This window comes from Pseudochaenichthys georgianus, chromosome 9 (genome assembly GCF_902827115.2).
Source record: "Pseudochaenichthys georgianus chromosome 9, fPseGeo1.2, whole genome shotgun sequence".
NCBI lineage: Eukaryota > Metazoa > Chordata > Actinopteri > Perciformes > Channichthyidae > Pseudochaenichthys > Pseudochaenichthys georgianus.
This window is the reverse complement of record NC_047511.1, coordinates 11,997,126-12,119,078: the sequence shown is the minus strand read 5'-3', so window position 1 is coordinate 12,119,078 and position 121,953 is coordinate 11,997,126. Positions and strand designations below refer to the sequence as shown.

At 40.8% G+C, this 121,953-nt stretch overlaps 3 protein-coding genes across 6 annotated transcripts; 2 read left to right on the top strand and 1 right to left on the bottom strand.

Moving 5' to 3' along the window:
- Window positions 1–44,032: 44,032 nt before the first annotated feature.
- On the top strand, window positions 44,033–60,911 carry rufy3 (RUN and FYVE domain containing 3). 4 transcript variants are annotated; one of them, XM_034090542.2, is made up of 18 exons: window positions 44,033–44,665; window positions 49,098–49,271; window positions 49,778–49,895; window positions 50,671–50,772; window positions 51,348–51,471; window positions 52,331–52,395; window positions 52,687–52,752; window positions 52,830–52,899; window positions 52,985–53,074; window positions 53,984–54,067; window positions 54,564–54,731; window positions 55,639–55,736; window positions 56,746–56,865; window positions 57,651–57,777; window positions 57,865–57,944; window positions 58,035–58,065; window positions 58,309–58,386; window positions 59,218–60,911. In XM_034090542.2, the coding sequence occupies exons 1-18, from the start codon at window positions 44,410–44,412 to the stop codon at window positions 59,359–59,361; spliced, it is 1,995 nt and encodes a 664-aa protein (XP_033946433.1). In that variant the 5' UTR covers window positions 44,033–44,409; the 3' UTR covers window positions 59,362–60,911. The 4 variants fall into 4 exon arrangements, with proteins under 4 accessions (XP_033946433.1, XP_033946435.1, XP_033946434.1 ...); XM_034090543.2 differs by lacking the exon at window positions 44,033–44,665 and adding an exon at window positions 46,647–47,327; XM_034090544.2 differs by lacking the exons at window positions 56,746–56,865; window positions 57,651–57,777; window positions 57,865–57,944; ... (1 more) ...; window positions 58,309–58,386; window positions 59,218–60,911 and adding an exon at window positions 55,901–56,604 and having other exon boundaries at window positions 44,040–44,665.
- Window positions 60,912–66,694: 5,783 nt separating this feature from the next.
- grsf1 (G-rich RNA sequence binding factor 1) lies at window positions 66,695–71,829 on the bottom strand. The gene is made up of 10 exons (XM_034090996.2): window positions 71,448–71,829; window positions 71,090–71,234; window positions 70,625–70,780; window positions 70,178–70,312; window positions 69,423–69,561; window positions 68,656–68,789; window positions 67,720–67,790; window positions 67,480–67,615; window positions 67,026–67,071; window positions 66,695–66,825 (listed from the first exon to the last, which is right to left on the bottom strand). Exons 1-9 carry the CDS (start codon window positions 71,646–71,648, stop codon window positions 67,028–67,030), a joined length of 1,161 nt encoding a protein of 386 aa, XP_033946887.1. The 5' UTR covers window positions 71,649–71,829; the 3' UTR covers window positions 66,695–66,825; window positions 67,026–67,027.
- Window positions 71,830–81,641: 9,812 nt separating this feature from the next.
- mapk1 (mitogen-activated protein kinase 1) lies at window positions 81,642–117,632 on the top strand. Its single transcript, XM_034090192.2, has 9 exons — window positions 81,642–81,963; window positions 99,552–99,734; window positions 100,710–100,899; window positions 102,343–102,459; window positions 111,206–111,320; window positions 111,759–111,890; window positions 112,520–112,629; window positions 112,753–112,881; window positions 113,599–117,632. The coding sequence occupies exons 1-8, from the start codon at window positions 81,824–81,826 to the stop codon at window positions 112,867–112,869; spliced, it is 1,104 nt and encodes a 367-aa protein (XP_033946083.1). The 5' UTR covers window positions 81,642–81,823; the 3' UTR covers window positions 112,870–112,881; window positions 113,599–117,632.
- The last annotated feature ends 4,321 nt before the right edge of the window (window positions 117,633–121,953 follow it).

Sequence of the window (121,953 nt, the reverse complement as noted above, 5' to 3'; positions counted from 1 at the left end):
TTGAGAGCCTGTGTGAAATGCAGCGTGTGGAGGGCTCTGGCATGATTTACCACCAACCACAGCACATCCAGAGAATGTACACCCGGCGCTATCAGAGTACTGGATGGTACTCAGGGTGGCGGCGCGTGTGTCTGATGGACAGATGGATGAGCAGGCGGATGGGCAGAGGATAGTCTCTGCAGTTCGTCTCTCCCCCCCCCCGCAGTTCTACGGGATACAGGGAACCCTGTCATCCCGGGAACAGTGTCTCGCGCTCCGTGCAGAGCGGCAGGAACTCTTGTTAAAAGAAAGCTTTTTTCCAGGGTTCCTGGTGGGGAAGAAAATCAGGGTTTTTTACTCCCGGTATTTTCTGGTCCCGAAGGAGACGGGGCGGGGGAATGAGACCCATCCTTGATCTGTCAGTGTCCAACAAGGGAATGGCCTTTTCCCATGCTGACGATCAAACAGGTGCTGGAGTGTGTTCACCAGGGAGGTGCACGTCCATAATCCTGAAGGATGCATTCCTCCACGTAACCATCATCCCGAAACACAGCAATTTCCTGCGTTTCTCATTCCTGGCTCCACGCACTTTTTCAAAGTGGGTGGAGACGGTTTGAGCAGCTACTCAGAAAGTGTTATTTTACCTGGACGACCGGCTGTGGCTGGCTCGCTCCAGGAAGGGAGGAAGCGGCTTACAGACGATACAGTTCGTATCTCATCTGTCAAACCTGGGTTTTATTATCAACTGGAAGAAGAGCTGTCCTCGTCCCTCCCAGGTTATCTTTTTAACTGGGAGTGGAATTGAACTCAGCCCGTATGAGAGCGCGACTCTCACAGCGGAGAGGGGAGAAAGTGACAGCTCTCCTCCGGCGTGTCACACCCCGCGGGGCGTTGACAGCCCTCTCCGTGATGCAGCTGTTAGACATGATATCAGCTGGTCACGTGGTGATTCCCCTGGGTTTCCTTCATAGTGAGGAGACTCCAGAGGTGGTTTATTCGCCTGTGCATCGACCCCGTGCGTCAGAGGAGACGCATGGTGTACATCAGTGGTTCCCAAACTTTTTGTGCCCAAGGCACACCAAAGGACAAGTAAAAATCTCAAGGCACACCTATTGTGCAAAATAGCCCTTATAACACGTGTTATCACTCATATCATGTAAAATATCTGTAAATGTGTATAATTATTTACTAATGCCAAATAAAATGTGACAAAGACAACTATATTACTCATGAAATATTTATTAACGAAATATTTCAGAAATTAATTTGAAACGTTATCAAATTAGGCTTCATCAAAGCAGCAACACACTCATTTAAACCAGACGGGTCACAGCATTAAAAATGAGACAAAGGAAATTCAGCACAGAGAACTGTCAATGCAAGGAAGCTGCATTGTCCATGGTCCTGCACTACAAATTATAAATGTAACATTTCAGCAGAGATGGGGTCGTTACTAAAAAAAAGTAATATATTACATATTACATATGACTTTAAAAAAAGTAATATATTACACTACTTCGTTACTCTCTACATAAAGTAACTCGTTACTTAACTCGTTACTTTACTCGCAGGGCCGGCCCGCCCCTCCCTGGAGTCAGATCACGCAGACTGCTAAAGTTTCAAATGTTCTCTTTAGTTCAGTTTCCATTGTCGCATAAGACGACTGATCCAGATCCTGAATGTTTTCCTATCTGACCGTGGCTGTCCTCTGTCTCCTGCTATCTGACCGTGGCTGTTCTCTGTCTCCTGCTATCTGTATATTTTGCGCAGTCTATCTCTGATCACTCTGTTGCGTCTGCGTGTTCTCCTGCGTGTTGGCCATGTGTTGCACTGGAACCAGACACCGCAAAGACTTCAGCCGAGCAGGTACGAACTGCGCATGCGTGAGTGGCAATAACTCTCCTTACCAGCAGGCGGCGGTAGTGTGTATTCGTCATTCAAAACAGGCAACAACCGGAAGACAGAGAAGAAGAAGAAGAAGAAGAACAGACTGTGATATAAACAAACAACAAATAGCGTGTGCGGTAGCTCCACCTTAGCATGTGTTCTTTGCAGGTGCTTGTTGAGGTTTGACGTGGTGTTTACAGCAGTGGATAACAGCTTCTGGCCTGGACACAGTTTGCACCTCACCGTCACATTCTTGTCTATTCTTCGGATGAACTCAAAATAATGGGCATACCTCCACCCCTCGAGAGTTATCGCTGACTCAGCCATGTTTATGCAGCACTGCACGTGGAGATGTGGACGCGCAAGTCGCGCAGATTACGTACATATAAACCTACAAAGTACTGATATAGTAAATTAAAAAAATATTATTTTTGTGTAGTTGTATATTGCAATAATAACGTATGGGTGTCACAAAATCCCACGGCACACCCGGACTTGCCTCACGGCACACCAGTGTGCCGCGGCACACCGTTTGGGAACCACTGGTGTACATTCCTCCTTCCGTTGTTTTGGATTTGACCTACTGGAAAAATCTCCACGTCCTGTCAGTGGGGGTGCCCCTGAGCAGAGTGACATCACACACCGCAGTGTTCACAGATGCATCTCTCGCAGGCTGAGGAACGTGCATGTCGCAGGCAGTGGGGGGAGGGGGACAGTGGCTGGCTCACATGTCTCTCCATATAAACGTGCTGGAATTACTCTCCGTATGGAAAGTGCTCCAGCACTTCGTCCCGTTGCTGTACAATCAACATATGTTGATTCAAACAGACAACAAAGCAGCGGCGGCCTACATAAATCGCCAGGGAGGTGTTCGATCAGTGCAGCTGCTGAACACACATCCTACACAGCCAAATGGACAGCGTTCCTTGTGGTGTGCAGGAAAAAGCCTGGACCCCGTTGGGCCCCCTGCCTCGTGCTGTCGTTCCTCCAGCTGTTGCTGGACAGGAATTGGCTTATAGCACGGTAAACATATGCTGCTGCCATTTCATCTTGCCACGTAGGTTTGGTGTCAGCACGGTGTTTAGTCACCCGCTGACAAAACGTTTTCTACGGGGAGCACAGAGACTCAGACATGTGTCACGCGCTTTGGTGCCTTAATGGGTTTTTGGCTTTAGTATTACGTGCACTGAGTAAAGCTCAATTTCAAACTTTAGATCAGGTCCCCCTAAAGTTCTTGTCAGCCAAAGTAGCTCTGCTCTTGGCTCTGACATCAGCAAAAAGGGTGAGTGATTTGTCTGCTCATGTGGCTCCGTCATGTCTCCAGATCCAAGGAGATGGCAGCTCAGCTGTTTTGCGCCCTAACCCGGCTTTGATGCCAAAGGTGATCACAAGCTCTTTTAGATCGAGAGTGATAACCTTGGAGGGCGTCTTTCCTCCTCCTCACACATCAGAGGAGGAAGCCACATCTCATCTCCTCCGTCCCGTGCGCGCGCGCTGTCATGCTATATTGCACGCACGGCTGCTTTACACAGTTCCCAGCGTCTGTTTGTGCATTACAGAGAGCGCTCAATAGGGCAGCCTCTGTCGGCACAGCGCCTGTCACACTGGCTGTGTGAGGCTGTGTCACAGGCGTATTTCTCCTCTGGCTTGGATCCCCCGGAGAACATCAAAGCGCATGGCGCCAGAGGAATTTCCTCCTCCACGGCGTTGCACGGAGGAATGACAGTGGAAGACATTAGTAGTATTAACCATGTTCCTTTCGTCAAAAAAGTGACAGGTGGTGTGACAGGTCACACCTCTCCCTACTTATGCAAATGAGCTAAGTCCCTTTGATGTCAGATTGGCGTGAAAGACCCCCCGTCGTGATTCTTTTATTGTATCAATTAAGATAGTTAAGGTATTTGACCCCTGACCCCAAGAGTGGAGTAATTGCCCCACAATTAGATTAGCCCCAGGCAGCCCCTTTGTGTATAGGTCTTTTATTGTATCAATTAAGATAGTTAAGGTATTTGACCCCTGACCCCAAGAGTGGAGTAATTGCCCCGCAATTAGATTAGCCCCAGGCAGCCCCTTTGTGTATAGGTATTTTATTGTATCAATTATGATAGTTAAGGTATTTGACCCCTGACCCTAAGAGTGGAGTAATTGCCCCGCAATTAGATTAGCCCCAGGCACCCCCTTTGTGTATAGGTATTTTATTGTATCAATTAAGATAGTTAAGGTATTTGACCCCTGACCCCGAGAGTGGAGTAATTGCCCCGCAATTAGATTAGCCCCAGGCACCCCTTTGTGTATAGGTCTTTTGTTGTATCAATTAAGATAGTTAAGGTATCTGACCCCTGACCCCGTGAGTGGAGTAATTGCCCCGCAATTAGATTAGCCCCAGGCACCCCCTCTGTTGTATAGGTCTTTTTGATGTATTGAATAAGATAGTCTCTTTGACCCCTCCCCCTCAGAGCCCTTTGTTGTCTAATCTAATTAGCCTTTGATGCCTGCCCCTTTGATGTGTAATTTCACACTGATGAAAGCCTCTGTATAAATGACTAGGCTACGACCATATAGAGATATGCTCAAAAATAAATTAAAAAAAGACAGACAATTCAGCTTACCAAGTCAACCGTCTGAAGCGCCAGACGCCAGTACGAATGCGGCATCGGGGGGTGGGTTCAGAGTACAGCCTCTTTCTGGTCATGTGTGTTGGAGGAGGGGCTCTGTAAGGAAGGTTGAAGGAACGAACAGGATTTCTCCCCCGGTTTGACTGCAAAAGACTCTGACTTTTCTCCAAGGGGCTCCGCCTACCCCTCAACATAACAAGCCCCACCTTTCCTCACCAGATCATTTAAAAACGAGAACCCTACAAGGACATTATAGTGTTTCAGCGTACTCTTTAGTTGTAGGTTTGTGAACTAATGTATAATTACTTTTATTAACTATAGGTTTTGCATCCATTAAAGTGTATCTTACAGTTCCTTTGTGAGTGAATTACACACAAATCTGCAGAGTGTCACTAATATATATATATATATATATATATATTCTTTATTTAACCAGGTAAAAAAACTCATTGAGATTAAAATATCTTTTCCAAGAGTGACCTGGCCAAGAAGGGTAGCATGTACATATAAAACACAGACATGAAAGGCAGACAAATACAGCTGTAAAACACAAATAAAATGGCACATTAGCCAGTCAATATGCGAAGTAAAACAAACTATTAAAATCATTCAAAAACTGGCAACATTTAAAACGATTCCAGGATATACGAGCACTCACATCGACCAAAACTAAAAAAGTGTTACGCAGTGACTGACATTCTGTACGGGAGTTCACACCCGAGCTGCTGTAGGGAGTATGTTATGGCTCTCGGGGGATGGTGGGTTAAGAGACAGATTCTTAGTTTTTGGACTGCCTCAGGGGGTTAACGAAATTACTAAAACAAAGTACTTCATTATCTACTTTTTTCAGCTTTTATACACAAAAGTGCAGGGAAGGTAGGCAGATTTAGAACACTGGGATAATACCCATAAAGAATGTGTGTTTCTGCTCCATTTCATTCCATGAAGCCTCCAGCTTGTACAAGGGCTCCGCCTCCACTCAACATAACATGTCCCGCCCTCCTCACCAGATCATTTAAAAGTAAGGGGATGGAAATAGACGAAAATAAATACGCTCAAACTAGATAACAGGCCAGTCATTTCCAATCACCAAGGCACTTTTCAAAAAAGAAAAATGGCAAAGAGAAGCATAGATATGGGTTTAATCAGCGAGACGCCTGTGACAACGTACAGCCATCAGTCCGGAGCGCCAATCAAGAAACGAATGCAGTATATGTGCCGGGTTCAGACGCCTCCAGCCGAAGAACTTCATGAAGAATGGACTCTGAAAAATGGCGATGTTTGGGGTTATGTATTCAACTATATGGCGAATGAACTGCATTTCTACAATCTGAAGAATGGAGAAACGTACGGACCCCGCAGTGTTAAAGCAACACTGACCTCAACAGATTGGGCTGTGTTAACTCTGGTGTCTTCCAGAGATCTCCACGCAACCACGGTACCGGAAGAAGTAGTGCATCAAGTACTTTCTACAGATGAAGCCTGGTTAAATAAAGAATATATATATATATATATATTAGTGACACTCTGCAGATTTGTGTGTAATTCACTCACAAAGGAACTGTAAGATACACTTTAATGGATGCAAAACCTATAGTTAATAAAAGTAATTATACATTAGTTCACAAACCTACAACTAAAGAGTACGCTGAAAAACTATAATGTCCTTGTAGGGTTCCCGTTTTTAAATGATCTGGTGAGGAAAGGTGGGGCTTGTTATGTTGAGGGGTAGGCGGAGCCCCTTGGAGAAAAGTCAGAGTCTTTTGCAGTCAAACCGGGGGAGAAATCCTGCTCGTTCCTTCAACCTTCCTTACAGAGCCCCTCCTCCAACACACATGACCAGAAAGAGGCTGTACTCTGAACCCACCCCCCTGATGCCGCATTCGTTTCTTGACTGGCGCTTCAGACGGTTGACTTGGTAAGCTGAATTGTCTGTCTTTTTTTAATTTATTTTTGAGCATATCTCTATATGGTCGTAGCCTAGTCATTTATACAGAGGCTTTCATCAGTGTGAAATTACACATCAAAGGGGCAGGCATCAAAGGCTAATTAGATTAGACCAGTGGTTCCCAAACGGTGTGCCGCGGCACACTGGTGTGCCGTGAGGCAAGTCCGGGTGTGCCGTGGGATTTTGTGACAAACATACGTTATTATTGCAATATACAACTACATAAAAATAATTATTTTTTTATTTACTATATCAGTACTTTGTAGGTTTATATGTACGTAATCTGCGCGACTACATCTCCACCTGCAGTGCTGCATAAACATGGCTGAGTCAGCGATAACTCTCGAGGGGTGGAGGACGTATGCCCATTATTTTGAGTTCGTCCGAAGAATAGACAGGAATGTGACGGTGAGGTGCAAACTGTGTCCAGGCCAGAAGCTGTTATCCACTGCTGTGACACCACGTCAAACCTCAACAAGCACCTGCAAATAACACATGCTAAGGTGGAGCTACCGCACACGCTATGTGTTTGTTTATATCACAGTCTGTTCTTCTTCTCTGTCTTCCGGTTGTTGCCTGTTTTGAATGACGAATACACACTACCGCCGCCTGCTGGTAAGGAGAGTTATTGCCACTCACGCATGCGCAGTTCGTACGTGCTCGGCTTAATTCTTTGCGGTGTCTGGTTCCAGTGCAACACATGGCCAACACGCAGGAGAACACGCCGACGCAACAGAGTGAGCAGAGATAGACTGCGCAAAATATACAGATAGCAGGAGACAGAGAACAGCCATGGTCAGATAGGAAAACATTCAGGATGGAAACTGAACTAAAGAGAACATTTGAAACGTTAGCAGTCTGCGTGATCTGCCTGCAGGGAGGGGCGGGCCGGCCCTGCGAGTAAAGTAACGAGTTACTTTATGTAGAGAGTAACGAAGTAGTGTCATACTTAAGTAATATGTAATATGTAATATATTACTTTTTAGTAACGACTCTGCTGAAATGTTACATTTATAATTTGTAGTTCAGGACCATGGACAATGCAGCTTCCTTGCATTGACAGTTATCTGTGCTGAATTTCCTTTGTCTCATTTTTAATGTTGTGACCTGTCTGGTTTAAATGAGTGTGTTGCTGCTTTGATGAAGCCTAATTTGATAACGTTTCAAATTCATTTCTGAAATATTTCGTTACTAAATATAGTAATATAGTTGTCTTTGTTACATTTTATTTGGCATTTGTAAATAATTATGCACATTTACAGATATTTTACATATGAGTGATAACACGTGTTATCAGGGCTATTTTGCACAATAGGTGTGCCTTGAGATTTTGACTTGTCCTTTGGTGTGCCTTGGGCACAAAAAGTTTGGGAACCACTGGATTAGACAACAAAGGGCTCTGAGGGGGAGGGGTCAAAGAGACTATCTTATTCAATACATCAAAAAGACCTATACAACAGAGGGGGTGCCTGGGGCTAATCTAATTGCGGGGCAATTACTCCACTCACGGGGTCAGGGGTCAGATACCTTAACTATCTTAATTGATACAACAAAAGACCTATACACAAAGGGGTGCCTGGGGCTAATCTAATTGCGGGGCAATTACTCCACTCTCGGGGTCAGGGGTCAAATACCTTAACTATCTTAATTGATACAATAAAAGACCTATACACAAAGGGGGTGCCTGGGGCTAATCTAATTGTAGGGCAATTACTCCACTCTTGGGGTCAGGGGTCAAATACCTTAACTATCATAATTGATACAATAAAATACCTATACACAAAGGGGCTGCCTGGGGCTAATCTAATTGCGGGGCAATTACTCCACTCTTGGGGTCAGGGGTCAAATACCTTAACTATCTTAATTGATACAATAAAAGACCTATACACAAAGGGGCTGCCTGGGGCTAATCTAATTGTGGGGCAATTACTCCACTCTTGGGGTCAGGGGTCAAATACCTTAACTATCTTAATTGATACAATAAAAGAATCACGCCGGGGGGTCTTTCACGCCAATCTGACATCAAAGGGACTTAGCTCATTTGCATAAGTAGGGAGAGGTGTGACCTGTCACACCACCTGTCACTTTTTTGACGAAAGGAACATGGTTAATACTACTGACATTTGCACTGCTGCATCTTGGTCTTCCCCCTGTTCTTTTATTCCTGTTTATTTTGAGGGATGTCTCCCATTCCTCTCTGACACACTCAGTACTGAGTGTCCTGTCAGAGTGAGTAATGTCGGGGACTCAACTGCGTGCCCTCTCTCCTGCCTGTCGGCACTTAGAGAGCTGCCCTTTTCCCCCTCTGTTACGTTCCCTATTGGGCTAGGGGATCCAAAGGGAAACGACACGACCAGAGTGGAATTGGTATATGTTACAAGTGGTTTATTTGTAACTGTAAATGAACACAATGATATACACGAACAGCCTGGACCAACAACGGGCCAAACTGTTACTATTTAACAAAAGGTGAACTCCAAAAGAGAGTTGCACAGTATTATACAAAAGGAAAGAAAAGTACCTCACTTCTAAAGTGGAACAAAACAATAAACAAAACAAGGCTGTGTGAAAACGAAGCTGTTGCTGATCAACAGGTGCTAATCACCTGGGTCTAAGCAGTACGCACACAAATGCTGATCGACAGGCGCTAATCACCTGGGTCTAAGCAATACACACACCCACCCTATACTAAACACAGAACACTATGACACACTGATAATCAGTGTACTCGCACAGAAACCCTACTTAACACACGTCTGCTAGGCAGTCTAACGAGGCACAGAATATGGCAGTAACACGATGAGAGGCTTGAGGCATCTGTCCCACAATACAGAGCCTCCTGAATGATGTCCGTGCCCGGCCTTTGTACTCCTCCCCCGGATGACGTGGCAGAAGCGGGCGGGATTGGATGACGTCCGTCCAATCACCGCGGATGTTGCGAGGATGGGACGGCCAATGACAGCAGAGGAACTGCACAGCTCATTTACATATGCACACACAAACAGAATTAATAGCACAAGGTGGGACTTTGGTCTCTACTTTTTATAAACGACAGGTAGCCTATTTAGCCTACCTTCTTTCCCGTATGGAGAATATTCATTTTTTAAATGCTATATTCCCTGGGAATGTGATGCTCCATTTACGCATGGCGAAATAGCATGGGTTATTAATTGAGTAGGTGTGTTTTTGTGCTTCTGGTAACGGAGGGACCAGTGGGGCGTAGACTACATCCTGCTTCGCCCTTAACCCAATAGCGATAGCCTTAGAGGGCGAAGCCTTATACGAAATAGAACTGGGGTTACTTACTGTAACCCAGCTTCTATGAGTAAAGGCGCAGCCCTCTAAGGTGCGGGCCCCACTGGCTCCGCGAATAGCTGAAGAAAAGCTGTTTGTGTGGGAGCAGAGGGACTACTTCCTATTTATACGGAAGTGAGTCCGTAGGTGGGGCCCACGTCATAGGTGGGCGTGGATTAAGTCTGTCAGTGCTGCACACGTGCAGAGGGATTACCCAATAGCGATAGCCTTAGAGGGCTGCGCCTATACTCATAGAAGCTGGGTTACAGTACGTAACCCCAGTCATATACAGTTTTTAATTAACTATTAGTAGAGAATAACAAGTAATGAATATACTTGTTACGTGCCGCAGTTGGTGTTTTTTATTTTGCCTTTTTTATTTTCGGGGTAATCCTGGGTGGGGATTGGGGGCAGGCGTTTCAGGGTTTCGGCCGCTGATGTTTGCCTTTAAAATCGCCTCGAGCCCGGCACGCTCCAGAAGATAGGTAAGTTGTGGTAGGCAGGATCTGGGGAAGCTTATTATTAGAAAGAGTCGATGTTTGTGTAGCCTCAGATATTTTGCCTGTTGTTGAGTGAGGTGATTTAAGTGAGTGTTGAATATTAGTTTGTGTGTTTTTAGTATTGCCTCCCTAGTGTTGAGTGAGTCCTCTCATACTGGTTCTAAATTAGATGCCAGGTTGAAAGTGAGGTTAGCTCGTCTACAGTGGGAGAAGGAGGAGCTTGAGCAAGATTTTCAGCTCAGGAGGGAGCTAGAGATCAGGAAGTTGGATGCAGACACATCTTTCAGGATGCGTCAGCTAGAGCTGCAGACAGGTTCAATTGGTACCTCTTTGGGTACACAACCATTGCCAGGTTCTGAGGCTCCTTTTGATGTTGGTAACAACATTCAGCTGGTTCCAGTATTTCATGAGTCTGAAGTTGAGTCATACTTTGTTATGTTTGAGCGCATTGCTTCTGCTCTGCGCTGGCCAGAAGATGTGTGGGCCATACTTGTACAGTGCAAGCTAGTCGGCAAGGCTCAGGAGGCTTGCTCTTGTCTTTCTGTCGAGGATTGTATGGTGTAGTATGAGAATGTGAAAGGTGCTGTTCTCAGGGCATATGAGCTTGTGCCTGAGGCCTACAGGCAGCGTTTCCGTGGCCTGAAGAACATTTCTGGCCAGACATATGTGGACTTCGCGAGGGAGAAGAAAATCCTCTGACAGGTGGTGTAGAGCTTGTAAAGCTGATGACATTATGTCAATGTGTGAACTAATGATGCTGGAGGAATTTAAAAACTGTTTACCAGAGCGTACTGTAGTTCATTTAAATGAGCAAAAAGTATCTACACTTCAGCAGGCTGCCACTCGAGCAGATGAGTTTGCACTTACACATAAAAGTGTTTTTTCCCAGCGTGATCCCCCTCACCAAGAGCGTGATTCCCCTCAGCGAGATTTTTACCATAGAGCTCGTGACACATACGTTCCCCATGCCAGTTTTCCAGTTTCAGGTCCCAAGCCAGAAAAGTGTTGTTTTTTTTGTCATAACCCTGGTCATTTGATAGCAGACTCTGCAGCTTCGAAGCGAAAGCAGGCCACCACTATGGCGGATGAGGAAGGGATTGTGCTATCACACAGTGGTGTTTTGGCTCAGAGCGATTCTCCTCATCGTGATGGTTTCCGGAAAGCTCGTAACAGGCGTGCCACACATGCTCATTCTGCTTCTCTTCCAGGACCCAAGAAAAAGAGATTGTTTCTTTTGTATTGACCCTGGTCGAGTGTGTAGCTCGGAAGAAGCAGGTGGCAGCTGCTCTGGAAAAGCCAAAAGACCGGCACCCAGTTGCGATGCGACAGAGTTGTGAGTTGCAGTTAAGTTCTGCGTCCGTCTGTGACAGTACTGTGGGTGTTTCTGTCTCTGAAGCGGTGGGTGTGGACCTAGCTCAGAGCGATGTGGATCTGTGTTCAGTGAGTGATGTGTGTTCCATGTGTTGTGTGTGTTGCTCCGGTGTTGGCTGCTGGTGAGCAGTATAAGGTGTGTTTTATGGGGGGGGGGGTTACGTGCCGCAGTTGGTGCTTGTGTGTGTGTGCTTTTGTGTGGGTGTCTCTCTCTCTCCCTCTGATTGTCTCCAGGTGCAGCCTCTCCCCAGGTGCTCCCAATCCCCAATCAGCACCTCCATAAAGGACCTGAGGAAGGCTGCAGTCATTCTCTCCTTCTCCTCTGGCTGCATGTGTGAAGCCTGTGTTACGTGCTGTAGTGGAGTGTCTCTGTGTGAGGCCTAGTTTAACCTGTGTACTGCTAATTGTTAGGAGATGTGCTCCAGTGTGTCTTTGTGTATTGTTTTACGTTAGTCACTTTTGAAAGAAAGTTGTCCTTAGTTAATTAAGTTTGTTTTGCGATTTGGCTGGTGAGCTTCTTTACTTTTTTATTAATTAAAACCTCACTTTGTGGCTTCAGCATTCAGTTTCCTCTCCTTTTTCTCTCGGCCGGTTATTTTGTGTGTTGTTACTTCCCTTTGTACCCCTAGATTTAGAAGGGAACGTAACAATACTTTATATAGGGATCTGCAGATAAATGTTTAGTCTTCTCAAGCACCAACTAATATCTCACCTGATTGTTGGCACTTGACAATCACCTTCCCTGAATGTTACTCAGGTGTAACTAAAGTCTGATGTAAGGATTCTTTATATTTCACATCATTAATCAGAATCTGCAGCTAGCTCTGCCGGCGGGTCTCAGTGGTCTCGCGCTGCTGGCCTAGCAGCAGGACCAACATCCACACCACCGGAGGACTGGGGGCCCGCACCGAGGGCTAAAAGCACAGCAGCAGAGAACCATGCATCACCGGCTGGCTTCAGACGAGGCTGGCTAGCAAAACAGCTAGCTCGGCCGGAGGTTCTCTGTGGGCTCGCGCCGGCGACTGCTGTCCTAACATCTGGACCTCCATCGGAGGACTGCAGGACCGTGCCGAACGCTAGCAGCCTAGCAGCAGAGATCCATAAAACACCAGCTAGCTTTGACTGCTCCACTGTCAACAACGGCACCGAGATAAAGCCCTTGGGTTCACGCTTCATCCCCAAAAACCTGCAACTACATTTTATGGAGGCAGTGAAAATGTTACGGGTGAGCGAAGCAAGCAGGACCCAAATGCAGATAACACTGAAAATACCTTTATTTCAAGGATAACAAACAGAACACTCCCCGGTGAACACAGTCACAGACAAACGACGAACCAACACTGAACACAGGAAGGGACAAGACTAAATACAGGGAGGGGTAATCACAAGACGAGAAACAGCCGGGCAGGGGAGGAGAAACACAAGGGCGACTGGTGAACACAATCAGACAACTAGACACACCAGGGAAACTATAACGACAGGGGAAAAACACAGGAAGAAGGACCAGACAATATACAAGGAAGAAAACACCCAAAACAAGACATACAAAACGTGACATAACACAATAATCGTAACAGAAAAGTATTCTGACACTATTATAGGACACTCTGTCCTCTGAAGACATTGGTGAAAACAGTAATCTGTTTATATCTCAAATGAATGATACAATTGTTTGTAGCCTTTATTTAACCAGGTGAAAGCCCCTTGAGATCAAAAGATCTCTTTTTCAAGGGTGACCTGCAGCACATTAGTTACACATGTAACATAAAAACAACAGAACAACAATAAGGATGACATACAACATAATGTACAGGGTACAGTTTACAAAACTCTATTTACAGTGACAGGGACCATGAGTATCAAACAGCATGTCACCCAGCCGAGTTTTAAAATGATGCAGGGGAACCAAAGTGCTCAGTTTTAAACAGGTTTGCAGACTGTTCCAATTTAGTGGAGCTGCACATCTAAAAGCTTTCTTCCCTAAGACAGTCCTAGCACTTGGCACATTTAATAAAACAACATCATGAGATCTCAGGCAATACGTACTTTCAATTCGTCGAGAGATCAGAGAGCAGATATAAAAAGGTAGTTTACCCAACATGGCTTTATAAATGAAAATGTACCAGTGACTGAGCCTCCGTACAGTTAGTGAAGGCAGACCTGCCTTGGCATACAGGGTACAGTGATGAGTAAGTGCTTTACAGTTAGTAACAAATCTCAGAGCACTGTAATACGCAGCATCTAACTTTTCCAGGCAATGGGCAGGTGCATTCATATATATCAAATCACCATAGTCCAGCACAGGTCACAGTGACTAGCCTTTTCCTGGCTTCAAATGAGAAACAGGACTTGTTCCTGTAGAAGAAACCTAGCCTAACCCTCAGCTTTTTAAGCAGATTAGTGACCTGAAGTTTAAAAGTAAGACAATCATCAAGCCAGATACCAAGGTATTTGTAACAGGCAACAACTTCAAGTTTTGTTCCTTGCGTAGTTACAATATCAAAAACAGGCTCTGGTGTCTTTTTTGCTTTTGAAAAGAGCATTACCTTGGTTTTATCCACCTTTAAAAGAAGCTTTAATTCAGAGAGCTGAGTCTGAATAATGTTAAAAACAGCCTGTAATTTAACAACAGCCTCTTTAATGGAGGGCCCTGCACAGTACATCACAGTATCATCCGCATAAAAATGTAAAGTAGCTTCATCCACATTATCACCTACGCTGTTAATATATATGGAGAATAAAAGTGGTCCTAAAACAGAACCTTGTGGTACACCATTAGAAATGTTTAACCACTCAGAAGACAGTCCATCAAAATGAACACATTGGGACCTTTCAGAGAGGTAGTTCACAAACCACCCCACTGCAAGGCTGGATAGGCCAATACTGAGTAGCTTCTGCTTTAAAATGCGATGATCAACGGTGTCAAACGCTTTGGAAAGGTCAATAAACAGAGCTGCACAACTCTGCTTATTATCTAAAATACTAGTAATGTCATTACTCATTTACCTTTTTCATTGTCGCAGTGATGGTGCTGTGTTTCTTTCTGAATCCTGACTGATGCTTAGACAGGATATCATTTATACATAAAAACTCCTTTACTTGTTCACTCACAAGTCGTTCGTGCACCTTAGCCAGAACTGACAATTTAGAGATTGGCCTATAGTTATTTAAAATAGTTGCCTCCCCTCCTTTCAGTAAAGGCAAGACATAAGCAGACTTCCATACTTTTGGAATTGTATTTGTGCTGAGGGAGAGGTTAAAAAGAGAAGTAAGAGGTGGAGCAATAAAATCTGCAGCTATCTTTAAAAAGAAAGGTTCTAAGTTGCCCGGGCCAGCCGGTTTCCTAGGATCTAGCTTAGATAAGGCTTCATGAACAACATTGACAGTAAAAGGAGTAAAACTGACTGTGACCACATTGTTCAGAGTCACGGATTGGGGTGTTCACAGAAGCAGAGTTAGTCACAGAATCAAACATAGATCCGCAGGACACAAAATGCTCATTAAAGCAATTTAGCATAGTGGCCCTGTCCGATATAGTGCCAGATGCTGTGGTAAGGCTCATTACGGATATCACCGGTGGATATCGATTTTATTGCTTTCTAAAATTTCCTAGGATTATTTAGGTTTTCTGTGGTAACTGACAAATAGTACTTCGACTTTGCACTTTTGACATTTGAAGTGAAGCTATTCCTTAGCTGCCTAAAACGCAGCCACTCTACCTCTGAGACTGATTGCCTAGCCTTTGCCCAGGCCTTGTTTCTCTCATGAAGGAGACTAGACAGCTCAGCAGAAAACCAAGGATTGTCTAGTCCCTTTACTCTAAATGTACGCAGGGGTGCATGTCTATCAATGATCTCCATAAAACCAAGATAAAAATAAGACCATGCGGTTTCCACATCAGCACACAGATCGATTTTACCCCAATCAAAATCAAACAGATCATGCACAAAACCCTGCTCAACAAAATGTTTTTTGTCTCTCTTAATGATAATGCGAGGTTTAACCTTTTGGACCTTAGTGTCCCTAATTGTGGCTACAACACAGTGATCGCTCAGATCATTTGCAAATACTCCCACAGATGAATATTTATGGGGAACATTAGTTAAAATGAGATCAATTAGGGAGGATTTATTAGGGGACTTAATATTTGGGCGAGTAGGACTGTCAACAATCTGAGTAACATTCAATGAGGTACAAAGCTTTTTAAAATCCTCTGACACTGCAGTTAACCAGTCCCAGTTTAAATCTCCAAGTAGCACTATTTCCTTGTAGTCTAGTTGAGATAAAAGATTTTCTAGTGAAGACAAGGAGTCTTTGACAGCTGAGGGGGGTCTGTAACAACTCACCACCATGACCTGTTGACCAGTGGCGGCTGGTGGAAAATATTTTTGGTGGGGCTGTTGATATAGTGAGTAAAAAAAAGAATGTTGGGAGAAATGACCCCTTAAATTAAGACTTCTGGTGATGTAATGGCGCGTTTCCAGTGCAGCGCGGAGCTCGCTTTAATGCTGCGTTCAGACCGGACGCGATGCGAATATTCGCTTCGCTCTAGTCGCTCGAGTTTCACCGCGGCTGCCAGCTGTGTTTACTCGCATCATTCAAACAAGACGCGCTGACTCGGGAGCTACAACTACAACAAAATGAACATATTTTACCGTGATTAAATTGTAATACACGTTTCTAAATGATGCCGACGTAACAACATACTGATACCGGTTAGTAAAAACCATGAATTAATGCTTTGACAAGTCTGCAGACAGACTGCAGGCGAAAAACCTTTTAGAATGCTTGTTTTCTGAATGGAGCTAGGCTAAGCTAACGTTATATATGATCCGACCGTCCACACTCACAACAACGGCCTATACAGACATAAATAAACCAGCGACTGTATTCTCCATGACACAGGCAGTCTGTGGTTTGTATTTGTGTAACTTGTGTCTAGTTTCTGAACAGATCGTATCTGTCCCCAGCTGTTTGAAGAGCAAGCATGGGAAACAAAAGATAGCATTTACCTGTTTGCATCGTTTGCATCCAGCTAGCCATGTAAGAAGCCTTGTTGATAGGTTTTGTCTTTTTCACGAGCTTGCTGTGATATATACAAATCGGGTTGGTCCGGTCCAAGGTCTTTAAGTATCAATTTATCTCCCAAACTTCTCCTTTCGAAAGGATTGGAGAGTAGCTCTTGCACGGAATTGGGTGCGGACCGAGGTCCGCCGACTCCACCTGCACACCATTCTCATCCAACCTTGGTCACTCACGAGTCTAAACAACAACTCACGTAAGCAACGTGGGCTCCAACGTGAGCGCCCTCGTGACCAAAATATTTGACGGCGCTGATTGGCTGAAATTATATTTCGGCGGCACAGTTTACAATTGAGACTTTTGCAACGTGCTGGTTGCTGCTGTTTGGCTCGGGGCCCGCCCGGTAATGATAAACTAATGCCATGGGCAAGGCCAGGCAGGAAACATGTGACTTATCAGTAACTTTAGACATCGTAACACAATTTTAAACGAGATTTTATTGTAGATTATACATTTTAGTGATACCAATTGTATGATATTTACCTTGTTCATTAAAAATAAAAATATAAAATATATATATTTTTTTTTATATATTTTTTTTTATTTCATATTTTTTTTTAATATTTTTTTTTGTATGTGGGAAGAGGTGGGGCGGCGCCCCTAACGTCCCTATGGGCCGGCCGCCACTACTGTTGACCCTTTGCCACTTCTATATTTATGGCTAAAAATTCAAATTGCTTACTGATCGATTTGGAAACTAATGTGGTTACACTGAACTTATTCTTAACATAAATGGCAACGCCACCACCTTTATTAGGCCGGTCGGTACGATACACATTAAAACCATTTAAGGCAATATCAGAGGCCAAAATAGACTTGTTTAGCCATGTTTCTGATAAGACAATGACGTCAGCGTCAGTCGATTTTGCCCAGATACGGACAAAATCTAGTTTACCTAACAGACTGCGCACATTCAAGTGGATGAAACCCAACCCAGACCTAGCTTTAAAATCAGCAGGAGTAGCGATCTGACTATTACTACTGGGCGGACCAGGGTTAGGTTGTACATTTCCTGACAGTAATAACAACAAAAAAAACAGGCATCTTTTCCTCTTAAACGACACAAATACATTGTCATCTAATTTAGAAACACCGGAAAAGTCTGCGAGAGTGTGATTAGAGCTTAAGAAGCAGTCCTGAAGAACCATCATCGCAGGAAAATAAAAAAGACAAACATATTTTGTCGAGCAGATTGACTGACAAGGCAACCGCTAATTGTTTGAGCAACACATCCGAACCTTTGCAGGGGATGCCCACTGCGGGTGGCAGAACAGACCTGAATCCAGTAGTCTTCTCAGAATGACTACAGATCTTCTCATAGTCCAAAACAGTTAACAGGCACAGCATAATCCCGATATGGGCCATTTTCCAAGACCAGCACACAGTATCCGCAATGTTCCTGGAGCAAAATCAGCACAGCAGCAAAGGACAGGCGAAAACAGCAGCGTGGAAGCGCTCCGGTCCCTCCGTGGTATCTCCGAGGTGAAAGCAGGCCTCTGCAACAGCAGAACCAGGACAGGTGGAAAGCAGGCCCCAGCGGTGGTAAAATCCTCCTGCGTACATCAGCACACGCCCGGTGGAAGCAGGCCAAGCCCGAAGCGTGGATCCACTCCGTCTCTCCGCGACGACTCCGGGGTAAAAACCTCTCCAGTACAGCCTCTACAGGTGGGAGCAGGCCTCCGTAGATCGCAGATCGCAGATCGCAGGCAGCAAACAGGTGGAGCCGCTCCGTCTCTTCGCGACGAGCAGGCCTCCGTAAATCGCAGATCGCATGCAGCAACAGGTGGAGCCGCTCCGTCTCTTCGCGACGTCTCCGGAGGAAAAACACCTCAGTACAGCCGCACTCGACAGGTGGGAGTAGGGCAGGCCTCCGCAGACAATGGCTTCCACTCTTCTCTCCTCGGTTCCCCTCCTCAGTCCTCCGCTCGCATCTCCTGTGGGCGGCACCAAGTCTCGAGGAGTCGAGGATAGGAGTCAAGGAGGGGAAATTTGAGTATTGAGAAACCTCTCAGGTAACTCAAACAATAAGACAGGTCAAAGCAAACTTTTTCATCAATATAATTGAAGGCGTAACTATTATGAGGTTGGGACAAGTCCCCCCCACTTTTTCAAATGATTAGTTTAGACCCCCCCACTTTTACCATGTGGAAAGTCCGTGAATTGGTCTATCCAAATCAATGAAACTGCGTACCATGTTTTCACTCCTACTTTGTACCAAGGCAGATTATCACATAGCGCGCTCTTGTTCAAGGAGTGTTGTCGTAGTTGGACAGCTCAGATCTGTTGTATGAAGCGATGCCGGTAGCGGAGGTAAGGCACACACACCACATTTTCAGGAAATGGTTAATACAGCGAAAATCAAAGCTAAGGCTTGGCTTGAAATGTTTTCTCCCCCAGACAACATGGACATAAGAAAAAAAAATTCAAAGAAGAGGAAAGTAAGTCATCAGCTGGTAGCAGTTAATCAGTTAACAGTGATGGCGGTGGTGGCAAAAGCGTCTCACTTCTGGAGAGGAGTTTCGTCTTTATGTTTTTAGTTAGTTTAGTCAATTTATTGAACATGTCAGAAACAAAAAAAATATAACAATAATATATATATATATATTCTCTTTTTTTCACTCAGATTAATAATTATAACAAAGTACCAAAAAAACAAATAATAACAAACCAAAAAAAAAAATAATAATAATAATTTTCAGATAGTCTCTGTTCATGTTCAACAGGGGCAAGAAGAAGCTTAAAAAAACTTTTCTGGTCCTACCCCCTCTAACATATATTTTTCTTATAAAACATTAGGTCATCGTCATCAGCGACATGTTTGTCTTGTTAATCTTTTTCTTTTTCTTTTTTTTTACAAAACAATCAGAAAGAAATTACTTTTTACAATTACAAGAAATAACAACAAATGGGATTTTATAGATAGAGAGATACAAATACTGAATAGTTTAGATGAGAAAAGGCATCGAAATGCCAGGTTACTAGTATTTATCATGTAAACAGGGAACATGAATAACCCAATCTCTCTGTAAACACCATATCCCCAATATGATCATAACCGGGATAATACTCATAAAGGGCTTACTGATGTCCATGTAGAGACGCAGTCAGTGTTTTTTACTGGAGCCTCAGTTCGATAAGAGATTATTTTCTGAGTTCTTTAACTTAGGTACTCTCTCTCAAAATGGTAATGTGCATTATGTTTTAATTATACTTCTTATCATTCAGAAGCGTTTTGTGTGAGTTTATGTTTTACTGAGTGCTTATAGGCAATTTACATCCCAGTATTCAGTTAACTATTTATTTTCTGTGCACATTACATAGACTAGCTAATATTCTACCTACTGCTTGGGACTTTGAGTCTTCAAAATGTCCAATGTCACAGACTGGGACTTACTTTAGAGTCAGTTGTATTTACATTCAGTATGACTTGTTATAATTCAATGTGAAAGAGTATACTACTCAATACATAATGATCTCTTCACCACCTCTCTTGACATCTAGGCACTTGAGAGTGAGTCAGAGGCAGAACACAGGGACAGTGGAGAGAGGTCCGTTGCTGAGGTGAGTGATGAAAGGGATATGACAGTTTAGAGTAAATTGTGATGTGGACTCTCATCCCAGAATTTTAAGGAAATCAGTGGGGATATTGAACAGGAAACATCTCAGTCAAGGGGCATCATATGACCAATATAGACAGAAGAGCAACATTTATTTGAACATTTAAGTCAATGATACCATTCCTAGGTGAACTTAACATCCGTATGGAGTCAGATCAGTCTCAATATTAATAAATGCTCACAGAAGGATTCACAAATGTACTTTATGTTTTATATATAAATGACTCTCCACAACAATATCTCTCAACGCACTCACAAATATTTATTGTTGTATATAAATGTACAAAAAATAGGCATTTAAACTGCTTTTTATTCATTCAAAGATGGCTCTGAATTAATAATCAAATATGTTTCCTTTCTTTACTACTGGATGAAATTACAAAATGTACCCATCATTTTCCTCATGCTACAATAGCCACATAAAAGTATCAAACCACCTGTTAAAATGCACCAGAATACAGGAAATGTATTTATTTTTTCGTGGTGGGGGACCCCCACACTAGGGTGCATCAAATTTGAATGGGAAATTTTAATTTCAAAATATCAATTTGGCTGGCATTGCATTGTGTTCCAATTAACATAAAAATGATTTTTAGTCTAATTGCCAAAAGGTTGACCTGGAAATGTTGAGTACAGTGAACTTTTATACAGTAACATGTTCTATAGGGTTATCAAAGTAAAAGTTGTTTGTTTGCCCTTTGGGCAACTTGGGCATTTCTCAGAATTCAACTTTCAAGATTCTCCATTTGTTTGTCCTATAGACAAAATTAATGGAGCTCAATGGGACATGTTCACGTTACCCTGAGTTTTGAGCAGCAGTGATGGATGTCGGACACACATATAAAGTTGAATTGACTTTATTGTTAAACACAAGGGGCGATACTGACACACTTAAAAGAACAAACCCTAACTAAACTTCAAACTTAATTGCTCAGTCTGTGCCAGAGTCCGCTCCACTGAGCAACATCACCAGGGAGAAAGAGAGAGGAAATGGAACCTGAACTCTGAACCTAGCCCGTGCGTCTCCCCCCAGATATGTCTCCCCACCCGCCACCCAAGAGTAACCGTCCTATCGCAAGCTTGCGATTAGCTTGCGATTAGCTTGTGTTTGCAGCGGCGAAGGTTTGGCTGTTGGCTGCGGTCATGTTCAACTGCCTGCAGCACATTCTGCAGGTGCTGCTCCTTCTTGGCCACTGCGACGAAGTCGGACGTGAGCTTGACGCCACGCTCGGCACAGTCATTGACCACGTTCATTGCACATACATTGACCTCACTTTTTTTTAACGCAGCATTGGTCGCCCATTCCTTCACATCGAGAAACATACATTCTGAATCAATGTGCAGCTGGTGCATCCCAAACCAGCAATCCTTATTGGCGAGATCAGCCAAGCTGGTGGTTGGCAAGAGGGTGGGGAACTTTGGCTTGCCAAAGCCAGTGCCAAAGCGCTGCTCAGGGATGATCATGGGGAGATCAGCGGGCTTGTGCTCCAAGATCGCACTGGCAAGTGCACACTTGTCCTCATTGGGCACCTTGCTGCTGAAGAGAGCCAGGGGTAGCATCTCACCTGTCAGGTACCAGCGATGCCTCTCCAGTGCCTTGATCGCTGATGCTGCAATGCCCTCATCTACAGCCTTGTATGCCTATGGTAGAGTGTCAGGTCATTCCAGGCAGCATCTACAGATTTCTCGCAGGTCAACCACCACTTTGCATAGATGTGTGTAATGAAAATGGCAAATGCCCGAATCTTCGGCACCTGCTGCCGTGTGGTAATTGTGCCCTGGGGAAGCAACGCGATGTGCTGCTTCATCAAAGCCAGCTTGAGAGTATAGAGCAGCTTGGTCATCCATCGTGCCTTGTGGAGCGCTCCCGGTCGTTGGAAGGTCACTGCAGTCTGCTCTTCACCACCTGCATCCAGAAACACAAGACACAGCTGCACAAACTCACGGTAGTCACCTCACTTGTGATCATGAAGAGAGATGTGTACATTCACCGCCTGACTCTGCAACCAGGCCACGCTTGAAGGCAGCCTGTTGCGTTGGTGACATCTTCAACCTTGTAGCCAGTGACACAACACTTGATTGGCTAAGGATGTCATGTGGAATGAAGACGTTTGTTCCAGTCTTCTTACGCTTGTGGGATGGTTCGCCGTCAGATGTTGGACAGACTGTGGTGTTATGGCGCATTTCCACTGCAGCGGCGTAGCCCCGTTTAAGCGTCCCTTATGGCGCATTTCCACTGCAACGGGGTAGCCCCGTTTAAGCGTCCCTAAGCGTCCTCGCTCAGGCCTCGGGCTGCCTCGCTGGCCGGCCAAGGCCGTGGCGCATTTCCATTACAGTTTAGGACCTGGGGTAGCAACGCAATCAGCGATCAGCTTTTTGGCGGGCTTTTTGGGCGGAGCGACGCTGAGTAAAACTGCAGTGGCGTCATCTTCAATGCGACACAACTCACAAAACACACACAACAATGGAGGATGTGGAAGCGATCGTTTACTTGTTTCTTGGTGTGTGGCTTGTTATCACAGCAAGAAAGAAAGTGATCACAGCAAGCAGGAAAGTGATGTTTCAAAGTAGGCTGCGTAAAGCAAGACGAGATGCAGAAGAAGCTGACGAGAGAGTTGTGGAAGTCCTACAACGCTGCAGAGACTACAACAGGACTTACTACTCGGTAAGCTAACGTTCGCTAACTAGCCATGTGTTTAGGCTCACGCTCACAATACGACCAAAGTGTTTCAAATATTGAATTAATTGTAGCTACCACTTTTACGTATTAAAATATGTATGCTTTTGTTTGTGTATTTCAGAAGTTACGTCGCCGCAGACCATGTGTTTGGATGCTCGACCGAGCTACCGAGTGGTGGTCTGTGATTGTTCCATCTTTCACACACACTCAGTGGGTGGATAACTTCAGGATGTCTGAGGAAACATACACCTACCTGTGCAACAAACTGCGGCCAGCGATGGAGAGACGGGACACAACATTCCGCGTGTGTATACCTCTAAAGAAGAGAGTGGCCATCGCACTGTGGAAGCTTGCTACCGGCTCAGAGTACAGAAGCATTGGACATCTTTTCGGAGTGAGCAACACCACCGTGTGCCGGTGTGTGCGAGACCTCTGTGCGCTGCAGAGGCGTTGTTAGTACCGGAACTAATTCGTTCACCAGACCGGCAGAAGTTTGCAGAAATGGCTGCCTACACTGAGAACCGGTGGGGGCTCCCACAGTGTGTAGGTGCTATTGATGGATCACACATACCCATCTTGGCACCACAGGAATACCACTGTGACTATTTCAACCGGAAAGGCTGGCACTCCATCATCCTTCAAGGAGTTGTAGATGGAAAGGGACATTTCTGGAATGTGTTTGCAGGAATGCCTGGGAGCTTGCATGACGCTCGGGTTTTGAGGCTGTCCTCATTGTGGGAGTTAGCCAGTCGTGGCAACTACTTTCCACCTTGCACCAGGGACATTGGTGGGGTGAATGCTGGCTATTACATCCTGGGAGACGATGCCTATCCCTTGCAAAGCTGGCTCTTAAAACCCTTCCCAGACACTGGACGGCTGACAGCAGAACATGTCGTATACAACAAGAACATTTGCAGCGCACGGGTTGTGGTTGAGAACGCATTTGGTCGACTGAAGGGAAGGTGGCGTTGCCTCATGAAAAGAAATGACTGTGATGTTAAACTTGTGAAATCCATGGTGCTGACATGCTGTGCTCTGCATAACCTCTGCGAGAGTCATGGAGAGGCCTATGACGATGGGTGGAATGCACCAGCAGCCGCAGAGCCTGGGGTAGCAGCGGCTCAAGGTGCAGAGGAGGAGGGCACTGACATCAGAGAGGGTTTGATGCGCTACCTGAATACCTAAATATGCATTGTATTGTATTCATTGTATTGAACATAAATAAATCCTTTTTTTTTTCATATACATGTGTTTGTCAAATGTTTTAAACAAATATTATCTGAATTGAATATTTGAATTTCAAGCACCAGTAAGTACTGCCCCATAAGAGGAAATATCAGATCATGAAAAGAAAATCTTTCTAATCAATTAAGCGAATATCAAAGCTAACTATAAACATAAATACTAAAGTGTAAAACACAGCAAAACTATATTCATAAATGCAAGTGTAAAATAGTGTGGACAATTGTAAACTTGGATGGAGGCTAAAGTATCCACAATATAAAATATATTAAAATATAACCTCAATCTTTCTTCTAAACATGTTAAAAGCTTGCTTGAATGGGTTATAGGTTTCTTGTTCTCTCGTCTTTGAAATATATAAGGAATGTGTTGTTTGAGTCTAGTAGAACGAGGGTATTACAATTGAGAAATGTCTACATGTATTATATATTTATCATGTATTCTTAATACTATTACAAAATAAACATGTAATAATGTTTTAGAGGAGGACCTCAAGCTAGCAAACTCAATTTCTTGCTTTAAATCTCTTAAAACTAAGGGGCTTTTTCCTAACTGATGGTGTTTGTTATTCCTTTATAAATTCATGTATGTTTATATCTTCTCTAAATAAAGATTATGTGAATCTGATTTTTTTTCTGTTGGGTGCCATTCATTATCAACAAGAGATAAGATAAGTCAAAGAAGTACTTTAATGATGGCAGTATACAAAAAAAAAAATGGTGTATCAAAAAGGCATGCCATTAAACAATACAAATTAAAAATTATAAACGGTATTGCAGCCAGCATAACTATACATGGCATTGTACAAATAAAATGAACATTTTAAAGAACATAAATAAACAAGAAAGTACAAATTTAAAAAGTAACTAGAAAAAATATATATAATATGTACAATAACTATTTTTTTAAGTTGGACGAGGAGGAGACGGGCCACGTCGGCTGCCCAGTCCCCCTAGCACCTCGCCAAGAGTGCGCAGGAAGGCTAGGTTGAAGGTCTCTGTTTGAGCGGCCTCCTCCCTTCTCAAGGCGGCCTCCTCCCTTGCCTCCTCCCTTCTCAAGGCGACCTCCTCCCTTCTCAAGGCCGCATCCAACTCCCATCTCCGCTCAGCAGACGCTTTGGCCCAGTCCAGGTGCCGTTCCTGCTGGGCCATGTGCTGTTCATGGTGCCGTTCCTGCTGGGCCCGATCCTCTCCTCCTCGTTTCCTCTTGCCTGGGTGACAATAAGATAATAATAATTAGCAATAAGGAAAAAACACAGGACAGGTACAGGTCACACAAGGATATAAGAATAACATGTATAAACAGAACAACAGTAAGGTGAACTAAAGAAAGTTCTGGCCCTAGATGTTTACAATGATTGTGAAAGTAGGAAAGTCCTCAAAAATCCGCGTTCGGACATCTGTGCAGAGACATCCTGGAACACTTTCACATTTCGCGTTGTTCCGTCGAGCTCCCGCTGGATTTTATCATCCCCAATGAGATTAAGGAACGTCGTCACCTCCTCGGTCGACCACGGTGTGCTTTTCTTCGACGTTGCCATTTTTGTAGCTCCTCCGTTTACAAAATGCTGCAAGCTTGCTTCTAGATCTATATGCGACGCTAGGGATGATCTCGCACGCGATCTTGTGACGATTCTCTCTGACCAATCAGCAGTCCTGTGTTGACGTCACAGCCCTGGCCTGGTCTGATAGAACCACGATTTTATGGGGCCGGAAAAAGAGAGAAAAAGTACCCGCTAGCCGGTACTAGGCTATATGGAAATGCCACCAAAAACTGGCCTGGCCGCTTGAGGACGGTTAAGGACGCTTAAACGGGGCTACCCGCTGCAGTGGAAATGCGCCATTAGTATCCTCCTCTGGTTCCTCATCACTCTCCGACACCAAGCTGGACATTGCCGTCATCTCCTCCAGCTCCTTTTCACAGCGGGACTGCCTGGCTGCTGCAGCAGCTTGACGCTCCTCTCGCCGCTTCACCTTGAGCTGCAGCTTTTTGTCCAATACACCAAATGTGGCCACTCTGTCGGTCTTCATGCTGACCACTTTTGGACAAAATGTCCTCTCCGTTAAAGGGCAGCTCATTGTGGAATAGCCTCCCAACTGAGATATGGGATGTCCCACTCTCAATAGCTTTAAAGGTCAACTCAAAGAATGGTTAAGAAACAAACAGACGTGCAATCACCGCTAAATGCACTTTAATACAGGGGTAACTCATCTTGCACTTTATGTAGCTCTTTTATCTCCTCCTGCACTTTATATGTCGTAGCTGCTACATTGTACTACCTTGTGGTAAATGCTTGTATGCTGCTCCGCACCTGCGCACCAGTTATGTGCAGCCCTGCATATAGGCCTACGTCTGTTTGCGGTTATTTTATTTTGAAATTCAGTTCCTGACGGATGCCAAAAAAGCCAGAGATTATGGAATTAAACAAATAAATAAAAACAAGGATAATTGTGTGTTATTGTTGAGTAAATAACAGTGTCTTATTTAGAAAAGAATAAAAAATTAGAAGGAAATGTTTTTATGAACCAAACAGCTTCCGGTCTTCCAAGACCCGACCGGACAAAAAGACGTGTTGCAGGCACGAAACACACGTCCAATAGAAATACATTGCTTTTAAAACCGTTCTGTGTGACACGGAAAAAAAAAAAAGGGGGAAATCGTGTTGGTGAACACGAATCAATAGATTAAATGTCGTGACTATAACACGAAATGCCATGAGACTGGGTTGTCTCCCACCTCTGCTCAACAAAAATACCACTCATTAACTCGTGTTAACCCTAATGTAAAACATTAACAAGTAACAGTCAGGGGTACGCCAGCCAAACGTTAAAGGTCGTAGAGGTTTACATGTATGACCAACCATAGGGTTACTGTGTTATTATCTTGTCCACAAGGAGAAAAGTGACGTGTTTGCGAAACTGTCTTGGATAGCGAAATATCTCATGAACCTGATAACCGCTCACATCTGTCAGTGTCAGCATGACAGGTAAATGTTTCGCTTCAGACAAATATTTGAATAGCTAAACATAAAACATAGGCCTACTGTACCTGTTATATTCCACACGATTTGTGAGCCTGTTCTTTATGGCTTATTTGTTTTCATTCAGAAAATTACGACATTAGTCCTGTTTACATATTTTCGCGCATGCTTCTGCTTGTTAAACCTTACTGACGCAGTTATGTTATCAATGCTAACTAACTTAAGCTAGCTACAGTAAAGTAAAGGTGAATGTGACGCCCATAAACAGTCAATGTTTATGCCAGGATATCTTTTCGTTCGCCAAATAAACAAATAATTTAAGCGCATTTACCAACATTATTGATTTACTGTGGTGAGATAAAACAGTGGGGGCAAGTATTGACAGTTTTTACAATCAGTTAGTATTATATGTATCTTGTTGTTTTCGAAAACCGCACTTTCGTAGCGGTTTCCACAGTTCACGCATGCGTACAATATTGAGTGTCAGTCTTTCTTTGTCAATGAGCTAGGCTTTAAAAGGCCTTTTAATAATTTGTTGGTCAAATTAAGTCTTTATAAATGTCTTCATATATTTATTTGTAATGCAATCCAGATTGAACACAGTGAACACGCATGTGGTTTTGACTTTTGTTGGGATTTTACAACACATGAACACAATATTTAAATTTTAAAAGCAAGATCTGTGTCTGTCGTGTTTTGTGTTAAAAGTTTGAATGCACCGCATACTTTGGTTGCATGAGTAACATTTTAACACTGTTCTGAACTCCCCTTTCTTAAACTTCAACTTGATTACGTCACTGGAAAGTAACATTTAACTTTATAACTTAATGAGTAACATTTATCTAGTTTGAAAATCAAGTTTAAAAACTACTTGCTTAGGATGTTTCAGGTGCCATAAAGAAAGATATGACACAGATACCTGAGACTTTTTGAAAAGTTATGGGCTATTGCCAAAACAGAAAGATTGTTGCTGTCGTGTGAATTTCATCAAACACATAGTCTGTCTGCACCCTCTACCCTGAGACTGACTTCATACCTGCTTTATTATTGTAAATACGTTTCAAAAGTTCACTATATCAAAAATATTTATGCATATGTCAGGTAGGAGATTCACCGAAAATGTATGATTTCACACCTATGCTAATGAGAGGCAGCAATTATTTTCTATTAAAATGTTATTGTGTTTTAAAATCATCAGAAGTACATTTTGATTATTGGGACATGTTGATAATGTGTTCCTTATTATAAAGATGATGTTAGAACATGTTTAAGTATATTAAAACGCAACATTTTCTAAATCATAGTTATGTTAATCACAATTTTCCAAGTCCAAGGTTATTAAGAATTATTTAATGGAAGATTAAAAAAGAGAATATTATTTTTATGACATGAAGGGAGTATGTGCCTATTTATTTCCTTTTTTTGGCATGTCTGGTTTTATGTAGTATAAACTGTTTGGGATGGGTATCTTTATGAATGACAACGATTACACAACTAATTATTCAGTCATTATTGTAGAGGCCACTTACAATTTCCCCTGTAAGACCGCATTTTTAACAATGGATAATTCAACATAAACAACATACTTGAACATGCCATATCCAAAGTAAGAGATTGTCGTCATGTGCTTTGATAATAACTATACTTGGATTTTCCATAAGTGGACATTTGTTCTCAAAACATTGTTTTATGTTTTTATCCATAACACAAAATATTGTTAAGGCTAACATCAGTGCGACATATGTGAGAAAAGTTTTTGTGTTAAGTGATTGTCCCTCATAAGTGAGTGTATAATGCAAAACAGCTGCACTTTAACAACCCGAAGCATGTCAGCATTTCCCTGTTTTCCACCATGTATGTATTGTAAGTGTTATTCCTGGAAAAAAAAGTTAAGAGAGGCGGACGGACAGAAAAACAGGGCGTTTACAGTTTGCTAGCTTAACCTTCAATTACGTTTTATAATATAAGGTATTGGACTTGAATTTGCCTTTCTGGAGGATTTGAGAAGCTTGTCGACCCCTTTGTAGTTTGAAATGTGAAAATGTGATACTGCGGTTCTGATCCCTGTTGTTTGTTCACAGGATTTTATTTTGAGCCAGTCATGTCTTTGATGTAATATTGTTCTCTGAAATTCCTCAAGACACATCATTACATAAAAATTGGCAAAATTGCAGCTGAGTCGTCTCCTTTTTTCAACAAAATGTTCCACATCGGCAATAGGTTGTGTCTTTTATTTCATTTAAATTAAGTTTTTCTTTGTTTTTTCTTTTTTAAGGACCAACCTATATTTTATATGTTCTTTTTATCAAAAATTGAAATAGAAAGAGTCTGCAGCTTTATTGGTGCCATCAAAAATTTGGTTTTTTTTCTACCACACTTATTTATTTGTGTATTATTTATTTATTTATGGATCTAATGTTAACTGAGGACAATAGTTCACCAGTGATGATTTGATGGCTATAATGTTTTGAGTATTTTCTGTCTGTTTTGAAGAAGCTGTTGATCCACCCCTGCAATGAACATGTACACTAATGTAAACTAAATTCCAATGTTGAATACTGTTTACTGACCCATATGAATGAATTATTAATCAAAAAATGAACTCGGGGAATTTAAGATGTTAAAGCGACAACTTTTGAAGGAACATTGTAGATATTCTTTGAAAGATAACCATCAATAAACTGTGGAACAAACTTACATGAGTCCAGAAGTTACACAAAGAAAATGGAGATGGATTATACAAAGACTGGATATAAACCTAGAGATATAAACATGAATATGACAAGACAAGTGCTGGATTAATGTTCAAACAACGCCTATGAAAACTGAAATCACAAAGAGTTTCAGAAAAGAACAGGGTCTAGAACTCCCTCAAAAAGCATTGTGTAATCGTTTTTGAGGGAATTATAACCAGGTCATGAAAGTACTACTTTCCTGATCAGTTATAAATGTATACATTGTTGAGACAAGAGCTGCATGTTGTGTGTACATGTGTACATTAGCTATAAGGCATATGTTCTCATACAGATGTGAGGTTTCAGTGTACAGTAAGTACACATGGCAGAGGCCTGTGAGCAGAGGCTCAGAGGCTGCTGTGACCTGAAACACTGAGGGGGCCAACATTTGACTATACGCTTTAAAAAATAAATGTGTCCCAATAACCGCTTTCACACCAAGTACTTTGCGGTACTTTGTTCCCGGTACTTAGTCCCCCCGAACTCTTTAGTCCCTAGAACTGTCCTAGAAGATCGCATTCACACCAGAATAAGTCCCTGAGGGAGGATTATATAAATGAAGCTGCTGACGTCACTTCTTCTTCTGCTGTTTTGGGTTTACTGGCAGGCCGCAAACAACTTCACGGCGTATACTGCCACCCGAAGTCCCCCGGAGTCCCCCGGAGTCCCCCGGAGTTGGGGATTGGCTTCAGTAGAAGCTGCTGGGTAGCGTCTTCCGAGTAAATCACCAGAAGCGCCGACACCTCTTCATCACTCCACCGCTCCCACGTTTTATTTTGTGTTGCCATAAATTAGTCTCTCTCCGTTGGTGCGCTGGGCTAATGCTAATAATGCTAATGCGAGCAAATAAAATGGCAGCTTCACAAAACTTCTAGGAGTTTTACGGGGCGTGGTTTGCAATTCGCCCAACCAATCAGAAATTGGAACCTTTTCCTCCCCAGGAAAATACCACCTCTCTAATGGCGCATTTCCACTGCAGGGCCTTGCACGGCTTAGTATGATATAGCTAGGCCTTGTTAGGACAGGCTCACTTTATGCTGCGTTTCCATTACAGTTTAGTAGCTGGGGCAGTAACTATAGTAATGCAGTGTAGGCAGAGCTGTGACGTCATCTTCAATGCGAACCACAGAAAATCAACATCAGCCGTTAGCTGTTAGCACTCAGAGCTCACAGCTCCTCATATCTGTTCAGAAACTAGACAAAAGTTAAACAAGTATAAACCACAGACTGTCTGTGTCATGGCGAACACAGTCGCTGGTTTATTTATGTCTGTATAGGCAGCTGTTATGAGTGTGGACGGTCGGAGCATATCCTGCGTTAGCTTAGCCGATCTCCATTCAGAAAACAAGCATTTGTTGTTTATAATTTTGCAAGTCAAAAAAAATTCAAATGTGTCGTAAAACTGTGAAGTAACACATTTTTTTGTGTGAAACGCTCAATTAACTACATCTCTGGACTCGCACACGTCACCAACACCAAGATGGCCGTCACGTTAGGACATTTCACCTCTTTCTTTCAGAATAAGGGGAAAAGTATTTAAAGAGGTGAAAATCACTACAAGTCTAGGCATGTTGAGAGCTGTACATACGAAAAAGGGGAGTTAGTTGGTTCCGTAAGAGCCAGCATGCGGGACCGGCTTTACAAGGTTTCGGTGAGTAACACGAGTGTAATGTGTAACGTTAATGACATCAATTACGAGACTCTGGGATGTGTAGTCTTTCTAGTTGCGTATTTTTCATAGTCTTATATTTCAACAGTTTTATGACAAACTTTTTTGACATGGAAATAATTTTTTAAGATTGACAAATTCGTGGCACAATTAAAACGGGATCGAAAGATAATCTTTCTCTCCCCATTGACTTCAATACATAATTTTTCCGAAATAAGGTCCCATGGGGCGGAAGTAGAAGGGCGGGACTTCGCCTCTCCATTGGGCACTGAGTCCGACGCACTTCCTGGGGGTGTGAACCAAGCCCCCAATGTGCGGTAGACATGATGTGCAGATCTGAACTGCTGGTTTCTGTCCCTTATCATTGCCCTTGCAGATTATGTAATATGGGCTGTGTTTTGGGTTAATGTGTCTCTGTTGCAGGCACATGCACACATAGACATTGTTGACCACAACATATTACTAGACTGACTGGAAAACTGGGTGGGACTTTCGGAAACAGTTCTAAATTGGTTTGAATCCTACTTAAAGGACAGAAACAACTTTGTTTCTATAGGTAAATACACATCTGAGTTGACAAATATGACATGTGGGGTTCCTCAAGGCTCCATCTTGGGGCCTCTTCTCTTTAACATCTACAAGCTACCACTGGCTCAGATAATGAAGAACAACAAAATAAGTTACCATAGCTATGCAGATGACACACACATTTACGTAACAATTTCACCAGGAGACTATGCTCCAATTCAAACACTGAGTAAGTGCATTGAACAAATCAATGCCTGGATGTGTCAGAACTTTCTCCAATTAAACAAAGATAAAACTGAGGTAATGGTTTTTGGAGCCAAGGCAGAACGTATAAAAGTTAGCGCTGAGCTTCAGTCTGCAAAGTTCAAAACAACAGATAAAGCCAGAAATCTAGGTGTAGTCATGGACTCTGACCTGAGTTTCAACAGTCACATTAAAACAGTTACTAAATCAGCCTACTATCACCTAAAGAATATATCTAGGATTAAAAGACTAATGAAAGCTTTAGCGCAAGTTCAATAAGGAAGACCTAACAATGAGTCACTCTATTGCTCCCTCCCCCCTCATTAAATACGAGGGCGTCACCCCTCAGCAGCCAATTGCTGCACATGCTAAATTCCTTAAATGCCTGCTCTTCCTCCCTGTCAGTTGTCATTTCAGGTGACCACACGCCGTGGTAGTACTACAAGACTCCTCCTCGTGAGAAAAACATAAGAAATAAATAGCTCAAGATGTCCAACTCGGACAATTCGGAACACGAACCTTCTATGGAAATCTTCGATCCCGGTTCGGCTCCCCACAGCGGCCTATCATCAGAGGCAGACTTCCTCATCGCTCGGCTCCTGCAGCAGGGCATCCACACAGCCTCAGGCCTCACTCTCTCTCAGATCCGAGAGCTCTCGGACCAGGTCTCCAGCACAGCTCCCCAGTCCGGGGCAGCAGCTCCAGGCAGCTCCCCAGAGAGACCAGGGTGAGGACGCGGCCGCAGCCGCGGAGGAAAAAAGGGCAGGAAGTCGAGCCCTCCAGGATCCCGTCCGCCTCCAAAATCCACCCCTTCCCAGGCTCGCCCGGCCGGGAGTGGCACTAGCACGCCCCTCATGGAGAGTAGCGCGGCCGGCGCCCTGCAATCCCTGGCTAGCTCCATGAGAGCTATCGATGCTCGCCTCCAGGCCCTGGAAGACTCCGGTACAGGAGCGTCAACTTCCGTTGCACTCAGAGCAGCGCTTGCTGCCTCAGTCCCGCCGGGGTTGCCGGGTCAGGGTATTCCACGCATTCCAGCAGTAGCTCCCCCTTATTCTCTGGCTTCGGCCCTCCCAGCCCCCCCTTCAGGTAGGCCTTTTATTTCCCAAGCCGCCAACATCTCCTCACGGCTTAGGTCGAAAATTCTTGAAGCTTCCCTCACGTTCGACCCCAGTCAAGACGTCTGCCTCTCCGACCTAATCTTCAACACCAACCACTTTAGCCTCAGCCTCAAACACTCCAAATGCGGAGGAGCCTGCTCAGTCATCGCAGCTCGTATCGATTCCCCGTTCTGCCCTTTTAATTCCATGATTAAATTCCTGGGCTGCAGACCCCCCACCAATCCGTCCTCACCACTCTTTCTTATCAAAGGAAATGCTCCCTTAACGCTGCGCCTGTTCAATTTCTACCTCAAGCAAGTCCGGCCTATCACGTACATCATACTCGGGACATTCCTTCAGGATAGGTGCAGCCACCTCTGCAGCTAATCAAGGTCTCTCCACCTCATTCCTACAACAACTAGGATGGTGGTCCTCCTCCGCCTTCACAACCTACATTCGCCCGGACATCAGCACCGTCCTGGCTTCCCAAAGATCTCTCGGACCCTAACTATGGTATTTATGCATATAACTGGTGGTGGTTCATAACACGTTTACACGTATACATGTCTCATTATGGTACCGGATTTCAAACTGCATTCCCTTCCTAGTCCGCGGGCCCCGCCCACAGGGAATAATGTCTCGTCTCACGCTGCATCTACATGTCACGGGCTACATTCTCCTGCACGCAGGTATCTAATCCCAGGCCCTTGCTCAATGTGTCTGCGTAAAATGTATACCCTGCGATGTCAGGTGTGGACCGGGGTCCCCGTAGACTTCAGTCTCGTGGACTGTGGGTCCCCGTAGACTTCGGTCTCGTGGACTGTGGGTCCCCGTAGACTTCGGTCTCGTGGGCCACAGTAGACTTCGGTCTCGTGGACTGTGGGCCACTGTAGACTTCGGTCTTCTGGACGTTGGGCCACCGTAGACTTCGGTCTCTGTTAAAAAACAAGATCCCTGCTTCAGCAGGACGTTCGACCTTCGTGGCGGCGTAGTAAAGCCCTGCTAGCCAGGCAGGCGACCCTCAGGTCGTTTTCAGATAAGACCGGCATTGATTTCGGCCGTCAGAGTCTCAGCATGACCCGTAAGCTCCGGCAGTGATTCCGGCCTCCTGCCGCATACATATGTTAATCTATTATTTCATCCCCAGATCACCACAGTCACCCTACAAGGTAAGAAACTCAGTTCATCTCAGTATTTCATACTTCACTGGTTTTAGGGATTTCATCGGAACGGTTCTTTCCCTCCTGAATGATTATCCTGCAAACCGGGGCCTAATCGCCAAACACCATTCCATTCTCCTGTTTTATTATCATGGCAATCATTTCATTCATATGACGTGTAACAATAAATATGTATTCCTTACATCACGTCTCTCCGGTTTGAAATGTCACAGCAGGATTTGGAAAAACTTGTCCATGCTTTTATCTTCAGTAGACTCGACTACTGTAATGGTGTATTTACAGGTCTCACTAAAAAATCTATTAGAAAGCTGCAGCTGATTCAGAACGCCGCTGCTCGAGTCCTCACTAACACTAAGAAAGTGGATCACATCACTCCTGTTCTGAAGTCTTTACACTGGCTTCCTGTGTGTCAAAGAATAGATTTCAAAATACTGCTGCTGGTTTATAAAGCTTTGAATGGTTTAGGCCCAAAATACATTTCTGACCTACTGCTAAATTATGTACCATCCAGATCTCTCAGGTTTTCTGGGACTGGTTAACTTTCTGTCCCCAGAGTCAGAACTACACATGGTAAAGCAGCGTTCAGTTATTATGCTCCAAATATCTGGAACAAACTCCCAGAAACCTGCAGGTCCGCTGCAACTCTTACTACTTTTAAATCCAGGCTGAAGACTTTTCTTTTTGGCTGCTTTTAATTGAACTATTCATATTTTAGACTGCACTGTAACTTTTATCATGTATTTTTTTTTGTATGTTTCTTTTATTAGCTTTTCTTTTTAATGACTGATTTTAAATGCCATTTTCTTAATGTCTTTCATTTTTTGTAAAGCACTTTGAATTGCCTTGTGTTGAAAAGTGCTATATAAATACACTTGCCTTGCCTTGCCTTGCCTTGCCTAGACATCAAAGTGGGCTTGAGGCCCTGCTCTTTTTCTTCCTCCAGAGAAAGTGCCCTTTTCCCCCCCTTTTTATTTTTATAAATGAATATATATCTACTGCTGTTTGCGCACAGATTCCCTTTCTAAAAATATATTGATTGAATACAAAATATCAGGTCGGGAGATTAGACTGTGAAGTTCCGTAGCTCTTCCTCCCTCTCTCCCTCCACGTCTCCTGCACAGCGGTGCGGACATCGGCAGTCACTTTACTGTCCCATGTTATGCCGGCTTTTCTTGGCTTATTTTGAAGGTGACTGGTGATGAACAAATTACTAAACTGCCAGTGCCTCGAGTTTACAGCTAATTAGCTAAAAGACAATAACAAATAGTTAACTAAGGTAGGCTACTAGCTAATGGATAAGTTAGCTCTAGGTTTAGCTAAGGCAATTTATCATGGGCATACAGGCTAATGTACTGTAGGGCAGGGGTTCCCAAACTTTGCCATGCCAAGGACCGCCAGAGGATAGCATAAATGATGAGTAAATTATGATGAAAAATATGACAAATTAATCATACAGCTTAATACATTTTCTTAATATATATTTGTATTTATAATTAATAATCAGTTATTCTTCTAAAAAATGTTTGTATTTATCTTTTGTTTGTCATTCATTACATTGATTGTGTGTTCTGTTATAAACATTCTTAACACAATATTAAACAGTAATATCAACAGTAAACATATTTTTAAAGCATTTTTAAAGTGATTTCTGTCTTTATAATATTATATAATTTTGAACAGTAATATGAACAATTAACATATATTTTTAGCATTTTTTAAAGCTACTTATGCCTTAATAATATTATATATAATATTCAACAGTAACATTAACAATACACATATTTATATTCCTATATATATACATCAATATTTGCTACATCCGTGCTCTCATCCAGATGCAGAGCGAAATATTCACTAGCTCTCACTTGCTCCAAAAGCTGAGCAGATACTCAGTTTCACTCTCAGTAGCCGCAGCTCGATTCTGATTGGCTTGAAGGGCGGTCGTGAGATTTAAAAACAATAAAATAAAATATTAATAAATAAAAAATATTAAAAGATTGGCATCAAAGGAGGACACATTGATTGATAGATATGCAGTTATTAATAACATCTACAAAAAAAAAACATCTAAAAAAAAAAATGTTACTTAAAAAAAAAGATTCCCCTTTCCCTCAAACTTTGTGTGACCCCCCTGGCACCCCACTTTGAAAAACACTGCTGTAGGGTACTTAAGGCAGTGGTTCTCAAAGTGGGGGGCGCGCCCGCAGAGGCATGACAGGGAGAGAGACCAGGTTATTAAAAAAAAAAAAGATAAAAAAAAAAAATCATATTTTGAAAAATTATTGATTTGAAAATAATATGATGCAGTACAGTACTATTACGTCTGGGTCTCTGTGTTTCATTAAAGCTCGGCTCTGTGTGTGTGGAACGAGCCATTTTGTGTGCGTGCGTGCGCGAGCGAGAGAGAGAGCGCACCGGTACCGGAGATTATTGTTGTTAGCTTCTGGTGCTAGCGAGCTACGCTAACGGATATAAGGAGTTTTTTCAACAACAAAGTGGAGGAGAGTCGTCTCCTGTAATACTGAGAGACTCAGTGACCTAAAGGACTCTCTCAGTGTTATCTCAGTGGGTCTCAAACGTTTTGGTCACCATTAATGTAAACAATTATTTCCGAGGCACACATTTATATGATCATTATAGTTATAAAAAAATAAGAGAATAAATTAAAAACAGGTATGAAATACTATATGACATTAAAAAAAGAATAAAGTTTCAAAGAGAGTGATTTATAAAATATCCATAAAGAAATAGTAAATCTGTTTACAGTTATGTTTCAAATAGGTGTTGAGAGATGTATCCATAGATCTCTTCATTTTGCTCTCAAAGTGCACCAGATTGATGCTTTTAACTTCAATATTTAAAAATCTTCCCGGGGGAACTTGCCCCCGGACCCCCCTATGTGAGCTCCACACACCACCTATACAAATAGGACTTTACCCCTGCTTACACCTATATGCCGTGAGCTGATTATCAAGCCTTCATTGTAACAGTCGCAGGTACACTGTGTGTGTGCGTGGGGATTGTTGCAGTAGAAGATTCCACTGTAGAGACCGGTACATTAATGGGAAACCCTAAATGTTTGAGCACCCTCTATGAAACGTCAAGCTACCCCACAGCACCCCCAAAATAAATCTCTGTCGCCACCACTGAGCCTGACTATTTGTGTTGGGGGGGGGAGCCCGACTTTTTTTTTTCTCCAAAGGGGGGGGCCTGACAGAAAAAGTTTGAGAACCACTGACTTCAATCAATCAATCAATCAATGTTTATTTATATAGCCCAATATCACAAATGTTACATTTGTCTCAGTGGTCTTCACAGTGTGTACAGAATATCAGTATGACAATACGACACCCTCTGTCCTTAGACCCTCACATCGTACAAGGAAAAACTTCCAAAGAAAACCCAGTTTAAAGGGAAAAATGGGAGAAACCTCAGGGAGAGCAACAGAGGAGGGATCCCTCTCCCAGGACGGACAGACGTGCAATAGATGCCGTGTGTAAATTGAAGAGATAATACATTTGCAACATAGGTAGTCCAAATGTTTGGAAATGCATGTGTGTATAATAGGAAGATGAATCCACGAGGATATCCATCCAGGACCTATGATCCAGGACCACAGCCACGACTCAAGATCCAGCGCTCGCGATCCAGGACACAGGACCGCAGGATCATCCATGACTCCGGATCCCAGCGTATATAGACACCAAAAAGAAAGACATTTGGGGAAGCTGGGTTAATCGGAACATGAGTGTACACGGGTATAGACAGAGAGAAGGAAGAAGTAAGATGTCCCCCGACAAACTAAGCCTATATCAGCAAAACTAGGGGCTGAATCTAATCAGCCCTAACTATAAGCTTTATCAAAAAGGAAGGTCTTAAGCGCACTCTTAAAAACGGATAGGGTGTCTGCCGCCGAACACAAACTGGAAGCTGATTCCACAAATGTGGAGCTTGATAAGAAAAGGCTCTGGCTCCCATTGTACTTTTAAAGATTCTAGGAACAACCAACAACCCTGCATTCTTGGAACGCAATGCCCTAGTAGGACAGTAGGGTATAATGAGTTCTTTAAGGTAAGATGGCGCCTGCCCATTAAGGGCTTTGTAGGCGAGAAGAAGAATTTTAAATTCTATCCTGTGTTCTATAGGGAGCCAGTGTAAGGCAGCCAGAACAGGAGTAATGTGGTCCCTTTTCCTAACTCTGGTTAGTACACGAGCCGCAGCATTTTGAATCAGCTGAAGCGACTTGATTGACTTCTTAGTACTCCCTGATAAAGAGTTACAATAATCCAGCCTAGAAGTAACAAATGCATGGACTAGTTTCTCTGCATCGTTTTGAGGCAAGATATGCCTGATTTTTGCAATGTTACGTAGATGGAAGTAGGCGGTCCTTGAAATTGATTTTATGTGGGCGTTAAAGGATAAATCCTGATCAAATATAACACCAAGATTCCTTACAGTCTCACTGGAGGCCAAATTAATGCCATCCATAGTTAGTATGTCTTTAGATAATTTGTTTCGTAGATTCTTCGGGCCAAGTACAATAACTTCAGTTTTGGTCGTGTTTAACATCAAAAAGTTTAAGGTCATCCACGTTTTTAAGTCCTTAAGGCAGTCTTGAATTTTATTTAGATGATTAATTTCATCAGGCTTGATTGATAAATATAGTTGAGTATCATCCGCATAACAATGAAAGTTTACAGAATGATTCCTTATAATATTGCCTAACGGAAGCATATATAATGTGAACAAAATAGGTCCGAGCACTGAGCCCTGTGGCACTCCATGGCTAACTTTGGTTTGCGTGGAAGATTCATCGTTAACACGTACAAACTGAGAGCGTTCAGATAGATAGGACCTAAACCAGCCTAAAGCAGTTCCCTGTATGCCAACTAAGTGCTCTAGTCTTTGCAATAGGATATCATGGTCGATAGTATCAAATGCAGCACTAAGATCGAGCAAAACAAGAATAGAGACAAGTCCCTTGTCTGAGGCTATTAGAATATCATTTGTGACTTTAACCAGAGCTGTCTCTGTGCTATGATGTGTTCTAAAGCCAGACTGAAAATCTTCAAATAAATCATTGTTTTTTAAGTAATCACACTGTTTTGCGACCGCTTTCTCAAGAATTTTTTAGAGGAACGGAAGATTAGAAATAGGTCTATAGTTGGCTAAAACCTCTGGATCGAGGTTGTGCTTTTTAAGAAGCGGTTTTATCACTGCTACTTTGAATGATTGTGGAACATAGCCTGATAATAAAGACATATTCATAATATTTAATAAAGAAGTGCTAATTAATGGAAAAACTTCCTTCAACAGCTTAGTTGGAATTGGGTCTAACATGCACGTTGATGGTTTAGAAGAGAGAATCATTGAATGTAATTGTTCAAGGTTAATGGCTGAAAAGCATTCTAGTTTACTATCTAGTGTAATATTAGAACTTACGATTCCGGGAGCTGTTGATAACACTATACTGGTCGAAGGCAAGAGGTCATTAATTTTGTTTCTAAGAGTAACAATTTTATCGTTAAAAAAGCACATAAAATCATTACTACTGAGTGCTAAGGGAATAGAAGGCTCAATGGAGCTGTGGCTCTCTGTCAGCCTGGCTACAGTGCTGAAAAGAAATCTTGCATTATTCTTATTCTCATCTATTAATGAAGAGTAGTAGGCTGCTCTCGCTTTACGCAGTGCTTTCTTATATTCATTGAGAGTAATATGCCAAATTAAACGAGATTCTTCAAGTTTAGTGGAACGCCATATCCTTTCAAGTTGTCTAGACTTTTGCTTTATTTTGCGGGTTTCGGCATTATGCCATGGAGCTAATCTATGTTGTTTTATTTTCTTCTTTTTCAAAGGAGCAACAGAGTCTAATTTTATTCGCAGCGCATCTATAGCACTATCAACAACATGATCAATTTGGGGTGGTGTACATTTTGTATAAGTTTCCTCCCCTACATGCAGACATGCTATCGAGTTAAGTATTGGTTGAATCTCTTCCTTAAATGTGGCTATAGCACTAACAGATAGGTTTCTGCTGCAAGAGCTTTTGACTAATGCTTTGTAGTCTAGTAACAGTACTTCAAAAGTTACTAAGAAATGGTCGGATAAAGCAGGATTATGCGGTTCGACTAATAGTTGCTCAATTTCAATACCATAAGTCAGAACAAGGTCGAGAGTGTGATTATAACAGTGGGTTGGTTTATTTACACTCTGACAGAAACCAACATAATCTAATATAGAGTTAAATGCAACAGTAAGGCTATTTTTATCATCGTCAACATGAATATTAAAGTCACCTACGATAATTACTTTGTCTGTTTTAAGAACCAAAGTTGATAAAAACTCAGAGAATTCTGATAAGAATTCTGAATAAGGACCTGGTGCACGATACACTGTAACAAATAAGATTGGCTGCAAAGTTTTCCAGGTCGGATGCGTAAGACTAAAAACGAGGCTTTCAAAAGAGGTATAATTACATTTTGGTTTAGTATTGATAAGTAAACTTGAGTCAAAGATTGCTGCAACTCCACCTCCTCGGCCCGTGCCTCGAGCAATATGAGTGTTGACATGGCTGGGTGGAGTGGCCTCATTTATGCTGACATATTCTTCATGTCTCAACCAAGTTTCAGTGAGACAGCATATATCAATATTATAATCTGATATTAAATCATTTACCAATATTGCTTTAGATGCTAGAGATCTTATGTTTAAGAGACCACATTTAATCTTCCTGTTTTGTTGCACTGTAGTAGTTGTTACATTTACTTTTATTAGGTTATTATGTATGACACCTCTATTAGGTTTTACCTTAAATTGTCCTTGGGCAGACACACACACCGCTAATATTGGGTATTTTATTGGGTTCGCGATTCCTATGGGTGACTGCCTAGGAGAGAGCGCAGAGAAGCGTGTAAAACTGCGACTCTGCCTCCTGGTCTCAACTCCAGTTTGTCATGGATTACGTCCACAAAGCCCTGAAATGTTTGCCGAAATGAGATCTGCACCTTTCAAAGTAGGGTGAATGCCGTCTCTCTTAATCAGACCAGGTTTTCCCCAGAAGGCTGTCCAATTATTTACGAAGCCCACATTGTTTGCTGGGCACCACCAAGACAACCAGCGCTGAAATGATGACATGCGGCTATACATGTCATCATTGATCAGATTGGGGAGGGGACCAGAGAAGATTACGGTGTCCGACATTGTTTTAGCATAACTACACACCGACTCCACATTAAGTTTTGTGCATTCTGATTGGCGTAAACGAACATCATTACCACCGACCTGAATAACAATCCTACTGTATTTACGTTTATCTTTAGCCAGCAGTTTAAGATGCGCCTCAACGTCGCCCGCTCTGGCCCCCGGAATGCATGTGACTGTGGAGGCTTCGGTCTCTAAATTCACGTGTCTCATAATAGAGCTACCAATAACCAGAGTTGGCTTCTCAGCGGGTGTCTCGCTGAGTGGGGAATATCTGTTAGATACGTGAACGGGTTGGTGGGGACCTGCGGGTTTCGCGTTATGCCCCTTCTGAACAGTCACCCAGCCTCCCTGCTGCTCGGGAGTTGCCGGGGGACGGCTAAGAGGAGCTACATTTTGCCGGTCCGCACATGCTAACATGGGCTTTACTTTAGCTGAGTTACTTTCTAAGATGCGGAGCCGGGCTTCTATGGCTATGATTCCCGCCTCCAACCTAACAACTATACTACATTTAACACATGTATCCTTACCAGTAAGGGAGGCCGGGAAGTAACCAAACATGAGACAGGAAGAGCAGGAAATAGCACCAGAAGGTGGGGAAAGAGCCATGGCTAGCTATCAAGCTAAAGTAGCTACCGTTAGCAAACCCGAAAAGAGTGTAGGCAACTCTGGAGTTACAGTCGCTAAGAGAAGGAGAGTTGTGAGTGCTTAAGCTGTAGTAACGTGTGATTACAACGTCAGGCAGTTGCCGTGATCAAGAGTTTTAAAACGATCGATTAAGTTTAAGTTAATAAGCTATCAGCAACAGAACAGGCACACGGGATACCCGGAGATGACAACAACAACCGGAACGTGCAACGTGCTCACCGCAATAGGTTCCTCCTTCCGCTCAGTCTCACAGACACACACAACAGCGTTGCAGTCGAGACACTTAAAGTGAATACAGTAAAATGTGTATCTAATAACTTCATCACAATTGCCACATTGATATGCAAATTAGGCGTTAACTAGGCCTAAATGTGCTAATTTGCATGCAGTTAACACGGCATTGCAGGTGAAAAGGATCAAACTAAAAAACATATTTCACCTCACAACTTCCCCAGATTTACTTACGTCAAGTCAGTATTTTCTCCGGAAATGCTATGTTTAAATGCAGATTAGCTTTAAATCTATAGATGAATTCAGACATGGTAGTAAAATAACAAGTACATGAAAAAACGATATTTTTGCCTGCAATGTCCTGCCTTAAACAGTAACTTCATCATTTTGATTGTTGGCTGCTCATTTAAAACTATTCATTTAACTAGTTTGTTGTCTGCTCTTGTGCATTGTGAATACCAAAGAAGACCATTGTTTCTGTGTTAGCTGATTATTTTGTAGAATTCTGTTGAGTATTAAACAATTACGTGAGTGTGAGGGTATTAAAATAAATTGGTCAGTAAGTCAGAGATGTGCAACTATATTTAACTTTTTGTTTTAATTGTTTTTAAATGATTATGGGAAGTGCCCTTTTTCTCACTTGAGCACCCGCCCCCCATAATGTCTGTGCACGTCCCTGCTCTGTTGTCTAGACTAGAGTGTGACATTGATTTACTGAGTTTAAATGAAAAGTCTGTCTCATGTCATTCTGGTGTCAACACCGGAGACACTGTGGGGCCATTTCCTAGCATTCGAGAGAATCTGACAACATCTTAAATGTGATATTCTTGATAACTAAATAAAGTAAGTTATGCATAAAAACTGGAAAAACATTTCCAAAGTTGTAACAGAAAACCAACGTTTGGCCTTTTATTTGAAATGGGTCTAAAATGTTACAAATGTCTGACCTGGCAGATGCAGCTGGTCCAAAAAATGTATATTGAGAAAGAAAGCACATGTGTGTATTACAGTCTCTTTTAACTCCTGCCCTTTACAGTCTATGCTCCTGCCACCTGAGTCATATTTGTAATGTATCTCCTTCTAGTGACCATTTGGGGTATTACATGAGACAGGAGGGTCTGGTCACAAAACCAAATGTATACATCTGACATCGTTGCTATTATAAATACGCACTCATTCATGACAAAAAGTACCTTGTATCATACAAATTGTTTTCGTTAAGGTAATGTCTGTGTCCTTTTAACACAGAAAATAAGAACTTCATCAGAGTCTCAGAATATATAAGAGGCACAAGAGCTCCGGCCGATGTCGCAATGAATCGTTGGAGCTTCCAGGCCTTCAGTCATGGGTCTACTGCTAGTGACGTATCTCCCCTCATATGAACAATCTCTGGTCATGTGAACGAATTGCTGGAATGCTGACACAGCGCGCAAACTCTCGCGAAATTAGCAACAGATTTGAACAAAAATGCTAACGCAAAGCTATTTCCGGGTCAGGTGGAGGTTGTGGAGGACAGGGCGAAAGGCGTTGTGATTCATAGGGAAAAGGAGTAAACTAACCGGCCTATCGATTGTTTTGCTTTGCTAAACACGGAGGTGCATGGCCACTAATCGCTGCTAGCAGGCTGACCGACAGCACAGCACACTCCCTGGTCACATGAAGGGAATCTAACTGGAGAGAGGATGGCTGAGCGGGATGTGTCTCCGGGACATCCACCTCTGCAGTCATTTTCAGAGGAAAGTTCTGTGAGACAAAATTCCTCAGATGAAAACGGACACGTTGAAAGTCCAGATGAGACCCTCTCTCCGACTTCGGTGATATACTTCAAGGAGGCGTTGAACTCCTCTAACTTGATCTTTGGAAAGGCTGAGTCGCTGTCACCCTCCCCGCTTCGAAAGTATGACTTCAGGATTGAGAGAATCGAGTCAAAGCGCAAAAGTAAGTGTTTACGAACTTTAAAATAGTCCAGCTAGTTAACAGCAGCCTCCGCAATGTACTAGCATTAACAACTGTACCTGCTGTTAGCTTTGCTAGCTTGTGAGGGTTGTTAGCTAACTTTTGACTGTCCCTAAACAAACTACTTACTACCTCCGTTTGATTTATAAAACTGATAAAAGCTAGTGTTAGGGAGATGATACATAATACAAACTGTTTTGTCAGTTAAATTGCATCCTCAAATGTGTTTGCGAAAGGACAGCTTAGTGGTGTATCAATTAGTAAACATAGCTGCTGTAAACTTCATCCGGTTGCATGTGATCCTCTGTGGAACGTCCTGTGCGTCAAGTCTGTTTTGTCTGCCTTGGTTAATCGCTTCTCAACGCCACTGGCTGATATGGTTTACATTTAACGGTGGTTTGGTCACACATTAGCTAGCTGTCTGTGATAAATCTCCCACAATTCACCTCACCCAACAACATATTATGGCAGGAACAGAAAACAGATCATGATAGACTAACGTCATTTCGTTTAATGTTGCATCATCATAACATTATTGTCTATCTAGGTGAGACACTCATTTGTAAGGAGGGAAATGATGTGAGCATCCTGTATGTTTGTGTTGATGACTTGTCAGCGTTGTACCATCATATTGCTAAGGCCTCACCATTCAAGAGGATTAGTCGACTAATTGGTTGTTTTAGACTTAGTTGACTGAGATTTTCTTTACTCAATTAGTCCTTTTTAATGCTGAATGACTAACCTCAAAGGGTTTTATGTGCACATATGTTGTAAACATTAAATATAAGTTGGTGATTTTGCATTATTCTTTTAGTTGAAACTCAGTTTTGCACATTTATCAATTAAATTAAATGATAGATTGAATAATAAACTATTACCACTAGTCAAAATGTAGTTGGTCAACTAAGTTTCTCTTAAGTCAAGACTGCCCTAAATATTGCAATATGAAATGAAATACTGCAATATGGATAAAACTGGGACTGCTTCTTCTAAGTCGACTCTAAGAAACAAATCTATTGTGCCTATTCCTTTGCTGTTTTCTAATGTTATCCTTTTGGCATATGTATTTGGAGTGAGTTTGCTACTTTGCGAAGTAATTGGCCAACATACAAAATATATTATTTTATTTTCTGAAAGATCAATTGCTCAGAATAGACAACTTCTTCCTAAACCAGCCGATAACAAAGCCACCTGCCATTTGCCAAATAAAGTGTTAGGTGAATGCTGTGTAAATTCCAGGTAACTTGTCAACAAGGTTGTGTATGTAAAACGTTGTTTTTTTTAAACACAAATGAAAGTACCATTTATTATTGCTTATTTGTTCTGTCCAATGACCATTGACGCGGTGGTGTTCCAATTCTAAAGTATTCTGCATAGATTGAAATAGTGGCACACAAAACCATTGAGTGTCCATTTAAAAATGTCAATGACCTGCCATCGTACCAAGTAAGAAAACAAATCTAATCCTGCTGTTCAGATATTATAAGCCATAAAAATAACTTTTTATACAATGATTTTTAAACATTTATATAATAAGAGGTTTACAACATCCGTTTATTTTTCCCATCCTCTCTATAACACAAACATCATCCCCTTAATGTTCCCTTTTCATCAATAGCCTTAGCCTTTTAATTAGACCAACCTGCACCTGGCAGGTGGAAACTACAGAAATACAAGCCTTTATTTCTGACTTTCTAAGACAGACATCACATGATGAAAAATGTTTCCGTATGATTGGCCTTATATTTGCTCACTGCTTTGGCTGTCCTGCTGCAGCCCGTTCAATAATCATAAGATCAAATAACCTGCCTCTAACCCAGCTCAGGGGACACTGTTGATGCCTGAGACACAGATGAGTCCTCAATGCTGCATCATTAGACATTGACTACTCTAGGGACCCCCTCCCCCCTTTTTTTTTTTTTTTTTTTTACGCATGCACCATCTGCTCACGTGACAATGTGCTGCTGTACCCAGTACTGCTGTCAGCCATCTTGGTCGACACCCACCCAGTGTATTCACTGCGGTGCACAGGCAGTCCAATCACAGTGAACCGGTGCTGAGCTGACCGGAGGAGGGTTGTGATTTTCGACACTGTGCTCTCTTGCATTTTAAATCCCCCAGTCTGTACAAAAGGGCTAACAAGAGGTGGAGGAGGAGGTGGAGGAGGAGAGGGAAGGGCAGCCTCTCTCAACACAGCCGCGTATTCCACTCAGTTGTAAGCAGGAGGGGAGGAGGATGCAGGCTTAAAGAGGAGGAAAAGAAAGCAGCACCCTTTCAGACACCTGCTGAGAGCTGCTAGAGGCCTTCCTTGTCTTTGGCCTTTTTCTGCTCCTTGCTTTGATGCTTTCGTCATCCTCTCTCATTTCCTCTTGCCCCTGACCTGTTCTTTGCTGGGACTTGTTTTTCGAACAAAAGCACCTTTTTTTTCCCCCTCGTTGGTGTTGGTTTTGCATCAGCTGAGTCATCATGTCTGATCTGACGCCTCAGAGCGAAACCCCCACTCCCAACAACGACAAGATCACCCAGGCCGCCCGAGAGACCATTTATCTGTGCAACTTTCGCGTGTCTGTGGACGGCGAGTGGCTCTGCCTTCGAGAGCTCAACGACATCTCTCTGACGCCAGATCCAGAGCCGGCCCATGAAGGTAATGTGACTGATTAGCTCACGGTCCTGAGGAGGGCTGCAGAGCACAGTGGGATCTCTGTTTTGGGCGTGGTGGTTGCACAAGGTCCCCAGACGCAACACGTTCAATCCAGTGAGCTGTGCTAATGTGTCCCGTTTGAGCTGTGTCACCATGGATTTCAGGGTTTGATGAGAGAGTGTGAGAGCAACACAGCAGGATGACGCCGCCTGTAAATAAGACGGGGCCGGGCAACAAAACAACCAGGAAGTGCCACTTGTTTTGACGTTTGATTAAATTAGATTGCAGCAAATCAAATAGACAGCAATGATGGGTAATATTTGGTGTCTGCTTTCGTTAATCTTACTATAACATGCATCAGGAATAGGTTTGCGCCTTGGTGATGTTTTTGACCCACACTGATACTTAGCAAAACAGGATGCAACTGAATCCAGATATAAACAAGCTGTTCTTTTCATTATCGATTAGTCTCTATATCATTATCTTTATTAATCCATTCGTCTATAAAATGTAAGAAAACTGAATAATGTCCATCCCAGTTTCTCGCATACCAAGGTGGTGTCTTTTTAATGTTAGTCTTGAACCCAAAGACTTTAAGTTCAATGTGATATAAAACAGAGACAAAAAGAAATCTCCATATTGGAAAGCTAGAATGTTTTTGCATAACATCACTGCATATAGAATACTTATAGAATACTTATTGTTGCAGCTCTGTTTTGCGTAATTTATGTGGTCATTTTTGTTATGGTTTAATTGGATTGGAGCAGAGTATATGCTGCACAGCAAAGGCTTCCTCTTCCGCCTCTCTGGCCACGCCTTCTCTCAGCACAGAGCAGGCAGGTCACTGTTTTCCCGAGGAAGGAGGCAGTTTCTCCAGCTGGTTAGCAAGTCTGACACTGCAACACTTCAAACTTCTCTACTGTCATGACATATCAGAGGAAATGTCATAGACAACAGATACATTTGTTCTGTCCGGCGGCCACTGTAAAACCAAATGTATCGGCACCACTCTCTTACAGTATGTTAAAGTCTGATCAATGCGTTTAGTATCAGGGATGCTTGATATTTAATTTTCCATGTGTATCTGAAAATCTAGAACTGCAGAGTCATTTAATTCAAGCTGATCATTTTTATTTATTGCAATATTTCCATGTCTAGTCAATGAGTAAAAGCTTTTCAAATCTAATCTGAGCTATTCAAATGATACTCGTGGTTCATATTTACACCATTTTTGCAATAACATACCAACTTTTATGTGTCCTGAATAACATGGCCCAAATAATGGCAATTCACCACGACAGATGTTTCACGATAAAGTCCCTCATAGTCCTATCCTTAGTTAATTATCCGCCATTTTGTCTTGGAAGTCAATACTTTCATGCTATATAACTCAAGTCCAAGCAAATGCAAACTACAGATCAAATATCTGGATGTTTCATTAAATGTAAACAAATGCTAAAGGAGAGCACAACCCTGTATAACTCTTTGACTAAAAGTCTCTGGTTATTGTCATTCTCTTTTTCAAAGCTATTCATCGTTTCAACTTTAATGTTTGTATTAATAATTGTATTAAGGGTAATGCATCAGGTCAGTTTTAAGTTTCAATCTTTTCCGACTTTCCAGGAAAAGGTCTTTTGTTTTGTCACCATCATGTACTGCCCTATTCACACTGCAACACTTCCTGGAAAACATTGGATCTTACTAAATGTACCTCCCGCTGAGTCTGTGTCATGACTTATGACCTCCTTCTCCCTATTGGTTCTTCTCTGTTAGATCCCAAGGATCCCATTGCGATTGAAAGGCTTAACCTGATGAACATGGCCAAACTGAGCATCAAGGGCCTGATCGAGTCTGCTCTGAACCTCGGACGCACGCTGGACTCCGACTATGCGCCTCTTCAGCAGTTCTTTGTGGTCATGGAGCACTGTCTGAAACATGGCTTGAAAAGTATGTACAGCACACTTCAAACAGTGTATGACAGCAACAGTCTATAACACACAAACACTTTTTCCTCATGTATTGGTTAACATAAAAGCCAGCGTACTGCAATGATTTTTATATATACAAAATGTCTCTTAGTTCACTACCAGAATACATAGAAATATACAATCTGTGTAGTTGTAAAGAAATATTAACAATCTACTTACCTTAATACCTCCTGCATGTATACCCAGCTCCATAGACATAGAGTTTAAGTCTCTTGAAATAACTTTTATCTTCCATATTGTGCGATTTCCCTTATATACTGTATTATCATCATATGAAAATTACTTTAATTAGCAAATATCTATTCAAACCAACCAAATGAGGGATATATAAGTGGTAAGAACGACATGTGTGCCAATTGAATGCTCTGTATTGGGTACATTTGAGTTATCTTTGTACACTTCAGTTCAAAGATTATTCCAAGTTAGTTTCTGTTGCTGAGCATGATGAGCCAAATTCCTCCTCAGCCAAGAAGACCTTCCTGGGGCAGAACAAGTCGTTCTGGGGGGCGTTGGAGCTGGTGGAGAAGTTGACCCCCGAGGCAGGAGAAATCACTGCCAGTGTAAAAGACCTGCCTGGCCTCAAGTGAGTTGAATACATCAATGACCTAAAGAGGACTGATTTGTCATAACTTAAGCTCAGAGTCCTGTTGTGAACCCTGAAATGTTGAGTGCACCGAAGTTTAATGTTTGAAATGTATACTACGGGATTTGGGGGTTATTGTCGATGCCGAGTCCATTTCTGACATTTTTGGGATACAAAATGGCAGCTATAGCCAGAAAAAAACATAATTGTACTCTCTGTGGGCTGATTCTGATTAATTTTGGGTTGATTTAGAAGATTTAGGGGGCTCTGGATCATTTCGATTGGACAGATTACTTATTTATTTGAAAAATAACGCGTCCACAGTAGAGGCAATCACTTTCATTTGGTGCTCTCTAAACCAATGGTCGCAACACTATTCATGGTAGTACAAATATGGCCACGTTCTGGTAAAACTGCAATTGTTTATCCTGAACATTTCAGAAATGGATTCAGCATCCTCAATAACCCCCAAAACCACACCAAAATTATCCGAATGGGCCAAGCCAGTTTTTTTTTACTATTGTCAACATAGGCTACAATACTAATTAACACTAATTGTGCTAATTGCCCAACATATTCAAGTTAGCATCAGGCAGTTTCTATGTTTCTACTAAACATTTCCGGGCTCACTAAGCTGGCAACTAGACTATTAGACTTTGTTGAAATTATCATGGCGCTTTTTTGCAAAAAACGAACCCTGGTGTCCATTTGAAGCTGCTTGGACAGCTGTTTATTGAAGGGTTTTTTAATTGTAGTCTCCTGTGTTCGGTTACAGGACTCCTCTAGGACGAGGGCGTGCCTGGTTGCGATTGGCCTTGATGCAGAAGAAACTCTCTGACTACATGAAGACCATCATCAACAGAAAGGACCTGCTCAGGTGAGTCTCATACAGTGTGAGGCCCACTGGCACCTGGAATAACTGTTTAGAAGTAAGGACAAGAAATGAAATAGTTTTCTGTTTTAATCACCTAATGAAAGCAATTTGCACATACCTTCCCTGTTTGTGGTAAATAAGTCTTTGTCTCCCTGCTACTGGTCCAAGCACCAAAAACACTGGATCCTACATTCCCCATAATGCAGCATGAGTAGAGTGGTGCATTGATGTATTTTTGTATCCCGACCCAGAATGTAGCATCCCAAGGGGTCCCCGACAAAAAGCAATGGGATTTTTCAAGTCAAGGGAACCCGGAAGTGCTAAAATGCTGACTCATTTCCCGGTTTAAGGACTCAGGCCTGCACCACTCTATAGAGCCTTTCATTAGACCCTCAAAAGTGGTACGGGGCCTGGAAGATAGCATCGCATTGCTTCCCTCTACATAATTCACAATGTTTTTCCATTGGATTTTGAAGTATAGCAGAAAAAAGCTCTGTAAAAACCACACAAATGTAAAACTGCTGGAACATTAAGCAGTTTTCTTGTCAGTGACAGTGTTTCTCACTACTACTTTATAGTGAATTTTATGAAGCGAATGCCTTGATGATGGAGGAGGAAGGAGCCGTCATCGCTGGGCTGCTCGTTGGACTAAATGTCATTGATGCTAATCTGTGTATGAAGGGAGAGGACCTGGACTCTCAGGTAACGCCTCCATGTCCCACCAACATTCAGAGCTGCGATAACACAGGGACATTTTGACTAGTGGTTACGTGAAGGCAGGGACCGACAGTGCAGTCCAGTGTATCTCTCAGATAACAGAAAATGCTGCATCGTGTTTGTGTAGGCTAAAATACTCTGAATAAACATGTCGGCAGCAGTGAGCAAGAACACTTGAGTTGAATCCCTTGCCTTTCACATTTTTGTTATAACTTTGTAGGGTATTTATGTAGGCATTTAATTAACAGTTTTTCTAAGTGTAGATTTCGCCTCAATTCACCAAATGTTAGGATAACATAATGCTTCATTTGCATGTTTAAAACACTTCAAATGTAAAAATAACTGTAACTTCAATACGTTTTACCCTTAAAACATTTGAATAAAAAAAAAAGAAATCTCCAAAATGTATTTAAAGGGCTCTGAATCACTTTGTCTCTTAATTTGTCCCCATAATAAATCTGCATTCATCCAATGTCAAGACTTCTATTCCAGAAATCATCAAGTAAATGTCTTTAATCTTCATCAGCTGGCAATGTGGGAATAAAGACAGAGTTATTGGGAGGATAGGCAGCTTGCCATCACTTTCGTAAACAAGTGTTACTCCAAGTAGGACAGAGTGAAACCTCTCCACGTACAAAGTTCTTGTTAATTGACTCCTGAAATATTTAGATAACCTGAATGCATCTAAACCAGGACACAACTGCATGTGGACATGCATCAAAGTGCACACATTAGCAAAGCTCTTCCAGAAGCACTCGTGTTATTCTTGCATTTATTGCATTGGAGCTGCAGTGTGCTTTCAGTTGTCATTGATCGTCTTCTTCTTACTTAATTGCTTCTGCAGGTCGGGGTGATTGATTTTTCAATGTACCTCAAAGATGGAGGCCACAGTAGTAAGAGTGCAGAAGGGTGAGTTCTCTTTTCTTACTTCAAAATCATTTCAGCTATCAAAATATGTAGTTGTTTAATTTCTGTAGTATCTATCTAAAGCATGTATTGGTCTACATCCTAAGTGCTTTTCAAGTGTCTTAATGTTGTCACTTCATCTTTTGCTTTGTCTACATTTGTCTATTTACTTAAATGTTAGGACAGGGGAAATCTGAACTTCTTACAACTTAAAAAGCTTTGTTTCATGAACATTTAAATACACGTTTTTGCATGGTTCAATGAAAACTGACTAAAACATTCCTGCTTCTTCAGTGACGGTCAGATCACAGCGATCCTCGACCAGAAGAATTATGTGGAGGAGCTGAACAGACATTTAAGGTTTGTGAGAGCCCCTCTTCACCTTCTCCAGCAGCGTGTTGAGCTCCAGACTGACGTGATGCTTCCTGTGTTTACAGCGCATCAGTAAATAACCTCCAGGCCAAGGTGGACGCTCTGGAGAAGTCGAACACGAAGCTGACAGAAGAGGTGAGAGTCGTTCACAGCTGAGCTAAAACACAGCGGTCGGCTTGTTGTTGTTTACAGAACGGTTACTTGACTTTTGTCTCTTCAGCTCGCCGTGGCAAATAACAGGATCATCACTTTACAAGAAGACGTGGAGAAAGTGAAGGAGGAGAGCTCATATCAGCTGGAGTCGAGGAAGGTGAGCACATCACACATTTCATTGTTTGGAAAGTGGAGACAAAACACTACAGTCTGATCATTTTACCCACACTCAATAATGTATACCTCAAATGCAATCCAGAACTCTGTTTGTAGTAGGGTGACCAGAGACCAGAGGTTTACAATGCGATGATTATTTTCAATGTTAGAATAAAGTAAAACAATACAATAAACAAATAACAGTAGAACTTAAGAGACATTTTAAGGGATAATGTGCCCACTCATTGCACAGCCACATACTGAATAAACCAACGATTTGACTCACAATATTCATTTTAAATGATTTTATTGATTGTGAGTATTAACAACCTCTGAATTATTAGAACAGTTAGAATCAAGTATTCAACCAAGCCATGTTGAAAAACGATATTATTATATATTTTTAAACATATCCAGTTACGTTTACACAATAAATGATGTGCAATATGTTTATCAGTTATATAATATGTAGTTTCCCATCCTATGGTATTAAGGTCATTCTTGTTTTCCTAATAAATACATTTAAATGTCATAATTAGTTTGACCCAGATCACTAAAAACGAATTGGGGTTCAAGGATTCCTCTTTTAATACGTTAGAAAGATATCTCAATTTTAGCATATATTTAAATACACTGACTTTTATTAGGATGGTATCCATTACTAATTGAGACCAACGAGTGTATATTATTGAGTATTACAAGCCCTCTGTATTAAAGACGTATACATGATTTATCCAATATTTGTCACACTGGTAGTTGATATAGGAAGTATTTGTTTTTACCATATTGCTCAGTCGCTATTTTGAATGGTGGTGATTGGTAGCCAAGTTAAATTACTTGTTCTCAAAAGTACTTTAACTGTACATATTTCTGCAATATACATTCACAAAAAATCCTTTGTTTTTTTCAGGCACCAAGAAGCGACTCGGCCCCAGACGGACAGGTGCTGGGTGAAACACGCAAGCAGCTCAAAGAGGAAACTTTGCTTCGATTGGTGCGTTCAGGCTCTTCACAAAGCTTCTCTGTTCATGTTTGGGTTTCTATATTGTTATGACATACTGAGAGAATCTATCAAATGAATAGATATGGATATAAAATATACACTTATGTGCAATTTCGCTTTATTTCTTTAAAATGTATTTACCATTTTTCAACGATACCGGCTCCTTGAATACCTTTCACTTACGTTTTAAAATTCAGCTTTTTACAATTTTTTTCCCGGTTCACTTAACCAGTCACTTGTTTTTGCTTATTTGTTTATATTTCTAAATAACATGTGTTCACTTTTCTATTTAATATTATAGTCTACTCTTTTTCTTTTTGCCTTTTAACCGCTATCTACCTTTGCTGCTGTAGTGCAGTAAGTGTCTCATTGTCATATGCTAAAACACGGCATGTTAACTTAACCTCGATGGGTAGAATCCCTACGCAGAGGAAATATCAGCTTCCTTTTGTGAAGTGTGTGTCTGAAGTTGGATGTGTGTGTGCAGGATGTGGAGAAGGAGCTGGAGGTGCAGATCGGGATGAAGCAGGAGATGGAGCTGTCCATGAAGATGCTGGAGAAAGACGTGTGTGAGAAGCAGGACGCGCTGATGGAGCTGAGACAGCAGCTGGAGGACCTCCGGGTCATCAACCAGCAGCTGAGCCACAAGTCTCAGGTCAGTCTGCTCCCATCCTTACATTTCACATCAACGGAGAAAAGGAAGGGATACTGAGCCGTTTATTGTTGTCTGCTTTACGGGGAAAAACACCAACATGTAATCTACTTTATTGTTTTAGGGTTATAGTCTAATCTAGCTGCCAGCTCATAGGGTCATATTATGAAGCCGGAAATGTCGAGTACACCAAAGTGTTATGATAGAAATGTGTAGTAGGGGTCCTCAGCACATAAAAAACTGCCGAATGCTACCTTTCGTTGAACTAGCATAAGTTGAGTTAATTAGCATCAATGGCATTACAGCCTATGTAAACAATATATATATAATTTTTTTTTAAATGCTTGGCCGATTTGGAATTGTTTGTAATGGTTTTGGGGGTTATTGAGAATGCTGAGTCAATCTCTAACATTTGTATTTTACACACTATCTTGTCTTTTTTATTTTTGCTGTAATTTCATTGTTTACAGTGTTGGTTTTTAATCTGTAAAACCCACTGAGACAAACATGTTTTGTGATATTGGGCTATACAAATAAACGTTGATTTGATTTGATAAAGCACTACTCCCGCCCAGGTCACAAACTGTTCTCTCCTGCCTTCCGGTCAGAGGTACAGGAGTTTTAAAACACGGACAAATGGAAAAACTGTTTTCACCCCTGGCCACCTTGCTGTTAAACCAGCAGTCATAAGTGCAATATTATTTAAATTACCCGACTCGTATGTACTTTTAAAAACGTTTTGAATGCACTTTATAGATTTGTATATCATGTATCTCTGTGTTTTTATTGTTTGTCTGTTTTCGTTTCTGCACTGCCAGGGTAGCACTACACAATATCATTGTATATTTGTTGTATAACGACAATAAAGGCTTTCTATTCTAATAAATTGCCCTTTCCTCCTCTTCCTCAGAGTGCAGACGCCGGCTCTAAACAGAAGAGTGAAGCCATCTCTCGCCTGGAGGAGAAGATAAACCAGATTTCAGGCACTGTCAAACAGATGGAGACCAGGTGAGGACAGCTCCTCCAAAGACTTCCTTTTGAATTATTATTACAGTACATTGTTTTTTCTTCACGGAATCACTTACGAAAACATCTTATTGTCCTTTTTTGTCATTCTCCTCCCTCCACTTTCATTAATTTGTTCATTCTCATTATTTATTTGAATCATTTAGTGAGAAGCATTTGGTGAAGCAGGCTAGGAACCTGAACTCAGCAGCGGGGAAGCTGCTGCAGCAGTAGCTCCCGCTTTCATAAAACTGAATACAAACATACAACCCCTGCCTAATATAGAAATAACCAAACTAGGATGTTATCTCTTTTCTGTACCATGCTCCTTTTGTTGTTGAAAATCAAACCATTTTCCCACAAGCTCCTGCAGTGGCTCTCCAGCATCCGCTTCGAGTAGTGTGGACTGAATGGATCTATTTAGCGTCCCTAAATCCTTGTGTTCAGATGTTATCCACATCAGAGTTATACTTCTGTTTGGTAGGCATTTCTTCAAAATACCGCATTGACGCTTTTTTGGCAAAAGACGAGTAGATGGCAGGGTGGTTGGAAGTTCACTGTGAACAGCTTTTAAAGATTTCAAGGATTGAGTGAACAGTTCCTGGTTATTTAAGAGGTAATGGACTTTCAGTAATGTTACTCCAAAGAATAAGAAAATGTCCGACCCACAGAGAATGAAATGATGTTGATGCGCTGGTGTCACATGCTGTCAATTGGTGATCCAAATTCAAGTGTAAAAGGGCCAGGACAAGGGTAGGATGAAAAAATATGAAAATGGTCAAATTAATTTATTAATTTTGAATTGTATGTGAGCATAACATTGGTGTAAACTGTAGTAATCATTAGGCTAATAAAACAATAAAGAAACACAGCCTGCTTCATCTTCTTTGGCTAAGGTTCTTTCAGTCTTCACTTCTTTGTGTTTTTTCATTTATTTCTGTTCCAACCATGTTTCTTTTCGTCAAGTTTTTATTTTACCATACGTTTGTGTAACACCCCCTCCCCTAACCAGATACAAACAGGCTGAGAGAGAGAGGGCTCTGGCTGTAGAGGCCAACCGGCTCTTCAAACAGGAGTTTGGGGACAAAATCGAGAGTCTGCAGGTAGAGGTGGAGCTGCTGAGGAAGCACAGGTACTCTCCTCTGTCTTTTTCACTGTTATTTATCCTATTTAGATTATAGATTATAGATTATATATATATATTATATATCAAGTAAACGTACAAAAGTATTGCCTTCAAAATGTACTTAAAGTACCAAAAGCTAAAGTACTCATTATGCAGATAGGCCCATTTTAGAATAATTTATATATTATGTTTTGATTATAATGATTGATCATGAAAGTGTTCTCAACGCTGGTAAAGGTGCAGCTAGTTTGAATGACTTTGTATACTGCAGGGTAGCTTGTGGATTTACTCCAGGTGGAACTAAAGTCTGATTCAACACTTGATTATATTTCAGATCATTCATCCAGATCTGTGAAGTAACTAAAGGTGCAAAATAAATGTAGTGAAGTCAAAGTATACCATTTACCTCTGAACTGTAGTGGATTAGGTAACAACAAATGTAAATACAAGTATCTCAGAATTATACTTAATTACAGTACTTTAGTAAATGTACTTAAGTAAGTTACTTTACACCACTGATTTTATGCAGGGTGAAAAGACTTCTGGGAAATGAACTTAATTCTAATTCTGGTCTAGTAATGGTAATGTAGGGGTAAATATTAAAATATGTATGTTTTTTCTATATATATATATATATATATATAGAAAAAACATACATATTTTAATAAAAATATATATATATATAAGGTGACTTTAAAATGCTGCCTGTGGCCTTAATTTCGTTTTTAGACTCGGATCATTGTTTTCCTGCTCTTCTGTCCTTTTGTATACGTTACACTTGCTGGTTTCAGGGGTTATCTGGAGGTGGAGCTGAGGAAAGAGCGGGAGTGGCGGAGCGAGCATCACCATGGCGACGCTGCGTCCGCACAGCCTGGTGCTCCTCGGAGGGAGAGGAGACTCCCAGAGAACATACCAAAGGTAACGCTCTGATCTCAGATAATTAAAAGTGTTGTTTGACCGTCTCCACGTTGTTATTTATATAATATCTGTGTATTGTCCGAACAGCGTCCCTCAGAAGCTCTGTCAGCCAAACGGGAGAGCGAGCAGTCAGGAGCAGAGGACAAGAGCAGTCTGAGCTCCAGCCTGTAGGTCCTGTTAACAACTACAGCTTTAGGAAAAACATAAATCATTGAGGAAATATTATTTGTATTTATTATTTTACCTCCTTTTTTAAGGTCCTCAAGGTCACACCATGAGGATGAGCAGGTAAGGTCTAACATGCACTACGCAAAATATTTGATTATCTTACTGTAGTTTATTATCCGTTTATACATTTTTGATAAGGAAAAAATCATTCCAAGTATTTAAATTAAGTAGTTTGTTACCATAAAGATGCACACAAGAACTGTAGTAACAGTCAATCAGCGATTCAATACATAAAAAAACGGCTATAATTAACCATATGAATAATAATAATAATCAGTCTTATTTTCAACCGATTTCCTGCAGGAAGAGTCCTTCGGGGAGATCAGTCCGCCGTGCATCTGTATGATGTGTGAACAGGAGGACTCCCTCCTGAAGACAAAGGTACGAGAAAGGAATATTATTCCTACCCACAATACATTTCACAATCTGAAGTGCTGCTATAAATCCCACAGCCTCTGTCTTTACCCTAACATTACAGGAACTGACAACCAATGATACCATTTTTAAATGCAAGGTTTACACAAATGGGATTTGAAGACCAATTATTCTTCATACCAAATTTTAACTTGGTCATGGCACTCCTCCATTATGAACTTTTAATTCAAATTAGCATCAATGAAATTTCACTTTATCAACTAATTTGTATTTTCTTTACCATAGTAGCCTGTGTGGATAATGCATATGTGTATGTGGATAATCTCACATAAAGTTTGGTCACATTTTTAAACTAATAATTTCCTGTATGCCTGTATTGATTTGATTTTATACCATTGACATGTTTGGCGAACCACTCGAGCTCTGAATGAGACATACAGTAAATTGATTTCTTAAGATTTAAAAATATTGACATTAATTAGACAGAAAGTTTGGCCGCATTGTGAAACGTTCTCAACGGCAGACATGAAAACAGAATTACAAAAGAGCTGTTACTGCTCTGAAGTCAAACATACCTTGTTTTAAATCTTCAGTTAGATCAATGCGGTGCTGCATTTTTGAATGCTTAAAAAGCAGTCACTTGCTCAAAAATATAATTAATTATAATTTGAAAAAAATTGTTTGTTTCAACTTTTTGAAATCAGGATATAAATGGAACAGCCAAAGTGCTATAAGAACTATTGAGGTGTGAAATAAATAATACTGTGTGGGGTTCAATCTGCCAGCGTCCTTCACTTCCTGTCCCAGTGCGTTATAACCCTGTTCTCTTGTGTGCAGAAGCAGTGTAAGAACTGCGGCGGGGTTTTCTGTGAGAGCTGTGTGTCCAACGAGCTGCCGTTACCTTCCTCCATCCTCCCAGAGACTGTGTGTACCTCCTGCTTCTCTCTGTTGCTCCAACAATACGCTTCAACACCAACCTGAAACAACTCTGCATTTTACTACAGGACACCATGAACGGACACATGGAAACCGAGGCATTCAATACAAAGCTGGCACTGCAAAAATGCACTTTTTGACTTTGTGTCCCGAGACATTATGAAAAATCTGATGGTGTTCCGAAGGAGGTCTGAACTCTAATGTCCAAACATGTGCCAATTAGAGCTGTTTTTTTGGAGGCAGGTTTTTATTCTTTCAGATACTGTTATCTGTTATTCTTCCTCCAGGAAAACCTGCACTCAAAAAGCTGTCAAATGGCACCTGGATTGAAATGTATAGAAAAAGTCAACTTGAATCATCTCATCTCGTGCATGAAAACTGACTGCACAGTGTCCACTAAGTGGATGATTGATTAAGAAGGTCAACTGTTATATTTATATTAAAAGTAATTAGGTTTTAAAATACAGGACTTTTTTTTGCTTTAGTCACAACTGTTCTCCACCGCTCTAAATCATATACAGATCAGTAAAAGATCCAGTGGATTAGATGAAGCATGAAGTTTCACACTTTTGACCAAATACTTTATGAAACATTGTATTTAAAATGTGTCAATATTTGGAGAAAGCTTTATTATCCACTCTAAAATTGTATTTAAAGAAATTCTAATAATACATGCGTCAAGTCTAACGAGTAATTTTAAGGCTAGAAAAAATACAAATATTTAAGATGTAGGCTACTGTATCACAATGGCACATTTCTAGTCTGTGCCGTGTTTCTTATCACAATATCATTATGTGATGGAGACACATAGCACACTGTGCTGTTCAGACTGTAGAGTGGAGTATGCTGTTTGACATTTTGGGCAGTGTGCTGATTCTGTCTTGCAATGAGTTAATGACAAAATCGTTACAACTACTTTCAATATATGAAGCTACAGTCAGCAGCAGGTTAGCTTAGCACAAAGACTATAATTGGTATATATTTTTTGTTTTATAGTACCAAAAAACAGATAAAGTGTAAAAATGATGGTATGGGGGGACTCTTTTCCTGGTTACAGTAAATTCCTTTAGTGTTGAATGTGTTTGTGACTTTTAGAATTACTGGAAGGCAAACCTTTGGACTGAGTCAGATAGTCTTTATGCTCGGCTAAGCTAACATGCTAGTGGCTGTAGCTTCTTCAGGCATAATCGTATCTCCCATGATGCCACACTAAGTTTACAAAGCTGAATATTCTTGGTAAAATATGTATTTACTATTGTGTTCAGTGTTAGTTAGGAGTGGCATTAACACGTTTTCTTACAGACCCTGGTTTTTCTCAAACAGTTCGGCAGTTGAGGTTATTGTTTTCTGGATAATGTACCTTTCTTTTCTGGACATCTAAACATATTACGGCACTTTTAAAAGCATGGCTCTGGCTGTACTGAATAGGGCTTATAGCTGCAACAGCTTTTTTTATGTTTTGATTTATATGAAGAAAAATTAGAAGCTCAGTAAAACGGCTTATTGTTCTTGTTGAAGCTCTTTAAACCATGAGTTGGAAATGCGTGTTAGATGATCAACAATAAACTTTTATTAAATGTTACTGTTTAAATGGATTACCCAGTCATATTTTTCATTTTAATCCTTTGTTTTTTTTATTCTTTATTCATTTGGGGTCACATTATAATACAAGTACAGTTTTTCAAATCATATATTTTTAGAGACCCGAAAGTGACATTGCAAACAAAATTAGTCAAGATAAAATAAAAACGAAAAAGTACAACACAGGGGTTGTTTGAAATAGCAAATGTCTACACATGTATGCATACATATCAACATACATATACACATACATGTGACCATACATGCACACACATATACATTCAATCGGTGTATAGAAACAGTCAAATGGTCGTCTTTGGGATATGTACATTCTCCACTTTTTCCATATTTCTTCAAATGTGTTTTCCTGAAGCCTCATTGAGAAGGTGATTCTTTCCGTAACATAGATTTTCATGTCGTACCAGTTGTCAAGAGAAGGGATATCCGCTTTGAGCCATTTTCTAGTTATTGCTTTTTTTGCTGCAACAGTAAGAATTTGAAGTTTGTGGGGATTGAATGTACGAGCCCAAATAGAAATTCGTCCCAGTTTAAAGGGATTTTTCCTGTAGTACTATTTCAATTTCTAAATGGATCTTTTGCCAAAAAGTTACTATTAAAGGGCAAGTCCAAAACAAATGGTAGTGATGTGCTAACTGAGAACCCATTTCCTCCAGCAGCTGGGGGGCCCTAGATGATGTGATGAGCAGGGCTGAAAAAGTGCCTGCTCAGCATCTTCCAACTAAACATCCTGTAGGTGCCTGAGCTCGAGATCTTCCATTGAAAAGTGCAGTCATTTGTCCAGACTTCCTCAGGGATGCTTTTGTTTTTCGTTTTCCCAAATCAAGATCATGTGAGCACCATCTTAATATCTTCATTTCCTCCAGCAAGGTACGCCTGGTAAGGACCCTTAACCATAATTTTAAGGAGAGGTTGATCCAGCGGTTATCTTTTTCCAGTACGTTTTTAACATGTCTTTTATCCCCTAACCTTGCCTCGATTGGTACTCCTCCTGATACATTATTCTCAATTTCTTTCCGTAGTCTGACTTGCACCAGCAGAACAAGCTTCTTAATTGGGCTGATGTATAGTAGTCCTTCAAGCAGGGGAGCGCTACTCTTCCCTTGTTTTTTGCTAGTTGAATAATAATAAATAATAATACATTGCATTTGAAAGCGCTTTTCCAGGTGCTCAAAGACGCTTTACAGTGGTGATAAAACATGATAAAATAGAATTTAAAAGTTATTAGAACAAGATAAAATAACATTTAAAAGTTATTAAAACAGCAATACAGCATAATTCACAGATTAAAAGCCAGTCTGAAGAGGTGAGTTTTGGTCAGTGTTTTGAAAGTGGGGGGGGTCAGTGCAGTCTCTGATGTGTTGTGGGAGGGAGTTCCAGAGGGTGGGGGCAGAGATGGAGAAGGCTCTATCCCCCCAGGTTCGAAGCTTGGTTTGCTTGGGGATAGAGAGGAGGTTCGCTTCTGATGAGCGAAGGCTGCGGGAAGGGGTGTAGTGGTGGATCAGGTCGGAGAGGTAGGGGGGAGCCTGGTTATTGAGAGCTTTGTGTGTTAACAGAAGGATTTTGAAGTGTATTCGTTGACGAACAGGGAGCCAGTGCAGGTTTTGAAGGACGGGGGTGATGTGGTCTCTGGAGCGGGTGTGGGTGAGGAGGCGGGCAGCGCAGTTCTGGATGTATTGTAGTTTATTTAGGATTTTGGATGATGAACCATACAGGATACTGTTGCAGTAGTCCAGTCTTGAAGTGACAAATGCGTGGATGAGGGTTTCAGCAGCCGGGAAGGTGAGTGAGGGACGGAGGCGGGCAATGTTTTTCAGATGGAAGAAGGCGGTCCTGGTGATGTGGTTTGTGTGTTTGTCAAATTTGAGCTGGCTGTCAAAGATTACTCCAAGGTTGCGAATGTGAGGAGAGGGGGTTAGAGTGGTGCTGTCAAAGGGTGAGGTTGAAGTTCTGAGTGGTGTTGGTGCGGGATGGGGGTCCGATTATGATGATATCAGATTTGTCGCTGTTCAGTTGAAGGTAGTTTGTTTGCATCCAGGATTTAATTTCTGAGAGACAGTTGGTGAGTGAGTTGTGGCAGTGATGGTTTTTGTGGAGATGTAGAGTTGGATGTCATCAGCGTAGCAGTGATACTGGAGGTTGTAGCGACGGATGATTTTTCCAAGGGGGAGTATATAGAGGATGAAGAGGAGGGGACCAAGCACCGAACCCTGGGGGACGCCTTGGTTCAGAGGGGCAGTGGAGGAAGTGCAGTTATTGATGTGGATGAACTGGTGTCTGTTGGTGAGGTATGATTTCAACCAGGAGAGTGCAGTGTCAGTGATGTTGAGGGATGATTCCAGGCGGGACAGCAGGATGGTGTGGTCGATGGTGTCGAACGCTGCTGTGAGGTCGAGGAGGATGAGGATGTTGAGATTGCCGGAGAGGAGGAGGTCGTTAGTGATTCTGAAGAGGGCTGTCTCTGTGCTATGTTTTGTCCGGAATCCTGATTGAAAGGGTTCAAACAGGTTATTGGAGCTGAGGTGGGATTTTAGTTGGAAGGCTACAACACGTTCGAGTAGCTTTGATAGGAACGGGAGATTGGAAATGGGCCGGAAGTTGGACATGATGTCATGTGTGAGTCCGGGTTTTTTTAGTATGGGTGTAACAGCAGCCATTATAGTTGAAGAGTACAGAATCTAATCCTTGGTTTCTTCCCTTGCCAGATGCACCTTGATATGGTTTTATCCCATTCGTTAAACTGCTTGTCTGTGATTTCAATTGGTAGATTCTGGAAAAGGTATAAGAGTCTAGGTAGGATGTTCATTTTCACTGATTCTATTCGAGATTCAAAGCTCAGCACTGGGATCACGTTCCATCTATTTATGTCTTCTATTTTCTGACTTAGAGGGTTGAAATGTAGTGTATACAATTCCTCTGAATCTTTACAGATGCTTACATCCATATATTTTAAGTGGTTCAGATCCCAATTAAGATCAATGAGTGAGTTTATATGTTTGCTTGGCTTGTAATTAAAGCTCAGTATTTGGGTTTTTGTTATATTGAGTTTGTACCCTGAGACAGAACTATAAGTATCCAAAAAAGTCAGTAAACTCAAGAATGACAGGTTTGACAGGTATATTAATATATCATCAGCAAATAATGATAATTTATGTTCCTGACCATATACTTATATATATATACGTATACCGGTAATATTGTTATTTTGAGTAACCCCCAAACTCAGAGCTTCGATATAAATTGCGAATAACAGAGGGCTAATTGGACATCCCTGTCGTGGCCCTCTCTCAAGGCAGAAAGAATTTGATATGGCTCCATTTATTTGTATTCTTGCATAAGGGTTGTCGTACAGTGCTTGAACTGTATTAGTAAAGATCTTGTGAAAGCCAAACTTTTCAAGAACTTGGTATAGGAATTATACTATGTATAATACTTGTTTCAGGGTCTTTTATTTTATAAATTGTGTTTTCTACCTGTTTTTTTAGTTTGTAAGCCAATAGTTTTGCTGATTTACCTCCTACCTCATAATAACTTTGTTTTTTTATGTGGTTTGAGAGGATTTCATGGAGTTCGTTCTTTTTTGTATCTATTTCCATTTTAGTTTTTGTATTTAGGGTTTTCTTATGTATAGTTTTAGTTCTGTTTGAAGTTTATTTGTTTTCTCTTTTCTTTGCTTATTTATGTTTGAGGAGTATCCAATTATTTGTCCTCTTAGGACAGCTTTGCATGCATCCCACAAGATTATTGGGGACACTTCTCCATTATCATTATCGTTCAGATAATCTTTTATATGGGTCCTGATTTGAGGCCTAATTTGGTTAAGAATTCCCGTGTTCAGTCTCCAGATTGTGCTTTTCCTTTCTAGTCCTAGATTTAGTGCCATGGAGACCGGGGCATGGTCCGCTAAGTCCATGGTCCCTATACTGCCATTTTGAACCCTATAAAAATCTTTCTGATACATAAACAGATAATCAAGCCTTGAATATACTGAGTGTGAGTAAAAGGTAAAATCTTTCGTAGACGGATTTAGGTCTCGCCATATATCCGAGAGCCCTAGGTCTCCCAAGATCAATTGAATGTTCTTGGTGATTTTGTTCCCTCCTAAGGAAAGGGGTTTTGATGCATCTGAAGTTGGGTTAAGTTAACATTGAAATCTCCCCCACAAATTGGAATTCCTTGGGCCTCCAATGTTATTATTTCAAAAATGCGTTTGTAAAATGACCATTCAGATCCCGGGGGGGCATATACATTCAGGAGGGTAACTAAAGTACCCTCCAAATAAGTACATATCTCCCATCTTTGTCCTTTTTTTCATATGTGCATTCAAAATGTAATTTACTGGAGATTAACATTGTTACGCGCCTCCTAGATCCCTTTCTGTAAGAGGATGAATATGGACTGAAGTTCCACTTTAAGTTGTTGGTGTTCCTGTTCTGTTAGATGAGTCTCCTGAAGGAGGGCTATTTCTGCTCCATCTCTTTTTAATTTTGATTTCCCAGACCGTTCACATTGTATGTAATTACTTTAATTGACCCTTTACTTTGCATGGTGATTATTTGCCTTTATTTTAAATCCATGAGTTCCTACATTTAAATCATTTCTCACATCCCCTGTTGTGTATATATATAACATTAATAAAATCCAAAACTATAACCAAAAAAAGTATAACAAAATAATATCCACAAACATAAGTGACATTGACTTCCAGATTTATGGCCACATATTGGGCCTTGGAGTGTGGAGGGAAAGTCTCTTCCTCTTAGTGATGGGAGGGGGCCCTCTTCAGCCCTTAAGCCAGGGGTGTCAAACTCAATTTAATCGCAGGCCACATTAGCATTATGGTTGCACTCAAAGGGCCGGTTGTAACTTTAAGACTATATATAATATATAGAGAATAATGTATGATATTACATTATTACCTTTGCTTTGGATTATTATCGGATAGGATAATAACTTAGTAATTAACTACGTCTGAAAGCAGAAGTCTAGGGCAAATAATTGCAAGTCTCTTCAGTTCGCATGTCACAAAATGAGATGCATTGTGGGACATGTAGTTTATGAACAACGTGTTTCTGTAAAGCGGCATGTAGCTGTATAATAAACATATTTTATTCTTTCATAGCTCTTGCGGGCCACATAAAATGAGGTCTCGGGCCAGATTTGGCCCCCGGGCCTTGAGTTTGACTCCCCTGCCTTAAGCTGATACAAGGGTCCATAGAATACAGAGAGTAGCAAACCGACCCAACATTTGGCTCACATGTGCCCGTGGTATAAGCCTTCTATTCAATTTGGTCTCAACCTTTGGGTAGGGAGAAAATAATAAGTCTCAGTTGCCTCAAAATAGCCATTTGCAATTAGTTTTACCATTCAAATCAACCTTTTTATTTCTGATCGAAACACAAATCACTTTAGATGCTAGTTTTTGTAAAGCATAAGCACTTTCTGTAAATGGATTACATAATTGGATGTTATCTCAAAGGTGAATCAACTAGCGCATGGTGCCTAATATGCCAAGAATCATGCTGCTATTTTCATTGCTTAATACAATGGTGGTGGTCAAATGTGAAATAGGTTATACTATAAGGGGAGGCCCGTTTGGTTAATTGCTTCATAAGTTTAGGGGATATTGAAACATCAGATTTACAGTAAAAGTGTCCACAATTTTTCAAATTGTATCGACAAGAATAATGAAATGGTTTGGTTTCACTCCACCTTCAAAGCAGATTAGCATGCATCATTATGGGGGAGTTGAAGAAAAACTCAGCTGAATCTCACACGGTTCCAGTTACAAACTTATTTTTATTTTGACACAAGGAATGTTTCTTGTTTGAAGTCCAAGTAGGGTTGAACATAAATACAATAGTCCTGTGTACTGTATGTGTGTTTTTTGGCATCTGGGACGGCATTCACCTGCAGGAGACGGTACAATGTGTTAAACCACATCCAGAGTTGAAAAGTATAGCAGAGATTAAGTAAGGTAAAACAAGTGAATTCAAATTTAAATATATTAGAATATCTAATAATAAACTGTCTTTTAGAAATGAAGAAATGCAGCAGATTTTTTCAAGTTGGACTTTTAAACATTGTGGACCTAATTCAGTGTTTCTCACCTTCAATAATCTGAAGAGTTCAGGAATAACTCCACGTATCTTTGTCCTAAAAATCAAAGAAGGTTCAAATGTTCAGTTAACCCGCAGTGACACAAACACAACAGTGATTATCCTATCGGTTTTTTATAATGTAACGAATAATGTTGTAGCAGACTAGTAAAACTGGGGATTAGATCACATTTAAGATGCTTCAACCATAACATACATAGAAGATGTTGTTGACTGTTTGCTTTATCTAAAATGATAACGTACATTAAAAAATAAACGGAACTGTTAAGAATACGAAGGCGGTGTACGAGGATAAATAATAAGTGATGGACATTACTTCCATCATGGTGACATCTAAAAAAAAAAAAACTGTATAAAAAACTTGCTACAACATCCTGACAAATGAAAGTAAATAACAAACACCATACAGTATCTACACCAGCACCAGCTGTCCCTCCGCTCTCACCTATGTAATCTCTGTCTCTGGACATGGCGCTCAAGGCGTCCTGGTGGGTGTTGAAGTAAACTTCGGCCTCTCCATTCGGCCGCCCTTCAGGACTGCACACAATGGTGATTTTAGACACAACTAGAGGACTGAAGAACTGCGGGAGAAAAACATACCCATAAAATATCAAATCACATGACGATTTACCTTTAATAAAACAAGACCACCATCTTCAACTTCTCAGAGTTACTTAGTTTTTACCTTAACAACGTCTTCTGCGGACACCTGGTAAGGAAGTCCTCTCATGTGGATGTGGTGGCCCTGAGGGGATCCTGATGGAGCATATATAAACAGATTACACCAGTAAATACAAAATAAATCATTTACCACAAAAAAAGCCAACATACATTTATTATCTTTAATAAGCCACCACTTAAAAACAGCTAAAGAGATAATCACTGTTTTAAAAGAAAACATGTATTGCCCAGAGTTCCCGTTAGCCGGTAATTACCGGACTATGACCGGTAAAATATGCTGAAGACCGGCAAATCTACATCTCTCCGGTCAAAAATAATTTTCGTTTAGCGCAATACCGCATCAGTTGCACAACTTGCGCCATTTATGTGACAGACAAGAAGAGTCAATTATAATGTCTAACACGTAATGTGGAGAAAGAGATGTCCTGTATGGGTTGATTGCTATGCTTGATCTGTTGGTAATGCTAGATCTGATCGATATGGACATAAACGTGAGTGAAGTCTAATCTGATGGGAGAGAGAGAGATCAGCTGCTGCTGACGAGTCGACACGCAGCTCTGCATAATCACATGCAGCGGTGAGCGGACAAAACACACACTTCAGGTTAGAATATCACACGTAGCTATTTTAATTACCTCTCAAACTACCTAAACTAGTTATAGATATGTTTAGTTCTACTGTCGGGTCACTCATTACTGATCCGCGAACTGCTTGATACTGGCAGGCTGTCAGGAGAGGGAGAGCGCTCCGTTTATTATTTCCGTGTTATTGTAAGTTACTGTACACTTTGACCGGCGAAAAAATATTCTAACGGGAACTCTAGTATTACCACAGTTTGGGTTGTGTGAATTGTGTTAGTGTAATAGAAAAATACATTGTAAATAAGCTGCTGATTAAGTCCATCTAGTGTTTAAGCTACCGTGCCGTAAAAAGCCCTCACCTTGGCTGTCCCATGGGTCAGAGGCCTTCCTCCTGTTTGTGAACTGAGTGCCGGTCTGAGGAGAGACTGAACTACTCTTCCCGACCCAACTGGAGTAGATCTGGTCAGCACTGCTGGGAAACACCTCGATGTATCTGCAAATCGAACAACAGGGGGTGAGCATATCCCTTGTGCCTCACTAGGTTGATTGCTTTATAGCATTGTGTGTGTGTGTTAATTAAACATTCTGGCAGAGGTGAGTTCCCCCCTCCCTCCCTCCCATTTCCCTGTATTTTGGATGTTCAATGTCAGATTCCTGTAATAAGTGTTTCCGTTGAGAACCAGTTTTTGATCCCTTGTCCATTAAAACATGAAATCCTTCATTTTATTATTACATTGTTTTTCAATCTAAAGCGGTGCCTCTAAAATTGTAGTTTCTTACCATTTTCTGCCAGAAACAGTTCTCATGTTTGGGGCAACAGTGTCTTTATTAAACAAACTTGCATTAAAAAGGCTCTAGATTCTGAAAATAAATAAATATTTGGTATTTAGTAGTTAAGAAATGTAACTCAGTGAAGGTGGAAAAATATCATTAATATTAACTATATCTATGGCAGTTGTCTTTATTACCCTATCCAACACATTGGTGTACTGAGAGGTACTATTCTTTTTAAACGTTGAGGTTTAACAAGGGTTAAAGGAGCTTTCTGGTATTTGCACAGTAACACCAGCGGCTGTCAGTTGGAAGTGAACAGATTACGGGTGGTGTGAGCGCAGCAGCATCCTACCTGTGTCCAATGAGCTCTCTGTCTTTCTGCAGAGCTTCCTCAGCTGCTTCTTTAGAGGAAAATTGCACAAAGGCCTCTCCAGAGTTTTTCCCTTTGCGGTTTTGGACGAAGGTGATCCCACTCCCCACTATTTCCAAACCTGAGGGACGCAAAGACACTGAATGAAATGTTTGGCATTTAAGAAAAATACCTTTTTTCAAATATAGATAATGTTTTCCTTTATCGTTCTACCTCTGAAATATAAAAATGATGTAACTTAACTAGACTTCACAACGCTCTGGGACTCTTAGGATCAAACAATAATAGGCAGCCACCACAGGATAAAAACGTTTACAACTCTTATTATGCTATTATACTGATACAATAGTTTAGCCTAATGTCTTGCCTAATGGCTGATTTCAATCACAATAAATATAAATGCTAACAGAAAGAGAAAGCAGGCCCGTTTAAGCTTTTTGTATCCGTCCGCGAGCATGACGCCATCCACGATCAATTAACTACCCCTCCTGTACCTGTTCGCTTCAGATCTGTGGGAAACACTGAGTCCAACTTTTTGTGCCCACCCAAAACCCTCTTTTTAAGCTAGTGCTCTGCTCACATAGATAGAAAATAGATTCGGAGAGAAAAATGCACACATACATTCACACAGTGAAATGTGACCTCTGCATTTAACCCATCCTAGTACTAGGAGCAGTGGGCAGCCATTGTGCAGCGCCCTGGGAATGCCATATCTCCAGAAAATGAGAGAAGTTCACCTGAAAAAAATTGGACAATGTCGTCCTCGGTGGAGGTGTAGGGGAGACCTCTGATACGCACGACTCCGACATCAGATGGAACTTGGACGGCTTTCTTCAGGAATTCTTCAGCTTGGCTGCTATTCACTTCATACACTGAAAACCCAGCAAGCAGGACATGAGCATCCGTCTGTATATTACATGCGTTAATAAGCCAATTTTTCAAATGAATTCTAGTTTAAAACATTTCGGACAAATCTTACTTGATAAAAAAAAAAGCCCAATAACTTATTTGAATAACAAGATTGAAATACACACTTCTGATTTCCCCTAACCCCTCTGGACACCCATGATGTCTGCTACATGTTCCTGCTCCAGCATGTCAAAATGTCCCCTCAGCATGTGGTTTTTGACCAGTAAGAATACAATGAGACGGTTTTTGACCTGTAAGAATACAATGAGACGAACCTTCCACATATCGCGGGCCGAGGTACTGTCGGTGCTTCTCCAGAGCTTTTCTGACATCGTCTTCGTGCTCCACCTGGATGAAGGCCTCTCCTGACGGCCTCCCGTTCCTATCCAGAGCGAGATGGATCCCCTTCTCCCCGTCAAGGATCCTACACTCTAAAACACGGTAAACGTACTTTATTAGTATTTACTATCTCTCACAACCTTAATTTTTAACCATTATCATTCGTTGTATGCCGAGTTGTTTTATGGTTCTCTTTTTTATGTTAGACAATAAGGAGGACAACAGGCGTAATCATTTTATAGCACAGTGAACAATAAGGATTTTAACTTGAGACCCATGTTTATGGTATTGATACGTGATAGAGTTATGATCAAAATTAAGTTCCTGAAAAAAGTGTCCCCACCACTTTCTAACAAAGTGACGGCCTTGTTTGTGACAGTCGTTTTTTGACTTCTGCTCACCTGAGAAAAACTGCAGGAGGTCCTGCACCGAGCACGACCAGGGGAGCCCTCTGACCTCCATTAAGTACACCTCCTTCTTCTCTGGCTCTGGTTCCGGCTGATATGGCGTCAGCGGAGGGTATTCATCTTCCAGCGGTTGTCCAGCCTGAAAAAAATATGGAAAAGTCAGTTGCACATCATCAGCCATATGAAACCAACAGATAAACTACAATCACTTGAAGAGGTATGCTGTGGATGTATCAATCTGCATCGGCTACGGAGTATAAACGCTAGCATTTCACTTGAGTGGGGTTTATGCAGTTCGACTACAGTAGGACTTTGAATGCACTAATGCTAATTCCCTGTGTAAGAGACTCACCTTGGTACAGAAGCTGGTTCTCACTGCGAGCTGCAGCGGACATACTGGCCGGGTTGTGGATGTCCATGTCGGTTGTGAAGTGAAGCCGGACCCGGCTGACAACACGCTACTGCTGCGTCTTGTTGTGATGCATGTCGGTAACTTTCTTACTGCGACACACCGCCGCAGTAAACACAACAGAAACTTACTGTTCTGTGACATGTTAGCAGAGCCTATCCGGGTTTCAGGTCAGGTGTTTTAGAATAAAATAAGTAGATGTAACTAGCCGTTCTACGTTAATTTCTATTTTATTTCTGACCAGCTAGATTCGCTACCGGTTTAGACTGACTCACGTGGGGTTAGTCAAGGACATATGTTAAGGGATGGAACGGTGCTAACAAGCTAACAGTGAAATCCTTTATACTTCCGGTGAACCTTTCACAAAAAACGTTGAATGACCATATCAAATACCATTCTAATTTTGATCACCTCAAAGAGCGATTGATTTTAAACTCAAATGGAGCATTTTATAAATTATCAATATCAAAAGTGACCACCAGGCTCACTGGATTATTATTTGAATTTAGAAACGTCTAAACACTAACTAGAATTATAACACAAACGTTACAATAATGGTCATTAAAGTCCCTTCATTTTAATTTGTAGGCTGTATAGGAACAGCTGATCGTACTAACTTCCACAAACTTGTCAACCGTCTATTCCCTCAAGTACTTCCGGTCTCTCACTGTGCTCTTGGTAAAGTCTCCTGTATGCTGCCACCTACAGGTCAGGATGCCAAAAATCCTCATTTTGGTGGTTATTCCGGTGGTGCAGATTCTGATTAATGATGTGAAATATAAACAACCCTTAAAGCAGACTTTAGTTACACCTGAGTAAAATTCAGGGAAAGGTGATTGTCAAGTGCCAACAATCAGGCGAGATATTTGAGAAGACTAAACATTTATCTGCAGATCTCTATAAAGTATATTCATTCATCGTTATTCTCTACTAATAGTTAATTGAAAACTGTATAATTGCTATTTTGCACATCCCTTTCAAGATTTCAATGTTTTCTAAGGTTTATTGACATATCATATACACAACTACGGTGTAGTTATGCAATGAATGAAAAACTTGAATGAAAAACACAGGTTCCTCAACAGTGCATTACAAGACATCTATTAATATGTGTGTATACCTCCACCATTAAACTGTCAAATTATGCACGTTTTCTTATACTATCTACATACATATTTTAAGAGTATAATACATATGTATAATATCAGTTAAAATAAGTGCTTCAACATAGTTAACATTGCTGGAGGTATGCACAAATATTGATAGATGTCTTGTAATGCACTGTTGAGGAACCTGTGACCCAAGTTTTTCATTCATTGCATAACTACACCGTAGTTGTGTATAATATGATATGTCAATAAACCTAGACAATCTTGAAATCTTGAAAGGGATGTGCAAAATAGTCATTATATACAGTATTTAATTAACTATTACTAGAGAATAACGAGTAATGAATGTACTTTATAGGGATCCTATTAATATCTAATAATAAAATAATAAAATGCAATAACGTGCTTTAACCACAAGGTGTCCCTTTATATCAGCTGTGCACCGTTATGGTGTAAATACAGCCTATCTACCAATTGGATCAAAGATAAAAGTCAGCCAAATTAGTATTGATACTGCAAGGAGACGTATTGTGTGAAAAGAAATGTAAGATGTTGTTTAATTGATGATATATTTATGATCCACGTCACATATTCAGTTTTGGCGGCAGTTATTCCTGTTTGTCTAGAAGTCTTCTCATCAGGGCTCTATAAATAGAGTACTACGACAGATAATATTTAATGCAGCCGAACCGTGTATTACAATGCTGTTATGTGATGACTTTCAAAGAGAAAAGCAAGCACACTCGGAATAAAGTTTGCGCTATGGACCAACACTATAAATTGACGGGGAAGGGGGTAGCAATAAAGATAACACCATTAAACAGTTACACAAGATAACAGAAATCATATCGATAGCAGCGTCCCTAGCAACCACCTTGGTAACAATGAAAACGTTGAATGGACACAATTTCCTGTAGTAATCTTCGTAATAACTAGCAAACTAAAGATCATGTACATCCACTGCACACATAATCTGAAATAACAACTCATATTTCTCGCATCAAATGACATCAAAACGCATTTTAATGGCCAAACTAACTTAAAATAGGCATTTTCCACCGAGAATAAAACGAAGGTCGGCCATGTTTTTTTTTCTTCTGCGGGAAGAAATTTGAAGATAACGTGACATAGACGCCAGCCATTTGAAATGAATGGTGAAAAAAAACGTAGGGATTCTACAATTTCAGAGGCGTTTTTGTAGAAATACTAAGTTGTGGACCAACGTAGTTAGTACACGTTTAGATGTGAGACTGGGTTGGGTACGCAGTGTTTTATGAATCAGAAAATGTCTGTGCATATTTATTTGCTGTGTCCTACGTAAGCAACCTTCCCACGTGAATCCTATGCAAGGCTTTATAAATGAGGCCCCTGAGCGTTGTGATTCAGTTCAATCGATCTAAAGCACTTTCTATCTCAATCGGATTTATCTGTATAAATAAAGGTTTGAAATGAAATTGAGGGGCAGCGAGGCTTTGTTTGTCATCGGTGACGTCACTGGCCCAAAGCGACACAAGCCTCGATACAAGCTTCACAAAGAACTTCTGTCGGATTACTCAACACATGCTCCGAAGCCTCGGCGCAATATGTAACATCACTATTTTCTGGTACGAAAGATGATGAGCAAAAACACTACTGTGCGTTAGCATCAGGGCCGCCCCTCCCTACAGACCATTCACACAGACTGCGTTGGGCCTCATCTCGCGGAGGGGGCCTCAGCTTGCGGAGGGTGCTTCATTTTGCTGAGGGAGCCTCAACTGAAGCGCAAATGCAGCGCACCTACAGTGTACGCGCGCCCTCCCCCCCCCCCCGAGACACAGAGGGCCTCATCATATAACTTTGTGTGGGGCCACAAGTTGGTCAGGGGCCCCTGGTTAGCATAAACCCATCGTGGCAGCCTGCTGCAGGGTGGTGACATTCTGCTAAACAGTATGTTTGGGCCGACAGTTTTTAAATTCCTCTAGCTCACACACTGCAGCCATGTCTTCTTCTTTAATATCCTTACACCTTTTTCTTTAGAAGGTTTCTTTTCTCCATTGCAAAGTCGACAAAGGTCTGGCCAGGTGCTTTCTAGAGCCCATGAAAGAAACACTGTCATAGGCCTCAGGCCCTAACCCATATGCCTTTAGGATAGCACCTTAAACCTTGTCATACACAAGAGTATCTTAAACAGGAAGAGAAGAGCAATCCGTCTGAGCCTTCCAGACTAACTTACACTGTTAAAGTATGGCCCACACATCTTCCAGCCAGCAAAGCAATAGCAATGTGTTCAAACACACTAAAGTAGGACTCAACTTCAATCTTGCGAAAGATTGGAACCAGCAGAATGTTAATACTCACATTATGATCAAAGCAGCAGCAGCAGCAGCAGAACGTCACAGCGGTTGTGTACCAGAAGAGGTAACATCTAAACTTGTCTGCAGCTCTAGCTGACACATTTGGATAGCTGTGTCTGCCTCCAACTTTTGAATTTCCAGCTCCCTGGACCTGAAACCCTCGCTCCTCCTGCTTCAACTAGAGACGAGCTAACCGCAGCTTGGCATCTAATTTAGAACCAGTACTATATGAGAGGAGTCACTCAACACGATGGAGGTCATACTTGTTACGTTCCTTTATAAGCTAGGAGTAAAAGGGTAACATATCAAATAACCAGGAGGAAAAGAAAAAGAGGAAACTGATTTGCAAACCAATAGATAATGTGTTAATGAAATTGAATTAAAACAAATAACATGTCTCACACAGACACAAGAGAGAAGGACTACACATACTGTATAACTGAACTGACATTTTAACTTCCAAACAATACACAAGAATATTTGGAAAACAAAACAATACAGTATCAATTAATAAACAAAATAAGAGTTGCCTGATTTCTCTGCACAATGTTGTATACCTTTTTCTATTTCTATACATCTCAGTGTCACTTAAATCATATCCTAAAAACTACATTACAAGTAAAAATCCTGAATTCAAAATGTAATTATGTAAAAGTACGAAAGTACAATTACTACCCCCCTATCACCTCTGAGGATACTCTTCCTTCACCCCACAGCTCTCTCTACTCTCCATTCACCCTCGCCCACCCTCCTGGAGATCGCTGAACACATGAAAGAGATACAGAGGGTTGGCACCGATTCCTTCCTGGAGTTCAATAACCAAACTAAGGCGATACGCAGGGCTGGCAGCATGTCCTTTACCCCCGCTCCTCAACGACGCCCATCAAAATCACCGAAGCAGAGATGCGCACCACCTCCCCCGTCTCCGTCACCGTGCCTACGTCAACCACCTCCTCCCCCTGGACGCGCACCAACACCCCTGTCACCATGCCTACCACAATCATCCGGACCAAAACGTCCTCCCCCCCTTCAAGACTGCTGTCTCCGAAACCTGATAAGGATGTGTGTGTAAAAAACGCAAACTCTAACTGATATGTGTTGGGTCTAGGCTCAAGGGCGTATGGCACTCTCAACTCTTTCCAGGACAAGCCGGGGCCCTGCCTGCCTATAGCTTTGCCGATATCTGTCTTGATAGGTAATAGATTAAGAGCGGTGAATCAGCTTAGACACAGGAAGCGCTCACAAGTTTGTGTGAGTTTATCAAATTTAGAAGTAATTCCATGTCAGCCACAGCTTGTTACAAAAAACCTGACTGATAGTGTGTTCAACAAACTTAAGCTTTATTAAATGGCAGGTCTTTGGCAGGTAAAACATTTTTAATCAATGATTTTATCACTGAGCACAATCTCGATTTTTTTTTTTTATCGGAAACATGGATTGAACAAAAATAACAGTGCAGCTTTTCTTATCGAATCAACCCCTCCCAACTTTAGTTTTATGAGTCAGGAAAGAATGCATAAGAGAGGAGGTGAAGTTGCTATTTTGTACAATGATTCCGTTCAATGCAGGGAGACATCTTATGGGAACTTTGCTTCTTTTGAATATGTGGCCCTTCAGCTGAAATGCTCCTCTCGAGCTCTGTTCCTAAATATCTATAGGCCACCCTAATACTGTGCAAGCTTTTTTGATGACTTTACTGAACTGCTGTCTATAGTGTGTATTGACTTTGACCGGCTAGTCATTGTTGGTGATTTTAACATCCATGTTGACAACCCCCAGGACAGAGGGGCAAAAGAACTGTTTTGTGTTCTTGATAACTATGGACTGACTCAGCATGTGACGGAGGTGGAGCCCACGCACAATAAGGGGCACACTCTGGACTTAATTATCTCAAAGGGTCTGAATATCTCTAAGGTTGAGGTGACTGATGTTGCACTCTCTGATCATTCCTATGTTTCTTTGAGAGCTCTATTTCTGTTCACAAACATTTTCAAAAAGAGGTAACCACAAAGCGATATTTAACTGAAAACACTAGGGAAATGTTTACTCAAAATTTTTCTTCCACACTTGCCCCTGCTAACATCTCAGTAAATGAGCTAGTAGATCATTTTAATTCAAAAATTAAAAATGTTATAGATGCCATTGCTCCAACTAGGGTAAAGGAAGTGACTGGGAAGAAAATATCTCCATGTAGAAAGGCCATGACCGTGAGAACAGAGAAAAAAGAGTGTTGAAAAGCTAAACGCAGGTGGCGAAAAACAAATCTCCAGGTGCACTTTGAAATCTATAAAGAGAGACTTGGCCTTTATAATTTGGAATTGAAATTTGCCCGACAGTCTTTCTTCTCTGATATCATTGCCAAAAACAAAAACAACGCACGTGCCTTGTTCGCTACCGTCGACAGACTAACTAACCCCCCAGTGTCAGTAGCATCTGAATTTCTATCCACCAGGGCAGTCAGTGCCTCTGTATCAAGAACAGCAAATGGTTTGTCTCTGTGTCCACCTAATATCAATTCAAACACCATGACACAATTCCATCAGATTAATGATAAAAACCTAGAGGACATTATACAACTTCTGAAATCCTCCTCTTGCTGCCTTGATAATATTCCAACAGGGTTTTTCAAAGATGTTTTGCCTTGCATGGCCTCAGATCTACAAATCTCTTTACTCAGGTGTTTTTCCACAGGCCCTGAAAACTGCAGTCATTAAACCGCTCTTAATAAAGCATAATCTAGATGCTTCAGTAATGAACAATTACAGGCCCATATCAAATCTCCCATTTCTAGGTAAAATCATTGAAAAAGTAGTCTTTCAACAGTTGAGTAACTTCTTGCATTTAAATAACTGTTTTGATGTTTTCCAGTCAGGCTTTCGTCCAAACCACAGCACTGAGACTGCTCTTGTAAAGGTCTTCAATGACATCCACTTAAACACAGACAGTGGCAGAACTTCAGTGTTAGTATTATTAGATCTCAGTGCTGCGTCTGACACTGTTGACCACAACATATTACTAGACCAACTAGAAAACTGGGTCGGACTTTTGGAAACAGTTCTAAATTGGTTTGAATCCTACTTAAAAGACAGAAACAACTTCTTCAACTTCAACTGTTTCTATAGGTAAATACAAATCTGAATTGACAAATATGACATGTGGGGTTCCTCAAGGCTCCATCTTGGGGCCTCTTCTCTTTAACATCTACATGCCACCACTGGCTCAGATAATGAAAAACAACAAAATAAGTTACCATAGCTATGCGGATGACACACACATTTACATAACCCTTTCACCAGGAGACTATTCTCCAGTTAAAACACTGAGTAAGTGCATTGAACAAATCAATGACTGGATGTGTCAGAACTTTCTCCAATTAAACAAAGACAAAACTGAGGTAATGGTCTTTGGAGCCAAGGCAGAACGTATAAAAGTTAGCGCTGCGCTTCAGCCTGCAATGTTCAAAACAACAGATAATACCAGAAATCTAGGTGTAGTCATGGACTCTGACCTGAGTTTCAACAGTCACATTAAAACAATTACTAAATCAGCCTACTATAACCAAAAGAACATATCTAGGATTAAAAGACTAATGTCACAGCAGGATTTGGAAAAACGTGTCCATGCTTTTATCTTCAGTAGACTTGACTACTGTAATGGTGTCTTTACAGGTCTCACTAAAAAATTGTATTAGAAAGCTGCAGCTGATTCAGAACGCTGCTGCTAGAGTCCTCACTAACACTAAGACAGTGGATCACATCACTCCTGTTCTGAAGTCTTTACACTGGCTTCCTGTGTGTCTGTGAAGCTGACCGTTGAGCGGCCCAGACCAAGCAAGGAGGCAGAGGCAGAACGTCCAAAAATATAACCCGACGTGGGCATTTATTAAAAACATGGGCACAAAGTTCACAGCCTCAATCCTGCTGTTCTCCTTGTCCACATCCTGCAGCCACAAGGATCTCACACACACACCCAGCCCTCTCAACAGACAGGGCAACAGAGCCTAAATACCCACACTCCAATCATCACAACAAGACACAGGTGAGGGGGGAGGAGACAACACAGGACACCAGGTGCACACAATCATCAGCCACAGACAACATATACTGTGCAATCACGCTAATAAAGTGCCATATTACCCGGCCTGAAGCCGTCAGTCCATAGTGACGAAGTTACCTTCGTCACAGTGTCAAAGAATAGATTTAAAAAATACTGCTGCTGGTTTATAAAGCACTGAATGGTTTAGGCCCAAAATACATTTCTGACCTCCTGCTAAATGATGAACCATCCAGATCTCTCAGGTCTTCAGGGACTGGTCAGCTTTCTGTCCCCAGAGTCAGAACTAAACATGGTAAAGCAGCGTTCAGTTATTATGCTCCAAATATCTGGAACAAACTCCCAGAAACCTGCAGGTCCGCTGCAACTCTTACTACTTTTAAATCCAAGCTGAAGACTTATCTTTTTGTCGCTGCTTTTAATTGAAACTGAGCTGTTGTGTTCATAAAGTGGAACTTCTGTGTGAACTATACATATCTTAAACTGCACTGTAACTTTTTATTCATGTTTTTTATTCATGTATTTTTTCTTTTAATGTTTCTTTTATTATCTTTTACTGTTTTTAAATGCCTTTGTCTGAATGTCTTTCATTTTTGTAAAGCACCTTGAATGTTAAACACCTTGTGTTGAAAGGTGCTATATATATAAACTTGCCTTGCCTTACTAGTTAAGCACAATGGCCTATATTCGAATATTGTATTATTCTAGCATATTATATTATATTTGTATTGCCAACAAATATGTGTCATATAATGTTAGTGTTGTCGTTTCTCAGTGTGGAGCTTTTTTAGAGACTTCAGAAGATATTGGGGACATTTGTATTACAGTAGTTGATCATATCATGTGTTTTTGATATGTAAAAAGTAAATACTAACTGTGGAGTTAACTCCTCTACTCCCTGTACACACACACGACAACACCATCATCAAGTTTGCGGACGACACGACTGCAATCTGCCTGATTATCGAGGGTGACGAGACGGCGTACAGAGAGGAGGTCAGAACTCTGATATCTTGGTGCCAGGATAACAACCTCCATCTCAACGTCAGTAAAACCATGGAGCTGATTGTGGACTACAGGAAGCGGCAGAGAGAGGGACACGCCCCCATCGCCACCAATGGGACTACGGTGGAGAGAGTCAGCAGCTTCAGGTTACTTGGTGTCCTCATCACTGAGGACCTGACATGGATTCATCACACTAAGACCATCACCAAAAGAGCTCGACAGCGGCTCTTCTTCCTCCGCAGGCTGAGGAGGTTCAACATGGACTCCAGGATACTCTGCAACTTCTACAGGTAGAGAGCATCCTGACCTTCTACAGGTGCACCATAGAGAGGATCCTGACCTTCTACAGGTGCACCATAGAGAGCATCCTGACCTTCTACAGGTGCACCATAGAGAGCATCCTGACCTTCTACAGGTGCACCATAGAGAGGATCTTGACCTTCTACAGGTGCACCATAGAGAGGATCCTGACCTTCTACAGGTGCACCATAGAGAGGATCCTGACCTTCTACAGGTGCACCATAGAGAGGATCCTGACCTTCTACAGGTGCACCATAGAGAGGATCCTGACCTTCTACAGGGGCACCATAGAGAGGATCCTGACCTTCTACAGGTGCACCATAGAGAGCATCCTGACCGGCTGCATCACGGCCTGGTACAGCAGTTGCACCGCCCTCAACCATAAGACTCTACAGAGGGTAGTGAAAACTGCACAGCACATCACCAGGACGGAGCTGCCATCCATGGAGGACCTCTACACCCACCAGCTGCCATCTGATAAGCGGTACCACAGCATCGGGACAAAGACCACCAGACTCAGGGACAGTTTTGTCCCACAGGCCATAATACTGCTTGATTCCTAAGCTTTTCCTAAACTACTTTTATTGGTTTATTTTAAATTTGTTTTATGTCTTTTATATATTTATGTTGGATTGTCTGAGGAAGCTGTTGACCCAAGTGTTTTCCTTACACTGTACAGTATACATGTAGCTGTGTAAGAAAAAAGTAAGCATTTAACTGTACATTAATACTGTTGATATAAAGTACTTTTTGCTAATACTACTAGCATACTATGAAGTAGGCTAGTATTAAAAGCAGGTATTTTACATTTCAGTGCAGTAACAGGTTTTTCTCGGTGTTCTGCGCCCTATTATACATTTTTAGGGTCCTGCATTGATCAATCTCCTTTTTGGAATTGTGTTTTGATTGCCCCATCTAGATCCCCTGATCTTTACATAGCCCTTTGCTGTTTTCAAAGGTCCAATAACAATGGTTAGTTTTTATTTTCATGCCATGTAATTTGGTAGCAATATCCTAATATTAACAAAAAACATAATCTCTGGATTTTGTATAGGTGTAGAGTTGTTCATGTGTAGCCCAGGCTTACTAATAATTTGGATCATAGAAATATCAACCATCAAAATAGACTCCTAAAGTTCACCTTTAAGTAGGCTGAAGGAACTGGATAGTGCGTTTACATCAACCTTACTGTATAGCTTGTTCTGCTGAGTGGAAGCAGTACCTGGAGGCTTCACTGGCCATCCAAAAAGTAAAGAGGGAAATAAAAAAAGAAAACAGCGGATCACATGACCGCCTCCGTTATTTCCTGCAGCAGCAGCCACTTCTCCGCCACTCGCTCCTGCACAGCAGTGGTGTGGCCGCTCTGAACGCACTCTGACGGGAAGAAGAAAACACTCAAAGTGAAGGCCTCTAACGTGTTCACAGCGACGAAGGATATAACACTCATATAACTGTTTTCTAGTCTTAGTTCCAGTTTTTTTGTATTTGATAGCCTTGTTCAGAAACAAGAAGGCTCATAATGGCGACAGCTGCGGTGTCTGCCCCTGCTGGCCCCAGCCCCGGGTCGGGGACGGAGCTAGTCCGCGGACAGGCCTTCGACGTCGGGCCTCGGTACACCAACCTCTCCTACATCGGAGAGGGAGCCTACGGGATGGTGTGGTGAGTGTTTCTCTGTTTACCTTCCTAGCTTTGTTTGCTCTTTTATTTTTACATTATGTAGTTTATGGACGTTTCTCCTTTAGCCCGACTGAACGTTTGCTAACTTACATCTTTTACGTTAAAAACATGACATTTAACTAGCTTTAATATTGTTTGAGCTAGAAGGCAACAGTTTGAAACCGATGTTAGTTTTATAAAGGCAGCGTCTGTCTGGGAGAAAAAACTGGTTAATTCACGGCTGAATTGGCTTGACTTTTTGTCAGTGGTATGATGATTGACTAGAAGTCAATGCAACTTTGGTAAACGTGGAATTCTATATTTTTGGCGTTGGTTAAAAACGAATTATAGATGTTTCTCCATGAAATGCCATCGCGTTTACCTGGATGTCTTGCATCCTCTACGTGCAGTTTATAAAATGTACACGTTTGGTCTTATGTCAATAATAAATAACAACAGGCATCCAACTCCAATTTAAATGTACAGTCACTTGAATTGACTTTATGGTGGTTTCTCTCTCCCAAATCAGCAATTTTAATACAACACCACTGAGTAGCCTACAGGTTTCAGTTGTAATCAATACAGAATATGTACTAGTACTACTCTTAAATTAATTTTCAAAATTAAAGAATAACAATCAAAATAGACTAGGCTATATACATTGCAGAAAGAGGCAGGAAACCCACTGGGCTTATTTGAGGGGGATATTGGTCAATAAACCCTGAGCAATGGTTATGACACTGAGAGTGAAACAAATAAAAAACTAAAAATGAATACAAGGACATCAATAAATGGGGAAAAGCTGTTAGAAAATAAAGAAGCATAAATGGTCATTTTACTTCACTTTATAGAAGAAGATTTTTTGGTGATTGGGGAAAGCCCTTTATACTTTGATACCCCTCAATCTGAAGAACCTTTTCAAGTTATTAATATGGTAGCAGTGACATCTGAAGATTGACCTGATAGCTTTACACTTTGTTTAATGCTTTGGGATGGTTTTGGCTATCCCCCAAACTAGCTCTTGTAATAACTTACTTTGGAATGAACAGGTTATCATTCGTAATCAATATAGAATTTATACAAATTCTGAAGCTACTAGTTGCTATTTCTGTCCATTATATAATAATCACCGTACAATGTCCATTTGGTCTCAACCACAGTATGTTTACATTTACAGCGATTTCAATTGACTTTCTGGTGAGTTTCCAATTCATAGTTCAATACTCCGCTATTGTAATTTCCACATGTTCTCTCTGATTTTTGGTGCACATTGTGTTTTGAATGAATTGGTAATATTTGCTTAAAATGTACTAGGTTTTTTTCTTGTACATCTGTTCCAGTATCTGATGACCTAATCTAAAATCAATATTTCCTGCCTAAATGATATTGTACCAGGGGTGTCGTGGAGGAAAAACACATTAAAACTACATTTATGGACAATTTCTTATTAGATTTTACCCCATTGTAAAAGTCATTGTGTAAATAACACAACATAAATTATGTTAATTTAATTTGAATGGCATTACAGATTTTATTAAGTCAAATTCTACTCTCGTCTTTTCAAAAATACTTGGTGTTTTTTTAGCCTGTGGTAATGTAGTTGACCTCAAATATGCACACTGTACTGTATTACATAATATGTTGTCATTGTGTCAAACAATAGCAGTGTGGTTCTTTCTTTCTTGTGCTGAGAGGAGCGGGGTTTGTTTTATTATCTAGTCAGCCTACACTAAGCTACAGCAGCATCTTTCTGTTCGCCTAATGCAGGGGTGGGGAACCTTTTTCCTCTCAAGGGCCATTTCAAATTTTACAACATCCTCAGAGGGCCGTACAAATTATTGAACTTTAAAAAAACTAAAATCACAGCCCTTTAATTTCGCCTTTCTTTCATGCTGTGCAAAGAAAAAGCAACCTCTTAATCCAGATATCTTACCATGACTCGCGCATGCATGCACGTGCACGGTTGTGGCATGACCACCAAAACAGAAAGATATGGACACAAGATGTGTGCAAATGTATTTAGTTTCCTATCCATGTGAACATGATTTAAGAGGGGGGGACCTAACCTCCTGGTCCAGGGGCATGCGAATATTGAAGTTAAAAGCATCAATCTGGTGCACTTTTTGAGCAAAATTAAGAGCTTTATGGATACATTGGTTAATCCAACGTGTCTGTCACTTTGAAATGATTGCTGATAATCCATCTTCATATTTACTAGTTTGAGCCTAGGTTTCAGTTTTCAGAGCGTAACATAGCTTTCGACTGTGTGCACATTACACTCACTCCTCAATGGTATGTGTATGTGCAACTTCCCCTTCAATTCTATTGGCTCTAACGGTTCAAAAGAGATGTCAATCACCAAAATCGACCAATGGGTTCCAGAGAAACGGCAAATCCACCAAATGAAGGTGTTTTTTTCTTCTTCTAAACCTCTCTAAAAAGGTCAAATGTCACTTGTTTTGCATCAATCTTGATACAGGGTACTTATTATATGTTATAGTTTGGATTCCTAAAGCTTTTAGTCTACTATCCCATCATTCAAGGGTGGTTTTCACTATAAGTAATGTTTTTATTTTGGACGGACACTATAATTTAAAAAATGTTTTACTATGTTCAATCTGAATTTACTTTTCTACATCCAACTCACAGGTTTGTCATTGCTTTGGGAAAAAGATTATTAATTTACCCCTTTTAGAAGTGAAGTTATAGTCATTTGTTTTCGAGCCTGAGGCCTGGAAAACAGGCTCGGGGCTTAAGTGGTTTAAAAGAGACAATAACACATTAGAGTAACTGTCTTTAAACTAGAAGCTGGATGACATACATACTTGTAATTTAGAAAACTGCATTCTCTAAAATGTACTTTTGATAAATGCTTAAACACTTATCAAACATTCTCAAGTTGTGGCAGTTGCTTAATCATTTAAGTTACTGTAAAAATGCCTTTTCTTACGTGTGAGGATGTTTTGCTGTGTTTCTGCTTCACTGTAAACTTAATATCTTTGAGCTTTTTGACATTTAGCAGGAAGGAAATCTATATTTTTAAGACATAATTTAGCTCCATGGTTATCTTTGCACTTGCCAAAGTATTAAAAACTAAATAAAGCAACAACAACAAAAAAACGTATGGAAACGCACATAATTGGACCAACTGTTTTTGTTTTTTCCTGATTGCCTTGTTAAAGTGTATTTCAGTCATAGGGGAGGTTACAATAACTTTAGATAAAACCAGTACATAACGTCCTTGGGGGAAAAAATAAAACATGACCACCTGGACCGTCACAAATCAAGAATGAACTGTTTCTACTAAACTTCATAACATAATATGGTAGATGCATCGTTAGCATTTGCAATGCCCTATCAAAACTCTGCTCACAAAGAAAAGAGCTGTGTTTGTTTTAGGTAAAAATTGGCACATCATCCTTTTGAGCCAACAATCAACGTTGATTAGTTACAAGTGGTAACTTGTGTGGTTGCCATAACTTAGGTGTTTCTGTACTTTGCCTCTAAGAGATAATCTGTCAGCAAAACTGTGCGGGGGGGCAATTCGGTATATTAGGAATGAGGATCTCAACAAACTACAGGAAACACCCCAAAAACACAATGAATACTGAGTATGAATAAGATGGCTCCTTTTATTATTTTCAAGCATATAAAAACAGGCACGGGCAGTTTCGTCAGGCTAGACAAAGGTTTCAAGGAAGTAAATTTGACTCTCAATGATACCATATGAGTTACAATAACTTTATGTCCATTTATTTTTTGTGTTCTTAAAAGCCTTCCTTGCTTGTCACTTCGTTGTTGAGACATAATATGCAAAAGCCATTTAATTTAAACGATAATTGTGATCAGATTTACTTTGAGTTTCCTAGGAAGAAACTACATCGGAGTAATGACTTAAATTACCTTTTAAATTGTTACCCTGACCAACCATGACAAAACATTTCACAATATGCAACTGCTGTATAAACAGTTGAGCCTATTGTTCACTCATGTCTCCCAGTTTTCTTACTTTGGTGTTTCTATGTTTTTGGTATTGAGTGGGTGATGTGTTAGACTCCACTAGGGCTGTACCCGAATATTCGAATATCCGAATATTCGTTCGTTGGAGTACTATTCGGGTTTCAATTTCGTTATTCGGATATTCATTTTTTCCCGTTTTTTTCAAATTGAATTTGTTAAAATCTCCAATCTCAACGTAAGAGCTTGTTCGGGGGGTGCTAACACTTAACCATAAACGTTATTGTTTACTTTTTCCGTCTTTATATGTAGATATTACTTTTCTTCGTTAATCTCCGTCACGTTGTTTCCAAAGCAACAACAACTTCCTGTCAACAACGCTACCTCTCCTTCAAAATAAAAGCATGTCCATAAATAGGAAGCCAAGCCAAATTACACTTAAGACATACAACTGCAACTAAAGTAACAAACACAATTTCAAAGAACACAAATTGGTTTAATAACTATAAAACAACAATACTGTAGAATAACAAAATGAATGCCGTGAATACACCAAAATACACGTGTTGAAGGCAGCGGTTCGCTGCTGATTACTACGACAGGCTCCATGATCACCCTGTTGGGTGTTCTTTTTCATTAATGACCGTTACCCGCTCAGTACACACCACATACTAAATAAACAAAAGACTTGACTCCCAATATGAATTTAATCAGAATCGAGTATTCAACTAAGCCGTATAATAATAACATTTAATCTTTTTTTATTTAAAAAGTGACAGTGTACATTAGCTAACATTCAAGCACATGTAAATGTTCTCTAGTTTGCTAGTTGGCTAGTTTCCATGAGAAGTGCCTTTGCTTGATGTCGTCAGGCTTTTCTGTTTATTTTTCTGAGAAGCTGAAGGGAGAGTGTTCAGTTAGTACACGTTGTCCAAAGAAAGGTCTGCTTATCAGTATGTTTTGAGTTTGTCAGTATATAGGCTGTATTACAAAATCTGGTTGTGTTTGTAATAAGAGAGTGTCCGACTGTGAGGCATGTCGTTTTTTAGAGAAGACCTATTTCTGTTTTCAATAGCCTCTTGTCGACTGTGAGGCTGTTGCTTGTCAGGGCTTTCCAGTGGATGAGGGCTTCAGATTGACGGTGTACAGAGCCTCTTCACACCAGCTTCAGTTTGTGCTTACACAAACTTCACATACTGTATCACCTTCTGTGATGTTGTTCAGAAGCTTAGAATGCTCTGCTATTTCAACACACCCACATAAACAGTTAGATCATGGGGGAATGCTGTTCGAGTGGCTCCTGTTATAAGCGCTGGTTGTAGTTGGTCATGTTTGGTCAGTTTAGCAAAACCAGATACCTTATTCATCCCCAAGGGGAAATTCAAGTTTATGGCAATTTGTAAGATATTTAACAATGGGATGGCATCTCATTGCTTCTTCCTAGAAATCTTGATTTCTTTGCTCAAAAATGCATTTAAAAGCCTAATGCAGTTTGCCCAATGGGACATGTTCAGATAACTTGTTTTGGCCAACCAACATTCCAAAACCCAAATATTTACAATTTGAAATGATAAAACGGAGAAAACCAGCTGTGTTATGCCATGAATTCAAATGTCCAGTAAAAGCTCACCGTGACATTTTAAGGGTATTCATTCTTTGTTTGTGTTGCATTTTATACATAGTTGTAACAGTATACCTTTTTAGCACAAAAATAAAAAATGTAAAATAAATATTGTTTTGGCCAACACTGACGCACATTTCATATGTACTTAATATATTTCTAGTAAACATTTAATCTTATTTAACTTAAACTCCTTGACCCGCTTGATTCTTGCTGTTGCTGTTGCTCTGCTTCATTACACCATGAGCCTTCCTCTTGAAATGCCACTGCGGCCGTCTCCATGGCAACCCCTCTGCGTCTGACATCAGTACCACCACTCAATAGCCAATGGGAGAGGAGGGGAGAGAATTAGAGCCTTGACACTCTGAGATCTTGTTGTGCGATTCAGAAGGAGATGTAATTTGGTTGATTACGCCTGCCAAGATGAGCACAGTGACTTCTGGTTCAACAGCGTGTAAAACATTCCACACATTGAAGCTGAGATCCTCGTTCATCATCAGGGCCTGGCAGACACAGTTTGTTTCTCTGCTGTTGCATCAACATATTTTGTAGGAAATTGTCTGACTCAAATGAGCACAAACTTGTCTTGCTTGGGGACAGAGATGGGGTCGTTACTAAAAAAAAGTAATATATTACATATTACATATTACTTTTTTTTTAAAAGTAATATATTACACTACTTCGTTACTCTCTACTCGTTACTTTACTCGCCGGCCCGCCCCTCCCTTCAGGCAGATCACGCAGACTGCTAAAGTTTCAAATGTTCTCTTTAGTTCAGTTTCCATTGTCGCATAAGACTGATCCAGATCCTGAATGTTTTCCTATCTGACCGTGGCTGTCCTCTGTCTCCTGCTATCTGTATATTTTGCGCAGTATATCTCTGCTCACGCTGTTGCGTCGGCGTGTTCTCCTGCGTGTCGGCCATGTGTTGCACTGGAACACACCACCAAGACTTCAGCCGAGCACGTACGAACTGCGCATGCGTGAGTGGCAATAACTCTCCTTACCAGCAGGTGGCGGTAGTGTGTATTCGTCATTCAAAACGGGCAACAACCGGAAAACAGAGAAGAAGAACAGACTACGTGATATAAACAAACAACAAATAGCTGTGCGTTAGCTTCACCTTAGCATGTGTTCTTTGCAGGTGTTTGTTGAGGTTTGATTATGACTAATTTTAGTAAGTAACGAAGTAACGCGTGTCGGGGCAATGTTAGTAACTGTAGTGTGATTACTGAATTATAAAAGTAGCGCGTTACACTACTCCGTTACCGACAAAAGTAATATTATTACACCCAACTCTGCTTGGGGTACAGTTAGTGCTGCGTACCGGTACGCCGAACCGGTACTGGACTTGTAAAAAGTTTCGGTTCAAGTCCGGTTAAAACCGGAACGTCGGGAACCGGTACTTGGACTCGCAAAAAAACTAGCACTTACGTATATTCTGGTGTCTGTGGTTATTTAAACATTCCCTGATAAACGTTATTCAGTGTCAATAAATGAGTGCTAATCCCAGTGTGCTCAGTGTACAACATCACATGTCATTTCACCTTCGATTCACGGTTTGAAAACGTAGCATTTCGCCACATGCTAATGCTAACCGGAAGTGAAGAATTTTCAGAATAAAAGTATTAAGTTAATAGTTAGTGAACTTCCGTTTTTTTAAGAATAAAACTGATTTCAATTAAATAGTGTATTTAATTCAAAATTACGCCATATCAACATTGATTTGAATTTCTAACAGTATGTATGTACATCACTATGTATGTAGTATGTACTGTATAATGTACACATGTAGAGTTGTAGAAAATACATGGTGTACAGACAGTAATGTACACTCTGACTGTACATACAGTGTAGCCTATACTGTATACTATAGTAGGTGTGTAACAGTGTAATGCGTATAGTCTACTCTACACTCTACCTTTCAGCAAAGCTTTAGGGATTTAGGCTCAGTCAGCTCAGGGACTGTTTGGTTACTTCAGTTTGGTAAATGAAATAAATGTTTGAACTTTGTAGTAGTTCACTGTAGTTGCTGTCATAAGTCATTTGTAGACTAAGTGGCAAAAACAGTTTTTTTACATTTGTACTTTGTAGAGAAATGTAGACACAAGTTGGAAGGGAGCACAATAAACCTGACGAGTTTGAATTTGAGTTGATTATAAGTTAATTTTCAATTGATAATTAGCTCACAATAAGTTCACTTTAGTTACTCACGCAACTTGACACAAGCCATGGGTTCAGGTCCGGACTTATAAGTCCGGACCTGAACCTGAACCTCCGGACTTGAGTCCGGACCTGAACCTGAATGTGAGTCCAGGTACGCAGCACTAGGTACAGTATTACGATTCGATTTCTGTGTTGTGGTCTGGGGGGGAGGAAATGAAGGTTATTTTATGCAAAGTCAAATTTGCAGAAGTGGTCAGACAGCTTTGATGTTATCTGTTGGTCTCGTTTTTACATCAGAGTATGCTTGCAGAAATTGAAGTCGCATGGAACTCAGCACAGATGACACACAGTATGGGTTTTAAACTACAGTGAAGCTTTGTAAGCAGCACAGAGCTGAAGGATTACATCGCTGCTCCTAAACTTTGTGCAGTGTTAAAGTGCAGGAAATATGTACAACACATTTGCATGTAAAACAAATGTTTTGCATTTTGTACCATGGATCCCAACAAATGCTTTTTAATGGGGAATCAGCAGAGATGTGGTGGATTTTTCTTCAAGGTTGTGAAGAATGTGCATATAGTATATATACATTAATAGTTGTTGCAGTCCTCTCTGGATCTTTTGTTAGTGTCAAGGCTACAAACTTACAATTAGTTTCGGAAGTGTTTTATTTGGGGATTTTCTTAGTGGTTTTGTGTATTAAATGTAAGGCTTTGTCTGTAATGTGTGATTAATTTGTTAGTTGTATTATTATAATGTTATGATTAAGTTTCTGTTGACATTCAGTGTAAGTCAATAAATTGCACTGGGCGTATATGAGGTCTAACACATTAATGTATATCCTTACTCCTAAGATTCATTCAAACTCAATTTGCTGTATGAAAAGACACCTAGCTATTACTTTATTTTGGTTAATGATTCATTTTTTAATAAAGTATATGACACACTTTATGATGTCCATCACCAAATGTTTCTTTGCGTCACTTGTATTAAACAGGATCTTATCAAAATGTACATTTTCCAGAAGGCAAGGCCATCCTTTTTATCTACAAACAGCCAAGGCCAATCCAGTCATATCTGAGAGGAAATTACTGAACACTCTAAAGGCCCTCTATTCCTACAGGTTGACGGTCTATGCACCGTCAACCTGTTGGTCTGAAGCTCTTTGCTACAATCTGTCACGATGCCTTTAAAGCCTTTGCATATCGTTGGACTCTGCGAAAACTGTCTGCTTGTGCATGGCGCATTCATATCTGCACTTCTTGGCTCACGTCACGCTTAAGCATTGTGAGCTTTTTTCGCCTTCTTCCTTTAACCCCTTGAATGTCGTCATGGTAACAGCCCAATTGCATAACACAGCGGCTGCAGTATAAAGCCTTGTATTCTCATCTCCTTGGAAACAGAGTCCGCCCCCCCCCTTTCTGCTCCTTCCTGGGCACTGAGCATGCTCAGAGACCCATACAGAAGCAGAGGAAATAGGAAAGGCTCAGAACAGATTCTCATTGCTATTATATGAATGCAGTCCATTTACTGTTACAGTGTATTTACTGGTGCATACAAGACACTGCTGCTCTTATTGTCAACAGAGCATCTTCTATTAAGCCCGAGTCACACTGTCCCGAAATTGACACCAGATGTATACACGATAAAGGAAATGTTCAAATTCGGCTCTGATCGTAACAACATCGGGCCATTCGTGAGGGCATGCTCATGTACTGTGAACTCGCCGGAGCCTCGCAGCGGGGATACTGCGTGCGGAGCGCATAAAGCAGACTCTACAAGCTAACGAAGGATCACTTCTTCTTCAGGGCTGGGAAGGCTACGCAGTACGCAGTACGCAGGCTACTGTCCCGCAGCTGCTGCCTCTCTGTTGGACTGCACATTACTCACGAGACGTTTAAATTAGGGCTGTCAGTCGATTAAAATATTTAATCGCGATTAATCGCATTATTGTCCATAGTTAATCGCGATTAATCGCACATTTTTGATCTGTTCTAAATGTACCTTAGAGGAATATTTTTCAAGTTTTTAATACTCTTATCAACATATGAGTGGACAAATATGCTTTATGCTAATGTTTATTATCATTTGAACAATGACAAATATTCTCATGAATATTAAACACAACAACCTCTGAACATTACAAATATTCGCCTCAATTCAACCTGGAACCTCTCTCATACAATACAAATGGTGTGTGTGTGTGTGTTGGATCGTTGGAGCTATGTGCAACTCAAGGCATATGCTCGAACGGGAGCTGCCTGGACGCTGCAATCATGTTGCTGCAATCATGAGTGTGCTGACTTTTCGTACAATGTCCCGCTGTCTGGCTTCCTGCATCAAGTCAAGTGCTCGGCGCAGTTGTGTGGATAGAGCGCTCCTCTGTTTTCATTTAAACAGCTCCTTATATCCGTTAGCGCAGCTAGCTAGCACCCGATGCTAACAACAACAATGCACGTAAGGTCTCTCTCTCGCTCGTTTGGGCCACACATACACACACCCTCCCGGTCCTCCCGATGGCCAGTCGGTGCCTGCCGGTGGGCGTGGAAGTGTGGTCTGCTGCAAGCAGGGGGCAGGAGCGGGGCTGTCAGCAGCATCAGTTTGTAGATGGTATTTTAAACTCGATGCGCTCTGAAACTACGGGGCGGCCGAGGAAAAAAAATACACATGCGTTAATCGCGTTAAAATAATTAGTGGCGTTCATTTTTTTTTTGCGTTAACGGGTTATTAACGCGTTAACTTGACAGCCCTAGTTTAAATATATATTTTTTTGCTTTACGTGAAACAATCGGGGCTTTTCAGAAAACATCTGGGGCTTGAGCCCAAGTAGCCACCCCTTAGCGCCACCACTGAACACGACTTCGTGAAGTAGTCTGAAAATATCAGTGACAATTTTTATTATATACAATCTCAAGTTTCCAAAATATAAGTCCCATAGTACTTTAACATAATTGTTTTTGTTACTTTCGTTGCAGTTGTATGTCTTAAATGTTGCCTTCGTGTGTGGTTCGGGCGTCATTGTGTGGCCTTCTGTAGGCATCGTACTTGCTTCGGCTGTTGCTTGGCTGTTGCTTGGCTGTTGACCAAGTTCGGGGCCATCTTCATGCAAAATTCACAATTCCATATTCGTGTGTCCATCTAGGGTCAATTTCGGGACAGTGTGACGCGGGCTTTAGGATAAGCACATGGGAATAAATTACAAGAATATACGACACTGACTGGTTGCCAGCTCAGATCACTGTACTGTAGGCACATTTTAGAATACAAGTTTTGCCTTTTAAATTGATCAGATTTTGTTCAACGTTTTCCTGAATATTCTGATCCATCAAGTTAGGCGGCAGGTCATGATTGTAGTTGTCCTTGATTGATCTGCCTATCATTATCAATTGAATTGATTGGTCCATAATAAAACGTTTTTTAATCCATTTTAATTTCCCAAATCTGAAGTTCATGTAATCCGATTGCTAGTACAGAGTCAATAGATCCTTCATTTTGGAATTGGAATGAATTCAAAAAGTAATCCCATCTGTTTGCAGCAAACAGTTTTTCCTAAAATTGCTTTTCTGAATGCTTTAATTGAATAGATGGGCTCATAAAAAGTTAATCCACCATCATTTCCCAGATCTGAAGTTCACTAATACTGATTGCTGGTGAAGAGTCAAGAAATAATTCATTTTCGAGTCATAAAAGACTAAGAAAACCAGAAAGTAATCCCATCGGTGTAGCAGCAACCAGTGTTTCTCTTTTCCTAAAGTATAATCTTCTGCTTTTTAACAGTGAGGAATTACAGTCAGCTGTGTTAGACAGGGGCCACAATCAGCTGGTGGTGGTCTACTCCCCACTAGACTAACATACATCAGTAAAAGTCCTGAACGCCTGAGAGTGCCATTCACAGAATGAAAGTCCACCCTTCAGTGACATGACTCAGAAGGTCTACATTCACAGTAGCATATTAATACTACAAACTCAACCTCAGTGTACTTTGTACTTCCTCAAAAAGCTCCTTCTGTTACACGCCTTAACAAACTTACAAGGAACTGAAGGGCTGGCCTCAGTAAACATGATGAAATGTACTGTGAGCTAAGATAGTGTTCTCTCTCCACTTTACACAGCCACTGATTTTTCTTTCCCATGAAAGCACTGCAAGCATTTTGCACCCTATTTAGACAACATATTTATAGTGTTTCTATATTTATAAAAGGATTTTCTTTTAACCTATCATATATTAGGTTACATCTATTTAAAAGCCTAATTAGGCATGCATTTGATCTTTGCCTCAATGTATGCACAAATGTGCTTTTCATTTATTGATACAGTTGTATATGGCAACTATGTCTTAATTGTAAAGACATTGTGCTTTTGAGTTTATATCATGCAGACAAAACAGTGTGCCTTGTCAAAAACAATTGGTAGAGCCAGCCTACTGTATACCATTGACTGCTCTACACAAATTCTGTAGTTTCGTGCCATAGCATGAATCATATTTTAGCTGTAGCTCCCCGCTGCTTTGTACGTGAGGGTATATGCAGTTACATGGAGAGCTCTCACACACACACACACACACACACACACACACACACACACACACACACACACACACACACACACACACACACACACACACACACACATTCCTCTCTCACAAGTTGAAAGGAAGGTCACTAATATTTCTCTCACAGAAGGTTGGCACACTTGTGTTTACATTTGAGCCCCTACAACCCCCATCACTATAGCAACTCATTTTCTTATTTTGTCATACTATGTGTGGGTGTTTTTCAGTCATACCTGTCGTTTGTAATGTGTAGGAATAAAATAACTATTGGCTGAAAATGTAAAAGATGAATCCTGGAGGTGCAGCTTTTTTTGGACAATCTCATTTTTTGTATTGCTCCAAATGGCAGCAGCTTGTTTGACAGCAGATGACTTAGAAATCAATTAAATCTTAGACGCTGGAAGCGGTAATTAGCATTTCTTGGCAGTAGGTGGTGAGTTTTGGTGTGTCAGTTCCTGTTCACTGACAATGTCTAGCCAGATTGCGCAACCAACACAAGACTATAATATAAAGTTTTGGAGTTTATAACAAATGGTCTTGTATTCTTTAATTGCATTTAAACCTCCATGTGCTGTTTTGATCTTAAATCCGCTCATTTATCGTAACGTCCTACAGTGAATATGCAAGCAATAGTCAGAGAACTTAAAAGTGACAACCAAACATATTCATTTTCACTTTTTGTATTGAATTTTTACAGTAATGAAATGGCATGCAAGACGTAGTTTCAAACCTGTGTGGGGATTCAGAAAATCTCTACGCTGAGTAAATGTGGGAACGTTTGTATAGCTATTAAGCCCGAAAAAAGAAACTGAAATGTAACAGTGGACATGTCTGTACCTGGAGTTGTGTGGAGGAGGTGTTTCACCGTGGGCACGGCCAACATTTTAGAGTGGAATTTAGCAATTGTTCTGCCGATTGTAAACACACAGTCATTTGTATACATGTCAAACAGTTTTTATTGCATTTAGCTTAAAATCATTAGTTTGGAAAGCTATGTTTTGTACGACAATATCATCACTCTCAAACTCTTAAAACACACACACGTACACACACGCCCATCCTCAGCAGAGTGGGATGAGGGAAATCCAATATCCCGAAAGAGCTTAGTGATCATTGAACAGGTTAATACATGTGTTGATGCGATTAAGTCAATGTTAAGCGTCATCCTTAAGCTGCTAAAAGTTAGATTTTACCCAAATGTTCTCCCCCCTAATGGCAAATGGCATGCTGGGATGTCTTTCTTGTTTGCATCGTATCAATCACAGGAGTTTTCAAGTTCTGTACTGTACTTTTTCTAGATTTTATTCTAGTTTCCTCATAAAAAGATAAGCAAATATTGTTTGTATTTGTTATCAAACGTTTGTGTGCAATTATGTAAAATGTCTCCTGAGCTCTGTGCATTCACTTGCTGCCCCTTTTTCTGAATCTTACGGAGCCCTGGAGGGTTCATAGAGAGAAAAAGAAATAAAACGAGGCCACGTTTTTGTGCGCACGAGATGTAATTCGTGGCCTCGATTGAAATAAAACGAGGCCACACTTTATTAATTTGTGCGCATGATATACTTTCTCGTGCGCATGAGATACTTTCTCGTTCGCACGAGAAAGTTACCGGTGCGCCAAGTAGGAAGTGGAGCGCACAGGAGACAACCGTTTCATTGCAGACTGTTATGTTTATGTGGGGAAATGGCAGTGCACACATTATTTGAGATATATTTCAAACTCGGAGAAGTCAGCAAACCAGTCTGCCTTGATCTATGAATTAATGTCAGAGAGCTGTGTCTTTTACGCAGCGTCTTCACTGTGTTTACCTTCATTAGAACAGCTGAATAGAGATCAAGGCTGCTATGTTTTAGCCACACACACACACACATATCGAACTGCCCGATTATTCCCCCTATTACTCGTTTTATGAAGGAGATGTCCGGTCACCAGTGTGCATGATGTGTAAATTTGTTTTCAAATGACCATGAACAGTAATTTACACACATCTGGCTAACTCCATATGTGTATTCCCAAGTGAAAGAAGATTGTTTAATCTCGATGTAGGCTAGTGCTAAGTGCTGTCGGAGTGCACCGGAACGAACGCCACTATCATAATATCTTCTGAAAACAAATACACACACAAACATACACACACGCCCTGGCAACCGGACATCTTCTTCATAAAACTAATAATATGGCGTAATAATCGGGCAGCTCGATGTGTCTAATCATAAGAAAGCACGTATCTCGTGCGCTCAAATTAATAAAGCGTGGCCTCGTTTTATTTAAATGGAGGCCACGAATTACATCTCGTGCGCACGAATTAATAAAACGTGGCCTCGTTTTATTTATTTTTCTCTCTATGAACCCTCCAGGGCTCCGTAGAATCTGGCTTTATTGTGATATCTGCAGGACTAAGGCATTGCATGCATGCAGACTTCCTATATCATTTCCTGTATATGTTCTGCTTTTCTTTATTGAAAATACAGATGGCAATATTGTGAAATAGAGCCCAGTTGTTCTTACCACTCTTTAAGATGATTTGTCAAATCACAGACACTACTGAGAGCGATTATTGGTAAAGAATATCTGCAATTAATTCACTTTTAATCAATACTTTGTAATATTGTTTCCTCTACGGACATGCAGTTAAGATTCAAAGTGCTCAGCCTTTCTGGTACTCGTTAAAATCCTCAAATGTATATCTTGAACATTTCCAAAGATTAGAAAGTGGTTCATAGAAAGTACAATATATTAAAAATTAAATCATTGAATAAAATAAAAAAATGCTTTTTGCTAGGGATGCTCCGATCGATGTCGGCCGCCGACCGATGTCGGCCGCCGACCGATGTCGGCCGATACTCACTCTCTACCGATCGATCGGTGCACTCTAAAAATGACGATCGCGAGAGCCGATCGCATGACGTAAAATACATGACAAATACATTACACTTTTCTGTGTGCGCGGCAAAACAAGCTCGCCAAAATGGCTTCACCGGTCTGGCATTATTTTAAGGTGTCCGAAAAAGACAGTAAAATAGCGGTATGCAACGTGTGTGAAGCAGAAATCCTGCAGCTCCACCCGCTGTGACGGACCGGTGAGTGGAGCAACACACACTAACCCCCTAATCCCACCAGGAGCGTCTGTGCTGCGCTGCGGCGTTTTTAGCGATCGCGGCCACTCTAGTCAATGGGTGCTATTCCACCAGACCCGCTGCTCGAAGCGTCCCAGAAGCTCCTCGCCGCAAGGAATTTCTAAAATATAGGATGAATCCTATTTTTTACGCGGCGCAGCGCAGGCAGGAAGTGATGAAAATCACCTTGTTGTCTGCTTTGCTGGTTGAGGGGGTGCACCGGGTGCACCCAAAACCGGGTGCTCCCCCCCACCACCGTCTTTCAAGTAGGAGAATACATGCCAGCGTTCTCCTCCGGTTTACAGGCACTGTAAATTATATATATATAGAATAATTATGATGATGAATGCATATTTTTTTACCACTAAAATATAGCAACACATCTTTGATTCATGTCGTTTATAACTGGAATATTACAATTATTATTAACTGTCTGTAGTCTACAACACAACAAAATAGGAAATAACAACAATAAACACGATTTAAACAGACACAAACATAAACCATTTAACTACGTAGCCTACTACTTGTAGAAGTACAAATGTCCAGGAAATATTCCAAAATCAACAACTGCGAGGCTGCACACACGACGCTCCGCTTCCGCAAAGTTTTGAAACGCGCCTGGTGGGTTATGACGCAGGAGGAGGTCGCAGCGCGGCGCAGTCGCAGCGCAGTCGCAGCGCAGACTGGTGGGATCAGGGGGTAAGAGTTAGGTCTAACACACTTAGTTATTTGATCTACCTCTGGAAATAGCTAAAGTTATAAATATGTTTATTCTTCACTGTCGGGTCACTCATTACTGGATCAGTGAGCTGCATGAGATACTGACAGGCTGTCAGGAGAGAGAGGGAGAGAGGAAAAGAGAGCGCTTCCGCTCATTTCTCCCGTGTTATTATCCAAAGTTAATGTAAACTTGAATAATGTACTTCATTTGAATGTAATAATTATGTTGGTTGTTGTTTGTGGAAGCGCCAGTGAATGAGCGCCATTAACTGAGTTTTAAACATCACTTTAAATGGAAGATCCCCATAGGCCCCGCCCACTTGATCGGATCGGCGATCGGTATCGGCCGATACTGATTCCGGCGATCGGCCCCAAAATTGGCGATTGGAGCATCCCTACTTTTTGCTTAATTACTCAGTCAATGGATTCCTCAGTAGGATTAAGTGAACAATTATGCACTACCAGATGTTATCTCATGCTTGATAGTTTAGTATAATTAAAAACATCTCTTTGTAAAGCACTGATTTATTTTGTATTTCCACAATGTTTTACCATGGACTGCATTTAAAAATGTAATGGTGCTCATGGTCCATTCTACAGTAAAACCCTGTCTGATTTGCACAACACATCATACTCTGCGCTTTTGTAGTATAGTGTTAAATGGAGTCGGAAACCACAATCAGGTGAGCTTATTCGATCAAGCTATTCATCTGGCATAGATCTGCGGTGTGCAGAGTGGCTTTATCCTGTGCAATGTCCTGTTTGGTAGCTAAGCAGAGATGGTCTCTAAACTCTACTGGCCTGTATCATCGTGGTAAACTCTCAGGTTTCAATACTTAAGTAGCTCAAATGTAGATCAATACTTTGTTCCACTCCTACATTACTGATTGTACTTGAATGTAACAGATGCAGCAGCCTCATTGTTTTCTGCTCCACACTATCAGAGGTGTATTGGCATTGTTAAGATACTGCTGAAGCAAACAGAACATTTCCTGCTGTTACCACTTTAAACGGCAACATTAAAAGCTTTCCACTGACAAACAACAGGAAGGAAGCAGCATTAGTAACAGAGGAGGTGTCTACACAGCACGATGGGATGTGAATTTTTATGTTCGGTCATGTCAGTGGATCATTTATTCCTTACTGCAGTTTGCACTTACCAGGCAGTTGCTCACATCGCAGCTCTGTGTGGTATCCTAACCATATAGAAAGTGGATGTATTGGCATTTATTGCTGCTATCAATCTTTTCTGTAGCAATGCTATTGGATATATGTAAGATGCACTTTGGCTAAACGAAAATCTGTTCAAAAGCACAAAACAGGAAGTTAAAGGTGGAGACACATGGGTGAAAATAAGTTTGGTAATGCTGTGTCTTTTGTAATGGCTCCTTTAGTATTCTTCTACTTAAAAATGATTGTCTAATGTGTGTTATTTTTCTTTCTTTTTTGTATCCAGCTCTGCCTATGAACGAGACAACAAGATACGTGTGGCCATTAAGAAGATCAGCCCTTTTGAGCACCAGACCTACTGCCAACGCACCCTGAGAGAGATCAAAATCCTTCTGCGCTTCAAACATGAAAACATCATCAGCATCAACGACATCATCCGCACACCTACCATTGACCAGATGAAGGACGTGTATCCTTTTACTTACACTTCTCATGGTTTGAATGTGTTATTAATGTGCAGTTGAATTCAAAAGCCAAAAGCTTTAGGCTTGTCCGTCACATCATAAATGGGTCTTTACATGTAAGGTTGTTGTTGGCATACTAAAGTACTTGGAGTATTGGATGGTTTTATACATAGTCATGATTTACTGCTACACCATTAGACACTATATTTGTGCTTGAATAAACGTTTTCTGTTGCACTTTGTTACATAATATCCACCTGTCGCCATATATTTGGCAGAGACACTCTTCACTGTAGCCCGGCAGCAATAGAAGCTGCATACTTACTGTTTTATAATGCAGACACTGTGTAGTTTTACACTCTGCCTTACGTAAAGAAATGGATTTGACCAAACCCTGCATCTAACCAGCTCACTTATTGTTGCTTGCCAGATAAGATGAGAATTCACCCAAACAAAACAATTTTAAACTTGGCTTCAGTACATTCTAACTATACTTGCACGGCTCATTTACCCACCATGGGTAATTTTAGATTTGACTGAGTTGAGAGGTTGCCCACAAAACTATGCAAGTCAGCAGTTTGGCTTTTTTTAGTTGCACTGCCAGTCTGCAGGAACAACCAAAAAAGGATAATTGTCAAGCTACATGATGCAAAGCATTTCATTTTCTGTGCAATGCTTACAACATCCAATTTCAGTGTGGTGGTAAAACCTCCATTTTGTTGAGATACTAGGGCTGGGCAGTAAGAATAAACTGTCGAACAAGGTAAGGGGTAAGGAGGTGTCTGTATGAAGGAATTGATTTATCGTTTTATTCATGTTGATATGACAACAACAAAATTATCATAATGTCAGTTTTTGTCACTTTACAGTTGATTGCCCAACGCTGAAACTTTGAGATTTTATTTTGCATGACGATGTGGAAATTATAAAACAAATTGCCCAGGTTTAAAATGAGAAGTTCTTTAACCTGGAACTGTGCAGATACATTGTCCAGGATCTCATGGAGACCGACCTGTACAAGCTCCTTAAGACTCAGCACCTGAGCAACGACCACATCTGCTACTTCCTCTACCAGATCCTAAGAGGGCTGAAGTACATCCACTCTGCCAACGTCCTGCACCGTGACCTGAAGCCCTCCAACCTTCTGCTCAACACCACCTGTGATCTCAAGGTAGTTGCTCAAAGACAAATGAACAGGAATCAAACTGAATGGGCTGATTTGAAAGCCTGTTTTAAGTCCCTGATTATACATATGTTGGTTCATATTTAATGCCAAAACCTACCAATTCAAGTCATATCATCCCAAACTTAATTTTGTCAGCGTAAAAAACCCTCTTATGGGAAGAATATAATGCTCACTATCAGGTTCATATTTGTATTTTTGATTTTGTTTACATGCTTTTAAGGTTAATAAAATGCAGTGTTTTAGAGCATGCCTTCTTAAGCCCCAATCCCAGAAAAGCACAGTGTGCTCTTATTGGTCAGTGTTTCCTGGCAATTTACATCGGCACTGTTGTGTTCTCTGCACTAAGGATTCAATTCAATTCAAAACCTTTATTTATCCAGGTAAAATCCCATTGAGATCAATGATCTCTTTTTCAAGGGAGACCTACAGCAGTAGGTTCCACAAGAAGACATAAAAACATAAACAACAGAACAACAAAAGGACATCATACAGCAAAATGTACAGAGATTACAATTTACATATCTATATCCACATGTATAGGTACCAACAGCATCTGATTGTGTAGCATCCAACCGAGCTTTAAAAACATGTAGTGGTACTAGCTTGGTAATTTTCCATTCTTTTTGCAGACTGTTCCATGTTAGTGGAGCTGCACATCTAAAAGCTTTCTTCCCTAAGGATGTCACAATACTAAAGTTATGAGTTTGATTTGATACCTGCCTATATCTTGATACCAAACCAATACCATTACCAACACCTCAACATCCCAAACAATTATTGAATAATAAATGACATAACATGTCACTTTTTGTATTTGTTAAAAAAAAGAGCAATCTAAGTTTATTGTTGTATCATGTTTTTTTCATGCATATGAACATATTAGTATAAGATAGAGTTCACATCTCAGCAGTCTCCACCTCCAGATGTCACACTGTGTAGGTGTAATCCTTGCAGAGAAGAATTGTTATTATGTTAAGAGTTATTTTAGTGCCCTCTGGGAAGCAGTGGCGCCGTTTATTTGTCAAGGGCTTGTGAAAGGTGTGAACGGAAATGATTTAGACTATATTGCGTCTCCAACTCTATTATTTCAACCTTGTCCATGTCGGACATGGTTGAAATAATAGAGTTTAGATTTTTGTCATGGTTCAGACCACACTTTCTCTATTATTACCTTCTTAAGAATATGTGCACGTTTTGGCTACAGCACTTTAGTGCTATAAAGTATTTCACCCTGACAGTCTGCTTTGCTGATAAGCAATGACAACAAGAGCACATGACAAATATTAGTACAATATGTACCCCTCTTAAGTACAAAACAACAATTGCTCCAAAAATGTCAGTTTTGAGTTGTTGACACCCATTTTATTTGTATCGTGTATCTGCTAATGCTTCATTCTTTCCCTGTCTTGTCACACATTGTTTCTGCAGATCTGTGACTTTGGTTTGGCACGTGTGGCTGATCCTGACCACGATCACACTGGGTTCCTAACAGAGTATGTAGCCACTCGTTGGTACAGAGCACCTGAGATCATGCTCAACTCCAAGGTGAGTTTCTTAGCCTGCCGATAAAATGTTAACTGTCAAGGATTAAAAGTTGAGTGAATGTTTTGGGTTTTTGCTTTGCACCTGAACATAGGATCTGTAAAACGTGCAGATTTTGCATTATGTCTTTCTTTTTATCTGATTGGTTCTTTGAAAATCATTCAACTTGATGAATGATTCAACTTGAAAAACTGCGCATATTTATTTTCGGGAAAATATTCAGACTGAACTGGACAAGAAAAGGTTGTGCTTTTTTTATAGATAAAAAAAAATGAAAAGCTTTTGATGCAGTATACAATAAGGTTCAAATAAAAAAGTTATCCAAAGTCAAATGCTCATCAACTGTAATGAAATAGATCAAATCATACCTCACAGACAGACACAAACAATGTGTCGGTCTAGATCAATCAATCAAGCAATCAAAACTTTATTACAGAGTCAGGGTCCAGATAAAAGCCAAGGCATTACATATAATAAATTACATACACAGCATAAAAAAAAATTCATAGTTTAACAATAATTTAAATCAGTGTCCGACAAAGAGACAACTATACCAATGTCTTCACAGCTGCGATTGGTAGCGTGTAGTACTGTACCTTATGTTCGATAAGGCCAAGAGGATTTCATTATCAGTCATTAAGCCGGCAAATACATTTATACATGAGTTTTCTTAAAACAGTTTGTAGAGTATTGACTCCTGCAGCCACAAACATTTCACTTGCACTAGACCATCGAGGTCTCTTCAGCAATATTCTCATGGCATCATTAGCTACTTGAAGTTTCCGTAAACTTGCTTTTCTGTAGTTTGACCACAAATGTGCCGTATAGAGCGGTGTGCAATATGCTCCATCTGTACATGCACCAAACCTACGTAGGAGAATGTTTGCTTGTGCATACATCATGCGGCATTGCCTATACATATCTTCATCATCTGTCATTTGTTCTGTAATAAAGTGTCCAAGATATTTTAACTTATTACAGACACTAAGATTAATATCAGACAATTTAAAATCAGGACATTTTAGACATTTATCTTCTTTGGTTCTAAAGATCATGACAGCACTCTTACTGGCGTTGTATTTGATGTCATGCTCCACACCATACACAGAGCAAACAGCAAGAAGCTGCTGAAGACCAGCGCTAGATGGACTCAGCACAACAAGATCATCTGCATACATAACATGGTTCACTAGAGTACTACCAATCATGCATCCAGTATTACAGGCTCTCAGTCGCTCGGACAGATCATCAATATAAAGGTTAAAAATAACTGGGGACATCATTCCACCTTGTCTGATTGCTAACCCCAAATGGGGCTGAGACCCTATTGCCCCATTTGACTTGCATAGCCTGGTGGCCATACCAGTAGACCAGAATTCTTACAATGTATTTGGGCACCCCTCTTTGACTCAGTTTAACAAATAACTTCCTATGATTAACACGATCAAAGGCTTTAGAAGCATCAATGAAACACATAAGAACTGATGAGTTATTTCCTCTATATTTGTTAACCATTTCCTTTAAGGCGTATATCCACAAGTCAGTGCCATGTTTAGCCTTAAAGCCAAACTGGTTATCTGTTGAGTTAATAAAATCATTTCATCTGTCCAGCAGAATTCTTTCTAGGACTTTTGACAATATGCTGGCTAACGCTATGGGCCTATAGTTATCTCGGCTTCCCACTTTACCGGCTTTGTCCTTAATAACGGCACCAACAGAACAGACAACATTGAGTCTGGTAACAAGCCATGACTCATAAAGGCAGTAAAGCAAATAGAAACGAGAGGAGCTATCTTCATACTGGCATATTTAAGATGTTCAGCAGAAATATGATCGACACCACTTGCTTTGTTGTCCGACAGCTTGTTTATAGCTTGGTACACCTCATGTGACATTATCACCATTGAATCATTGCTATCAATATCATCCTATACAGTTCACTTTGGACACAGTTGAATAAGGTACTATAATGCTGTCGCCGTAACTCCGCAATGGTAGAGATATTTTGCAGTTATTAATAGCCCTCACTTCTTTCCAAAAATCAATAGCATTGTTTCTTAGCCATGGAATCGGCCCTCATAGCTTGCTCATTTTTACAGATGAAGCAAATAGCATACTTGTATCTTGCATTAGTAAGCTTCTTATACTCAAATACAGACCCTTGTCTGGGTCTGTCTGCCATAGCCCATGATTTAGTGGATTCACAGGCTTCAGCACAATACTCAGCTACATACTTATTCCAGCCAGGCCTGATGTTATGTGTTTTATTGTTATGTTTGTAGTAAGGCTTACTGCCTTCATACAGAGCACTTACTATATCATTGTACATGGAGCAGATATCACTCCTATGCTTTGCATCCTTACAATTAACATCACTACACATAATTGCATCTCTAGGTCGATGAATATTAGTTAAGGATGTATGCGTCTGAGCACAATAGGATGTAATGTCTTCCTTGTCTAGTTTTTCTGTTTGAACACTATGTACATTTCTGGTTAGCCCAGGTAGATGTTCGACATTTATTGACATAGCAACAGGTATATGATCAGTCGTTGCTGTCCCATACAGAATGTTCATACACTCAAGTGAAGCATGCGCATCAGCTGTACTAATACAATGGTCAAGCCATGACGTAGTATGCCAGACCTCACTAATGTAAGTATAACTATCTGCAGGCAAAAGCACCTTGCTTGACAATATAAAATTGTTATTGTGACAGAACTGAGCCATATGCTTGGCAAATAATGAGTTCCTGTCTGAGATATCTGCATTCATATCCCCAATGACATACACACAAGAAGAAGTATTGCTTTGAATAAAGGAATTAATGAAAGCAAGCCTATTTAGATATTCATCCTCATTCTGATGACATTCATAGGGTGTATACACATTTAGAATAATAAATTCCTTGTCATTGTGAGTAAACTGTATTGCAATGCACCACTTTAAATGAACCGTATCTACCGTGTATACTGCCAATTTTTTGACAGGTAACCTCATGGCCAAGTTTTTCTTTAAGATACACAGACAAAGTTTCAGCATCTAGGTCTGGTGAGAACTTGGCAGCAAAAACACTCACCAGCTTAGTCTTGACCATTTCGATGTTGCCCGCAGCTCCGGTGCCAACAATAGGCACATTACCGGATTTATATTCAGACTGAACTGGACAAGAAAGGTCGAGCTGATTTTTTAAAGATAAAAAGAAAGGAAAAGCTTTTGATACAGTATACAATAAGGTTCAAATTAAAAAGTTATCCAAAGCAAAATACTCCTCAAATGTAATGAAATAGATAAAATCATAGACAGACACAAACAATGACACACAAATGTTGGTGTACCTCAAGGTTTAACTCTTGGTCCTCTGTTATTTAGTTTGTATGACCTTCCTAAGATTGTCCACCTGTTAGCTCTAAGCTGATGATAGGGTCACATATCTAAAACAGGGGTGCCTAATACGTCGATCGACCGGTCAATCGCAAAGGTAGTGTGGGTAGATCTTATGGCATTGAAAAAAAAAGTTAGCCTATCATCCATCCTTACTACGGCATTTGCCACTTGATTGACGTACAGGTAAGCCAGTCTGAGATCTCATCTTTTCTAACACGCAGTTCACCACGCATGCGCCAGCTGCAAATCACCGGCGAGCTGATTACCTAGTTAGCCTTCCAATTTATACAATTCTACTAAAGAAAGGGTATAAAATTGACGTAATGACCAAAAATGTACTAAGTTGTATTGTGCCATACGGGTTCATGCAGTTATGCAAGGTACACCAACATAAGGTATACTCAGCAGTGTTTCCCATACATCGGTTCATTTGTGGCGGGCCGCCACAATTAAATATCGTCCGCCAATAGAATCAAATTCCGTGGGAAATACTGCTCAGTGTATATATATATATATATATATAAATAAATATATGTTTAGCATTTTTAATGTAGGTAGATCATTTTGACTTGGTCATTTTAAAAGTAGTTCCCAAGCTGAAAAAGTGTGGGCACCCCTGATCTAAAACATTAGGGGTGTTGAAATTAATCGTTTCTACGATGTATCGCGATGCGGACGTGGACGATTCTGCATCGATGCAGTGACGGAACATAATCGATTATAGCGTAGTAACGTTGCTTCCTGATTTTCCGGCCGCGGCTTTACAATAAAAAAATGTTTTCTGTCACTTTAATATCAAATTGGCCGGTGACGCAGAGATCAAGGAACAGACGTGACAGCGACACCAAACACGGAGCAGTCTGCTTTACCCACCAACACAAGAACACCAGTCCAGAAGCAACAGCAGAATGACCCGCTCTGAATCAGTCCGTGTCGCTGCGGCTCAGACACATAGGGATTTATGTTTTTCAAAAGTACTCGCGTTACAATCATGTCAGGTTTTTGGTGGATTTAATTAAGTCTTGGATTGCAGAGTATGAATGTCCTCTTGCTTTTTTTCAGACGATATATACGTCTGTAAAGTTTCTGAAGGCAGGAGGAAAAAAGCTTCCACGATCACCGTCTCCTCTCCGTTCCTCCAAACCCCGCCCCCCCCTGAAAATAATGAGTGACAGGCTGATAGAAACTTTATTATTCACTTAATCACTGATTGAGATATGATGAAGCTAACTTAATCCCCTACAATCTCCTCACCTCCCCCCCCTGGCATCTGCGGTCTCCGAAGCCTGCCTACGTCAACCACCTCCCCCCCCTTCAAGAAAGCATGTCCTTTATCCCCGCCCTTCAACGGCGCCCACCAAAATCGCCGAAGCAGAGACACGCACCATCTCCGCCGTCTTCATCACTGTAATAAGGATGTGTGTGTACAAAACGCAACAAACTCTAACTGATATGTGTTGGGTCCAGGCTCAAGGGCGTATGGCACTCTCAACTCTTTCCAGGACAAACCGGGGCCCTGCCTGCCTGTAGCTTTGCTGATATCTGTGTTGATAGGTAATAGATTAAGAGCGGTGAATCAGCTTAGAAACAGGAAGTGCTCAAACGTTTGTGTGAGTTTATCAAATTTAGCAGTGATTCCATGTCAGCCACAGCTTGTCACAAAAAATCTGACTGATAGTGTATTTAACAAACTTAAACTAGCTTTATTAAATGGCAGGTCTTTGCCAGGAAAAACATATTTAATCAATGATTTTATCACTGTGCACAATCTCGATTTTATATTTTTAACGGAAACTTGGATTGAACAAAATAACAGTGCAGCTGTTCTTATCAAATCAACCCCTCCCAACTTTAGTTTTATGAGTCTGGAAAGAATGCATAAGAAAGGAGGTGGAGTTGCTATTTTGTTCAAGGATTCCATTCAATACTGGAAGACATCTTATCGGAACTTTGCTTCTTTGGAATATGTGGCCCTTCAGCTGAAATGCTCCTCTCGAGCTCTGTTCCTAAATATCTATAGACCACCCAAATACTGTGCAAGCTTTTTTGATGACTTTACTGAACTGCTGTCTATAGTGTGTATTGACTTTGACCGTCTAGTCATTGTTGGTGATTTTAACATCCATGTTGACAACCTCCAGGACAGAGGGGCTAAAGACCTGTTTTGTGTTCTTGATAGCTATGGACTGACTCAGCATGTGACGGAGCCCACGCACAATAAGGGGCACACTCTGGACTTAATTATCTCAATGGGTCTGAATATCTCTAAGGTTGTTGTGACTGATGTTGCACTCTCTGATCATTCCTGTTTTCTTTGAGAGCTCTATTTCTGCTCACAAAAATGTTCAAAAAGAGGTAACCACAAAGCGATATTTAACTGAAAAACTAGGGAAATGTTTACTCAGAATGTTTCACTTGCCCCTGCTAACATCTCAGTAAATGAGCTAGTAGATGATTTTAATTCAAAAATTTAAAATGTTATAGACGCCATTGCTCCAACTAAGATAAAGGAAGTGACTGGCAAGAAAATATCTCCATGGAGAAAGGCCATGACCGTGAAAACGGAACAAAGAGAGTGTTGAAAAGCTGAACGTAGGTGGCGAAAAACAAATCTCCAGGTTCATTTTGAAATCTATAAAGAGAGACTTGGCCTTTATAATTTTGAATTGAAAAACGCACGACAGTCTTTCTTCTCTGACATCATTACCAAAACCAAAAACACCGCACGTGCCTTGTTTGCTACCGTTGACAGACTAACTAACCCCCCAGTGTCAGTAGCCTCTGAATTTCTATCCACCAGGGCAGTCAGTGCCTCTGTATCAAGAACAGCAAATGGTTTGTCTCTGTGTCCACCTAATATCAATTCAGACATCATGACACAATTACATCAGATTAATGATAAAAACCTAGAGGACATTATTCAACTTCTGAAATCCTCCTCCTGCTGCCTTGATATTATTCCAACAGGATTTTAAAAACATGTTTTTCATTGCATGGCCTCAGATCTACTTCACATAGTAAACAAGTCTCTTTACTCAGGTGTTTTTCCACAGGCCCTGAAAACTGCAGTCATTAAACCGCTCTTAAAAAAGAATAATTTACATGATTCAGTAATGAATAATTACAGGCCCATATCAAACCTCCCATTTCTAGGTAAAATCATTGAAAAAGTTGTTTTTCAACAGTTGAGTAATTTCTTGCATTTAAATGTTTCGATGTGTTCCAGTCAGGCTTTCATCCAAACCACAGCACTGAGACTGCTCTTGTAAAGGTCTTTAACGACATCCACTTAAACACAGACAGTGGCAGAACTTCAGTGTTAGTATTATTAGATCTCAGTGCTGCGTTTGACACTGTTGACCTCAGCATATTACTAGACCGACTGGAAAACTGGGTGGGACTTTCGGAAACAGTTCTAAATTGGTTTGATTCCTACTTAAAGGACAGAAACAACGTTGTTTCTATAGGTAAATACACATCTGAGTTGACAAATATGACATGTGGGGTACCTCAAGGCTCCATCTTGGGGCCTCTTCTCCTTAACATCTACATGCTACCACTGGCTCAGATAATGAAAAACAACAAAATAAGTTACCATAGCAATGCGGATGACACACACATTTACATAACAATTTCACCAGGAGACTATGCTCCAATTCAAACACTGAGTAAGTGCATTGAACAAATCAATGACTGGATGTGTCAGAACTATCTCCAATTAAACAAAGATAAAGCTGAAGTAATGGTTTTTCGGAGCCAAGGCAGAACGTATAAAAGTGAGCGCTGAGCTTCAGTCTGCAATGTTCAAAACAACAGATAAAGCCAGAAATCTAGGTGTAGTCATGGACTCTGACCTGAGTTTCAGTAGTCACATTAAAACAGTTACTAAATCAGCCTACTATCACCTAAAGAATATATCTAGGATTAAAAGACTAATGTCACAGCAGGATTTGGAAAAACTTGTCCATGCTTTTATCTTCAGTAGACTTGACTACTGTAATGGTGTCTTCACAGGTCTCATTAAAACATCTATTAGAAAGCTGCATCTAATGCAGAACGCTGCTGCTCGAGTCCTCACTAACACTAAGAAAGTGGATCACATCATTCCAGTTCTGAAGTCTTCACTGGCTTCCTGTGTGTCAAAGAATTGATTTCAAAATACTGCTGCTGGTTTATAAAGCTTTGAATGGTTTAGGCCCAAAATACATTTCTGACCTCCTGCTAAATTATGAACCATCCAGATCTCTCAGGTCTTCAGGGAGTGGTCAGCTTTCTGTCCCCAGAGTCAGAACTAAACATGGAGAAGTAGTGTTCAGTTATTATGCTCCAAATACCTGGAACAAACTCCCAGAAACCTGCAGGTCCGCTGCAACTCTTACTACTTTTAAATCCAGGCTGAAGACTTTTCTTTTTGTCGCTGCTTTTAATTGAACTATTCACATTTTAAACTGCACTGTAACTTTTATCCATGTATTTTTTCTTTTAATGTTTATTTTTTGCTTTTTAATGACTGATTTTAAATGCCATTTTCTTAATGTCTTTCATTTTTTGTAAAGCACTTTGAATTGCCTTGTGTTGAAAGGTGCTATATAAATAAACTTGCCTTGCCTTACCTTGCAATCATGGGATGTATGTAACAGTAAGACAGAGAATGTAAGTGTGCACCCACATGCAGTATTTGAGTTTGTATATGCTGTTGTAAATACTCCTGTTGTCTGCTGTGTTCAGACTCAAGTCATGTGTGTGATGCCACATTCAGGACATTCAGTGTCCTTTTTTTAACAGATGACCGTTGCTAGAAGCATTAGTTTTTTGTTTTTGAGGATGGAACAATTTCACACACAGATAGAGGGATGCTAGAGCTATACAATTGATTTATTTTGGTTTATAAATTAATGTCAAGACATTTATTTTATTGATTTCTGAAGTACTTTCTAAATAATAAAAAGAGAGTTCATATGTATTTACTGCATGTATACATTGATGAAAAAGAAGCCATGTGCAGTAATATAGAAAATTGAGGATGCAACGCATTGGTATGAATCGTGATGCATCGGGATATCGAATCGTTGACAGGATAATCGTAATCGAATCATGAGACCAGTAAATGCACAGCCCTATAAAACATGCTGTCATGTGCTGCAATCATGCTTCAATTGTGCTTATAGGATTACATTAATGTGATTCTGTCTGTGCTTATGTGCTCTCTGTATGTTTTTATTTTAATGCAATGAGCCTCCAAGGGACTGCAGATTTGAAATTAGCCTTCATGGCTAAATCTGGCATATTTTACAGTCCACCAATAAATGCTATTTTAACTTTAAATATATGTTAGTCATTACATTTTTCTCTCACTCTCAGGGCTACACTAAGTCCATAGACATCTGGTCAGTGGGCTGCATTCTGGCCGAGATGTTGTCCAACAGGCCAATCTTTCCTGGGAAGCACTACTTGGATCAGCTCAACCATATTTTGGGTAATTATTGTTTTTATTTCCAGTGTTTTTAGGACAAGTGTTTCAACGTTGTTGTTTTAAAATGTCTACGAACCCAGCAGAACTTCTCTGTGTTATCATTTTAGCCCTAATATTGTCAGTACATTTTAGGTTAACGATGCTTGGCTATTGGTCAGGGGGAAAAAACCTGAATTAGCAGCCCTAGTCTGAATAGTTGACACTTAGTAGCCAATAGCTTCCTGGTGCCACTCCATAGATTTTGTAGCTGTTAATATTCAATAATTTAGCTGTACTTTTTGGTGCTAGACCACATATTGCTTGTCCCATCTGTCCTTTTGTGTTTCCTTCAGACTGTTAAGTCCTCAAAACTTTAAGCAAGGGCTGTTTTAATGTAGCAGTTTAACTGAGATTTGTGAACTGAAACAAAGAGTTATTTTCTAAATCTTCTTTGTTCTTCAGGAATCCTGGGCTCTCCCTCTCAGGAGGATCTCAACTGCATCATCAACATTAAGGCCAGGAACTATCTTTTGTCGCTGCCTTTACGCTGCAAAGTGCCGTGGAACCGCCTCTTCCCCAACGCTGATCCCAAAGGTGAGAGCCAGGGCAAACTTGTAATTGCTTAAAACGTTGCCTCTGATCATGGAATTACTAGAATTGTATTATAATTAAGAAAAAAACATTTACCCACTACTAGCACAGCAGTCTGGCAAAACAAGTGGCAACGTTTGGAGATGGGAAACTAGAGGCATTGATTGTGGTTTCAAGGTACAAAACTACAATATATGTAGATTATTGAGATTTTAAACATGCAGAAGCTGAAGAAATAAACTCTCAGGAAGCTCAGAATTGAGTTAAAATAGCTGTACTTTGTAAATGAGTGAAAGTAAGTCTCTTAGTTATATACTTGGTAATAATATGATAACCATTTAGCGCTTAATGGTGCCCTCTAGTGGGCTAGCATCGATGTTTCAGATGAGATAAACCTTTATTAATACCAGAGGGGAAAAGTTATTTTTTTATATGGGGGTCAAGACTTTGTTGTTGTGGCGCCTTGGTCACAGGAGTGTCCGAGGTTTAGGGGCCTCTTCCTGCTCCCCTAGTGTTCCACCACTGGCTCTTTGGTCTTGCTAATGTTGATCTGGAGGTGCCTGTTTTTACACCACCCTACAAAGCTCTCCACCAGGAGAACTGAATCAAGCGTTCTCCTCTTTGTGCTGCAGCTCTGGACCTGTTGGACAAGATGTTGACCTTTAACCCTCACAAGAGGATCGAGGTGGAGGAGGCCCTGGCGCACCCTTACCTGGAGCAGTATTACGACCCAACAGATGAGGTGAGAAAGTCGTCAGTTTGTGCTATATAGGACTATTGGAATGAGGACACTTAATCTTGTGTTTACCACAATGTAAGTTTGTTGGCGTCTGTATCACCCTGTCCTCTCCGCCTCCCTGTGTAGCCTGTTGCCGAGGCCCCATTCAAGTTTGACATGGAGCTGGATGACCTACCCAAAGAGACACTGAAGGATCTCATCTTTCAAGAAACTGCACGTTTCCAGCTCGCATTTAGGTCCTAACATCTCAAACAGGTGAGTCTACATCCCATGCAATCAAGTTTATAACCTGAACACGTACATAAAGAGAGAGGGGCAGTGTGTCAAACTTTTAAAAGTGTGACACTCCTCGCCTCTGCTTCAAAAAGGTAGCACAGTTGAGGGTCCATCAGGAGAACTATGTATTTGAAACACTAATAATGCAGGTGAGTGGTGTTACAGCTTTAACAACTACTGATTTAATATGTGTTTCTTTTTACAACTCAACACTCAAGTGCTAAAGTGGGGATCTTGCATCACAGTATAAGATAGATTTAAATGTTGCTTTTACCGTTTGATTCCTGTCTGTCTTCCTCTGTGGAGTTCTCTGTCCTACAGCTCTCTAAGTCATATCACTTCTTTCCTTCCCTTTCACTGTTATCTTGTTCCTCCTCTCTTTTTCTTTTCTTTACTGGGGGCCGTTTATCCATCTTAGTTGTATCCAAAGTATCAAAATCAATATTCAAAAGATATTCCACAGGCTTTCCTGATCATGGAGTTTATTTTGCCATCGCTGACATTCAATCCGGGCTTTTTTCTGTGGATTGATACGACTGCACATGGCCCCTTTATCAGATGTTCGAGGCAGTGGTCTTCTGTCCAAAAAGAGCAGACTGCTGAATGTCTAATGTGAACAATCAGAATTGAGTATTGAACTAAGCCGTATAATAATTTCCATTAACAAATCTAACCCGTTTTTTTTTCTCCTCCCAGATGATTCTGTGGACTGGCTCGTGCGTGGCCACCTCCTCACCTCCATACTGTTGCTGTGATTGGTTTATTTTTTCTGGGTATTATTTTTCCTCTCCTGTCGTCCACATCACCCACCCCCTTGGGTCTCACTCGTCAAGTCCACTCTGCTCAGGAATGGCGTCAGGAATCAACCAATCAATCCTTCTCTTCTCTCTCTTCTCTCTATTATCTATCTCTCTGTCTCTGGGGTGAGGGGCAATGTGGAGGTTTACATCACAGCTTACAGTTTTGGGGGTGATTTTGTGTTTTAAGCCAAGATAAACAATTGTTTTTGTGTGTCTCAAAGGTGTTTGGCTCTGGCTATACCTTTCCAAGACCTTTTTATGTCCAGTGGAATGAGCGTGATACACAAGCTGTTGTGTTTATTTGGTGCGACTGTCCTGATGGTCACTCTGCGTTCATTGCAAGAACAAACAGTATATCACTTATAAGAATCATTCAGCATAAAAAAGGGGTCTTTGTTAAAAGGGATACATTGATCTCTATCTTTGTCCCTCTTTATCTTTTTGCTGAATTAAATCAACTGATTTATGCAATGAAATAACATAATCAGCGACTTAACAGGCCAAAAACCATGACTTGGTGTTGATGAGGATCTATATTTTAATAAAGACCTATTTTAATCCTCAACACTCACTAGGCCCAAATGCAAATATATATATACATAAAAATATAGCCCAAAGAGTCTTAAGATATGTTAAGAGTGAGGATCGAAGGTGAATCAGATGCATTTATAACCAATTATGTTTCCATTTTTTTTTTTTTTTTTTTCATCAAACACGAACAAAAAATGCCCATCTTCATTTCTCATTGGCTTTGATACAATTTCAGGGTTGTGTATAAATGCACAAATTACAAGTGCATTGAAAGATTTTCACCATCAATTTCTGCCTTAGCCACGAGCAACCTAAAGGAAATGTCTGTTTATATCATACGAGTCTGTATGTACAGTATGATGTTTTTCACATGGGAGAACATTTTCCGCACTCAGACAACAACGCAGAACTTATCACAGAACTGGAAATGTTGTCGTGCCTCGTCTTTCTTTCTGTTACATGTTTTCTTTTCTCTTCGTCTCCATTCTGTTAATTCCTCTCTCGCAAGCCTTGTTAGAATAATACTGTGCCCTTTGCATGACTGTTATAAGCTCTGTAAACAAAGACAACGATGTTAAGTGCCACACCAGCCAAGGGACAGCGCCCGGCTCTTTCTGTTCCACCTTTTGTGGTATGTCACACTATCCAATCACATGGTGCTTTTTGTCCTGTATCCTTTTTTAGCTTTAGCATTTTCTGTGTTTATGTAACTTCCATTTACAAGTTATAGACTCCTCGTTTCTAGCCAAACTCCATCCTGCATGCTGAGGTGTCTTGTTGTGGTTGCAAAATAGGAGAATAACCATATTACTGTACTTATGCCAACCACACAAAAACCACAAAACAAGTTTCCCAAACGGGACAAATGGGATCCAGGCATGGTACAGTTGAAAAAATACTCAAACATAACAGATCGGGTTTTCCCATTTAGTCTGTTGTGACTTTTGTTTGCGTTGAATTGCACATGTTCAGGCTGATAACAGTTGGCAGTGTCAGTAACTGCTGACAAACGCATTTCAGCCCAAAAAAACCAGCAGAAGTCAAGGCCACATTTTTCTGTTTTTGTCAGTTACCGCTGATTAAAGACTGTTGAATATAAAGATTTTTTATTTTAAGCAAAGATCAAAGTCTACATATATGTGGCGAAAAACAACCAACCATGTCATTTAATCTGAGTAGCACTGCAGCGTCATTTAGAGGTGCGTCTCAAGCATATATACTAGTTTCATGGTACACCTAGCCCTTTGTCTGCTTACAGCACTGCAGCACATTTAGTGCTGTGTAAGTGACTTAATGAATGAAACGTAGAAGTATTAATCACCACACTAAAACGTCTCAAAGTAGATTGAAGTTCAAATCGACTAAAAGGATTCTTCAGGAATGCTGGCACTTAAAGTAAGAAATTAGAGTTAATTATAAAATAAGACAATTTCATAACTAGCTCTGCTTCAGCATTGTCATATATCATTTGTGAAGTATAAAGGTCTCATACATTTCAGAGTCGTACAAATATTTCTCTAAGGGCAGAGCTGCTCTGGTTGAAATAAATCCGTTTTTTCTTTTAATTGTTCTGCCTCAATAATAATAGACTGAAATTGAGAAGGGGCTTAGTGTGGAGGCTCTGCTGAAATGCACTCAAGCCATAACTGGTCTTCAGACCACATCCAGCAGTGATGTCACGTTGTACCGACACACCGTATAGTACACCTCTACATCACTGCAGCCAGGGGGTTTTCAGAGGTTAAGAAGTGAGACTTCAGATTATCTGTAATGATCAAAAGCAAGATAGCTCGCATGCTGACATAACAGATGTGTTTACAAAGCGTTTTACTGCACAGAACTATGTAGTATGGCCCTAATTACAAGTAAATAGGAGACAGGGTTCAATAGAGTTAACTTACAACAAACTATTATTTCCACCCGCCGATCCGACTATTTATAAACGATTGGTAAAAAAAACTGTCAGATAATCTTTCCCTGATATTGTTTTTTTCTTTATCTCACCAACAGTTGAAAACATGGAGATATGAAGTAATTGATGATATGAAACTTGCAAATGTTTAGTATTTTACCCTAAAATACAACCCTTGATCAGAACCTTTAAAGATTAAAGTTATCAGCTGATGCTTGAATCCCTGTAGTGCTGAATTGGTCCACACAATTGCAAAAATAAAACAACCTAAAGTCTTTAAGACAGAACAAAGATTAGATTCAAAATCGTGCAATATTTGTAAGTTTACAGTTCTTAACAAATGACATCCTGTTGAGGAAATTCCTCTGAACACATGAAACTCATCTGAAAAAAACTGTCTATAACTTTATTTGTATTTTTGTGTCCTATAATAAGTGCACAATTACACATGGAGCTTTTAAGAAAATATTAGGACACAACAGACCTGCAAAATAAAGTGTTACCAGAACATATCATACAACTTAAGTATTACAAAAAAAATATCAGTTTACTCTTTGCTCACACACAAACAAAAAACGTGTTTCCATCGACAGATTTAACTAATCTGAAGACGTTAATAAAAGAAAATACCAAAACTCCATTGCAGAAATGACCGTTTTTGCACTCTCAAACTTCCCCTGTACACTCACTGAACACACCGTCTGCCACAGGATGATTCATGCACTTCTACAATAGTTGGGATTGGGACTTTTAATCCGAGGTGCCTGCTGGGACTTGAGTTGCCTGTAGATAGTCTTTTGTTTTTAGATTCTTTTTTTGGGGGGGGGTGGGTTCAATTAGAACATAAAGGGCACTGGAAACCTTACTGGGACTAGTTGTATAAAAAAGCTTCTGCTGAGTTCTTCGTGCAGCCTGTCTGTTTGTGCCTTTTTTGATAGTCTTGATACCCAAGATTTGATGTGCAGCTTTTGTTCAGTCGGGAATCTGTTTGTAATCGCAGTATACGCTCTTAAAAAGGAACACAATCAAGTCTGAGGGTGGGAGGGGTCGCGGGGGTTATCCTTCTCTTCAGTTTTGTAAATTTTTTAAAAAGATTTGTGATTGTATTGAAAATGCTAAAAAGCAAACATTTCAATTATTATGTGTTACCCTTTTTTCCTTTTTTTTGGGGGGGGAGTTTTGTGCTGATATTTTTTTAATGTAAAATGAATGTTATGTTTCTATCAGACACTAATCTTGTTTGAGTTATCTCCAGTAGAACCTCTTCACTGTATGTTTTGAAAATCAGTATAAACCTTTAATTGTGTAGTTAACATTTCTGAAAGAGAAAGAGTAAGATCCTTGGTTGTATTTTAAAGGTCCCTCTATGACCTGCCATAGACAATGTTTGAATTGATCGGTCAGTTTTATTTTGCTGTCGTGTGAAGGATCTAACTTGTACGAAGCATTTCTTTGCTATTATTAAAGACTGACTGCCACTTTGAAAACCCTGTCGTTTAATGTTTGTTATTTTAGCACATTGGCATTTGGATAGAGGATCAGTATAAACACTATATTCCAAAAACATAATTTCAAAATGGAAGAAGACAATCATGCATTACATCATAAACAAAGTTATGTTTCTTGAGGGCTATGTATAGAATTGGAAAAGTGTTTATTTGAGGTCACCTTTTATGCAAAATCCGCTTTTGTCTTTTATACATAAACATGTTTCCCCCCGGTGTTAAGAGATTCTGAAAGTTTCAGGAAAAAAGATTCTCTCTCTTTTTGTCCCGATCCATTTATATAAATACCTGTCTGAAAATGAGCTGATCAGATGTTGTCCCTTTGTGATATGACAAGAGAGGTTTCTCAATACTCAAATTTCGACTCCTCGGTCCTCCGGTATTGACCCGGAAATGAATTTCAGCGCGCCATTTTGAAGGACATCTCATTTCTCTAAATGCACTTCGAGGACCGAGCATCGAGGATGCTCTCTGGAGGAGCTCTAACCGAGGAGACACTGATGCATCCTCCACGGCTCCTCCACGGATGGTGGAGGCGTGACGCACGGCCGGACTTATCTCAGCCAATGACAGCTCTGCATGCATCCCTTGGATATTATATTAGTAACTGCTTTCATCGCAACGCGATGTTTACAGTGAGAACAGCTGTGAGGTCCGTGCAGAAAGCAGAGCAGTGTGTAAAATATATATCACTCAGTATAACAGGCCTACATTACGTTATGTATTTGTATGCTTTAGTTTAGTAGATATCTACAAACAAAGTGTCGATATTTCTCTAAGACCATTTAATGCTTCACATAATAAAATACACAACGGCTATAGCCTGATTATGCTTTAGGAGCATAGACTGTATATAGAAAAGGACGTAGTGTCCGTGACGTCACCCATAGCATTCTGCAGAGTTGCCGTGAAGCCCTTAGTAGGCGGAGTCGGCCACTAACGGCTCGACTGTGATGTCAGAGTCTAATCCCGCCATTGCTCTTAAAGGGAAATGGAAACACTTTTCAAACTGCTTTCCATGCGACAATATTACCATTAGGAAATGTATTTATCTAGTCTATTTCCAATGTAAACGATCGAGATACGCGAATTTACTTTTTGAAATACGTGCCTAATGACCATGGGCGCTTCCATTGCTCCGGGACTTTTCCAGTGACGTCACTGACTGTGTACGGCTTCCTGGGCCAAAGCTCAATAACAAACAACATGGCGTGCAATGCACCAGTAGTTTACATTACAAGAAAACGGTCGTCGTCAGGAGTTTATTGTATTGCCCCAGGCTGCACAAATGGATTTTATACAAAGAAGGAAGAAGTACATTTCCATAGGCTGCCACTAAAGGATGAGAAGCTGCTCAAAGTCCAGTCTGGATGCCTGGTTCAATACAAAACATTGGATTTGAAGCCAGGATCTGTTCCCACAATATTCGATTTCTCAACGTATGCAGTCGGGAACACCGACCGTCCCAGCACGTCGGCCGCGCAAGACAATGACAGTGTCAACAAACGTGAAGTTCGAGCCACCAAACGAGTTGCTTCAGCTGCCGAGAGAGAGGTAAATATTGCAGCACTACCAGATTACTAGCTCACACATGTATTTACTGACACAGTGTGACCTTATTAATTAACGCAATCGCGTCCAAACTAAATGGTAGCTATTATTATGACGTACAATAGAGAATTGGGGGTGTTCTATAGCTCAACTAATTAAACTGGCATACACACGCTCATCTGTCGAAAACAGCCCTAAAAATGCTAGTATTGCTATTGATGGATGGTATTGCAGGACCCAGAGCGCACGGAGCACAGAGCGGACAGCAGATAACGGAATTGCAGTTTTATTGCTTATAGATTATCAGAACATTTCAAAGGGGACACAGCCCCATTGGATATTAACCTATGGATTAACTACATCATCGTTTTTATCGTTGTAATGCCATTGAAGACCAGTTTAGACCAGACAATGAGGAAGGTAAACCGTTAGCCTGGTGTATGTTAGTACCTAGCGCCACTTGTTTTGATGTACGTTTTTGTGGATAACCTCGCGAGTTTGTATCTTTCAGTGTTGAGGTGGGCACCGTTAGATTCTGTGTCTCCTTGCGATCATAAACGATATGTTGGATGTGCGGCTAGGATAAGTAATAAGGGAGCTAGGAGTGATTTTCGGTGCAGTAATAGGTTAGCATTTTCGCTCGGGGCTAATTCAGAGGCTCACTGTTAGCATTGTGTTTTTTTAATTTTTTTATTCCGGATCGTATGCCACTCTATTCGACCGAATCGGTTCATAAGCATAGGCCATGGGATGCCTGGTAACTGTAGATGCTTCCACATCAATGTCATCTCCCGACGAATAGTCAAATTCATCGTTCAAAACGTCGATCTCATTGCAAAATTCCTCCATCGCTGCCATATCTGCTACGTTGTGTTGACTTCTGGTGGAGCGAAAACACAGCCAGTGACGTCACCATTTGGGACTCCCCTAATGGTGGAGGCCTGGTCCCGGAATTCCCCACCCGGCCAGCGGATAATTAATTTTCTTTTGGCGAGTAATATCATATACAATAAATATTACGATCAATATCCATTGTAAAATGAATAAACTACCGGAATATTATAACTGTAATTGGTGTTTCCTTTCCCCTTTAAAACTAATTTCCCTGCTTCTCGTGGTTTCCTTGGCCCCGTCTCAGGTCGGTTAAATTAAATCCTTGCTTCCCTCACTTGCGTCGTTTCCCTGCCTCTAGTCCCTCCCACCAGGGAAGCATGGAGAGACGCAAGGAAACCACGATAAGCAGGGAAATGAGTTTTAAGAGCAATGGGACGTCCTTTCCTCCGGAGCGTCACGTGAAGCGAAGTCCGTTTGTGATGACGCCGCACAGCTGTTCGTCTGACAGCAGCTCTGTCCCCGTTGTTTTCACAAACACCCCCGCCTCTGTTAGTGCACATTTAATGACACAAACATTTGTATCATCTGTTGTAGACCCAAATACATTAAATCAAATAAGAACTCATTCTCAAAAAAGATAAACGCCATTCTTAAAATGTAACGAACAATAGTTTGATTAATATTGATTAGAGTGCACAATAGAAATACAAATAATTGAGAGAAGAAAAAGAGATATGTTATCTATCAAAACCCAGTTAGATTAACATTCATTGAAACAAAACACGGTATAAACTGAGGAGTGACTCCCGTGAGTTTCATGTTTTCTTCACTCCGCTGGGAAACTGCTCTCATGTCAAGAAGCATGAGATCAGTGCATGCACTGCATCGTCAAATCAGTGAGCGATACACAGTAAGGGGGCGGGGCGAGTATCGGAGGATTTCATCGGAGGATGGATCGGTGGTTCCTCCATTATCGCTCCTCGGTCCTCCGGCAGAAATAAGCACCATGGGACGGTACTCAAGATGGCGCAGACAAATCAATTTCCGGTGAGACTGAGGAGCGAGGAAATGAAAATCGTCGACCTGAGACAGGGCCCTTGCGTCTCTCCATGCTTCCCTGGTGGAAGGGACTAGTCGCAGGGAAACGACGCAAGTGAGGGACGTAAGGATTTAATGTAACCGAAGTGAGATGCACCTACAGAATCAGCACTTTAGAAACAGGGCTGAAACAGAGGGAATTATGGGACGCTACAATGCATGATCTGTTTGGTATTTCGAGCCAAACACTTTAGAGACATGTTTTGTATATAACTGAGGCCTATAATATTTGTTGAAAAAAAGTATAATAGAGGACCTTTAAAGTAACATTTTTCATGTGCACACAAAGCGTGCTGTTGGCAAAAGAGAGTACAACAGACAGATATGACCGCTCAACAATGTGTCTTTGGTTTTCTGTCTGCGTTGTGTTTTGTCTTGTTGAGATCTGTCTGTGGTTCCCTGTCGTTAGTTTCCCTGGTGTGTCTAATTTACCCGATTGTGTTCACCTGGTGTCCCTGTGTTTTCTCCTCCCGCCTCACCTGTGTCTTGTTTGTATGATTAGTCTTGTGTGTATTTAAGTTCTGGTTTTTCTGTTTTGTTAATAGTTTAGCCTTGAAATAAAGGAGTTATTTTTGTCACTTTAATCTGCATTTGGGTCCTGCTTCCTACACACACCGTAACAATATCAATCAGAATCAGAAACGGGTTTATTGCCAGGTAGGTTCACACGTACGAGGAATTTGACTTGATGTCATGGTGCATACATACAAATTTAAAACAAACATTTTAAAAAGTACACAGTGAACTAAGAGCACTGTAATACAAATATAGTAAGATAGCAGTAATTTACATCGAAATAGAATGCAATCAATTATTGTAA

Bases quoted from the DNA above. Each gene is read 5' to 3' on its own strand.
- rufy3 (XM_034090542.2), top strand. From the start codon at position 44,410: ATGGCTGAGCGGGATGTGTCTCCGGGACATCCACCTCTGCAGTCATTT. The intron at 49,272-49,777 runs GTATGTACAGCA...ATTCCTCCTCAG, and splicing joins TCTGAAACATGGCTTGAAAA to CCAAGAAGACCTTCCTGGGG. The intron at 52,900-52,984 runs GTGAGAGTCGTT...TTGTCTCTTCAG, and splicing joins ACACGAAGCTGACAGAAGAG to CTCGCCGTGGCAAATAACAG.
- grsf1 (XM_034090996.2), bottom strand. From the start codon at position 71,648: ATGTCACAGAACAGTAAGTTTCTGTTGTGTTTACTGCGGCGGTGTGTC. The intron at 71,235-71,447 runs GTGAGTCTCTTA...TATTTTTTTCAG, and splicing joins GAACCAGCTTCTGTACCAAG to GCTGGACAACCGCTGGAAGA. The intron at 67,616-67,719 runs GTAAAAACTAAG...TTTCTCCCGCAG, and splicing joins CCGCAGAAGACGTTGTTAAG to TTCTTCAGTCCTCTAGTTGT.
- mapk1 (XM_034090192.2), top strand. From the start codon at position 81,824: ATGGCGACAGCTGCGGTGTCTGCCCCTGCTGGCCCCAGCCCCGGGTCG. The intron at 99,735-100,709 runs GTATCCTTTTAC...GGAACTGTGCAG, and splicing joins ATTGACCAGATGAAGGACGT to ATACATTGTCCAGGATCTCA. The intron at 112,630-112,752 runs GTGAGAAAGTCG...CTCCCTGTGTAG, and splicing joins ATTACGACCCAACAGATGAG to CCTGTTGCCGAGGCCCCATT.